This window comes from Heptranchias perlo, chromosome 14 (genome assembly GCF_035084215.1).
Source record: "Heptranchias perlo isolate sHepPer1 chromosome 14, sHepPer1.hap1, whole genome shotgun sequence".
In the NCBI taxonomy this organism is placed as follows: Eukaryota; Metazoa; Chordata; class Chondrichthyes; order Hexanchiformes; family Hexanchidae; genus Heptranchias; species Heptranchias perlo.
Window position 1 is genome coordinate 68,357,434 of NC_090338.1, and position 144,179 is coordinate 68,501,612.

The 144,179-nt window shown below is 43.7% G+C and overlaps 2 protein-coding genes across 8 annotated transcripts; one reads left to right on the plus strand and one right to left on the minus strand.

The window, feature by feature from the left end:
* The first annotated feature begins 11,005 nt into the window (after positions 1-11,005).
* On the plus strand, positions 11,006-103,962 carry LOC137332598 (transcription elongation regulator 1-like). Of its 7 annotated transcripts, none has more exons than XM_067996544.1 (22): positions 11,009-11,247; positions 22,653-22,881; positions 48,091-48,243; positions 54,325-54,565; positions 57,158-57,496; positions 67,116-67,145; positions 67,731-67,793; positions 70,464-70,661; positions 76,991-77,103; positions 78,550-78,638; positions 80,817-80,977; positions 81,645-81,711; positions 82,132-82,267; positions 87,285-87,374; positions 88,527-88,645; positions 91,276-91,426; positions 95,626-95,790; positions 97,560-97,742; positions 98,700-98,879; positions 100,326-100,409; positions 100,498-100,598; positions 103,293-103,962. In XM_067996544.1, the coding sequence occupies exons 1-22, from the start codon at positions 11,099-11,101 to the stop codon at positions 103,492-103,494; spliced, it is 3,243 nt and encodes a 1,080-aa protein (XP_067852645.1). In that variant the 5' UTR covers positions 11,009-11,098; the 3' UTR covers positions 103,495-103,962. The 7 variants fall into 7 exon arrangements, with proteins under 7 accessions (XP_067852652.1, XP_067852645.1, XP_067852647.1 ...); XM_067996546.1 differs by having other exon boundaries at positions 11,009-11,214; XM_067996550.1 differs by having other exon boundaries at positions 11,010-11,247; positions 57,269-57,496.
* Positions 103,963-107,149: 3,187 nt separating this feature from the next.
* On the minus strand, positions 107,150-108,415 carry gpr151 (G protein-coupled receptor 151). The gene has a single exon (XM_067995925.1). The coding sequence runs from the start codon at positions 108,413-108,415 to the stop codon at positions 107,150-107,152; it is 1,266 nt and encodes a 421-aa protein (XP_067852026.1).
* Positions 108,416-144,179: the final 35,764 nt, after the last annotated feature.

Sequence of the window (144,179 nt, forward strand, 5' to 3'; positions counted from 1 at the left end):
GGAGAGCATTGGAAAAATATACTTATTTTAAAGCTCACTGCAGTCAGTAGGTTTAAGAGCATATCACTCGTGTACAGGAACACCTGGATTTTAAAATTCTCATCCTTGTTTTCAAATCCCTCCTTGGCCTCGCCCCGTCCCTATCTCTGTAACCTCCTCCAGCCCTACAACCCTCCGAGATCTCTGCACTCCTCCAATTCTTGACTCTTGCGCATCCCCGATTTTAATTGCTCCACCATTAGCTGCCATGCCTTCAGCTGCCTTGGCCCTAAGCTCCAGAATTCCCCCGCTAAACCTTTCCATCTCTCCACCTCTCCTCCTTTAAGACCCTCCTTAAAACCTGCCTCTTTGTCTAAGCTTTTGGACACTTGCCCTAATATCTCCTCATGTGGTTCGGTGTCAAATTTTGTTTGATAATTGCTCCTGTGAAGCACCTTGGGACATTTTACTATGTTAAAGGCGCTATATAAATGCACGTTGTTGTTGTTGATATGAATCCAATGACTTGTCCACACAGCAAGAAAAAGCCTATCACTTGAATGACGATCCTTCTCTGTTCCCCAACCTCTGTCTCTCCCTCACACCCTTTTCGCTCTCTTTATTTTATTGATATTGCTATGGTCAGTGCTTTACTGATCTTTTCCTCTCTCGTCCCCAAGACCCAATGTGCTATCCCACATAAGAACATAAGAAATAGGAAGAGGAGTAGGCCATTCAGCCCCTTGAGCCTACTCGGCTATTCAATCAGATCATGGCTGATCTTCGACCTCAAATCCACTTTCCCACCCGATCCCCATATCCTTTGATTCCCCGAGAGTCCAGAAATCTATTTATCTCAGCCTTGAATATACTCAACAAATCAGCACCCTCAGCCCTCTGGGATAGGGAATTCCAAAGATTCACAACCATCTGTCTGAAGAAATTCCTCCTCGTCACAGTCTTGAATGGCCGACCCCTTATCCTGCGAGTATGCCCCCTAGTTCTCGACTCTCTAGCCAGGGGAAACAGTCTCTCAGCATCTACCCCGTCAAGACCCCTAATAATCTTATATGTTTCAATGAGATCACCTCTCATTCTTCTAAACTCCAGAGAGTATAGGCCCATTCTACTTAACCTCTCCTCATAGGATAGCCATCTCATCCCAGGAATTAATCTAGTGAACTTTCATTGTACCACCTCCAAGGCAAGTATATCCTTCCTTAGATAAGGAGACCAAAACTGGATGCACTACTCCAGGTAAGGTCTCACTAAAGCCCTGTACTACTGTAGTAAGACTTCCTTGCTCTTGTCCTCCAACCCCCTTGCAATAAAGGCCAACATGCCATTTGCCTTCCTAATTGCCTACGTACCATTCTTCCTTTTTGCATCCTCACTGCATTGATATTGAGACCCATTTCACCGTCTCCGAGGCGAACTTATTCTTTCCCAAGACTTTGAAACTGTGGAACTCCTTGCCTCCCTCAAATCCTCCCTCCCCCCAATCTCTTGGTTTTCAAAACCAAGCTTGGCATCACGTAAACACCAGTTCTTATTTACCTTGCCTTCTCTTCGACTTTCTTTAAACTTAGTGATGTTCCGCACTCTGAGCCTTCATCCTTTAGATGACGTTTGCAGGCCTGATGGAAAGGAGTCTGACACTTAAGTAATGTTACCATCTCCTGAGGGGCAGGATAAGGCGCCAGGGCGGATAAGGCAAGATTGCGCTGTCAATGGAGAGCCTCACCCGCAGCCCATGCATATTGGTAAATCGCGGGTGGGGTGCCCGTTATTTTCAGTCCATCAATCGGAATAGATGGAAAATTGAGGGCAGTTTTCCCAGTGCATGCGGCTGGTAGGTGGGGTTTCCCACCGCGAGCACAAATCGGAAGCTCGACCCTCCCTACTACCCTTGAAAAGCTTAAAAATGTTGGAACATCCACAGGGGAATCAGCAGAGGCCTCCGCAGTCATAGCCTGGAAATGAGAAAGATGCACTCAAGGATCGTCACCACGTTACTCTCAGAATTCCTGAGGTAGGGAATGCCCAGCTAACTTTGGGTATGGAAGTAGTATGATGCATGCAGAACATAGACATGGGTACGGGTATTGAAAAAACAGTTAGGGACAGCTAACCCACTGTTCAATCAGCTGACACAAGCCATCCCTTTCCATCCAACCTCCTCCATGTGGTTCGGCAATCACACCTGCAACAAGATGCCAGACAACTGGAATGCACTGCCTGAAATGGTGGTGGAAGCAGATTCAATAATAACTTTCAAAAGGGAATTGGTTATCGACTTAAAAACAAAAAATTTGCAGGGCTATCGGGAAAGAGCGGGGGAGTGAGACTAATTGGTAGCTCTTTCAGAGAGCCGGCACAGGCACAATGGGATGAATGGCCTCCTTCTGTGCTGTATTATTCTATGAACTTAGGAGCTGAGAATATTGGAAAGCCAAAATATTTTGTTTTCACAAGAATGTAAAGCAATTATGTTTTTTTACTCCAATCCCCAGTTGTATTTCCTTCATGCAACTTATGAATGTCAATATGCTTGTGTGGTGTCTCAATCAAGCCCCAGAGCATGGCATCATAGAGGATTTATGCCTGAAATCACTCATGTTGTTGAGACACTGTCTCAGCTGTGACACCCATGGGTAGGTGATAGGCAGAGGCCTTGGGCCATCCAATTCCCTATGGATGGTGCGTGTGATGGATGAGGACTACCTGACTTATCCCCAGGTTGTTCTCGTCCACCTCCTAGTGGCTGGCTCTTGATCAACATAAGGACAGGAGCAGGTCATTTACTCACCCCCTCGTCTGCAGTTACAATGTGGCCAGAGGAAACCAGGCATGCAGGATGGAGAGGAGGTGACTTGAAAATGGTTGCAAAAAAATAGATTTTTTTTTGTAATTGGTATAATCACCATACCGTACAAGAGAGTCAGTCTGTGAGGTGCTTTATGGCACCAAGCAACATAGTAACATTAATAGTGATGCAAACATACTTAATTTAGGATTTGTCTGTTGACTATGAAAAGCAGAGGCATTTCCTCAGTTACACAAGAGAAAATCCTTGGGGCCGAGAAAATTGCTTCACCTCCTCTGTGGAACGATTGGTGTATGGTTGGTTTCAAGGGGATATTCTTCTGGAAGAGTGCTTTCTATACGACATGGGTGCCTTTGCAAGCTTAAGCAATGCATGTAAGTGCCAAAGGGGGCACTTGAAACCATTCCAATTTGGAGCTTTGTCTGGGGGGCCCCCAACAGCAAAGTGCCAGTGAAGCAGCAATTGCATTGAGTGAGCCAGCTTGGCTCAGGTCCAACTGAGGTCTCGAACTGCCCATTTGTGATTCTGCTATTGCCAGCCTGTATGGACCTTCACCCCCTGCCATCCAGGGGCAAGACCACTCAGATTTGAAAAGTTGCAAGCGTGACTTTGTGCACCCTGCGCAAGCATTTGCCACTTTTGTATTGCCTTGTTGTTGCTGAATCCAATCCGCAATATCAATAGGGTCGATTTGGCAGCAAGGGAATCAACTCAATTACAAGCCACTTGCATTGGAAATGGTTTCATGGGTCCTGTAATATTAAAAGGCCACAATGGTACTCAGGCTAGTTGGACTAAATGCGACCAATCCTTTCTGATGACACTCATCATTAAGGATTGTAACTGTGAGATTTCTGAACCATTCCACACCTTAATCATATGATTAACCAGCATTTAGTAACTCTGACAGTCACCAGTACTCTGGTCATTAATTCCAAATGGAAACTGCGACGAGGCAACAATAACACCACTGGCACATTTATTGGCAGAATAAAGCTCTTATCAAAAATGTAACACCAATAGGAACTGGTAGGCCACACTATCCTACAGTTCAGTTACACTGCATCCTTTATGTAGACGCAAAGTGGTTTTGGCTTCAGCACAAAATATCTTATACAATTTGGGACTAATGTTGCTGGGATGGAATCCACCACCAATCACTTTTGCTTCGCGCCAGCTGCAATACAATGAGGGGGTGGGGGAGGTGGCGGTGATCTCCAGGGTCTTTCCGCATGAATGAACTAAGACGGGCAGAATACCCTTCCTCTGCATGTAATTGTCTTGTGAGAGTGAACAATAAGAAGTTCCCCGGCAGACTTGTTAAACTTTTGTTTTGATTCATTTTCTCCTCCACCTCCTCTCCTGAGGATTCCAGCTTATATTTTCCAATCGGGATAAGTTTGACTGGAAGTTGGATGGTCTGGGAAGAGCTGGTCTGATAACCCTGCTTGGAATTCCGGAGTCTGCCTCATTAGCATGATGGAGGTGAGATCCTGGTGTTGCAACTGCCTGTGATTAGGAGCTTGCCCGTTGCAATTCTGGTGGGAATTCTGGTGCTGCTGAAGAATTAGAAGGCGACCCTTGTAGTCTGTCAAGAAAGCAGGCTTCTTTGGCGGTTCACGATGTCTGGAAGGAGGCAAACAGCACAGGGAGCACCCTGTTTTTGAGGTGAGGTCATTGAAATTCCGCTGCAGAAAGTGAGGCACAGCAGTGGGGTTTCTGTTCGGGACAGACGGGGCACTCATGCGGGATGCATCACAAGAATAGCAGGAATGAGCTACCACCATAAACACCGTGAGCAACATTCTGCATAGTTGGATGACTGAAGAAATGTAATGACCTCACCAGGCCAGACAAGGTAGCTGAACCTACAGTTACCTTCCATTTGTTCAGCATATTAAACATCCATGGCATTTAGAATTATCACTCACCATACTGTCCTAAAGTATTTTCATTGCTGCCCACGCATGCCCATTATGCTGCAGCGATCACTTACCATCACCAGCCTTCCCAAGGAACTGTTCTTTCACTCAGATCCCCGCATGCATTCATGCAAAGTCAACTTCCTTGTTATGTAGCTGCATGACACTGGGACTTGCCATCTTGCGTACTGTGGGTTGTGTGTTGTCGCTGGGGTATCACTGTATATCATCATAATTGCTACCTCTTACCTCTACCCTGGTTGCAGGAAAAGAGAGCCTATTACAAAAGAGACAGAGAGTTCACACACAGGAGGAGAAAGCTCTAAAGATCATCCTTTAACCGAATGTAAAGCGGAAGCTTGGAAATCCTGGGGAGAGTGGCCATAGGACAAAGTGAATTGGAGGACTGGTCCAAGCTCAGGGTTTGTGGTAACCTTTACTTCTCTGTCTATTCCTTCATTCAACCACTGCAGACAAAACATACTGAAGCACTTTGCTCAGTCAAGTTTTCCACTGCAAGCTGTAGGTGAAAGCTGTTTATCAGAACACCATTAAAAACTCTGTTCGTCTTCTGTTTCTGTCGGTATTCCACTGGAGGTGGAGCCAGGGCTTAACATATCCAGACACACCTACCCTTCCGAGCACACACTGCCATTCACCTTAGCCTTCACAACCACCAGGTCAAATACGACCAACTTGAGAATGTAGATGCTAATCTGGAAGGGAGTACATTGGGTGAGGTACAGAGCGTAAGTGAGTGGGAACTGGTGGTGATGACAGGGGGACGAGGAGGAATCTGATGTCCAGATGACCAATTTGCGTCCCACCTTGGTTGATGAGCTCAGGATCTGAACCTCGTGAGACCTGCATTTAAAAGCTGAATGCTTTCTGAGCGTTGAGAGTTGATGTAGTCATTCAAGGACAGCACCAAGCAGCAAGCTGTAGACGGCAGCTTGGGTGGAGGAGTCCAGAGCCACATCTGCTGAGCATTGCATAATGGCCCTGCAGTCTGCCACAGAGTGTGTAACAACTCCAGAAGTTTCCCATACCAGAGGCCCCAAGAGCAGTTGGTGTTTCTATCACAGATGCTCATGGAGCTTGGAACTGCAGGATAGAAAGGGCCACTGCTTCCAGGCTTGATAGGCTTGGGGATTACCTAAAGGGAGCATGAGGCAGATCTTATTGCTGCCATTAGGTCCATGGCCATGCCAATCGATGGCCATGGTGAGGGACCGCCCAGCAGCAAGGCACGATAGTGCTGTCTCTCAGGATGACACCATATCAGCAACCCTCCCATCAGCCCCCTCCAATGTTTGCACACGAGTCAGAAAGTGTGTAGGGCCAGGCAGTCAATGCAGTTGCAGTCCATCTTACAGCAAGGGCCTCCCAAAGTCAAGCGGCTGTTGTGGTTACACAGCCACCTCAAGTGCTCCTGCTCCTAAGGAAGCACCTAGATCGGTCTAAGGGGACATGCAAATCACACACGGTCACCATGGGAAAGCATCAGAGAACAGTAGGCACTCACACACATCACATTTAGGGAGATAAAAATGGTGGTTGCACTACAGTTTGTCTGTTTGCAAAGAGTGTTCTTTGTAAGGTTTAGAACCATGTTTCAGTAGTTTACAGGAATGGTAGTTTGAGTGGGACAGTTGAGTCACAGTAAGTGACGGTAGATTAGGGCAGGGCTTGGAGAAGAAATAGGCAGGGCTGTTAATGCAGCGGGCAGCTTTTCTCACTGGGTGGTCTTGGGTATGAGATCTTGGGGAATGGCTCTCGCAGCCAGCAATGGATTTTCTTTTGCAGCCTCTTCAGCTCCCTTGCTAGTTCCTTTGCTCTGGCTGGGTTTCTTCCTCCTCTGCAGCCTCTTTGTGGGATAAAGTTGTGCCAAATACAGCAGATTTACTGTTATCCTTGACAGTCGATCCAGCTGTACCCCTCGCTCTTTCACATGTCTGTCGTAGAGCTCCATGGTTATTTTGCTGGGACCGTGCGCCTCATTATGCCTGTTTTCAGCTGGTGTCCTTAGATGTTGCAAAGATATCTGTAACTATGGCTGCAGAAGGTAGAGTTAATCGCCCAGGCACTATCCTGTCACTTGTCTTTGTGGATCAAATATTAATGGGACACTGGACTGCCTTCAAATTGAGACATTATGATAGTTACCCAGGAAGTGAGTATTGGCTTGCATAATCCTGCGATCACGGTTGCAAATGAGCTGAATATTCAGAGAGTTGAATCTTTTCCGATTTGTGTATGTAGTGGCAATGTGCAGTAGAGCACAAAGCAATATATAACCCCCCGGGCCTTCTGGAATCCTGTCACTCTTGTAAAATTGCGGAGCCTTTTCACACTGTTGGCTCTCCATGGGGAAGGAGATGAAATTGCTTGCTTGGGCAAACATTTATCTATGTCCTGCGGATTGACCTTGGAATGATCTGGAGGTATAGAAGTTAAGGGCTGTTGTGACCTTCACAGTCGCTGGCAGTGCCATGCCTATGGATGGGTTTGCCTGCAACATGTAGCACAACTTGGTCACAACCTCGTGTTGCCAACTCTGGTTGGATGTATTCCTGGAGGTTTCATCACATGACCTCCCATTTTTTTTTCAAAAAATATACTTTATTCATAAAATTTGCAGCAGTACATACAATACAGTTGTCATATCACTTTCCAAACGTACACAATACAGATTATACAATTTGCAGGTTACGTCAAGTACAGTTCAATGAACACATTGGACATAATCACATGACCTCCCATCTCCAACCCCCCCCCGCACCTCCCCCGCTCCCATGCTCCAGTCATTGTCACCCAAAACATCCATCCACACGGTGAAACACCTTTCTACGCCAATTGGAAAACAAACAGACTCTTAGTTAGCTGAGTGGATGATTCTTGACCGTCAAACAACCTTTCCCCACCCCCCCCCATTTCCAATATTTTTATAACCAATAAACAAAAGTGTTCAAAGAAAATGAAAAAAAAACTGCTCCAATGATTTTTCTCCTGGGTTGTTGGCAGCAGTGCCCAGGAGATTAATCTTTAATTCCTGGAGACTCCAGGACAATCCTGGAGATTTGCCAACTCTATCACAACCTCACTTGTGAATCACAGCCTGCAAAGAATGCTCCTCTGACACATCAAGGTATGTCCGCCTTGGTCTGTAAATGCCTCTACTTCTCCCATAAAAAAACACAAGTAATGGGGGAATTCAGTTTAAGAATAAAAAAAGCTGCACAGTTTGATACAACTGAGTGGCTTGCCATGCCACATAGGCAACTAATAAAAGAGTCACCCACATTAATGTGGGAGTAGATTTACATATAAGGTGAGGACTTCACCACCACTTTCCCAAGGGCAATTAGGGATGGGCAATAAATGCTGGCCTTGCCAGCGACGTCTACATCCCATGAATGAATTAAAAAAAGGACTGCAGGTTTTATTTCCCGAAAGGCCATTAGTGAACCAGTTCAGTCTTGATGATAATCTGACAGCTTCATGCTCATTTTTACTGATGCCAGTTTCTCTTATTCTTAAACTGAATTCAAATTCTCAAACTGCCATGGTGATATTTGAATTTACGTTTTACTGGATTATTCGTCCAGGCGTCTGGAAGCTAGTCCAGTAACATAACCACTGCATTACTGTACCCTACCTGCAATGCTTCGCTGTGCTTTGGATTTTTACCAACAATTTTATCAATTAAAAAATTTAGGTTGAGAATGTTTTTATCCCAGTTGTTTCACAGATATGATGGTGGTAGATTTTGTTAGCTTCTGCGGATTTACATTGGTCCTGCACATAACCAGTAGCCCCCTTCGAGAATATAACAAAATTAATCTCAAATTTGTCTGGTAGTTCATATCCCCAGTCAGAGAGTTCCAACTCCAAAGCCTAAAAGTCAACAGGGCATGCGAAACAAGAGTCTTCACCGTACAGGTTACAAGATCATTCTGGATGGGGAAGGCCAGTCAGCCCATTTTAATTCATCCATCCAGAGAAAACCTAATGCCCCCCCGCCTCCGCATTATAGCCTCCAATTGTTTCTTAAACTATTTCAAGGTTCTTTTGCCACACCATTGGCAGCCGTGCCTTCAGCTGTCGAGACCCTAAACTCTTGAATTCTCTCCCTAAAATTCTTCGTCTGTCTTTCCTCCTTTAATTCACGATTTAAAATCTATCTCTTTAACCAAACTTTTAGTCACCTGCCCTAATATCTCCTTCCTTAGCTCAATGTCAATTTTTGTCTAATTATGTTCCTGTGAAGTGCCTTGGGATGTTTGACTATGTTAAAGGTGCTATATAAATGTAAGTTCTTGTTGTTGTTGCGTGAAAGTTTCAGATACAGCAGTAGGGGTCACCAGGCGAGCTTAGCTGACTTTACAGATTTTTTTCCCTCCGGGTTGCTCGCAGCAGTGCCCTGGCAATCAATCCTCAATTCCAGGAGACTCCCAGACAATCAGGGATGGTTGGCAACCCTGGTTGTCCCAATACTGCTCATAATCAACTTCGGACATTTACACAGAATTACATAGAATGTACAGTACAGAAACAGGCCATTTGGCCCAACGGGTGTTTATGCTCCAGACGAGCCTCCTCCCACTCTTCTTCATCTAATCCCATCAACATATCCTTCTATTCCTTTCTCCCACAAGTGTCTATCTAGCTTCCCCTTAAATGCATCTATGCTGGTCATCTCAGCTACTCCTTGTGGTACAAAAACAGAAAATGCTGGAAATACTCAGCAAGTAAGGCATCATCTGTGGAGAAAGAAAAAGAGTTAATGTTTCAGGTCAACTTGATTGAGTTCTTTGATGAAGTAAAGGTGAGGGTTGATGAGGGTCGTGCAGTTGATGTTGTGTATATGGACTTTCAAAAGACATTCGATGAAGTACCACATAATAGACTTGTTAGCAAAATTAAAGCCCATGGGATTAAAGGGCAGTGGCAGGGTATAAAATTGGCTAAGGGACAGAAAGCAGAGAGTAGTGATGAACAGTTGTTCTTCAGACTGGAGAGAAGTATACAGCGGTGTTCCCCAGGAATCAATATTAGGACCGCTGCTCTTTTTGATATGTATCAATGACCTGGTCTTGAGTATAGAGGGTATAATTTCAAAGTTTGCAGATGACCCAAACAGTAGTAAACAATGTGGAGGATAGCAACAGACTTCAGAAGGACATAGACAACCTGGTGAAATGGGCAGACACATGGCAGATGAGATTTGATAGAGGTGTTCAAAATCATTAACGGTTTTGATAGAGTAAATAAGGAGAAAATGTTTCGAGTGGCAGAAGGGTCAGTAACTCGAGGACACAGATTTAAGGTAATCGGCAAAAGAGTCAGAGGCGACATGAGGAAACATTTTTTTTATGCAGAGAGTTGTTATGATCTGGAATGCACTGCCTGAAAGGGTGGTGGAAGCAGATTCAATGGTAACTTTCAAGAGGGAATTGGCCAAATACTCAAAGGGAAAAAAATTCACAGGGCTATGGGGAAAGAGCAGGAGAGTGGGACGAATCAGATAGCTCTTTCAAAGAGCTGGCATAGGCACGATGGACCAAATGGCCTCCTCCTGTGAGGTACCGACACCGATAGTACGTCAGGCGGGTAGAAGCAGCCTCCAAACATTGCACACTTCCACACACTCAATCCTGGCAGCAGTGCAAGTCCAGCTTGGGCGCGGTCTACGAGTAGGTCACTCTGGCTGTCTGCCTGCCTCTCCTCTTGTCCGCGCCCAGGTGGCCCTGGAGAAAGAACACACGGTGTCCGCTGGTCCCCTTGAGGCTTTCATATGATGGGCACCGACCGCATGGGACTGGAGTCCACGGTAGGCATGGGTAATATTATAATTTAATTTTACAGGTTTCCTTTATTTCATGGTTTAGTTCCTTATCAGTTGTGCCCCTCTTCAAAACAAAAAGGAAAGCTTTTTTTTTTCTCTTTGATGACACTGGCTCAATCCAGTGCCTCCTCATGGGTTTCATTCGAAAAGGAAACACTTGCAGCAGCACATGAGTGGGAGCATCCCAGCACCCTGGAAGCTGAACAGCGTCACTTCCTGTCTCGCACTGCAACCGAACGTGATAGTCAAACCGCTGTTCTGACGTCACTGGAGTGACAATCAATCAGGCCACTCGGCTGCGAGGATGAGATCCCGGCAGCCAACGAGACGGCGGCGAGGGGGCGGATCCCTCTCAAAACAGGTTAGGTTGCGTTTAGCGGGCGGTCGGCGGCGGCGGCGGCAGGTTTTTTTCTCTCTCTCTCTCTCTCTCATTTCCCCTCCCCCGCTCCTCCCCTCCCCCACCCGACTCCTCTCCTCCTCCTCCTCCTTCCTCCTTCCTCCTATTACCGACCATTGCTTTCCATGATGGCCGACGTGGGTTTGTTGATGCAGGATGGCCTATTGCACCCGAGCCAGGCGCAGTCAGACGGAGCCGGCGAGCAGCCCAAACCCAACAGCGACACCTCCAACCAGGCTCGGTACGTGGATATGAATAGGCTCGGGATCCCGAGGTATAAATAAACCCACCCCCACACCCCCTCCCCTCCCCTCCCCTCCCTCTCTCTCTCCCCGAACACCGAACTGCCCGGGCCCTGGGCTCTGGGCCCGTGGGCCGCCGCCGCCGGCAGAGGGAAACGCGCTGGGGGTGGGTTGGGTTGGGTTGGTTGGAGACGCGGCTCTCGCACACTTTGGGAGCAGGCGGCGGCCGCAACTTGTTACTGGGCCCAGCAGCCATTCTATTCCCTTTTCTAAAGGGAAATAACCCACTGGAAACTCTGCTAACTTTGCTTGGAGGGGATGACTAGTGACTTCACACAGGCAGTGTGTGTGTGTGTGTGTGTGTGTAGCCCGGGCTTTTCAACCTGGCATGGTGCAGCCATGTTTAATTATTATTAACATTTTGCTTTCCTTTACTAAAACTTTTTCTTAATTTTTTTTTTTACTTCTTAAAAAAAAAAATCTGCTTTGGGGCACTTCAAAGGGACCATTGGAGGGTTTCCATAACTTTTTTTTTTGTTTTTCTCTGCTGCCTTCAGATGCTTTCCTCACCATCTCTCCCGATGGCACTGATTCTGGGGTGTGGGTATCTTTCAGGAGCTCGCCCACATGCCAACGCTGTCTTATATATTTGACCATGGGGCGCATCGTAGCTGAGCCAGATCCTGGTGTCTGTCAATGGCCTTTTCAGTGCACTTCCAACAGTGCACTTAAAATAAAATTGCTGGACTATAACTTGGTGTTGTAAAATTGTTTACAATTGTCAACCCCAGTCCATCACCGGCATCTCCACATCACTTCCAACAAGAGTAGCCAGACTTTTTTTTTGTGTGGGCCAATAGACTGGCACTGGGCATGAGCCACTAAGAAATGGCCCTCTCGAGAAGGCAGTGTTAATACGAGTGGGTCAGTCAAACTAACATTGCATGCATAACTTTATAGATCTAGAAATGGTTTTCATTGATGATACAGAATAGTGTGATGTGGAGATGCTGGTGATGGACTGGGGTTGACAATTGTAAACAATTTTACAACACCAAGTTATAGTCCAGCAATTTTATTTTAAATTCACAAGCTTTCGGAGACTTCCTCCTTCCTCAAGGCAATCACTGTCTGAACACGGTGATTGCCTTGGCAACGGGCAGTTGCAGGGGCAGTCTGTAAACACCATGTATTGTTCTATATGTATAAATGCGTAGGCTTCAAGGAGCTCCTGAAACATTTACCTGAGGAAGGAGGAAGTCTCCGAAAGCTTGTGAATTTAAAATAAAATTGCTGGACTATAACTTGGTGTTGTAAAATTGTTTACAACAGAATAGTGTGGTGCCGATCGATTGTGCAAAGCTCAGCATTCACTGGATAAATGATAAGGAGTGGGAATCTTTGTTTTGTTTTTTTTTTCTTTTCTGCCTGGCGAGCTCAGTTGTACTGTGTTGGAGTCAATAGCAAAAATGTAAATTGTAAGTAAGATTATGCTTATCTTTTTTTCTTGAGAGATGTTGGCTGAAGTTAAATGTTTATATATGTAAGAGGATGTTGGCAAGAAGTTCTGCTAACAAAAATGTTCATTGTTGAGCTGTCTTGCAGGTATTCAATAACCTGATTTGTGGGAAAAGGTGTAAGATGAGTACTGTTGGAAATGGAGAGGGATTTTTAAAAAGTGGTGCTGTTTTATCTGGAGGTTGAGATGTCATCAGCTTCCCTATTCTTCATTTGCAAATATTGGTGAGGGGCCAAAGTGATCAGTGCAGTATCACCAAGGTTGAAAAGATGATGTAATTGAAAGAGCAATGAATTGTTGTCACTGGACTTAATTAGCATATTTGTGCCAGTGCACTGCAGGGAAATCTCACTTAAGGCAATATGCTTTCATAGAAAGAAAGAAGCTTGCAATTATATAGCATCTTTTATGTCTGCAGGTCATCCCAAAGTGCTTTACAGCCAATGAATTAGTGTGCAAGGTCCCAGAAACAGCTAGGAGGTGAATGACCAGATATTCTGTTTTAATGATGGTTAACGGATAAATATCAGACAGGACACCAGGTGAAATCCCCTGCTTTTCTTTGGCACAACTCTAAAAGGGGTACAGGAACAGAGAGATCTGAGGGTATACGTGCACAAATCGTTGAAAGTGGCAGGGCAGGTTGGGAAAGCGGTTAAAAAAGCATACGGGATCCAGGGCTTTTTTAATAGAGGCATAGAGTACAAAAGCAAGGAAGTCATGATTAACCTTTATAAGACACTGGTTTGACCACAACTGGAGTATTGTGTCCAGTTCTGGGCACCGCACTTTAGGAAAGATGTGAAAGCCTTAGAGAGGGTGCAGAAAAGATTTACTAGAATGATTCCAGGGATGAGGGACTTCAGTTACATGGAAAGATTGGAGAAGCTGGGTTTGTTCTCCTTGGAACAGAGAAGTTTGAGAGATTTGATAGAGGTATTTAAAATCATGAAGGGTCGAGACAGAATAGATAGAGAGAAACTTTCCATGGTGGAGGGGTGAAGAACCAGAGGACAGAGATTTAAGGTGATTGACAAAAGAAGCAAAGGTGGCATGAGGGCAATCTTTTTTACGCAGCAAGTGGTTAGGATCTGGAATGCACTGCCCGAGGGGGTGGTGGAGGCAGATTCAATCATGGCTTTCAAAAGGGAACTGGGTAAGTCCTTGAAAGGAAGAAATTTTCAGGGCAATGGGGATAGTGCGCGGGAGTGGGACTAGCTGGATTGCTCTTGCGTGGAACTGGCACGGACTCGATGGGCTGAATGTCCTTCTGTGTTATAACCTTTTTATGATTCTATGAGTGGTGCCATGTGATCTAATACATCCATCTGTGAGGGCAGACGAGACCTCAGTTTGATGTCGCAATCAAAGATGGCACATCTGACTACGCAGCACTCCCTCAGTACTGCGCTGAAGTGTCAAGCCTAAATTATGTGCTCAAATGGGGCTTGAACTCACAACTTTCTGACTTGGAGGCAAGGGTGCTGCTACTGGGCCAAGGCTGATACCTAATGTATATTTGAGGTTCTTGAAAGATTGAGTAGAATAGGAGACTGTCATGAGTCTTGATTTTGACACAGGGAAACAACAGAGAGGAGGAAATCAAAATCCTGGTTGAGAAAGTTGTGGGACAATTTGCAACTTTGCAACCGGGTGGGCAGGGGGTGGTGGCAAGAGAGGAAGGATCAGAGGAACACTTAGCATAGCAGTGTTAATAAAATGGAGGTGAAAAGGGTCGTGGTGGTGAGAGGGGTATCAGCTTTTTCTTGTATCCTGCCTAAGAATGAGACGGAGGTGTTAGCTTAATCAAATATTGGAGCAGTTTTCAAGTCTTGGTCTTTGTGAAGAATTAAGAAATGTTGAGGGGCAAAGAAGTGTTGTCCATTGAAGAGTACAGCAAGCTTGAGCAGTGCAGAAGATGTTGGTGTTCCATTTGAGATCAGAGGAAGTAGTGAAGCGAATAAAATAAGATACTCGATTCAGTGAGGATGTTTTTAAACTGTTTACAATTCACTATCTGCACTTAAAAATGTTAGTGATCTGAAACCTTTGTCCTTGACAATGCTTGTCGGGAGCCTGGAACCTGTTTGTACAAAGTAATGTTCCACAGGGAGTCTACTTTATGTTTTCAGTGCTAGAGTTAAGCTCTTGGTGTGAAGGTTTCAAATTTGTGTCTTCATCTTGGCCCTTCACTGAGGCAGAAAATAAAGAAAAACAGGAAAGTTGATGCTACCTCATCCTTCAGTCAAACAGGACTTCAAAAAAAAGGTCTCTTCCCCATTTACAGTAGGACTCATCTTGCGCCTTTACAAGCAGAGCATAGTCCCTTGCATCTCCAACTGCTTGAGATTCCTTGCATTGAGAGTGCACACTGCATGTGGTGAGAAGTTGGTACACAGGAGTTGTGTATTTTTCCACAAGGAGAAATGAGTCGTCAATACCATTTTCACTTATCCCCTAGCAGTAAATGGCTGGGGAACGTTCCCTTCCCAGATACTTGAGCAGATAATCAAGGCTGACACTTGAGTGCAGTACTGAGGAAGTGCTGCACCGTCGGCGGTGCTGCCTTTCGGATGGCATGTTGAACCGAGGCCCTGTCTACCCTCGGGTGCATGTAAAAGATCCCATGGCACTGTTCAAAGACGACCAGGGGAGTTCTCCTGGTGTACTGGCCTATATTTATCCCTCAACCAACAACTAAAACAGATTACCTTGTCGTTACCTCTTTGCTGTTTGGGGACTTTGCTGTGCGCAAGTTGGCTGCTTTCATTCCTACACGACAACAGTGACTACTTCAAAACGTACCGCAATGGCTGTGAAGCGCTTTGGGAAGTCCTGAGGTCGTGAAACGTGCAGTGGAAATGCAAGTCCTTTTCAAATTCCCAATTGTGGTGATGGGGGGAAAAACCTGAAGAGGAAAGTCAAGTGAAAGAGCTTTCAAATTTTTCGACTTCCCCCTCTCTTTCTCACCCCCTCCCCCCCCACCCACCCTGGCTCAAGAAAGAAACAAAATTAGCTGATGTGTGTACTTGAACAATATGGCAACTGCCAAGGTGAGAAGCAGAATTGTATGAGAGAAAACAATTTAATGGAGGCAGAGTATTCTAAGCAAAAATCAGAATTCAGGATTGTTGAAGTAACAGTAAAATTGAAGTCAATCATTAAAGGATTATTGACCTACAACATAATGCAATTACATATTCTTAAAATCACACTTGCATAGGAATGCAGTATTTAAAATTCACCCTTGAACAGAAGGAAGAAATGTTCTTTCTGTTGATTTTCCTTTTGTATCACATCTCCTTGTCCCTTCAGGGACAATGCTGGTTTGTTTCCTTTAGTACTTACTCACTCTGTGCAACTTTAGTACTGGTGCCAGTGTGGTGGGATTTGTTTATTGCCCCCCACCATTGTCCAAGTTCATGGGGTGGAGCGCTGTGTCCTGCTGGACTGGCTGGAAGTGAACGTTGGAGTGATTGCAAGTATGTGGTTTGGAAATTCCCAGTGAAAACACTGGTGACTGCATGGGTTCAAATCCTCATTTGCCATTGTGTGGGGGGAGGGGCGGTAGCGAGAAGATATTCTGCCCTGACCTGATGTCAGTGATTGGGTCGATTGACAGTTCCATGCGTGCTGATATTGCATGTACACTATTTTGTCCAACTGGTCATTCATGAGCCTTGATTGGTAGTGTCAATGTGCTATTTGCCCATGGGGAAGGGGGCATCACAGCATTAGATCCTGTCCAAAGATGCAAACTTGCAGCAGTGGTCACTGGATACAATAAGAACCCTGACTGATATCCCCCACCTCTCCAGCTAACTTGGCACAGATCATAGATTGAATCTCTGTGCTTGGATTTGAAGGTTGGCAATCTGCTACAGAGTAAATGTCACTGGGGCACTAAACTCCAGTCCCCAAAAATCCTCTGGATATTACGAGCAATGTCGCTGTTGACCCGCGGCTGAAGTGCATCTTATCTTTGTGATCTCACAAAATTGATGTCGTGTAATAAAGAGCTCTTGTTTCAGTCCATTGCTGTCTGGGTTATATGACGGCCAATGTGTTGATAAGCACAAATGCTGTGCCCATTGCAGATTTTCCATTCATTGAGTTCGCTGCCCAGTGTTTATTTGTACACAGTGATCGTTCGATTCTATTTCTGACCTTGAGTCACTCTGACGCGCCTTCCTCGCTGACACATCAGTTGAATCTCAGCAGGGGCAGCAACGTTGTTGGCCTCAGTGCGCTGAGTTGGGGAATCGGGCCTTTTTTCTTTTCCTGATTGCCATCCCGTGACATCTGCTGGAAGTGCACATTGTTTCAGGACAGGATCATGCTTGGTTATGTGCCAAGGCTCATATGCCAAGACTAACCACTTGGGTGAGGTTTCAGAGGGCTCCAGGCACCCCAGAACTGTCCAAGTCAGGAGAAAATGAGATCAGGTTAACAAAAGGAACATTCAAATGAAGTTAAAAGATCTTTCAAGCTTATTATTTCTAAATTTTGCTTCGATAAAATTATGTTCCACTCTGATTAAGAGAGTTTAATTAACTGAGGTCTTTCCCAAAAAAACCTCTTGGATTCGAAGGGTGAAACATTACTGGTGCAGTTGTGTCGCGTTTATGGTGCCGGACTCGCAAGCAGAGGTCATGATTTCAAATGGCGCGTTATGAAATTGAATTCAATGAATCTGGTCATTTGTGGGCTCGCACCAGAAAAATGACCCATGAAACTGCCAGATTGTCGTAAAAACCCAATAGATTCACTAATGTCCTTTAGGGAGGGAAAGTACCACCCATTACCTGGTCTGTCCTGCACACGACTGCTGTCTCAGACTACGTCGGAGACTCTCAACGCCCTTGGACTAAATGGGGATGGCTAATAAATGCAGCCGTCCCACCATTCACGACATTCTGAGAACAATAATAAAACAAAAAGGGAAAGATCAAGACTATCTTGATTAAACATAGAGCTCTGGAGATTAAGATAGATGATCCATGACCTGAACTTCGTCATTATTCCTTTTTTCTTTCCCCAGATACTTGTTTTAGGGTGCATTTAATTATTTCTTCCCTGCTGCTTACTTAACAGTAATTTATTGTATGTATGTTGGGGAGGTTTTTAAACTTTGTAGGAATTACATAGAATTGCATGGAATGTACAGCACAGAAACAGACCGTTCGGCCCAATAGATCCACGTCTGTGTTTATGCTCCACACGAGCCTCCTCCCTCCCTTCATCTAACCCTATCAGCGTATTTTTCTATTCCTTTCTCCCTCATGTGTTTATCTAGCTTCCCCTTAAATGCATCTATGCTCGTCGCCTCAACTACTCCTTGTGATAGCGAGTTCCACATTCTAACCACTCTGGGTAAAGAAGTTTCTCCTGAATTCCCTATTGGATTTATTAGTGACCGTCTTATATTTGTGGTCCCTCGTTCTCGTCTCCTCCGCAAGTGGAAACATCTTCTCCATGTCAACACTATCAAACCCTTCCATAATCTTAAAGACCTCTATCAGGTCACCCCTCAGTCTTCTCATTTCTAGAGTTAAGAGCCCCAGCCTGCTCAGTCTTTCCTGATAGGTATAGCCGCTCAGTTCTGGTATCATCCTACTAATTTTTTGCACCTTCTCCAGTGCCTCTGTATCCTTTTTATAATTGAAGACCAGAACTGTTCCTAGTGCTCTGTCTCTCTAACCAAGTTTGGATATAAATTTGACATAACTTCTCTGCTTTTCAATTCTACCCCTCTTGCAATGTACCCCAGTGCTTGGTTTGCTTTTTTTTAACGGGCTTACTAACCTCATCACTACTTTGTGATTTGTGTCTCTTCCCCCAGATCCCTCTGCTTCTCTACCCCATTTAGACTTATTATCAAAGCAGTTTATGGCCCTCTCAATCTTCCTACCAAAATGTAATACCTCCCACTTATCTATATTGAAATTCATTTGCCAATTACACACCCATTCTGTAAGTTTTCGTGTCTTCCTATATTTTGTCGTAGTCCTCCTCAGTATTAACTATACCCCCCAATTTGATGTCATCCACAAATTTTGACAACGGGCAGCAATCACCAGGCATTGTTCTGTGATTTTCAAATGCGAAGGATTCGAAAATGTCATTTCCATACCGTTCACCTGACGAAGGAGGAAGCCTCCGAAAGCTTGTGGAATTTAAAATAAATTTGTTGGACTCTAACTTGGTGTTGTAAAATTGTTTACAATTGTCAACCCCAGTCCATCACCAGCATCTCCACATCACAAATTTTGAAATTAGACTTCTGATTCCCGAGTCCAAATCGTTTGTGAATAGTGAACAACAGTGGTCCCAGCACCGATCCTTGTAGAACACCGCTTCCCACCTTTTGCCCGTCTGAGTAACTGCCTTTAACTCTTACTCTGTTTTCTGATTTGTAGCCAGCTTGCTATCCATTCTGCTACTTGTCCCTTGACTCCACATGTTCTGTCCTTCGTCATGAGTCTATTATGTGGTAACTTATCGAAGGCCTTTTGAAAACCAGATATATTACATTGACTGCATTACTCTTGTATATCCTTTCTGCTACTTCAAAGAATTCAATAAGGTTGGTCAAACATGACCTTCCCTTATGAAATCAATGATGATTCTTTATTATATTTTCATTTTCTTGATGTTTTCTATTAAATCTTTGAGTAAAGATTCTATTATCTTTCCTACCACCAACGTTAAGCTAATTAGTCTACAGTTGCTTGGACTGGTTCCAGCTCCCTGTTTAAATATAGGAATCACATCAGCTGTCCACCAGTCCTCAGGCACTATTCCCTTTTCGAATGAATATTTTTATTTGTGTACATATAAAATAGGAATGTTAAATGCTAGCTGAAATGCGATAGAAGTTTTTTTGAGACTTTTCTAATACCCTTGCAGTAATAATTTCTGCTATTATATTCAATACTTGCTGCTAAGCACAAGTTTCCAAACCCAGGAAAATAAACCACACTTGCAAAAGTTTGTTTTGTTGAAGAATTCAGTTTTCCACAGTGCTGTGCTACCTTTAGAATGTATCTGCACATGCAAGTATTGAGGCTGTTTGTGTGAATTTGTTCTAAAATTTAAGAGAAGCCCAGTGTTGCAGAAAATCATGACTTTCTTAAGTGAAACGAGTGTTTTGTGTGCAGGTTTTTTAAACTTGTGCGAGCAGAAAGTCAGACTGAGAAAAAAATTCAATATAAAGATATATCTGCTTGGTGGGGTGCTGAACCACACAGACCATGAAGGTGCCAGATTCGATTACCATTTACGTATACTTGGATGGGGTGGGGGGGACGAGCGCTATGGAAATCAGCCACAGTTCCTGTTTCTGATTACCGTTCACTGACCCCACTGGAAAAATGGAAATGGTGTGTGCCCAAAGAATTAATCCATACTATGATGCCTCCCCTGTAAAATATCTTGCCGATATTTAGTGGCGAAACTCGCTGATTAATTGGCTGGTACACCAGAGAGCTGTTGGTGCCCTTGGAAAATTCAGTATGTCAGCACATTGTGCTAAAATACAGAGAACTGATAGTCCTGTGAATATTATTTCTGAAACCACCATGTTATGTTTTATTGAGTGGGGAGGGGGCTCGCTGATGGTGGATGTCCTGTTATAACTTTCAATGACACGTTGCCATTTTGACTGCCATAAAACAAGTTATAAGATTTAGTTGAGTTTGAACCATGTTTGGGTTAGATCACCTCATACAGCGTGAGACAGGGAAGCTGTTGTTGTGCTTTGGGAGCCTTCCTTGCTTTAAGTTCTTTTGTTTCAGTTTATGTTCCCCTGTAAAATACAGTGACCTTCAGTCTGACACACAGTTTGAACAGACGTACTTGCAAGGGTGTGGGCCCTTAGGAGTGGTTGGCCGATGCCTCGATCCAGCAGCCTTCTGATGTAATTCTCCTTGAGCCATTTGGTGGAGTTTTCCATCAAAAAATATGCATGTAAACACTGCATGGCATGGTACTAAGGTGGGCAGACTAGAAGGTTCCAAGTTCAGTCCCCACTCTGTGCTGAGCTAGGTGATCTGAGCTTGGGCAACATTTGGGGCGTTGTAACTGTCTTCAGCCATCAGCATGATGGCACTTGCTGTCTTGGTTAACGTGATGAAATGGCACTTAGGGTGAGGTACAAGAGTGCTGCTACTTCCTGTGGAACTGTGCACCAGCAAGGAAGGGGGGAATGTGGAAGAAAAAAGCATTTAATCGGATGGAAACCTGGAAGGTCGTCAAGATTCCTTGCTTCTAGTTTTTACTAATTTAAAATACCAAAATTTTAAAACTCTTCCTCATCAGTCTTGACTTTTTTTTGTTATATCACCTCATACAGTGTGAGGCAGGGAAGCGCTGTTGTGCTTTGGGAGCCTTCCCTCCTTTTAGTTTTTACTTGGATATGCACTTGAAATGGCCGTAACCTACAGGGCTACAGACCAAGTGCTGGAAAGTGGGATTAAGCTGGATAGCTCTTTTTTGGCCGGCACGGACACAATAGGCCAAATGGCCTCCTTCTGTGCCGTAACTTTCTATGATTCTATCTGTTGTAATTTTCCAAAATCTTCTATCCCAAAATTTGGAGTTTGTTTCCACACCCTTCGTGTGGTTTGCAACATTATTATTGTTTGCTCTCTGCAATGAAAGAAAATAAAACTGGAAAATTGTTAAAAATCAGCAAAAATGAATTCCAAGAATTTATAATCTTTTGTTTGTATTGTTGAATTTTTTCTCCATAAGTTTCAAGTGGAAATCTGTGTGTTACCTTTTCCCTGATTTAAAAATAAGAAATTGAAAATTTCCTGGGGAATTGTAAGAAAAACTGAAAGCTCAGATCCCGAAGGAAACTGTAGTGAAGCTGAAACAGATGGATTAAACTGAGGAAGCTATTTCATCCTTGATCAGGACTTCTCTTTTATCCCCCAAACACCATTCACCCTTCTACCTTTTTTTTTGGGGTGGGGGAGTTATCTTTTGTCATCTCATCATTTGATCTGGTGCATACAATCTAGATAGTGATGCCTCTCTGTTATTCTGGGCTTGGATGGCAAAAACACCTTTTTGTTTTCCTTGGCCATGGATGATTTCGTCATCTGCGACTCGCGGGCACAGCTTGCCTAATGAGAGCAGATAGGTTACAGTGTCACTTGATGCTTTGATTTGAACTTGGTGAACCCTCTCGTTCGAGAGTTATATACTCCACTGATAAAGCTGTTGAGGTACCTTTTATAGATGTTGCGGTTACGTCCTTATCCTCCTTTATATGTATGTTGTCATATATTAATCAAATTGTGCTGTGTGCAAAGGGAAAATGCCTTTTTAGTGTAGTTTTCTTATGGTTTCGGACCCTGGTCATCCTCGTAGTCCATCCATAATATCTGTCAAGATCAAGAAACAGCAAACATTGTGTTAATGTGCACAGTAAGACTGCCTTAAAATTATAGCTAACATGTACATAGAAGGCTTTCCTCATTGCTTAGTGTGTAAATTCACTATTTGGTATGGTACTAAGCCACAGAGACCAGGGTCCCAGATTTGATTCCCAATTCCTTCTGAGTTAGCATTTGAGATTGTTGGCTTGGGAGTTTTTAAAAAAAAATCACTCAACGTTCCTACTTGTAATCATTATCCAGTGATCTCTACCAGATAACGTGTATGTGGATGTTGGCTGAGGAAAGGATCAGTTGATTGATGCTGATACTCAATGCTGGGACTTAGTGATGAATCACAGCCACTTGATGTCAAGGTATTGGAGGATGGCTAGCGCCCATGGAATCATACCCCAGCATGAGAAGTACAGGAAAAAAACTAATAAATTTGATACTATTAATAACTAAAAGTTGATTTATAGAGTGTATTACAGTGGTCATGTCATATCTTTTCACGTTTTATCTCCTTTAATAGGATGGCACATCAGCAAGCGCTACGATTTCGTGGTCCAGCTCCTCCAACAAATGCTATGCTGCGGGGACCACCACCTCTTCACGTGCGTCCACCGCCTCCTCCATTTGCAATGATGAGAGGACCTCCACCACGTCCTCCTTTTGGGCGACCGCCGTTTGATCCCAGTATGCCACCAATTCCGCCACCTCCAGGAGGAATGCCACCACCTTTGGCTCCACCACATTTACAGGTAGGAGGTACAGAGGATAGAAGTTAAACAACTGGATTTTTCTTTTCACAATAAGTCTTGTGGCTCAGTTGTCTTTTTGCTCGGTTGGTTGTATTTTACTTGTGTGTTCAATTTTTCAGATGATGCTGTCAGCCGTCATAGACCAGGTGTTTTTTTTCTCATTGTTGGTTAGAAATATTTGCAACGAGCTCTCCAAGTGAGTAAATGCCCAGTTAGATGTGCTACTAATCGCAGCCAGCTGGAATACCGCAGTTGGTTTTAGTGCCCCTGTTCAGATAGAGGTAATATCAGCTAAGGTTCCTTCTCCTGATTGCTATCCAGCGACTTCTGCTGCAAAGTGTGCTTGTTTGGAAGCAGGATGAGGACATGATCAGGTTGGACTGTGATACCCTCCATGAAATACAGCCCATCACCAATCATCCCCTGTTGGTTCATGCATGAAGAATGTCCACTTGGGCGAGGTACCAGAGGGTATGATAGTCTCTGTGGAAGCCATACCTCAGCTCGAGTTAATGCCTTCAAAAGAGATGAGAAAGTTGGAGACTTTGATTCAAGTAGTGAATCACTTGGAGAAAAAAGTAAATATGACGCAGAGTTCCAGCATAAGCAATGGTCTGCCTGAAAACCCAACTTGTATCCTGTTTCTCTGGTGGGCTTGATGGTCCGGATAGCCTTTTTCCATACTTTTCTGTGTGTTATACTGTCTTCTGAATGCCAGAACTGACTAGTAATTTGTGCCAGTTGCCTTTTTAAAAAAAAATTCCAAGTTTTATACTTCTCAATTAATTTAGTTTGAATCTTCCCTCAACCTCAGCACTAAGTTGCTTGACCAGTTTGGAGTTAGCTTGCTGTCAGTGGCCTGCTTGCCTCTGTTCGAATTCTCTTCTCCCTTCGCCCAAAAGCTACACGTACAATTAAAGGTAACTGCTCAGGTTTCACACTTTACAAAACCAGCAAGGAGACGACAAGTGATGGATTCTCTCTCCCCAGCTCACAAACCCATGAGACCTTAAATGTTAACAAGCAGCTCCCTGAATTCATCCTCAGAAAACATAATCTGATACTGCATTGGTTGTTGGTATTTCTTCATGATCTAATCATGTTGACATCCTGGCTTTGACTGAAATTTGACTCTCAGGTGGCGACACCATGCCCCTTACTGAAGCCTTCCCGCTTGCGCGTACTTTCAACCATTTGTCCCGCCCAAACTGCCACGGTGGTGGTGTGATCCTTATTAAAAAATCACACCCTGGTCTCTTCCCCCTCCTCTTCTGGTACTTTTCTCCTTCAAGCACCTCACCTTTTCCCACCCTCTCCTTTAAAATCATTGTTGTCTTCCACCTCCCCAGCAAAGTTTCTCACCAAGATATCCTCACCCTTCCCTCAGCCTCTAATTTTAATCTCTATCTCAACTCACCTTGTCATCTCTTCTCTGATTTCACTGCTCTGTTCATATTCACAGCCACCCTCCTTGACCGTCCCATCTCTTGTGACCCCTCTACTCCCATGGTCTCAATTATAGACAAGGTCATCTCCAACCACTTCCTTGTATCCCTTAGCACCCATATCCCCCTATCCCCTTACAACTCTACTTCCTTCTGTTTTCTTCCCTGGAAAAAAAAACTCCTCCAAATCACTTACAGCTGCACCTTATAAGTCCCAACTGCCTAGTCTTTGGCTCTCCATTCGCCACAATACTTGTGCAGCTGTCAATCTGCTCAACCACTCCTTTGTGTGCTCCTTTGATGCCCTCATACCCAACAAGATCTTTACTTTCCCATCCTGGTTATTCCCCCGGTACAACCCCATCTCCACTCCCTTAAGTCCAAGTGCCACAGACTTGACAGTATCTGGCGCGCAACTGCTTTCGCCATCCTTCATCAGATCTGGCTGGACCATATCAAGGGCTATCAGGCTTCACTCCTCTGCCCACTACTCCAGGATCATCCTGGAGCACAAGGATGATCCCTGGATTATCTTCTCCTGTCTTGACCCTGTTCCCACTAAACTGCTGACCACCCAACTTTCCTTCCTGGCCCCCATGCTAGATTGCATTGTTGCCCTCCCTTACAACCCTGCTGTCATCAGCCACCTCTTCAAAAACCTATTCCTGACTACTCTGAACTTGCAAACTGACACCCCCATTTCCAACCTCACTTTCTGCTCCGAAGTTCTTGAGCATATTGTTGGCTGCAGAATCCGTGCCCATCTTTCCTTCAAGTACATGTTTGAATCTCTCGAATCAGGTTTCAGTTCCTGCCACATTACTGAAATGGCCCTTATGGAAGTCATAAATGACACCCTTTGTGACGGTGACTGTGGTGTATTATCCCTCTTTGACCTTTCTGTCGCCTTTGACAAAATCGACCGCACCATCCTTCTCCAACACCTTTCCTCTGTTGCCCAGCTCAGTGAGTTGACCTTTGCCTGATTCTACTCAACTATCTAATCGTAAACAATTTTACAACACCAAGTTCTCGTCCAACAATTTTTATTTGAAATCTACAAGCTTTCGGAGGCTTCCTCCTTCGTCAGGTAAATGTTCAGGAGCTCCTCGAAGCCTACGCATTTATACATATAGAACAATACATGGTGTTTACAGACTGCCCCTGCAACTGCCCGTTGCCAAGGCAATCACCGTGTTCAGACAGAGAGGTGTCACCTACAGAACCCCCGAATACACATTCAACAAAAAAACAAACAGGAAAAAAAAGAGAGGCAGAAACATCCGGAAGGCAGAGAAAGCCAGCAAATGACACATTATATTAAAAACAGATAGCTTTTGTTCGCTGGTGGGGTAACGTGTAGCGTGACATGAACCCAAGATCCCGGTTGAGGCCGTCCTCATGGGTGCGGAACTTGGCTATCAATTTCTGCTCGACGATTTTGCGTTGTCGTGTGTCTCGAAGGCCGCCTTGGAGAACGCTTACCCGAAGATCGGTGACTGAATGTCCCTGACTGCTGAAGTGTTCCCCGACTGGGAGGGAACCCTCCTGTCTGGCGATTGTTGCGCGGTGTCCGTTCATCCGTTGTCGCAGCGTCTGCATGGTCTCGCCAATGTACCATGCTCCGGGGCATCCTTTCCTGCAACGTATGAGGTGGACAACGTTGGCCGAGTCACAGGAGTATGAACCATGCACCTGGTGGGTGGTGTCCTCTCGTGTGATGGTGGTATCTGTGTCGATGATCTGGCATGTCTTGCAGCGGTTACCGTGGCAGGGTTGTGTGGTGTCGTGGACGCTGTTCTCCTGAAAGCTGGGTAATTTGCTGCGAACGATAGTCTGTTTGACGTTGGGTGGCTCAGACGAGGAGCAACGGGATAGACACCGACAGACTCTGAAAGACGCCCTGGTAAGAACGGGATATGACGCTTGACTCATCGATCGACAGTTCCGACGGGCCACAACGAAAAATCGCATAGACCTCCTCAGAAGACTAACACGGGACGCAACCAACAGAGTACCCTTCGTCGTCCAGTACTTCCCCGGAGCGGAGAAACTACGCCATGTTCTCCGCAGCCTTCAACATGTCATCAATGACGACGAACACCTCGCTATGGCCTTCCCCACACCTCCACTACTCTCCTTCAAACAGCCACCCAACCTCAAACAGACTATCGTTCGCAGCAAATTACCCAGCTTTCAGGAGAACAGCGTCCACGACACCACACAACCCTGCCACAGTAACCGCTGCAAGACATGCCAGATCATCGACACAGATACCACCATCACACGAGAGGACACCACCCACCAGGTGCATGGTTCATACTCCTGTGACTCGGCCAACGTTGTCCACCTCATACGTTGCAGGAAAGGATGCCCCGGAGCATGGTACATTGGCGAGACCATGCAGACACTGCGACAACAGATGAACGGACACCGTGCAACAATTGCCAGACAGGAGGGTTCCCTCCCAGTCGGGGAACACTTCAGCAGTCAGGGACATTCAGTCACCGATCTTCGGGCAAGCGTTCTCCAAGGCGGCCTTCGAGACACACGACAAGGCAAAATCGTCGAGCAGAAATTGATAGCCAAGTTCCGCACCCATGAGGACGGCCTCAACCGGGATCTTGGGTTCATGTCACGCTACACGTTACCCCACCAGCGAACAAAAGCTATCTGTTTTTAATATAATGTGTCATTTGCTGGCTTTCTCTGCCTTCCGGATGTTTCTGCCTCTCTTTTTTTTCCTGTTTGTTTTTTTGTTGAATGTGTATTCGGGGGTTCTGTAGGTGACACCTCTCTGTCTGAACACGGTGATTGCCTTGGCAACGGGCAGTTGCAGGGGCAGTCTGTAAACACCATGTATTGTTCTATATGTATAAATGCGTAGGCTTCGAGGAGCTCCTGACCATTTACCTGACTAAGGAGGAAGCCTCCGAAAGCTTGTAGATTTCAAATAAAAATTGTTGGACTATAACTTGGTGTTGTAAAATTGTTTACAATTGTCAACCCCAGTCCATCACCAGCATCTCCACATCATATCTAATCGTAGGCAGAGTATCTCCAGCAATGGCATCTCTTTCCACCTCTGCACTTAGTTCCGGAATTTCCCAAGGATCCATCCTTGGCCCCCTCCTCTTCTTTATCTGCATGCGGCTCCTTGACGACATCACCCGTAGATATAGTGTCAGCTTCCACGTGCACAGTGACGACACCCAGCTCTATCTTTCCACTACCTCTTGATGCCTTCACCACCTCTGTGTTGTCAGACTGCGTGTCCACTATCCATTTGTGGATGAGCTGTAGTTTCCTTCAGTTAAACAATGATAAGAACAAAGCCATCATCTTTGGCCCCCACCATAAGTTTTGTATACTTTGCACTGATTCCATCCCTCTTCCCAGCCATTGTCTCAGGCTGAACCAGACTGTTAGCAATCTTAACATCCGATTCGACACTGAGACTTGCTTCCAACCCCACATCCTCTCTGCCTGCTTTCAACTCTGTAACACAGCCTGCCTCCGCCCCACCTCAGCTCACCTGGTGTTGAAGCCCTCATCCATGCATTTGTCGCCTCCAGACTCGACTTTTTTTCAATGCTCTCCTGGCTGGCCTCCCTCTGTAAACGTAAGCTCATTCAAAACTGCTGCTGCTATCCTATCCTGTACCAGTGCCCACTCGACCCATCAATCTTAGCCTTCATTGGCTTCCAGTCCCCCAATTTAAAATTCTTATACTCATGCTTAAATCCTTTCATGGCCTTGCTGCTCCCAACCTCTGTAATGTTGCCCCCCCACCACCCCGCCCCCTGCAGAAGCTCGCCATTTCCCAATCTCTAACCTTTTGCATATCTCCTCCACTCGCCCCACCGTTGGCGGCTGTGCCTTCAGCCATCTCAACCAAACACTCTGGAAACACTGCCTTAGCCCCTCCACCTCCCTCTCCTCCTTTAAGCTGCTCTTTAAAACCCACCTCTTTGACCAAGCTCTTGGTCGCCCCTTCTTTGCCATGGCATCCATTTTTGTCTAATTATGCCTCTGAAGTGCCTTGGGGCATTTGCCTATGTTGAAGGTACTGTACAAATGCAAGTCAGTCCTAGTGAAATAGTGCGTTAAAGAGAGACAAACAGAGTCACAAAGCACTTCATAACCAGTGGGTTACTTTTGAAGTGCAGTGACTGTTATTTCGGCAAATGTGCCAGCTAATTCAATGATGAATGAATGATCATATGATATGTTTTGGTTGTGGTCGGCTGGTCACCATAACTCCCTGCTCTTCAAATAGTGCCACAGGATCTTTTCTGTCCACCTGAGCAGGCAGACAAAGTCTGGGTCCAACATCCGACCTGAAAGATTTTCTCCAACAATGCAGCACTCCCTCAGTACTGCACTGAAAGTGACGGCCTAGATTATGGACTGAAATCTATGGTGGGGCTTAAACCTACAATCTTTTGACTTGGGAGTGAGAATGCTAACAACTGAGCTAAGATGACACTATTTGTTGTTCAAATAAGAAACTTAATTTGATCCATTTTTAGTTTCTGATATTTTGAAATCCCAGCTTTAGATTTATTAAATGACTTGAGTGAAGTTTCTGTTAATTGTAATGTAGAGTTTAAAAAATGATTTTTAGATTTTCAGTATGTAACACACAAGCCTAAAATTTTATGACAGGCATCATGTGAGCCAGTCTCCTTGTTTGGGCAACACGAACTCCCCAACCCCGTCTCCTCGTCACCCTTTTTTTGTCACTTAAGTTTGAATAGAGTATCGGGTACAGCTGGATGAAAAAAAATTGTCAGTGTTGCCACTTGACTTATTTGGAAAAATTGAACTTGGAGCCAGTATGCCACTCCAAATCATGACTCCACATCATGACTCCAAATCTTGCTCAGCACTGCCACCACAAGTGAGAGATCGATAAGTTCTTTGCCTTGGTGTCACTTAGCTCAAAGTTTTCTCTCCTAATTGAACCGACGACCGAGAATTGTGTTTCTGGATTCTATTTTTTGTGTTTCTGGATGTTTTCCACAGTATTAAAATTTCACATGCCTACCAAAATATATCACTGAAACCTTAATGACGACACTGAAGGTTATTGATCAGTCCAGCTGGCACACACGCAGAGCTGGAATTGAGCAATGCACAGAGTTTGTACGCACAAGCTTTGTTGCACACGCAGTTGAGCAACGCAATTTAAAATAAGTAGCAATTGTAATATAGAAGCCATGTAAAAACCTAGGATAAGAAGAAAAGGCTGCAAATGTCGGAAGCTAGAAATACAGAATAGGAAATGCAGATACTTCAGCACTTGAAAAGAGAAAAGACAAGTTACTATCTCGGGTCGAGAATTGAGAAGCAGGTTCTGTATCCGATACACAAACTTGCCTTTTGTCTTTTCAGAAGCTGATGCACCTGTTGTGTATTCCCAGTATTTTCTGTTTTTAGCCCAGTCATGCAGTTGCCTGTTTTTCCTCGCAGTTCGATTACTTGATATTCAACCACCTCGGTGTTTTGCTGAAAAACAATAGAGGGGGACACTGGGTGGCTGAGTGACATCCTGCTGAAGTGTTCATTTTGTGAGACTTATGAAAGCTTGCAAGCTTTATTTTACACACATTAAGGTCACAAATTAATTTGGGCTCTGCACATTACAGAAAGGTGTGACCCATTTTGATCGTGTGTTGCACATTGTCCCAGTAAGAAGTTGGGAGATATGCTGGGTGCCAAAATGTTCTATCACATTGCAAAAGGGCAGCTGAAATTGAGAAATTAGCAATTAAGTTTTAAATATCTTCACATACACATTTATTTTAAAAACACAAATATTCAAAGTAAAGGTCATGTGTGACCTTCACCTGGAGTGTTGAATACCAAAGTAGGGAATTTAAAATCTTCTGTCCAATTCAGTAGTTCATACTGTATGAGGCAGTATTTATGTTGTCATGAGACTTAATTAAAATATTGGTATCTGTGATGTCGGAAATATCATACTTTAGCCATAACACTTAAATATAGTGCTAACACACTTAGAATCAAAGAATGATGCAGCACAGAAGGAGGCCATTTGGCCCATTGTGCCCGTTGCTGCCTCTTGTTGGATCGCTCAATTTAATCCTTCAAATTGATCCCCTGGCAACTACCAGCATTGACACTCAGACACAGTTTTCGAAGGATAAAATCTAATTGCAGTGCTGCATGTTTTTCCCACTTCAGATGGTTATTGTACAAACATTTTGTGCACTCACACAACTGAGTCGAAACCCCAGTGACAAAACGATGCATGATGAACATTGATTAATGCAGCCTGGTCATGTTTAATATGTAAAGGATTGTCGATAGCTTTGTAATACACCTTTCAGAAAAATAAATGAATATTTGAAGTTCGATGTTACTTTCCACTGTCAAATTAAGACCTGCGAACCTTACCTTCATTATGGGAAAAGTTTGAGACTTTGAGGAATGGCTTTAGAGATTGTCTCTGGAAGTCGGAGATGATGAGAGAGCCAGTATAGGTTCAGATTGCCAGTATTTGCATTGTTCGCTTCTTTCGAAGGGGGCCGATAAGTTTGATCAATATACTGGATATCTGTTAAGGTTGCGGATCTTGTGTATCGCAGAATCGGTGGATGTTGTTTGCCTAGATTTCAGCAATGTGTTTGACACTGCCTATAACAGACTGATTCACAAGGTGCATGTCCAGGGAATAGATGCAAACTATTCGGCAGCTTTGTGGCAAGAGTGGGGCCATGTCAGTGGAAACTGGTTGCCCATAGAGTTCCACGGCAGTTGGTGTTGCAGCTGCTTTTTTTCATATATAATTTATATAAATGACTTGGAGGATGGAATATTGTCCAAGGTGTCTCAAGTTTGCAGATGGTGGTAAATTGAGTTTCATGGCCAGTGATGCTATCCAATGTGTGATAATCAAAGAGCTCTGGGCAGGCAGCAGCAGCAACAACAACAGGCAAAGAGATGACACTTGGAGCTCAACACAGATATAAAGCCGTGAAATTCGGTACAAGACTCCAGAATGTGGAGTGCACTTCAAATGGTAATGTGCTGGAGGTAAATGAGCAGGATAGAGACCCAGGGTTTTGGTGGATCAGTCATTAAAACCATGGTTCATTGTTTGCAGGTGGTGAAGAAAGTAAATAACATGTTGGGATATTTCGCTAAGGGCGTGACTTAAGTCAAGGGAGGCAATTTTGAAGCTGTTTCTGAACTTCGTGGAGACCATATCTATGTGGTTTTATTCTCCATAATTCAGGGCTGCGAGGCTCTTTCTTGAACTTAGAGAGCTGAGTTATGAGGAAAGATAATCTCTTTGGAGAAGCCGATCATGAAGGAGAGGGGACTTCAAAGAGGTTTTTAGAATTTTCAGAGTTATGGAGAAATTCGATCCAGGGAAATTGTTTCTATCAGGTACTGGATTTGAGGACGAGGAGAAACTGTTTAAAGTTAATGGTGTCAAAAGAAAACTGGAAATTTAAGCAACAATTTTTCAGTATGACGTTTATCGACGCGAGTGCAAAAGACAAGACGTTTGCAACCAGAAGTGCCGAGTGGATGATCCATCTCTGCTTCCTCCTGATATCCCCACCATCACAGAAGCCAGTCTTCAGCCAATTTGATTCACTCCACGTGATATCAAGAAACGGCTGAGTGCACTGGATACAGCAAAGGCTACGGGCCCCGACAACACCCCGGCTGTAGTGCTGAAGACATGTGCTCCAGAACTAGCCGCGCCTCTAGCCAAGCTGTTCCAGTACAGCTGCAACACTGGTAGCTACCCAACAACATGGAAAATTTGCCCAGGTATGTCCTGTCCACAAAAAGCAGGACAAATCCAATCACCGCCCCATCAGTCCACTCTCAACCATCAGCAAAGTGATGGAAGATGTCGTCGACAGTACTATCAAGCAGCACTTATTCACCAATAACCCGCTCACCGATGCTCAGTTTGGGTTCCATCAGGATCACTCGGCTTCTGACTTCGTTACAGCCTTGGTCCAAACGTGGACAAAAGAGCTGAATTCCAGAGGTGAGGTGAGAGTGAATGCCCTTGACATCAAGGCAGCATTTGACTGTGTGTGGCACCAAGGAACCCGAGTAAAATTGAAGTCAATGGGAATCAGGGAGAAAGCTCTCGAGTGGCTGGAGTCATACCTCGCACAAAGGAAGATGTAAGGAATCTTACAACACCAGGTTATCGTCCAACTGTTTTATTTGAAAATCACAAGCTTTCGGAGGCTTTCCCCTTCGTCAGGTGAAGTGTGGGATTCCATGGAAGGTTACCGCATTTATAGTCAGAGAACAATACCTGGTGATTACAGATAATCTTTCCAACTGCCCGTTGTCAAGGCAATCAAAGTGTTCAGACAGAGAGATGTTACCAACAGGACCACCGAATACACAAACGGCCAGAACAAAAGGCAGGCAGAGAGAGAGAGAGAGAGAGAGAGAGAGAGAGAGAGAAACATCCGAAAGGAAGAGAAAGACAGAGACTGACCCGTTGTATTAAAAACAGATAACCTTTTTTCGCTGGTGGGGTTACGTGTAGCGTGACATGAACCCAAGATCCCGGTTGAGGCCGTCCTCATGGGTGCGGAACTTGGCTATCAATTTCTGCTCGATGATTTTGCGTTGTTCGTCTCGAAGGCCGCCTTGGAGAACGCTTACCCGAAGATCGTTGGCTGAATGTCCTTGACTGCTGAAGTGTTCCCCGACTGGGAGGGAACCCTCTTGTCTGGCGATTGTTGCGCAGTGTCCGTTCATCCGTTGTCGCAGCGTCTGCATGGTCTCACCAATGGACCATGCTCCGGGGCATCCTTTCCTGCAACGTATGAGGTAGACAACGTTGGCCGCGTCACAGGAGTACGAACCATGTACCTGGTGGTTGGTGTCCTCTCGTGTGATGGTGGTATCTGTGTCGATGATCTGGCATGTCTTGCAGAGGTTGCCGGGGTAGGGTTGGGTGGTGTCGTGGACGCTGTTCTCCTGAAAGCTGGGTAATTTGCTGCGAACGATGGTCTGTTTGAGGTTGGGTGGCTGTTTGGAGGCGAGTAGTGGAGGTCTGGGGATGGCCTGAGCGAAGTGTTCGTCGTCATCGATGACATGTTGAAGGCTTTCTGCCCCACCACCAAAATGGACTCCATTGGTCTCGCGGCGGACACAGAGGAATTTATCAGGAGAATGAGGCTCCAGGAATTCTTCCACAAATCCCAAGATTTCAGCAGCGAACCCAATGAGACAATCAACGATCCGGAACAGCAGACAGAGGGATCCGCGGTACAGCAACAGAAGAAGAAAGAGTCAAACTGGACGACTCCGGAGGGTCGCTGCCCTAAGCTTGACATGTATGCTCAAGCTGTCAGGAAATGCGTCAATGCCAGATTCATCAGCCGCACACACAAGACAGTCCAGAATGTCACCCAAGCACAACGCAACGCCATCGACGCTCTCAAGACCAACTGCAACATCGTCATCAAACCAGCGGACAAAGGAGGAGCCATCATCATGCAGAACAGAACGGACTATTGCAAAGAAGCATACCGACAACTGGACAACCAGGAACACTACAGACGCTTACCCACAGATCCGACCAAAGAACACACCCACCTGCTCAACAAACTAATCAAGACCTTCGATCCAGACCTTCAAAGCATCCTACGCGCTCTCATCCCACGTTCTCCCCGCGTGGGAGACTTCTACTGCCTCCCAAAGATACACAAAGCCAACACACCCGGACATCCTATTGGACCAGTCAACGGAACCCTGTGTGAGAACCTCTCTGGATACGTCGAGGGCATCCTGAAACCCATCGTACAGGGAACCCCCAGCTTCTGTCGCGACACTACAGACTTCCTACAAAAACTCAGTACCCACGGACCAGTTGAACCAGGAACACTTCTCACCACGATGGACGTCTCGGCACTCGACACCAATATCCCCCACGATGACGGCATCGCTGCAACAGCCTCAGTACTCAACACCAACAACAGCCAATCCCCAGGTGCCATCCGACAACTGATCCGCTTCATCCTGGATCACAATGTCTTCACCTTCAATAACCAGTTCTTTACCCAAACACACGGAACAGCCATGGGGACCAAATTCGCACCCCAATACGCCAACATTTTCATGCACAAGTTCGAGCACGACTTCTTCACTGCACAGGACCTCCAACCAACGCTATATACCAGATACATCGACGCCATTTTCTTCCTATGGACCCACGGCGAAGAATCACTGAAGAGACTACACGATAACATCAACAAGTTCCATCCCACCATCAAGCTCACCATGGACTACTCCTCAGAATCGGTTTCTTTCTTGGACACACGAATCTCCATCAAAGACGGGCACCTCAGCACCTCACTCTACCGCAAGCCCACGGACAACCTCACGATGCTCCACTTTTCCAGCTTCCACCCTAACCACGTCAAAGAGGCCATCCCCTATGGACAGGCCCTGCAAATGCACAGGATCTGCTCAGACGAGGAGGAACGTGATGGACACCTACAGACGCTGAAAGACGCCCTGGTAAGAACGGGATATGACGCTCGACTCGTCGATCGACAGTTCCGACGGGCCACAGCGAAAAATCGCATAGACCTCCTCAGAAGACAAACACGGGACACAACCAACAGAGTACCCTTCGTCGTCCAGTACTTCCCCGGAGTGGAGAAACTACGCCATGTTCTCCGCAGCCTTCCACATGTCATCGATGACGACGAACACCTCGCTCAGGCCATCCCCACGCCTCCACTACTTGCCTTCAAACAACCACCCAACCTCAAACAGACCATCATTGGCAGCAAATTACCCAGCTTTCAGGAGAACCGCGTCCACGACACCACACAACCCTGCCACGGCAACCTCTGCAAGACATGCCAGATCATCGACACACATACCACCATCACACGAGAGGACACCACCCACCAGGTACATGGTTCATACTCCTGTGACTCGGCCAACGTTGTCTACCTCATACGTTGCAGGAAAGGATGCCCCGGAGCATGGTACACTGGCGAGACCATGCAGACACTGCGACAACGGATGAACGGACACCGCGCAACAATCGCCAGACAAGAGGGTTCCCTCCCAGTCGGGGAACACTTCAGCAGTCAAGGACATTCAGCCACCGACCTTCGGGTAAGCGTTCTCCAAGGCGGCCTTCGAGATGCACAACGACGCAAAATCGTCGAGCAGAAATTGATAGCCAAGTTCCACACCCATGAGGACGGCCTCAACCGGGATCTTGGGTTCATGTCACGCTCCACGTAACCCCACCAGCGAAAAAAGGTTATCTGTTTTTAATACAACGGGTCATTCTCTGTCTTTCTCTTCCTTTCGGATGTCTCTCTCTCTCTCTCTCTCTCTCTCTGCCTTTTGTTCTGGCCGTTTGTGTATTAGGTGGTCCTGTAGGTAACATCTCTCTGTCTGAACACTTTGATTGCCTTGACAACGGGCAGTTGGAAAGCTTATCTGTAATCACCAGGTATTGTTCTCTGACTATAAATGCGGTAACCATTCATTCACTCCCTTCACCACTGGCGCACAGTGGCTGCAGTGTGCACCATCCACAGGATGCACTGCAGCAACTCGCCAAGGCTTCTTCGACAGCACCTCCCAAACCAGCGACCTCTACCACCTAGAAGGACAAGGGCAGCAGGTGCATGGGAACAACACCACCTGCACGTTCCCCTCCAAGTCACACACCATCCCGACTTGGAAATATATCGCCGTTCCTTCATTGTCGCTGGGTCAAAATCCTGGAACTCCCTTCCGAACAGCACTGTGGGAGAACCGTCACCACACGGACTGCAGCGGTTCAAGAAGGCGGCTCACCACCACCTTCTCGAGGGCAATTCGGGATGGGCAATAAATGCTGGCCTCATCAGCGACGCCCACATCCCGTGAACGAATAAAAAAAAAAGCTTCCATGGAATCCCACACTTCACCTGACGAAGGGGAAAGCCTCCGAAAGCTTGTGATTTTCAAATAAAACAGTTGGACTATAACCTGGTGTTGTAAGATTCCTTACATTTGTCAACCCCAGTCCATCACCGGCATCTCCACATCACAAAGGAAGATGGTAGTGGTTGTTGAGGCCTATCATCTCAGCCCCAGGACACTGTGCAGGAGTTCCTCAGGGCAGTGTCCTTGGCCCAACCATCTTCAGCTGCTTCATCAATGACCGTCCCTCCATCATAAGGTCAGAAATGGGAATGTTCGCTGACGATTGCACAGTGTTCAGTTCCATTCACAACCCCTCAGATAATGAAGCAGTCCGAGCCTGCATGCAGCAAGACCTGGACAACATCCAGGCTTGGACTGATAAGTGGCAAGTAACATTCGCACCAGACAAGTGCCAGGCAATGACCATCTCCAACAAGAGAGAGTCTAACCACCTCCCCTTGACATTCAATGGCATTACCATCGCTGAATCCCCCATCAACATCCTGGGGGTCGCCATTGACCAGAAACTTAACTGGACCAGCCACATCAAATACTGTGGTGACAAGAGCAGGTCAGCGGCTGGGTATTCTGTGGCGAGTGACTCATCTGACTCCCCAAAGCCTTTCCACCATCTACAAGGCACAAGTCAGGAGTGTGATGGAATACTCTCCACTTGCCTGGATGAGCGCAGCTCCAACAACACTCAAGAAGCTCGACACCATCCAGGACAAAGCAGCCCGCTTGATTGGCACCCCATCCACCACCCTGAACACTCACTCCCTTCACCACCGACACACCGTGGCTGCAGTGTGTACCATCGACAGGTGCACTGCAGTAACGCGCCAAGGCTTCTTCGACAGCACCTCCCAAACCCGCGACCTCTACCGCCGAGAAGGACAAGAGCAGCAGGCACATGGGAACAACACCACCTGCACGTCCCCCTCCAAGTCACACATCATCCCGACTTGGAAATATATCACCGTTCCTTCATCGTCGCTGGGTCAAAATCCTGGAACTCCCTTCCCAACAGCACTGGGAGAACCTTCACCAACCACATGGACTGCAGCGGTTCAAGAAGGCGGCTCATTACCACAGTTTCAAGGGCAAATTGTGATGGACAATAAATGCTGGCCTCGCCAGCGATGCCGACATCCCATGAATGAATTAAAAAAAATAAGAATTGTCATATTGCTTTGGGGTGGTGGAACAGAAAACCATGGCCGGTTTTAAAAGCAGAACTGGGTGAATAAATAGTATTCCGGACTGTTGTTTGAAAATTCGATGGAATTAGTTCTTGTAATCCATTCCATACCGGAATTCTTTATAAATGGATAGCCTAGTTGTGCACTTAGAATCTCAAATCTGACAAAATTTTTCTTAGTAAATTTGTACCCTTCTCCCTTTTAATATTAGCTGTACCGTCGAATGGTACAGTTGATAACTTGGGTCCACTGGTTAATCAGGAAAATATCCAAGATTCAATTGGGCATCATTGTCGCAATCTGATGAGAGCAGGGTGCCATTGAGTTGGTACTAACGCTGAACCTGAGAAGGTGTGCTCAGGATTTTAAACAGCGAGCAGTAATCTCAAATGGGGATTGCTAACTGACCAGGACCATGATTTTTCCCTTCTCTGCAAAACATTTATTTTCCCCTCAGTAATTCTTAACTCTCAAGCACATGTGTGTTCAAGATTTGGACATTATTCCTACATATTGGAAGCTTGCCCTCCTTCATAGGACACAAGAGAAGAATTCATCACCAGATCAGCGATCCCTTTCTTGACTGTAGTTTCACACCTTTTTTGTTCGCTCACCATATTTCATTTCTGCTGTTCGTGCCCCTCTGACGTTTTCTCCCTTCCCCCTGCCGACATACTCTTCCTCCTTCCGACATCTTCACTGTTGAAATCAGGACTCATTGTGCCATTTCCTATTAATTTATTTTTGTCCCAGGACCTCAGCACTGTCGAACTCCTTGCCTCTGAGTTTTTCTTTCCTCCTACAATCCACAGGATTTTGAAGCCCAAGCTTCAAGTCATTTAATCACCGATACCTGATTTACCTTTTCTTTTCTGTTCTTTACAACCCTGGTTCCCCAGCTAAGCTTCATAATGGGAAAAGAAAAGTCCAAAGCGATGAATAGGCGAGACTTGAACAGAACGAGTATATAGCAGTTTGGATTATTTTCTTTCAATTTAGCTCGCAATTATAATTTAAAGATTTGAAAGTGGCCTCTCATCTCAACAGCTACTTAGTTCTGTTGCTGCCTACAAATGTTTAATTCAGTTTTTGGTTAGACACAGTACAGTAGATGCTGAAGCTCGTAATTCTGCAGCCAACAAGTTTACTGAATGTACGGAAATTCCGTATTGTACCTGTCAACTTTTTTCTAAAATTGTAAATGATGGGAATTTTACCCCCACATACGTAGCACGTTCTATTGTAATTCTGTCTGAGAGTTACACCTCTATTGTTCTGTCAGTAAAAATCTAGAGCTCAGCATGCCTATGATGGAACACTGAATGACTGGCTTTCAGTGTGAAATTGTCCACATTAGTCATGCAGAGCACTTATTGACAGTTGGGATCATTGTTTTTTCAGGTTTACAGCATTTAAAAGCTGCATCTGTTTTAATGTGACTCCATTAATATTGCAGTTGGCAGTAAGTGACACATGTGAAATAATTGTTATGTGAGCAGATGGCTTAAGACCCATGTTGGCTGCATGTCGTTTTTGCACCTCTATAATGCTTCAATTAACAAAAAAAGCCTAATTAATATGCCAATTTAGATTTTTTTTGTAAAATCTTAACATCTGTAGAAGTTGCGACAGAATGGCAATCCTTGGCATTGTCATCTTGCACTATGGATAGCACTCACTTTGTTTTTGCCTGTAGTGAACTATATTTGAGGGCGGTCACTTGTGGACTCATTTGCTCAAATAAAGTTTTCAGGCTCCTCCAAAGGGCCAACAGGTGAAGGTACTGCCAGTGTTGTACAAAGCCACAGGTTATTCTGGGCCTCTGCTGCGTCGGATAACCTCAGTCTGGTCTACAGTAGACCTCAGTGCCCCAGGTGGGAATCAACAAAGGTTTTCACTCCTGTTTTTCATTGTGATCCTCCCCTTGCACAAAACATGGTTGTTAGCTGAGAACAGGATCAAACCCAGCTGTGATGTCCACCACAATCAAACTGCCTGCTTCCAATGACTGTCTAGACTCAATGAAGAATAATTATTTGGGGAAGGTGCCAAGGGACAGCCCATATCTGTGGAACCATATCCCAGCATCAGTCGGTGCCTTCAGGGAAGAAGGAGAAAATTGAAAATAATTTTTTTTTAAAATCGAGGTACAGTGCTGATGTCAGCCCATGTGAGGGGGATACTTACACTATCACTTTTTAATTTGTACTGTAAAACTATAACAAAGATTTATTTCTCATGTTAGGTCTGATGCTTTATATTCGCTCTCATTCTTTCCAGTTTTAGTCATGCTTCTCTTTCTCCCACCCCTATATCTCTGCACTCATTTTTGTTCCATGTGGCTGAAAATATTCACACACTCAATGCTGTCAAGCCAGTAGGACATGTCAAAAACCTCGAAACTGCTTGATTCGAGGTGGTTACTACTTTGCTTTTTGTGAAGCTGCCATGTTACATCTGACAGTGTTTCACTGGTGTTGGGTTTCCTTTTTATTTGGCTGGAAGTAACAGGTAGCGGGTGGAAATAGTTACTGTTTTGATATTTAGCTAATCGGGTTGTGTGTTGCTACATCTTGAGATGCAAATGTTTGGGTAAGGAGGCTAGAATTTTGAAATAGGATGCGAGGAGCATCAGAACACCATGCCAGTGGACTGTGAATGAAACTTGAGCGGTATTGTCACTCAGCCTCTATAGTGTGTTGCTACCAATACGCCATAGCGAAGGTGTAGAAACTATGGCTCATTGGCCATACATGGCTCAGGAACCCAGGCCACTCCATTCTTTTTGTGCTGGTATTTCTTACTTTACTGGTTTGTCCAGTCAAAACCTGTGGGCCTCGAAGTTTGGAAAGGTCTCTTCAAGATGCTCTTGCCTCATTGGTGGATAAATCCTAAATCAGAACACCCAAATCTGTTCATTTAATGACAGTTTGAGATGTACGCAAATTAATGAGAACATAGATTGAAACTTCATAGTTGGCCCCTCAAAGCTCTATGATACACATCTAAACTTGTCACTTTAATTACATCATCGCAGTGTAATTATACTCTCCCCTGCCCCCTGTGAATATATATATAAAACTAATATACTTGTTCCTTGGTCATAAAGGAATCTGGTGCATTCACTCCTGTTGATGATTTTAACACCCTCCACTCAAAAATCTGGAGGTATAAATAAATGGGAATTGTGTTGTACCATGAATGTGTACCAAGCTCTGTGTATGGAAAGGTCCTTACAGTGAGGTTCAACTGCTGTAGTACAGAAATGGTGGTTCTTATCCAAATTTGATTCCAATACAATGATATGCCAGAGAGCGTTCTTTTTTTTTATTGAAGTCCGAAAGGTTTTTGTGAAATTTGATGGACACAAATCTTATAATGTGCTTCTTTCCTCTCGAAGATGCTGGGAAGGGTACAATTTCACTGGTATTGGCTACCCTCTGTAACCTCATCAGAGTTGCCATTCGTCATATGTGAGCTCGTGTTGTGTGTTGTCAAGTTATTTCACTGTGGACGCATCAGAATGAAATTCACTCTTGAAATCACCTGACATCCACACATGCATTCTATCTGGCACCTCACTGGATAAGGATCAGGAGTGGAAACTTGAGATTTTTATTTTTTCCCTGGCTTAAGGATACTGAGACCACTCTCGTCCCGGTTGAGATTAGTTAAATGAGCACAGACCAGGAATCAAATCGAGAACCTTTCGACCTGTATGGTGCAATATCTCACAGGGTGTTGGATTTCCCACTCGGGTGTGGGGGTGCTGATCTTTAGGTGGGCTTCATCTTTTGCTTTCCTTTCCTTATTTAGAAGAACTTCAAGTGCAGAGCAATGAAAGTGCTTCCTGAAATTGGATTTCCTTCCGTAGACAGAGAATTGAGTTGTGTTTGAAGGCCGCAATACAGGGGAGAAACAAGTAATTCCAACTCTCAATCATATATGCTCACACAAAATAATTATTTTGGAGCTTTCCCACTTGAAGTCCAACAGAACTAAACTTTTTGATTGGAACTATCCCTTCCTTCCAAAGCATCTTTTTTTAAAAAGAAACAGACTTTTGGTTCACCCCCACTTTTCACAATCCCTGCTGTCCCCTCCTCGTTGTCCCCTCACCCTGTTGCAAGAATGCTCTGCGATGCTGTGCGACATGAAGAGGGCTAGAAAATGCGCTGTTTTGGAGCATGGCAATCCGCATCTGTATTCTGGTAGAATGCTGATTGATTGCTTGCTCAATCTGATGAGAGCTGTCCGTTGATCAACCTGCTGCATGCAGGTTGGACAGTGCTCTCGCTAGAATTTCAGCAAAGCATAATCGGGGAGGTCACCTGGATTTCCGTGCAGTAGAATGGTGGTCTTGGCGCATCACTGCCCCATGTGGCATGTGAAATTCTGCAAGATAGAATGACACCTGTGCAATTGGTTTGTGGTGCTTTTAAATTGACCATTTCTGTTGGTGGGATTTTTAAAAACAAATGACCCTTTTGCCTATCAAACTACAAACACTTTTTCAAACAACACCAAAATGATATTAACCTGTCATTCATCTCACTGCTGTACATGGGACATTTCCAAGTGCTAAATGATTGTTGGGTTCACCCATATCATAACAGTGACTACACTTGAAAGTAATTCCGTTTGTGTCAAGTGTTATGTGACGTCCTGGGAGATGTGATATGGTGCTAAATAAATAAATTTTTGCAACATTTCAGTTTAGCCCCCCCACCCTTTGTGAGATGGTTTCTAGTGTATATCACCAGAACTTGATGGTGTATCTTTGTGATTAAAGTGGTTTTGGAGCACCTCTCAGGTATATATGCTAGAAGGAGCTGTATTGTTTTATTAGAAAAGATAAGGCAGTGAAAGTTAGCTGCTTCCAGTATTTTTAGGTTTTTACATATAAAAGCAATACTTCGAGAATTGTCAAATTTGTGGAACTTTTAGAATAAAGCAGATAAATCCTAGCATTCTCATGTCTTGGTCGCAAGTCAGCGCGGTAAGTCTGGTACTGCACACGAAAAGCACTTTGTGCAGTACAGCTTCTGAATTTTATAATCTTCTAGGATCGGATTTTCTAATGTTATCATCCCTATGCATGGGATACGAACATACGAACGAGGAGCAGGAGTAGGCCATTCGGCCCTTCGAGCTTGATCTGCCATTTGATAAGATCATGGCTGATCTGATTGTGACCCCAACCTTATTTTCCCGTAAATAGTTGAGGCCCCAGCATGGATCCCTGTGGCACCCCACTCGTTACATCTTGCCAACCTGAAAATGACCCATTTATGCCTACTCTCTGTTTCCTGCTAGCTAACCAATCCTTTATCCATGCTCATATGTTACCCCCTATACCATGAGCTCATATTTTGTGTTGTAGCCTTTGATGTGGCATCTTGTCAAAAGCCTTCTGGAAATCCAAGTATACCACGTCCACGGGATCCCCTTTATCCAGGTTGTTTGTTACTTCCTTAAAGAACTGTAATAAATTAGTCAAACATGATTTCCCTTTCATAAAGCCATGTTGACTGCCTGATTGCACTGAGATTTTCTAAGTGCCCTGCTATAACCACCTTAATAATAGATTCTAGCATTTTCCCTTTGACAGATGTTAAGCTAACTGGCCTGTAGTTTCCTGCTTTCTGTCTCCCTTCTTGAATAGAGGAGTTATATTTGCTATTTTCCCATCTGATGGGACCCTTCCAGAATCTAGGGAATTTTGGAAAATTAATACCGATGCACCTACGATCTCTGCAGCCACTTCTTTTAAGACCCTAGGGTGAAGTCGGCCAGGACCTGGGGACTTATCAGCTTTTAGTTTTAATAATTTTTTCAAAATCTTTTCCCTGGTGATTGTGAATGTTTTAAGTTCCTCCTTCCCTTTCACCTCTTGATTCACAGTTATTTCTGGCATGTTATTTGAAGTGAAGACGGACGCAAAATATCTGTTCATTTCATCTGCCATTTCCTTATTCTCCATAATTAATTCCCCAGGCTCGCACTCTGGAGGACCAACGCTTATTTACTCTTTTCCTTTTTAAATCTCCGTAGAAAGTCTTATGATCTGTTTTTATATTTCTAGCTAGCTTTCTCTCGTACTCTAATTTCTCCCTCATTATTCTTTGTCATTCTTTACTGTTTTATATATTCTGTCCAATCTTCTGACCTGCCACTAATCTTCGCGGAATTGTATGTTTTTTCTTTCAATTTGGTACTATCTTTAACTTCCTTAGTTCGCCACAGATGGTACGTCCTTCCCCTAGAGTCTTTCTTTCTCACTGGAATGTATCTTCATATCTCATTATATGTTTATTTATATCTCATTAAATGTCTGCCACTGCATCTCTACTGACATATCCCTTAACCAAAGTTCCCAGTTCACTTTAGCCAGCTCTGTCTTCATGCCCTCATAATTGCCCTTATTTAAGTTTAAAATACTAGTCTTAGACTTATTCAGTTTGAGGGAGAGAAGAATGAGAAATTCAGTCATATTGCGATCACTGCTACCTCGAGGCTCCTTTAAAACAAGGTCATAAATTAATCTTGTCTCATTGTACATTACCAGATCTCGAATGGCCTGCTTTCTGGTTGGCCCTAGAACGTGCTGCTCTGAGAAACTGTCCCGGAAGCACTCTATGAACTCATCTTCCAGGCTACCTTTGCCAGTCAGATTCTTCCAATCTTTTTGTATATTAAAATCACCCATGATTATTGCTGTTTCTTACTCATAAGCCCCCATTATTTCTTCATGTATACCCCGTCCTACAGTGTGGTCACTGTTAAGGGGCCAATGAAGTACTCCCACAAGTGACTTCTTGCCTTTACTATTTCTTATCTCTACCCAAACTGATTCTATATCTTGGTCTTTTAGAACTAAGGTCATTTCTCTCTATTATACTCATATCATCCTTAATTAAGAGCGACCCCTCCACCTTTTCCTAGCTTCCTGTCCTTCCGAAATGTCAAGTACCCTTGAATATTTTCTTCCAAAATTCTATGGACTCTGGAACAGTCCCAACAGATTGGAGGGTGGCAAATGTAACCCCACTATTTAAAAAAGGAGGGAGAGAAAAAACAAGCAATTACAGACCAGTTAGCCTAACATCAGTCGTGGGGAAAATGCTAGAGTCTATTTATTATAAAAGATGTGATAACAGAACACTTGGAGGGCATTAACGGGATTGGATGAAGTCAGCATGGGTTTATGAAAGGGAAATCATGCTAAACAAATCTACTGGAGTTTTTTGAGGATGTAACTTGTAGAATAGATAGGGGAGAACCAGTGGATGTGATGTATTTGGATTTTCAGAAGGCTTCTGATAAGGTCCCACACAAGAGGTTAGTGTGCAAGATTAAAGCACATGGGATTGGGGTAATATACTGGCATGGATTGAGAATTGGTTGACAGACAGGAAACACAGAGTAGGAATAAATGGGTCTTTTTCCAGGTGGCAAGCAGTAACTCGTGGGGTACCGTAGGGGGCTTGGGCCCTAGCTATTCACTATATATATCAATGATTTGGATGAGGGAACTAAATGTAACATTTCCAAGTTTGCAGACGACTCAAAGCTGGGGTGGAATGTGAGCTGTGAGAAGGATGCAAAGAGGCTCCAATGTGATATAGACAAGTTGGGTGAGTGGGCAAGAACGTGGCAGATGCAGTATAACGTGGATAAATGTGAGGTTATCCACTTTGGTTGTAAAAACAGAAAGGCAGATTATTATCTGAATGGTGATAGATTGGGAAAAGGGGAGGTGCCACGAGACCTGGGTGTCCTTGTACACGGTTTGCTGAAAGCGAGCATTCAGGTGCAGCAAGCAGTTAGGAAGGCGAATGGTATGTTGGCCTTCATTGCAAGGGGATTTAAGTACAGGAGCAGGGATGTCTTACTGCAGTTACACACGGCCTTGATGAGACCACATCTGGAGTATTGTGTGCAGTTTTGGTCTCCTTATCTGAGGAAGGATGTCCTTGCCATAGAAGGAGAGCAACGAAGGTTTACCAGACTGGGATGGCAGGACTGACTTATGAGGAGAGATTGGGTCGACGAGGCCTAGATTCTCGAGAGTTCAGAAGAATGAGAGGTGATTTCATCGAAACATATAAAATTCTAACAAGACGAGACAGACCAGATGCAGGGAGGATGTTCCTGATGGGTCCAGAACCAGGGATCACAGTTTCAGGATACAGGGTAGGCCATTTAGAACCGAGGTGAGGAGAAATTTCTTCTTTGAGGTTGGTGAACCTGTGGAATTCTCTACCACAGAAGACAGTGGAGGCCAAGTCATTCGATGTACTCAAGAAGGAGATAGATATATTTCTTAATGCTAAAGGGATCAATGGATATGGGGAAAAAGCAGGAACAGGGTGCTGAGTTTGACGATCAGCCATGATCATTTTGAATGGCGGAGCAGGCCCGAAGGGCCGAATGGTCTACTCTTGCTCCTATTTTCTATGTTTCTATATTCAGGTTCCAGCCTTTGTTATCTTGCAGCCGTATCTCGTACAGATCGTACATATTTATTTCTATTTGAGCTGTCAATTCATCCATTTTGTTATGAATGCTACACTCATTCAGATACAAAGCCTTTAATGCTGTCTTTTTACTATTTTTGCAACCTCTCGTCTTATCTGCTGGCGCACTCTTAAGTTTGCATGCTCTGTCCCTTCCTGCCTCTCTGATTATCATTTTCCTTATTGCTACTTTGCTCTCTTGCTTTGTCGTCTTTCTTCAATTTATCACATCATCCCTTACTTGATCCCCCACTCCCATTATTTAAAGCCTTCTCTACTGCCCCAGTTAGACAATTCGCCAGAACACTGGCCCCAGCATGGTTGAGATGAAGCCCATCACAACGGTACAGCTCCCACTTTTCCCCGTACTGGTGCCAGTGCCCCATGAATCGAAACCCATGGATGACCTGTTAAAAATATCACTCTTGTTGTGCTTCAAACAATGGTGGTTGCCTCCACACCTTCCGAACCAGATAATCATGGATCTTGGGTTATAGAAACAGAGCACCTCCAGGGTGAGTTCAAGACTCATCCCTGCTATCAACTTAGTTCCAGTTAGCCTGGTCTGGAGGAGGTTCCACCCACCCCCACCATCTTCCAAATTTTCTTCAAGTTTTCTCCCTCTGATGCCCTGCAAATATGGTTTTGCTGACATTGGTTGTACACTTTGGCCATGTGGCCATTATTCATATTTAACTAATTGACAGTGACTGCCAAAAGGCTATTTGATAACGAGGGGTGGGGTGGGGGGCGGCAGCAGGGGTTTGAGAACATCACAGTCTGGTTTGATCTTGTCCTCACCCCATGTCCAAACACATGCACTCCTTCAGGAGTGCTGGATAGTGATCAGGAATGGGATGTGTGCTGATTTATTTATTTTTCTCCTCCCTGTCCCTCCACTAAGTCCAGAGTTGACTTGGATATGTGGGGGGAAATGAAGTACTACCTGTGGTGTTATATATTTGCTTCATTCTTTGTTATAGTGCATAGGGGTTAAAATCAGGTTCAAGTAAAGAAATGGCGCAGTCTGGCAAAATCTCTGTTTGGTACCTGACAAAGTGTGCGTTGGTATAATTCAGGAAGGTCTGGATAAGCCAACGTATATTGCTATGATTCATCTTGGATGAAGGCATGTTTCGCAGTTCATTCGAAGTGTTTGAAAGTAGTTAATTTGTTCCTGGAAAAGAACCAAGCCATTCAATGCACATAAAAAGATCCATTGTGACTTTTTAAAGTATATTTTTGATTGGCAGCTCTGTGACTTTGAGATGCACATTTTTGATTTTCTTTGTTCCAGTCAAACTTCAAAGGATTTTGAAAATATATCTCAGTAAGTTCAAGGATAGTTTTATTAGTCTTTCTCCAAGGAGGGTTAGCAGTGAACTTGTGTTGTTAAGTTATGGGTGGGGGTTTTGTTTCAGGCCCAGTTACAAAGTTATAGTTTAGGAGGTGAGACTGATTCTTCCATATTCTGAGAAGGAATAGTTCAGTCTGCATATATTATTAATCTATTTGTCTTTGCTACTGTTTGCTTATGTATTTCGTACTGATATAAATCTCTCTGCTAGCTTGTAGCCTAAGCCTCGGCCTATTGGTGTTTGTTGTATCACTTGAGGGCACCTGACATATCCAGTTAGCCAAATACAGTAATTAAGGTTTCAGTTCAATCCCTGGGCTCTGTACGGTTACCTAGATATTGGGCAGATGAAGGCACACTCTCTGGTTCATAGGGAGCGAGGGCTTGCTCAGGGGGGATACTTTTAGACACTGAGTGCAATGCCTGAGGGATAGTCCAAAAACTTAACAGGATGTTTTATGCTTTTTGGTTAGATTTTGCATGAACATGGAATAAATGCTTGACACAAAGAGCCAACTATCAGAGGGCTGCTAGTTTTCACCTCAAGCTTTACTGAAATCTAAATTTAGATTTCACTGATAGATGTTGACCAGACAATAACGCAAAGATGCCTGTGCTGTATTTTCATTTAAAAAAAAAATTAGTCTTATGGTTTCGTGAAGTTAGCATTGTTCTGCTCAGAATTCGCTGGATAGTTTCCGCTTAATACTTTCCCATTTCTTTTCCAGAGACCACCTTTCATGCCCCCGCCTATGGCCAGTATGCCCCCACCACCGGGAATGATGTTTCCGCCAGGCATGCCCCCAGTTTCTGCTCCAGCAGCACCTGGGTTGCCAAACAATGAGGAGATTTGGGTGGAAAACAAAACCCCAGAGGGAAAGGTGAGTTCTGGGAGAATTTATGCTCTGTACATAGTAGGTAAAACAATCATTAACTTTTCCCTTTATAGAAGGAACATAAAATCAAGTTACTTTGGTGGTCTGTTCCCCAGAGATGGTAAACAGCTGAGGTTTCATTGCTGACACCTGAATCCCTGACTGCATTCTCTGTTGGGACAGTTGGTATGTGAGACGGTAATTATACGATTTACCTGCTAATTTTGCTGAACAGAAAGCTCGTCAAAAGTTAATGGTTAGATTGCAGAATGCTTCCATATTCAGAAATTGCCTTGCAAAGACTCAAGTTCTGATCCAACAGAATCAGCTTAGTGAAATGAGTTCTCGGACATTTCTGCTTACGCATTTAATGACTTGGGTCAGGGTTTACAAACTGCAGCCATGGAGTCCTGGCAACCTTAGCCTTGAAGGCCAGGCAACCTGGTTCTGTTTCCAATTGTATTTCATATTTGCTGTTTGGTATGTTTGAATTTTGTGGGCCTGGAGATTTGAAAAGGGCTGTTCTTAATGTTGTTGCCTCTTTGATGAATAAACCTTAAATCAGAGCACCAAATCAGTTTGTTTTGGAAACTTGAGGTATATGCAAATTAACAGGAACATGGGTTTAAATTTTATATATGGCCCTCCAGGCTCAATGGCATGCTTCTCTATGGTCCACAAAGACAAAAAGCTTTGAGTCCTCTCCCTTAGGTTCTCATCGTTCAGGAAGGAACCTCACTGGCCAGAGATGGGATTGTAGGACTTCCTCCTAATGGGAAGCGGCTTCACAAATAACCCCCTTTCCCCCCCGGTTCTCTAATGAGAACTTAACTTTTCATTGCTCGCTGCTCAGCATGATCATCTCAGTAACGATTATGGTCTGTGGTACATTCTTGTTTTAATACAATAAGTAACATGGGGTAAGCCATGGAGGTTTTCAAAATGGCAAATTAAATCAAAGCGGCTATTCAGTATATTAATAGTTTGATAGCTGACATTGTAATAATATGCTGTTCCTCAGAAATATTAATGTTAGAGGTTTGTCGTATACTTTTTAGACATCATTCTGTGCAGCGTTACAGATCATTGAAAATGACAGCCTCAGAAAGTGACATTTTCCTAAAATGTTCAAGGTCCAAAACTCCCTTATGATGGACACAGTAAATCATTCCCGGAAATTTGTTACACACAAGCTTTGTTAACCTGATGGTAGAGAAATTGCTATCCAGATAATTTACGTAATTTACATACGAACATCCGAATTAAGAGCAGGAGTCGGCCATTTGGCCCCTCGAGCCTGCTTTGCCATTTGAGAAGATCATGGCTGATCTGATTGTGACCTCAACCCTACTTTCCTGCCTACTGACTGTAACCTTTGACTCCCTTGTTAATCAGGAATCTATCTAACTCAGCCTTAAAAATATTCAATGACCCTGCCTCCACCGCTCTCTGGGGAAGGGAGTTCCACAGACTCACGATCCTCTGAGAGAAAAAATTTCTCCTCTTCTCCGTCTTAAATGGGAGAACCCTTATTTTTAAACTGTGTCCCCGAGTTCTAGTCTCCCACAAGGAGAAACATCCTCTCAGCATCTACCCCTTCAAGTCCCCTCAGGATCTTATATGTTTCAATAAGATCACCTCTCATTTTTCTAAACTCCTTTGTATACAGACCCAACTTGTCCAACCTTTCCTCATAAGATAACCTCCTCATCCCAGGAATCAGTCGCGTGAACCTTTTCTGAACTGCCTCCAAAGCAATTATGTCTTTTCTTAAATGAGGAGACCAAAACTGCACACAGTTTAATAGATGTGGTCTCACCAATGTCCTGTACAACTGTGGCAAAACATCTTATATTCCATTCCCCTTACAATAAATGACAAAATTCCATTTGCCTTCCTAATCACTTGCTGTACCTGCATCCTAACTTTTTGTGATTCATGTACTCGGACACGCAGATCCCTCTGTACCTCAGTGTTCTGCAATTTCTCTCCATTTAAATAATATACTGCTTTTCTATTCCTCCTGCCAAAGTGGACAAGTTCACATTTTCCCACATTATACTCCATCTGCCAAATTTTTGCCCACTCACTTAACCTATCTATACCCCTTTGCAGACTCCTTATGTCCTCTTCACAACTTAATTTCCTACCTACCTTTGTGTCATCAGCAAATTTAGCAACCATACATTCGGTCCCTTCATCCAAGTCATTGATGTAGATTGTAAATAGTTGAGGCCCAAGTGCTGATCCCTGTGGCACTTCACTCGTTACATCTCGCCAACCTGAAAATGACCCAATTATGCCTACTCTCTGTTTCCTCTTAGCTAACCAATCCTTTATCCATGCTAATATGTTATCCCCTACACCATGAGCTCTTATTTTGTGTAGTAGCCTTTGATGTGGCATGTTGTCAAAAACCTTCTGGAAATCCAAGTACACCACATCCATAGGATCCCTTTGTCCACATTGCTTGTTAGTTCCTCAAATAACTAATAAATTAGTCAATCACGATTTCCTTTTCACAAAGCCATGTTGACTCTGTCTGATTGCATTGAGATTTTCTAAGTGCCCTGCTATAACTTCCTTAATAATAGATTCGAGCATTTTCCCTTTGACAGATGTTAAGCTAACTGGCATGTAGTCTCCTGCTTTCTGTCTCCCTCCTTTCTTGAATAGAGGAGTTACATTTGCTATTTTCCAATCAAATGGGACCCTTCCAGAACCTAGGGAATTTTGGAAAATTAATACCAATGCATCTACTATCTCTTTTGAAGGAGGAATGGGAATGTACCTTTTCTAATTTTTGATTACTGTAATGCTGCTGACAAAGCTTGACGGGGATAAGTGCTGCAGGGCACTTGCAAGAAGTCTGTGCTACGCAAAAGTTTGTGAGGAAAACTAAACTGGGATGACGTGGGAGAGTCCAGTCATATTTTTTGAGTTTTCTGGTCAAGGAAGTCTAAGTTCACAGATAACTTGAGAGTCCCTGACTGCTTGAATAATTATGTTCTGAGCTTATTCTGTTCTGCTCGATTTTTTTTTTTTGCTCTTTTGATCTCATCCATTGCAGGTTTTAGTTAGCAGCTAGTGCTTATGGGTTCCCTTCTGCTTCCTGCACTTGAATGTTGATACATAATTTATACATATATGGAAATTGTTCGGAAAAGGAAATGCATTGGTTAGGAAAACTGTAAATCCTGTATTGAAATATGTTTTCGATGGCTTTCAATATTCCAAGGGCAACTTTTGATGAAATTATAAGATTGTTTGCGAATTGGTGACGTGCAGTCACAAAACTGCAGAGAGAGAGAAAAACTCAATTTCCAGGTCTATGAGGGTTATAATTCTTTAGCTGCAGAGACTGAAACAACTTTTGCAAGTCCTCACTCTATGCGGTTACTACAGACCTAATAGTTTTACTGGTCAGTGAGACAAACTTTACACTCATGTACCTTGGAACCACCTCAACCCCAAAGGCAACCTGCTTCGACGTTCCCCATCCCCCCTTTCTCTGGAATAGGATAGTCACCAGCTGGTCAGACCATATCGGGAGGAGAGAAAAGTTGTCAGGAAGAGGGGGGAAAGAAGAGATGAGAGGATGGAGGCCCAGTTCCTGAAGACACATTTGCTGATAGAAAATTGAACCAGTCAAATCTCTGTGGCGGACTCAGGCAATCCGTACCCGAGGCAGCCTGTTTCACAATACTCCACGGCATCGACTTGACTTCTTTTTTGCTGTATTTATTTGATTAGGGTACACAATACCAACATTTTATTTATATCTGATCCCAGATGTGGGTGACACGAGTCAAGCCAGATTTATTGCCCATTTCCTACTTGACCTGAGAAGTGCCTATTCTTACTTGCTGTGAGAAAGAGGTGGCGGGTCTACTCGTTAAACTGCTGCAGTCCTTGTGCTTCCATGATGATGTTCGATAGTGAATTTCAGGATTTTGACCCAGTGACTATGAAGAAATGGCATCCAACAGATGGAGTGCAACTGCTCTCGCCCTTCTCAGTGATAGAGATCACAGGGCTGGGATGTGCTGTTAAGGTCAGCTTGGTGAGTTGCTACAGTGCATCTTGTAGATAGTATTACATTGCAACCACAGTGAGGGATTGGATTTTGAGTCTAGTGGCAGAGGCACAGATCAGTCCGAGTACTCTGGCCTGGATGGTGTCAAATTTCTTGAGTGCTGTCGTGGCTTCACCCATCCAGACCAATGGTAAGTTGTCCATTGCACTCCTGACTTGCGCCTCGTTGATGCTGAGAGCCTTTGTGGGGTCAGGAAGTGAGCTTGATGCAGCATACCCAGTCTCTGCCCTGCTCCTGGAGCCATGCTGCTGATATGGCTAGGCCAGTCAAGTTTCTGGTCTGGTTTTTAATATAGGAGGTTTCTGCAGAGGTGGTGCTGTTCAATATTAAGGAAAGGTGGTTTGGGCTTTTTCTTTTTGGAGATGGTCAATGCTTGGCACTCATGGCACGAATGTTACCTGCCACTTGCCAGCCCAAGCCTGGATGTTAGCCAAGTTCTACTGTCGGCTGGCATGGGCTGCTTTATTGTCTGAGGAGTTGTGAATGAGCTGAATGCTGGAATTGTCAAAAATAGGCCCACTACTGACCTTATGATATAAGATAAGAACGTAATAAATAGGAGTCGGCCATACGGCCCCTCGAGCCTCCTCCACCATTCAATAAGATCATGGCTGATCTTCGACCTCAACTCCAGTTTCCCGCCCGATTCCCGTATCCCTTGGTTTCCACAGAGTCCAAAAATCTATCCATCACAGCCTTGAATATACTCAACGACTGAGTATCCGGAGCCCTCTGGGGTAGAGAATTCCAAAGATTCACAACCCTGAGTGAAGAAATTCTTCCTCATCTCAGTCCTTAATGGCTCACCCCTTATCCTGAGACTATGACCCCTAGTTTTAGGCTGTCCAGCCAGGGGAAACAGCCAATCCGCATCTACTCTCTCACGCCATAGAGTTATATAGCACGGAGAGAGGCCCTTCGGCCCATCGTGTCCGCGCCGGCCATCAAGCCCTGTCCACTCTAATCCCATATTCCAGCATTTGGTCTGTAGCCTTGTATGCTGTGGCATTTCAAGTGCTCATCCAAATGCTTCTTGAATGTTGTGAGGGTTCCTGCCTCCACAACCCTTTCAGGCAGTGAGTTCCAGACTCCAACCACCCTCTGGGTGAAAAAGTTCTTTCTCAAATCCCCTCTAAACCTCCCGCCTTTTACCTTGAATCTATGTCCCCTTGTTATAGAACCCTCAACGAAGGGAAAAAGCTCCTTAGTATCCATCCTATCTGTGCCCCTCATAATTTTGTACACCTCAATCATGTCCCCCCTCAGCCTCCTCTGCTCCAAGGAAAACAAACCCAATCTTCCCAGTCTCTCTTGCTGGAGAATTTTGTACGTTTCAGTGAAATCACTTCTCATTCTTCTAAACTCCAGAGAGTATAGGTCCATCCTACTCAATCTCTCTTTATAGGACAACCCTTTCATCCCAGGAATCAATCCAGTGAACCTCGGGTCAGAAGGCAGGTCATTGATGCAGCACTGAAAATGATTGGACAGAGGGCACTCCCCTGAGGATCTCCAAAATTGAGGTCCTGGGATTAGATGACAACCATGGTTATTATCTTCCTGTGTGTCAGGTATGACTCCAGCCACTGGAAGGTTTACCTTTGAATCCTATTGATATGAGTTTTGCTTGGGCATGCTAATCACTAAAAGCAGCTTGCTGTAAACAAAGCTAAGTGGTCCCACAACCGATGGCCAGAGCAAAACTCTAGCCCGACCACATCTAGTTAACAGTGGTGGTTAGCAATCAGGCAACTAATGGGAAGAGTTCCATGAAAATCTTCATCCACAACTAAATCCACATTAACCGCAAGCACTTGTTTTACTGATTAGAATTCTGAAGCAGTCAAAACTATATACGCCCATACTGTGGATTAATCCTCAAGTGTTCATGTGGGAGAAATACTCTCTAAATTCTTTTTTTTTGTATATTTATTGTGCTGTACTGTTTTTGTCTCACATTTTGTATTGAAGAGCTCTTCTGTCTTGCACAGGTATACTATTACAATGCTAGGACACGAGAGTCTGCTTGGTCAAAGCCAGAGGGCGTAAAGATCATACAACAATCAGAATTGACACCAGTGATGGCCTCACAAGTGACCACTACGACGTCTACACCCATAGGTAGCACGACGGCCCCTCCAGTCTCAACGCCAGCTCCATCTGCTCAGTCCACAGCACCAGCCTCTTCCAATACACCTGCATCAGTTATAACGGTCTCAGCAGCAGGTCCAGGTGAGTAATCCAGCAGCGCACAGAAATTACGAATGCTTGTTTCAGATCAGAAGTAGGAGTCCAGATGTTAAATTTATCAGTGCTTTAGACTGTTCATTGCGCAAATGTTTCCTCCAGTAAGTGCATCTGTTCGATGCACTGTCTACATTTGGGATCGAATTGGTGCATTTACTGGAGGAAATGTTCACTTGATGAAAATTATGAAGCGCTGATGAATTTTTCTTGGGTAAATGTGAATGTTTGGCCGAGAAGATCCATCTTGAATATAAATGAGAAAAAAAACTATCTTGGATTAGGTTATGAGAGAGATTCTTGCATGGTTAGTCATCACATGATTAAATTAGAAGAGCTGGGGAGTTCTCCTGGTATCCTGGCCAATGTTTATCCCCCAACCAACATCAATAAAAAAGATTATCTGGTCATTGTCATTTGTGGGACCTAACTGTGCTCAAATTGGCTGCCGCATTTCCAACATTACAACAGTGATTACACTTCAGAAGTACTTAATTGGTTGTAAAGTTCTTCAGGATGTCCTGAGGTCGTGAAAGGTGCTATATAAATGCAAGTTTTTAAAAAAGTTATATTTATTCACCTTTATGCCAGTTCAATACTTCATATCCATGGAACTTCCATTGTTGACAGTATTAATCCTTCCAAACACAATATGTGCATGTGTGGAAAACTACCAGTTGATCTGCTGTGGCACTGCATATGGAGAGTCCAAGACCAAGTGCAGTCTTCAGGCGAAGAGGGTTCAGAGGGCGGGGGACAATTCGACCATGGTGTGTAGTGCAGTTCAGTCCCCATTTTGAAGTCCTGTATTCTGTCCATCATTTTATACTTCCATTTTAAAATCCTTTGTCCATATCAATAATGGAAATTGCCTATGTAAACGTGTCATGCTGTACTCACACCCTCTCACCAGTGGTGACATTGCAGCATCTGTACTGAGGACAGCATGACAACTTCACGTAGGCAGTTTCCATCATAAATGTGGACATAGGAATTTATAATGGAAAAAGTTTACATTGCACGCAGACATAAGATTTTTAATAGATCGCAAGTTGATGTAGGCATAACCCGTATTAAATGAGGAAAAAGGAAAGTATGGAAAAAAAAGTTGAGTCTCCAACAGAAATGTGCTAGCAGGAAGTCTAGTGGTACAGAGAGGAAGTATGTGTGCATGCAAGATTTTTGTTTGAGGAATGAAGTAGACCAGGTTGTGTTTTAACAAGACTTTCCAGATATACTGTAGCGTTTGACAATTGGATGAAACATTATTTGCACCACCAAAAGTTCTTGGTGAAATTTCACAATTTTGGATTTATTTTATATTATAGTTGTATAAATAACATTCTGATTATATGTATCTTTATTAATGCAATCTGGGTTAATATATGGGATAGTGGGGTTCTGCTCTCGTCTTTTGCCATTCTCCCCCCCCCCCCCCCCCCGGCTCCCCCACCTTCCAAACTGTGGAACAATTTCATGGGTGTCAAATGGCGTCATCCTCTGGTATTTCATCCAAGTAGCTGTTCTTCACATTTAAGCCCAGAAAATGAGCATTAGCAGGCCATTTGGCCATGAAGGCATCATGCCTGAGCCTCATCCCTTTCCCACTGGCTATCCATACATGCACTTTTTCACAGGTGTGTTTGGGTAAAGATCAGGAATGGGAGCTGTGGCTGATTTTTGTCTGACTCCCTTCTGCAGCCTCGTGGCATTAAGGCCAATTATAGCAACTCATCCACGACCTTGCCAGAGATGAGCTCACTCAGCTGTTATGAGATCAAGCCGAAATCCTTCCTGATCTTCATAACTTGAAGCTACTCACTCAGTCATAAGGAGAACTTTGTTGTTTAAACTCCTAAATACTTGAATTTAGAAAATTTCAAAACTTTTGTGCTCCACCCCCAGTGATTTTCCTGGTGTATAAAACTGTACAATGTGTTCCTGAAAGTGTGTGAAGTTTAAATAATGTGGTCTCTGTCGTTTTTTTAGGCTTTTAGTTTTCAAGATGTTTTTGCTTCATTGCTGATTACCTGTTAATTATTGATCAGTCCTAAAACTGTGGGTTTTGAATTATGAAGTGGGCAATTCTTTGCATTGAAGTAATTAATAACCAATGGTCAGATGGGTTGAATGGCTTCATACTCTTCAATTACTTTTTATGTTAATAGTCCTGCAATTTCAGAAACATGCACTAGCATTGAGATTTTAGTTTTAAGTGCATGACCAAGTGACAGTGACTCACGAGAGGGAGGAGAGGCACATCCTCACTGAAGCCTGTTTTAACTTTTATATTAAAAAAAAATCCAGTAAGCGTTCCCCAAGGTTTGGTGTAATATTACAATACATTCAAAAGCAGCTAGTGTACCAGTGATTGGATAACTTCAATAGAATTTTAGTTTTTCTAAACAAAACTTGAAAGCCATGCCTGCTGAACGAGTTTGCCCATAGCTGCTTGCCATTTTTAGTTAAAAAAATATTGTACTAAGTATATCTGTATAAGAGAAAGTGAAGGCTTTCATAGTCTGTTTAGTGTGATATATTTTTCCAACAGCTGCTTTTGTTTCATTTGAAATGGTACAGATCATATGCGTTTAAACACACCAACTTACTCAGCATTAAAAGGGTTTGGAAAAAGTATGAGGAGTGTGTCAAGTGAGGGTGCCAGCTTTACTTTTCCACTGGTATCTGCAGCTCCCGATCAGCCTCCACCCGCTGCCTCCGTGGCTACCCCAACGCCCGTCTCTGTAGCCGTGACTACCAGCACGACACAGCAGCAGGTACCACAGCCTATGCAACAGGCCATGCCCCCGCCTGTACCGCAGCCCGTGCCGCAGCCAACTGCAGCAATTCCAGCCTTTCCACCCGTGATGGTGCCACCATTCCGTGTGCCATTGCCCGGCATGCCAATTCCACTGCCAGGTAAGATTCTACTTCTCCAACCGTAATGTTTTTCATGTCCATTTGTTCATTTCCTTTTGTAGCCACCTATGCTTTGTTTTATATCTGCTCCCTGAAACTTGGATTGTGTGTGCTCCTTTTGGGTTTGTAATTGCTGTGTATGTTCTGGCATTCCACAGTAACAGTTCAAAAAAGCTTTCCCTTTTGCATTTAAAAATGTTTCAGATCTAGGAGTCATGTATATTTAAATGCATACACATATATGAATAATGTCAACATTGATGCCTTTCCTGAGTCAAGTCAATGATTCTGGGTTGTAGAACTAATCAAGGCACTTTACACTGATACAAAGTAGGAGAGCTCCATCCCTCCAGTGCCAGAAATCCAAAGTTTCCTGGATCCCGAGAAAAGAGGTCAGGGGCATTGAAAACGAACACATCTTCTGATTTTCTGACCAATGGAGAACGAAAACATAATGTGCTAAAAAGGGGAGAGTGGTGCTTGGTTGCCAAGGCTGCTGTCCAACATAAACTTAAAAAATGCCGTTGCATTGAGATGAGCCAATACCTTCTCACGTTGGTACTAATTGATTGCGAATTGTGGCAACATTGTGGCTGGAATTCTTTCTTTTTCCCCCCCCCCCTCTTACTTTTGTTTTAAGGCCCTATAGTGGTAATACTACCATTGCTACGGTGGGCACTTCTTTCCACGTAGTGGCTGACAGCAAATTTGACAACACATGGTAACCTTTCCTTTAAATGTTCGCACTCAATTATATGACTCTCTCATGGAAGAAGCAGTGAGTGAGCCCAAAGCAAATCCAGTGTGTTTAGTTTATTTCCCAGAGGAACATTTTCAAAATGACCCATTGATTCCGGGCAGAGAGACTCGAGGCAGTTTGCACATCATGGCCAGTGTTTAAAAGTGTCCTCAGAGCTTACAGTAATCCCTAGTAAAAAAAATTTTTAAAGCTTATAGGAAGGAAAATCTTCTGTTTAAAACACTTTCGCATTTCATAAGGAAAAGTAACAATTACCATTATTTTATTTGAATTTTGTGTCGAAAATGATAGCGCAGACATGCTTGAGTCAGGCTTCCTTTGCTGCTAGGTCACTACTGTTGCATTTCTTACAGAGCCACTTATTGCTAACTATGAGAGGCTCTCTAAGAAAGAGGAGAGCCCATGAATTCAGACTGACCTAAGGCCACTCTGGTAAAATGGGACCCTGGAAACCATGCTGGGGTTATCCCAGTTGGTAATGTGATTTCCCTAAATTCTGCGACTTGGAGCAGCTCGCAGTCGACTCTAAAGTTGAAGCTCCTCCAGGATTGATGGAAATTCTCTGTTAGTGAAATCACCGAAGTGACCCAGTGGTTATGGAGACCAGACTCCAGAATCTCCATGTGAGCAGTTTCTGAAATGGTCAAATTAAATGGTGGTGAGCCTATTATTTTTCTACATAGATTGGGCAAGAACCTTGAACAAAAAGTACCCGCCAGACTTTCCTTTCCCTATGAGCAATCATCGAAACACTTGTACAAGTGGAGTGCAGAATGGTGAACAGTGCAACACCCAGTTCATTGATCTCACCATCCTAATTCATTTGGATATTATTGGAACATTCTTCGGATATGAAGTAGACAGATTCTCTGTTGTGTATTCTCTCTCTTGTTTTTTAGCCTCCTGCTTATGCCTGTTACCTTGGGAATCGTGAGTAATAAATGCCCAGTGTTAAAATCATTCATCTGGCAGTAGTTGGTCCCGAGAATAGAGTTATAAAACTGGGCTCTGAGAAAATGGTGGGTTTCGTTTCAGTGGTGTCAGGGGGAAGCTGTTCACCATCTTGAGTGTTGCCTTCTTTGGTTTCGCAGCAGGAAATTATATTAGTTTCAGTGGCGCATTGATTTTATCAACTGAGTTTTCGTCCCTTGGTTAATGCATTTCTAAAGCTGCATTAATTTTACCTGTGGTCTCATCCAGTTAAAAGTAATAGAATTACTAACTCATTTGTGAGGCTCGATGAGTGAGAATTAAATGTTTGACACCACTTGAATGTTTGAGGTTTAGTGCAGACTTGTGGATGAAGGGGCATGTGATGTAGATTGTGACAAGGGGTAGGAGTTGCATATAAACCGGTAGAATGGAATGCCTGATCAATCTAAAGGCTGGCTGTATTCAAACATAACATAAACATGGGATAAATCAGGGACTGATCATGTAACATTCAAAGGCTGCAGTTAGGTTGGCTGTGAGAATGGTTTATTTTCCGTAAAACACGAATTTCTGTACCGTGATACAACTGTACCTCATTTCAAAAATTGAGGTAACCTGCCTTATTTTTGGTTGATGTTGGGTATCTGTAGTGGTGTGGAGGAAGTAAAAGGTTGCAGATTGGCACACTGTGCTGATGGGACCAAATTATTTCCTTTGTTGTAAAAATGTCTTTGATATCCCCTTCAGTTTCCTTTTTCTGGTCAGCAATGTTCATGCCGTGAATCTTAAGAGGCTTGGCTAGAAGAAGTGGAGATGGAATAAAATTTAATTTTGGCAAATGTCAAGTATTATATCAAGTGAAAATATTGCAACCCAAGTATAAAATGATTGGAATAGGCTCAGCACAGGGAAAACTTAGAAAGGGAACTGGAAATAATACACTTGTCGATTCCAGTGTGTAGATGATATGACGAAGCAATCATACACCTTATAGAATGTTAAGATTGAAAGCCAGAATAGTGAGTCTAGAAAAATTATTCTAAAGTTTCATAATGCAACTTTCAGACAAGGCTTGGAGTATGGTTCACAGTTCCCTTTGTCATACTATAAAATCGAATGTATATGCATTAGGAAGGATACAGAGAACAGCAACAAAAATGATCCCAAGTGAGCTGCAAGGAAAGATTAGAGAAACTCAAGCTCTGCAGTTAGAAAAAAGATGGTTACGGCATTGAGTGGGGGCTGAAAACATGCTTTGTGTAAAGTCCACATCTGGAGAGAATTTCAATAAAACATTCCTTCCCCCTCCAGCTACTTCTCCTCCCACTCTTTCGTGACTGACGATTTTTTTATGTCTTACCCCCCTCTCCAGTGGTTCTCAATTTTCCTGGATTCTTTTCCATCCTGACTGTTTCTCTCCCTTGCCCTCCCCAACTCATGGCTGTTTATCTTCCCTGACAGCTCCACACTCTTCCTCTTTGCTCCCTCCCCCAGAGGTGTTCTTTTTTATTCTCCATTGGCTGTATTTTTTTTCCTTCCCGTTTGTAGCCAGCTGTTGTACTCAGATGGCTACCGCAGTTAACCCAGCATAGCCCTGGAATCAAGTGGTGTATTTACCCCACTTAAGGCAGCAGGGTAAGCTGTTTGAGGGAAAACTCTTCACCTCAACTCTGTTGTATTGAAATTCTCTCCAGATGTGGACTTTACACAAAGCATGTCTTCAGCTTCTGCGCAGTACGTATAAAGGTCCTGTGTGACATTAGATTCCACCTCCCTTTGATTTGTCTCACTTGTCTATCGACAAAAGTGAACTTGTGTGGTTACTGGGCTGTGACGTTCTTTCAGTAAACTGACAACATGGAATTCGAAAAGGTTTGAGGCTTCTGAATTATACCTGGAGAGCATTGTACCAGAGAGGCTCCACATATGTGTGCAAAAGGGGCTCTTGAGGCACTTAAAAACTGCTACTGTGGCAGTAGTGACAATAGTTTGCTATTTCTGCCTGAGTATAAACGAGGCAAATTTGTACGTTTCCAGTGCCTGGAATCTGTTTTTCTTTGGATCCCGCGAAAGCAATTCAGAGGCACAGAAAATGAGTGCCTCCATTTATTGGCCCTACAGTGTAGACCAGCGGCACACGGGTACCGTAAAAACAAGGAGAGTGGAGCTTAAAGGTTGCTTGGCTTGGTTTGAGCACTGCTCGCCCAGAGCCAGAGCATCACTGCAAAATTGCCTTCATTGTGACAATAGCAAAATGAAACACTTGCTTACGTGGCTCATTCAGCAATGCTTTTGTTCAAGGCACAGTGTTCCTGTCCTGGCCAACATCAAAAACAGATTAACTGGTTATCTCATCACTGTTCGTGGGATCTTGCAGTTTGCCCATATAACAGCAAGTTTGCCCACATAACAGCAACTGCACAATTTAATTCATTGTGCAGACCTTTGGAACATTTCTTATTGATGCAAAAACCTATTGTATAAATGAGGCTTGTATTTTCTTTCTTTTTCTGCCTTTTCTTTTTTCCCTCCGTGCGCATGCTTGTGTAGCTGTTCATTGCAAGAACAATAGATTTTTGAGTGGGTAGTGTTGGGCACGGTTCGATTTGTCAGTTAGTGGGTTGATGATGATGAGGGCTGTGGAAATTTTTAAAATCAAAAATGTAATTTTTGTTGTCCATGTTTTTGTCTTGAGGAATTTTTCCACAAAGTTCATGATTTCAAAAAATGTCGTCGACATTCCCCTTTTCACACGACACACCAGACCATAAGGAGTGAGAAATAATTAACTGGAGCTTGAATGACAACTGAGACTTTATCCATATATTTAAATTCCCTATATTTGTTCCAAAAGTTGGGGATTCCTCAGCAAGGTGGTTTGTCGCAAAAATCATTTAAATTTTAGCCTCATCACTTCATCTCAAGTTAGCATCTGGTTTTTAGTCCTCATTAGAAACTTCCAATTTTAATTTATTGATTAAAAACTTTATAGCTATAAAATGATATGGTCCTTATCAGGGCACGTTTACAGCCATTCTTCTGTACAAACTCCACTCAATAACATCACTTCTTGCTGACCTTGCCCTGCCCATTACATCATCCAATACTTCAATGCTCACAGCACACAGCAGAGTTTTCCAGCAGTTCATGAAACAAACAGTAAGTGATGGGGAACTTCACTTTTGCAATATTGCATCTTATAACAGCAATTCAAAACTGAATAAATTGGAATGTTCTTTGCACAGTGCTTGAGAAGTCTTCACATTAAGTATAAAATATTCCTTCCTCCGATGGTTGTCATCTATAATCATCATAGTCTTATGCACAGGACCTCGCTTTTCCATAGGGAGCAAAACAAAACCACATATCCAAGTTTGCTGATGACCCAAAGATATGATGTGGAGATGCCGGTGATGGACTGGGGTTGACAATTGTAAACAATTTTACAACACCAAGTTATAGTCCAGCAATTTTATTTTAAATTCACAAGCTTTCGGAGATTTTCTCCTTCCTCAGGTAAATGTTTCAAGACTTGAAACATTTACCTGAGGAAGGAGAAAATCTCCGAAAGCTTGTGAATTTAAAATAAAATTGCTGGACTATAACTTGGTGTTGTAAAATTGTTTACAAGACCCAAAGATAGGCAGCATTGTAAGCAGTGTAGATGGAAGCATAAAATTAGAGAGCGATATTAATAGATTAAGTGAATGGGAATAACTGGCAAACGGATTTCAATGTAGGCAAGTGTGAGGTCATCCACTTGGGACCTAAAAAGGATAGATCAGTGTACTTTCTAAATGGTGAAAAGCTCGAAACAGTGGAGGCCCAAAGAGACTTCGGGGTCCATGTACATAGATCATTAAAATGTCATGGACAGGTACAGAATATAATCAAAAAGGCTAATGGAATACTGGCCTTGATATCTAGAGGACTAGAATACAAGGGGGTAGAAGTTTTGCTACAGCTATACAAAGCCCCGGTTAGACCACACCTGGAGTACTGTGTTCAGTTCTGAGCACCACATCTTAGGAAGGTCATATTGGCATTGGAGGGAGTGCAGCGTAGATTTACTTGAATGCTACCTGGACTCCAAGGATTAAATTATGAGGAGAGATTACACAAACTAGGGTTGTATTCTTTGGAATTTCGAAGATTAAGGGGTGATTTGATCCAAGGTTTCAAGATGTTAAGGGGAACTGATAGGGTCGAGAGAGAGAAACTATTTCCGCTGATTGGGGATTTTTGGACTAGGGGACATAGCCGAAGAATGAGAGTCAGGAGTGAAGTTGGCAACACTTCTACACACAAAGGCCAGTAGAAGTTTGGAACTCTCTTCCACAAACGGCAGTTGATGCTAGCTGAATTATTAATTTTAAATCGGAGATTGATAGATTTTTGTTAACCAAAGGGATATGGGGCTCAGGCAGGTATAGGGAGTTAGGTCACAGATCAGCCATGATCTCATTGAATAACAGAACAGGCTCGAGGGGCTAAATGGCCTCCTCGTGTTCCTATATTGTATTTCTGCAGAGTGGTTAACACTAGCAGGCGTTCCTACCAGCCAGTCCCCATATGCTGTCCCCAGTAACAGGCTGCCAGGGTCTCATTGGTTAAAAATCAATTTTTGTGGTTTCAATCGCTGTGCGATTTCGATATTTCTTGTACATGGTTCTCATCATTTCGCATTTACCTTTACAGTCATGATACTGAAATCGGTTTTATTCGTATTTTAAAAGCGGAGTGTGATCATTCTGGGAATTTGTTTAGCAAGGAAGAGTAAAGCAACTTTGTGATATGAGTTTTGAAAATGCTTTTAAAGCTGCTGGCTGAGTAACGCCAGCAGGGCACCCACTGCCTAATCAGAGAATCATAGAAATTTATGGCACAGAAGGAGGCCATTCGGCCCATGTCTGTACCAGCCGAAAAGTTATCCAGCCTAATGCCACTTTCCAGCTCTTGGCCCCATCGCCTTGTGGGTTACAGCACTTCAAGCGCACGTCAAGGTACTTGCTCCCCTCCAATTCTTCTGCCAATTGCTTTAAATCTGTGCCTCCTGATGGGGAGGGGAGCAAATGTGGTGTGGGGGAGGGGTGGTGTTCAAGATTACACTGAGTATTTGGATGGAGAGCATTTTTATATCTTTACCTGGCCTGCTTTTCATCTGTTAGCAGAATGGGAATTATTCAGAGGTGGAGTGGTTAAACAACAAGCAAATTTAACAAATAATGCACTGATACACCTCTAACAGGCCTCAGTCCTTACACTCATGTTTGCATATAATCGCAATCATATACTTGCGCGCGCGCGCACGCACACACACACACACACACACACACACACACACACACATCACTCCACTGCCAGATCACCAGCACCATTATTAAGTCTCAAGTGGAAGTGGCGTGAAAACTGATTTAAATGCATAAAAAGCAGGAGTCGCCATTGATTTTCATGGGGTGGGGGTTATGAAAATTAGCTTCTCTGTTTTCGGTGAGGCTAATGGCGGAGTGGTGCAAAAGTCCCTGGAAAATATGTAATGGCGTTCGTCACATACTCCATAATCTACCCTCTCATTTGCCCCATTAATGGGTCCCTATGCCATAGATGTGTCATTATAACGGTCAAGTCCCCAGGAAAATCTGGGGCAATGCATTCCAAAAGACTAGTTTTGAAATGCGGTCACTGCAATAGTAAATTTCGAACAATTTAGGTTTTTAAAAAAAAAGTGCCGATTTTGGAGATCAGCAGTATTTCATTTGGCCTCGAAACTTTTGGGATAGGGAGAATGAACATCAACTGGGAATTTAATCCTGATTAGCATAGAGACTGCTACAGGAATGCACAGGTGTGTGATGCCTGGTGAGGAGACGATCAGGCTCCACTATAATGCCATCCGTGGTCAGATGGTTTGCCAACGCCCTCTGCCCAGACACATGCATGCAGAACGGCTACTTGAGTGAGATACCAGAGGGCTGCAGCATATGAGAATGTATTCGTTTCTCCCATTCAGGAGAATTTGGGTGACATTCAATTATTGGCTATTTTGGAAAATGCTTTAACCAGAAGAACTGAAAACAAATAGCAACATCAAAAAAAATTCTTAACTGCTGCTCTCTGATAAAGTGCTCACCTACTTCAGTTTTTTGACCGTGTTAAAATGACAACTGAGCAGAAAGCAAAACCTGTTTCAGCTGGGTGTTTTGTCACTAACAAACCAGCAGATGGCGATTACGAGTAATATATCTGCCCGATGTATGTACCTTCCCGTTGCTGCTTTTGTGAAAGACTCCACTGCCTGCTTTCACCCCCACCTTCACCTCCCAAAGATGCTCAGCGTTGCTTCTAACTTGGGGGGGGGGGGCGGGATTAGTACAGCTGCAGGGGCCACCAGCAATTCTTCTGGAGGAAGGTTTTAACATCTGCATTTTAGTTGAAAGCCAAAGCAGTTAAATGATCAAATTAAAAAAACAAGGATGTTAAAACTGTTGTAAACTGTGAATTCTTGAGTGCTGATTGGGGGGGCCTAGTTAAGAGTTATTAAACTCCATAATTTGACACAGCTGAATTAACATCCACTTAAAATGAAAGGGTTGCTGAAGAATCTGGGCGATTGGTCCTTACTATTGATGTGCAGCTCCTTCACATTGAGGTGTGTACAGACCAGAGAGAGCATTGGAAGACAAAGGGCAACTAGGAGAGCAACAATGGTATTGTAAAATTGTATTTTAGGAGTTAATATAGCTGTAATTATTATTGGCAATGTTTGAGTAATTTTATTAGTGGTAGTGTTATTTTCTGCATTACAATGCATGAGCTAAAAACTAGCAAAAAAATACAACGGTCAGCCCAGAGAGGTAAGAATTGCCCTTGAACTCTTGTCAATCTCGGGGTTACGGTAAATTATCCCGCAGCATTCCATGGGGCCTATTCTAAATTACGTGGAGAATAAATACGATTGAAATTGAAGTTAATTCAGATTTGTATTTCCTGCAACCTCATCCCAATGAGCAAAAATCCACTCCCCCCAGCTATTTAAAGAAAAATTGAACTGAACACTTCCATAAGACGTGGAGAATGTTGAGCATTTCTCCGAAGTTGTCTCAGTTGTACTAATCTACCTTGAAACTTTTGTAGTGGACTCCCCAATGGCTTGGCAAGTTAAGACATTGATAGTTCAAAGCCACATGTGCGATGTGCTGAGCTAGCTGATGCCATCAGCTGCGGCGATGGTAGGGTGCTGCAATTGGCCTCCCCTCCTGGAGTAAAGGAAGGGGAAAATCAGCCGCTCTTCCCTTCCCGATTGTTACCGTCGCTGGAAATTGGATATCGTAGCTGTCAGATGAGATTGCGCAAAGCTTCAACTCTGTCCTCGATTGAATGGCGTGACAACACTCGCTGTCCAAGCCACTTGGGCGAGGCACTCAAATACCTAGCACCCATAGAACTCTAGCCCAGCACAAGCCAGTGACTTCAGCGGAAAAAGGCAAAGAGAAAATGACTCGGGTACTGTACACAATTCGCAAAGACAGTCATTGTCAGCATCTGGCAAAAGCACTGATTTTAAATAGACAAACTTCCCCAACTATTCGAGAAGAAAATTAAATTTTGCATTTAAATAAGCATTTATTTAGTGAGAACGATTTCCTGGTCAGTGAATATATTTGGCAAGATTTCAATCTGTCTCCTGCTGAGTTGAATTGGCATCGGTGGGTGATAAATTGATTCTGGCTTAGTTTAAAGCTGCATTATACTTTGATGTTTTTATTAAAAAAAAGATTGGTTTTGCTTTTGAACACGTAATATATTCTGACAAAATTGGGTTTAGGCGTGTGCACCTATTCATGTTCAATAATGCATACTTTCTGTAGATTATCTGAAAGATTCAGTTATTAATTCCTGAGGATGTACCTATGTCAATTCTTGCAGGTTTACAAGTACAGTCTACTCCACTTACCTGTAAGTGCATACCTCAGTTAAGTGTCTTTTTTTTTGTTCCATTTTTTTAACAAGCCAAAATTTCCCCTTATTTCATAGGAAGCCTGTGGTGTTAATGTTTGTAATATTCACAGCAATTTTTACTTAAGTGTGTGCCCCCTACAGATGCATAAGATGTAGATAAATGGCCCCAATTTTCACTGCTCTGTTACTCTGTTCAATATAGTTCAGGCGATGCAAATGTCTTGATGCGTTCCTAAATTGTTACTGTATGACATGCTATTCTTTTTTTTAAAAAAAGCCATGATGTACACAAGTTTATGTGTTCCTTTTTAAATGTATACTCAGGATAAGTGTGTATAAATCATGGGAATGCACAGTATTACTAAAGCCCCTCGTGTGACACTTCACATTTACATTTCAGACCATGAAAGAATAAGTTAATGTGGACACATTTTTTTCCCTCTTCAATGTTGTACTGTATTTTCCCAACTAATGATCTAAGTGAGGAATTGGAACATGTTTTTACTATAATGCAGCTTTAAAATGATAACAGCAGCTGACGCCTATCTTTTCTCCAACACGCTTGCTTATCCATTCTTACAGGTGTAGCAATGATGCAAATAGTCAGCTGCCCGTATGTAAAGACAGTCACTACCGCCAAGAACGGTAATATTTTATCTTGGTCCTTTCTGTCTTATTAGTGGCATGATATTTGAATGTTATGACTTGATTTTAGCTGTCCAACTAAATACGCATCCCAAACCTCTGGCTTCATTTTAAGATAGATAGCATTATACAAATGTTCCATCAAAAAAAAAATCACTTTATTAGCAGCAGCTTGGGTAATGCCGTGCTCTGCAAGTACCCAGTATTGCTGAGGGTGGGGGGGGGGGGAAATTAACTTGTAGATTACCAAGTGGTTCTTGCTTGCATTGTATTTGTGTTCATTGTTACTGCTTGTGCAAAGCCTCCCTTCATCCACTTAGTTGAACCATCTGTGTTGACCAGTGCTTGTGAGTACAAAACCCATTTCCTTGTGTGTAGTAACTAGTTTGCGTGCATGCCTTTGTGTTATCCCATAACCTGACTCAGTAACTTTGTTCTGCAATTTCTTATAAATGTGCTTTTTTTTGCTCTGGTATTTTTGTTAATATAGCTTAAACAGCACAATATAATTCCAATTTGAAAGAAAGGACATCTCTGCCATTATTATAATTGTGGTTACGTGGGATGAGGGAATCTTACCAGCTTTTTTGTGCCGAACTGAGAAAAAGCTATTGGTGTCAGAAATTAGAGGTATCTCACCTGAGCTTCTCGATAGCAGAGTGCTGTTCTGCCACCTTCATGCCCAGCCCGTTAGATCTCTGGTGAGCAAGAACTCTGTTGCACCCATCTCTCTGGTTTGTATAATCCTACATAGTGAACAAAACACTCCTGTCAAATTATTCCAGAATTCTCAACCCTCTCCTGTCTTTGTGGCCCATCTATTTAGATGGCTTCCAAGCATGTTACGGAACAATAGGTTGCTGAAATGCACAAGGGTTTTCTTAGCACAGCACTGAAGAATAGCAAAACTGCGTCACGTGTCCCCAAACCTGCCAGCATTTTGTTGGGCATTTTAGTACTTGCTGGCTTCAAAAATCCATCAAAGCAGCCATTCTTGTTCTTTGAGTATCCATAATGTGTAATGATTTGTAATGCTGTTCGTAAGCATGAAAGACTAGTGTAACTGAAGTATTATAAGTGTGAGTAATGGATGGTGTGCAGGAACACTGTCACTGAGATGAGGGAAGATTCGGTTTATCTTCTGAGCACAGGGCCTGGTGGAACCTTGGGAAGAAACCTTTATGGTCATTTGTGTTCAATGTTGCATGCAGGGAGAAAAAAGTCCAAGTGGCAGCAGCTTTAACACTTCAGTAATGATCTACATAATGCCTTTAGTTTAATTGCAGAAAGCTTGGGGTTCATCAGAAAAATGAAACAGAAAGTGAGAACTCATTATCTTTCAGCAGGAATGAGAATTGACCTTTGGTTTCCCCAACGAGATGTAGCAGAATTTATTTGAAAGATAATGTCCGATCTAGCTTTCCAATTATTCCGTAATAATGGTTACCTATTGAGTGTGTAATGTTCAGTTATCTTTTGTGGTGTATTCGGGGACCGAGTGTGCTGCTGACTGTGCAGTGTTATTTCATTTTGAAAATCCACATGTACAAAATGATAATCTGGAGGGAAGTGAAAATTACAAATGACACACAATAAAATACAATTAACTTTTGTCCTTTGAACGGCAAACTAAATGCTATGAATGAAACACCTGGTGCCATTGCAACTTAAAGCATCATGCAGTACCTTCAAATTCTGGTACACCATCTGCTTTTCTCTGTTAATGAATGAAAAAAAAACTTAACACAAATCGCAAAGTAAAATGAAGGCAGAGGTCTCATTTTAATAAATGGAAGTCTCCGTACATGTCATGCTTAAACCACATTCACTCAGTATCTCCTTTTAGAGATTAAATTACGTTCTTGGTCTGATAATTATAGGGGTTTTGTTTTTGTGGGGAGCGGTGGGGTTCATTTAAAACTTTATGGCAGCTCCTTTTTTTAAGCTGTGCAGTTTTGACTTTTTAAAATAACTGTTGTCGGACAGACCCAAGTTGGCTTTGAGCTCACGGGAACAAGCTGGTTTCAAATTGTTCGCACTTGAATAGTATTCAACTGCTTACTTCCAAACTATGTACAGAGATTCTCATCTGTCATTTCACTCCACATGTTTCATCTTGCCAGCTGCGGAATGAATCTAAAAGCAGTTGTTAGCACTTATGCATATTTGTGCAGCGTTGAATGGAAAATGTGATTGGAAAGGGTACCTGAAACAACATCATTTCCATCTGCAAGAAATTTCACCACAATTTTCTTTTCCCAAAAGAGATTTTATTTGGAATTAAATGATTTTACAGCAGTAATGTTAATAGGAATAACTTCTTAGTAATGACTGAATCCATCAAAACCAGCAAAGATAATTATCCTGACAGCATGCACTAGTCAAAAATGAGAGTGATTTTAACCCACTTTTACTTAAGAATGTTAGTGAGAAAAGATAAAGCTGTGGGGAGCAGGGAAGATTTTTTTTTGAAAGTTTAGCATTGTAGGGTCTCTGGCGAAGTAGATTTTTTTTCGGGTGGGGGAGTCAAACAATAGGCTCTAATGTAACTGAATTTTCAGTCATAAACTGTTACTACCAGTCACTTTGATTTCTTTCCTTTTGTTTTTGTTCTGAATAGAAATGTAGCCATTGTGGTGTAATGTGAACATGCTGTGCTCTCCTTTTCAGGTATGTTACCAGGAATGGCCCCACCTATGGTGCCGATGTTGCCTCCACAGGTCACAATTGCTTCTTCGGCCACCCTTCCCGGAGGTATCCCGGGCTCTGAATGGACAGAATATAAAACTGGTGATGGAAAAACCTATTATTATAACAACAGGACTTTGGAATCTACATGGGAGAAACCACAAGAGCTCAAAGAAAAAGGTAACTGGTCACAAATTGCGAAAAATAGACTTTTTATCCGTGGTTTCTCCCCCTTGTCTTCCAATGTCCACTCCTCCCCTCTTTGGAAGTTGTTGAGTTCCTTCTGAAGTACGGTTCTGTGGTTGCTGGGTTCCCACTGGCATCTGTGTCAGGTGGTCATTATTTGTGAAAGAGGCTTGACAACGAGAGTTAGCAGGCTTTTCGACCACTGGGAGCATCATGACTGTGCCCGACCCTCACCCAACGTCCGTGCGTATCCAGCAAGGTTCACTGGATAGCAGTGATGATCAGGAACACTGGATGGTTTTCTCCTCCCTACCCAGGGGCACTGAGGCCAATTATTACACCGGCTGCTGCCTGTGAGATCAGACCAAGAATAGAACCGATCACCTTCTGGTCTATATGCCTTAATGGTATTCTGTGCAGTGCATTTATTTACTGGGTCATTGATGATGGGTGGGGGGAGGTTTTGGGCTCGAGGGAAAAAGATAATTAAGTCATCAAGTAAATTCAGGGAAATAAAACTTTTCATCCCAAAGTTAATTCAGCTAAGTTAGACTCCTCATTCATGTTTAGAACGGGCACAAAAATTTACAAACGCATTTTGATTTTTTTTCTGGTACTGGGCAATATAGCTTTCCAGGTAAGTGAAAGGATAGATTGAATCGTTGTCATTCATACAATGTTTATAGCGCAGAATCACTAATCGTAGAAACAGTTCCACAATATCACATGGCTATCTGCGTTCCAAATCTACCTGAACTTGAGGTTGATTCGAAATTCGCCCTGTTCATATTGTGGGTGGAATTGAAGACTGACAGCAGCGTCGGCAACAATCGTGCGCGTACGTTTGCTCATGAGGAAGATTCACCGCTTCATGCTCTGGTTGTGGACGTTCCCCAACATCCGGGGCAGGTCTCTATGGGCCAGCGATGCAAAGAAACAGATTTGTTGGCCTCTGCGGACTTGCCCAGAGGTCAGCCTGCCCACCGGCGGAACAAACTGGCAGCGTCAATGGCAGATTGTGGCAGTGTCTGTTTTTGGTTGCTGCCAGTGTGGTTTTTGCACCTCTGTTCAGTGAGAACCCCACTGGTTTATATCACAGGTAATGTTATAATGTAACCGTCGTTTAAGATGCAGTCTCCATCAAGTAAGTTTAGATTCAGTTTCAGTACCATTTTAAGATGATGTGGAATAATTAGTTAGCTGTTGCAAATTTGTCTTTAAATACTCAACACTGCAGCTTTTACAACCCACCCACCCAATACAAAATGTTAGATTGGATCGAGGCGGGGAGAAGAAATTCTGGTTGCTGATCCCTGGGTGGTTTTAGTGCTCATCAAGGTGAGGGATGTTGGTGCTGGGGAATGGAGTCCTTTCCATTTCAGGCACCCAGTATCTGCTTCAAGCACTTCCAGGTCAGGGGTCACAAAGCTGGAAGCAGAGTGAAGCTCCCTCTGCTGCAACAATATGCCTCAACCCTAACCTCCAGAAGAACACGCTCTACTGCACCAATGCAGGTGCCAATGTGACCGCCCAACGAGAGAAGGCTTTCATTTCATCAGTCAAAGCTGGATTTGAACTCTGTCCCCTGAGGCGAAAGGCCAGTGTCAGACCCACTGTCCCTCCTAATGCACTTGTGACAATCTTGCGTTACTCTGCCTTTCCAATTTTCTCCTCCTCCCCCAGAGGCTGTGATTTGTGATATGGTAAAGTACCATGGGCGTCGTTGCCTTCTAATACCTCATCCAAATGGCTGTTCTTGCAACCTTGAGGAATCTCCCATTGACATTATGCTTCAAAACAGTGTCTGTCTAAATTCCAGTTCTTCAGAGGAAAGGTCCGGAACAATCATGCGCATACAGTTGCTCGTAAGGATCAACCCCGTACAGTGATCTCTCCCTCATCAATACTTCAGAAATCTGTCCCACATAGTCCTAGGCAGTGATATGCATGTGATTGGCATCCAAGTGAGAGAAGGTTAGCTGAGGCAGAAGTACATACAGGAAATTCATCAAATCATATAATACAGAAGGAAATCATTCATTTTATTGTGCTTGTGCTGGTTCTTTGAAAGAGCCACCCAATTAGTTCAACTCCCCTGCTCCTTCCCCATGTCCCTGCAAATTTTTCTTTAAGTATATATTTAAGTTAGAAACATAGAAAATAGGAGCAGGAGTAGGCCATTCAGCCCTTCGAGCCTGCTCCACCATTCAATATGATCATGGCTGATCCTCTATCTCAATACCATATTCCCACTCTCTCCCCATACCCCTTGATGCCTTTTGTGTCTAGAAATCTATCTAGCTCCTTCTTAAATATATTCAGTGACTTGGCCTCCACAGCCTTCTGTGGTAGAGAATTCCACAGGTTCACCACCCTCTGAGTGAAGAAATTTCTCCTCATCTCAGTCCTAAATGTCCTACCCCGTACCCTGAGACTGTGACCCCTCGTTTTGGACCCCCCCAGCCAGGGGAAACATCCTCCCTGCATCCAGTCTGTCTAGCCCTGTCAGAATTTTATATGCTTCAATGAGAACCGCTCTCATTCTTCTAAACTTGAGTGAATACAGGCCGAGTCGACCCAATCTCTCCTCATACAACAGTCCTGCCATCCCAGGAATCAGTCTGGTGAACCTTCACTGCACTCCCTCTATGGCAAGTATATCCTTTCTTGGGTAAGGAGACCAAAACTGCATATAAAACTCCAGGTGTGGTTTCACCAAGGCCCTGTATAACTGCAGTAAGACATCCTTGCTCCTGTACTCAAATTCTCTTGCTATGAAGGCAAACATACCATTTGCCTTCCTAACTGCTTGCTGCACCTGCATGTTTGCTTTCAGTGACTCGTGCACAAGGGCACCCAGGTCCCCTTTTACATCAACATTTCCCGATCTATCACCATTTAAATAATACTGTCTTTCTGTTTTTCCTTCCGAAGTGGATATCTTCACATTTATCGACATTATACTGCATCTGCCATGTATTTGCCCACTCACTCAACTTGTCTAAATCGCCTTGAAGCCTCCTTGCATCCTCCTCACAACTCACAATCCCACCTCGTTTTGTGTCGTCAGCAAACTTGGAAATATTACATTTGGTTCCCTCATCCAAATCATTGATATATATTGTGAATAGCTGGGACCCAAGCACCGATCCCTGCGGTACCGCACTAGTCACCGCCTCCCACCCCAAAAAAGACCTATTTATTTCTACTCTCTGTTTCCTGTCTGTTAACCAATTTTCAATCCATGCCAGTATATTATCCCCAATGCCATGTGCTTTAATTTTGCACACTAACCTCTTGTGTGGGACTTTATCAAAGGCCTTCTGAAAATCTAAATAAACCACATCCACTGGTTCTCCCTTATCTATTCTACCAGTTACATCCTCAAAAAAAACTCCAGTAGGTTTACCTTTCATAAATCCATGTTGACTTTGTCTAATCCCACTGATGTTTCCTAAGTGTCCTGTTATCATATCCTTCATAATGGACTCTAGCATTTTCCATACTACTGATGTTAGGCTAACCGGCCTGTAGTTCCCTGTTTTCTCTCCCTCCTTTTTTAAATAGTGGGGTTACATTTGCCACCCTCCAATCTGCAGGAACTGTTCCATAATCTATAGAATTTTGGAAGATGACAATTAATGCATCCACTATTTCCATGGCTACCTCTTTTAGTACTCTGGGATGCAGATTATCAGGTCCTGGGGATTTATCGGCTTTCAATCCCATTAATTTCTCCAGCACTTTTTTACTCATACTAATTTCTTTTAATTCCTCCTTCTCACTCGTCCCTGGGTTCCCTAGCATTTCAGGGAAGTTATTTGTGTCCTCTTCTGTGAAGACAGAACCAAAGTATTTGTTTAATTGCTCTGCCATTTCCCTGTTCATTATAAATTCTCCCGTTTCTGACTATAAGGGGACCTACATTTGTCTTCACTAATCTTTTTCTTTTTACATACTTGTAGAAGCTTTTACAGTTCACTTTTATGTTCCCTGCAAGTTTACTCTCATACTCTATTTTTCTCCTCTTAATCAATCTCTTGGTCCTTTTTGGCTGAATTCTAAACTGCTCCCAATCCTCAGGCTTGCTCCTTTATCTGGCAACTTTATATGACTTCTCTTTGGATCTAATACTATCCTTAATTTCTTTTGTTCGCCATGGTTGGGCCGCATTTCCTTTTGTGTTTTTGCACCAGAAAGGAATGTATAATTGTTGCAATTCATGCATTCGTTCCTTAAATGTTAGCCATTGCCTATCCACCGTCATGCCTTTTAATGAAGCTTCCCAATCTATCATAGCCAACTCACTCCTCATCCCTTCGTAGTTTCCTTTGTTTAGATTTAGGGTCCTAGTTTTGGATTGGACTACTTCACTTTCCATCTTCATGAAGCATTCTATCATGTTTTGGACACTCTTCCTTAAAGAACCCCGCACAACAAGATTATTAATTAACCCCTTCTTATTGCACAATACCCAGTCTAGGATAGCCTGTTCCCTGGTTGGCTCCTCAACGTACTGGTCTAAAAAACCATCTTGTGCACATTCCAGGAATTCATCCTCCACAGTATTATTGCTAATTTGGTTTGGCCAGTCTATATGCAGATTAAAGTCATCCATGATTACTGTTACTAATTAAGTTATGAATGAATCTGTTTCCACCACCCTTTCAGGCAGTGCATTCCAGATCATACCGTGCTACGTGAAAAGAATTCTCTTCATCTCACCTGGTTCTTTTGCCAATAATCTTAAATATGTGTCCTCTGGTTACAGTTTCTCATTATTTGCCCTGTCAAAATTCTTCATAAATTATTATATGTCCCGTAACCAAGTCGCAATGGCGAAATCGAGAATTAAATGCAGGGTGACTTTCTGGACCACTTGCTGTTACTCGTTATGTTCAATCTAACAAGATTTAAAAGAGCACCTCTGCTTGTTATTGGAATGGCTTAAGTAGCAGTAATGCATCTTTGTATGTTTGAAGGAAGTACCTCAGAATTCCTCTGTCAATTTCCAATGCTGAATGCCTTTTCTCAATTAAAGGTGTTATCGGGCAAGCTAACCTGTATATGGAGACTGTGCAAAAACATAGCTTATACCTGTAGGGATCAGCCTTTGATGGGTATGTAGAAACGAGTATCAGTTTTTGTCATAATCTGCAATGCTGCTTTCCTTCCTTCCTTCACTTTATTTCTTTCATTCTACAGTAAACATGGCTGGATCTACTAATCTCTTAATAAAATGTTGGCTATAAGTTATTTGCTGTACTCAAATTTACAATAACCAAATGCCAGGGTCTGGGATCTATCTGCATTAGGATTTGGCCACTGCTGTTTGGATGGCTCCTGTTTCTTTCCCAGTATTATTGTGGAACTTGAAATGCCAGCACAAATGATCCAAATGTATTCTCTGAGTTGGTAATGCATTTAAGTTTTTGCCTGTTGGTTGTCTAGTTTCTTTTTAAATTGGGGGAAAAGTTGTGCTAAATTACATCAGACTCCTTCCAAAGGTGCTGCACTCTTCTTTAAAGAAGATTTGCTGAGTTCTTAATTGCTTTCATCAAAGAGATTGATGTCAGCTTTGATGCTTGTCAGTTGGAGCAAACCTTTTAACTGGGAGTTGATAATTAACTCCATAATTCTTAATGATCGCATAACTTCTCTTAAAAAGAGATGGATGTACTTTTTCATTTTTTGAATGGGAGTCAGGAGAACTTTTCTCTGTTCCTCCCCTCCTGAAGTTCCATGGGCTCTTATCATCCAATTTCACGTGTGAGCCTGTATCGTGAGAATCTGCGGCCTATTCAAACAAGGGAACATCACAGCCAAGCCTGGTTCTGTTTATACCTGGTGCTCACATGCAAACTTTCCAGTAAGGATAACCGTAAGGAGTGGGAACTCATGCTGATTTCCTCTCCCGAGCCCAGGGACACCGAGGACCACTCCAGTGGCTCTACTGCAAGACTGAGATCGGGTGGTTCAGCATGAACTGTGGATTGAAACTATGACCTTTTGGCCTGTGTGGTATCGGTGCTAAACTGGGTGGTGACATTAATCATGAGGTCATTGGGGCTGTTATTGGAGAACACTGAGAATTAGTAGCTTGGTCTACAAATGACCCCTACTATAGCAGGCATCAGGAAACCAAGTTTAGTTTTCAGTTTTTGAACTGGGAACATTAGGTCTTAGCTTTAATTTTGTTCTTCACTTTAACCATGAAACAAATACATTTAAAGTCAATGCCAAAGCATACTGAATTTCTAGTAGAATTGCATGGTCCAGGAACATCTACAAAACACTCAATGCTTATATTTTTTTCTGTACAGTAGAGAAAGAAATGGAGAAACCAAAGGAGCCGAGCAAAGAGCCAGCAGAACCTGAGCCAATGGAAATGGAAGAGGAAGAGCCAAAAGAAGAGCCTCCAAAGGAGAAGAAAGAGGTCTGTGGGAATGCTGTGTCAACAGCTACTTCGCTCCCTTCAAGGGACATTAGGGCACTTTGAGCTATTAGGAGCAGGAACCTTTCTCCTATTTTTTTTTCTTCTTTCTATCCCCCTCCCTCCCTAACCTGGGCGCAGCCCCCCCTACTTCAGCCCTGGCTGAGACCAGCTCACTCAGAACAGACCAGAATTCAACCGTGGGTCTGCTCTGGTCTATGTTGCTTCGCTACTAACTGGATAACATCGTGCAGCCATTGGGTTCCATAGTCAACTCCCGTTTTTAATATAACATTGGAATGAAAAGCGGGTACGGTAGTGGAGTGGTTATGGACTAATAATCCAGAGAATGAGATTTCAAATCCCACCATGGTAGTTTGAGAATTTGAGTTCAGTTTTTAAAATAAAATTTAAATCTGGAAATTAGAAGTTGGTATTGGTGAAAGTGACCACAAAGCTGTCGGATTGTCTTAAAAACCCAACTGGTTCACTAATGTCCTTTAGGGTAAGATACCTGCCGTTCTTACCTCACCTGGCCTCTGCGTGACTTCAGTGTGGTCTGCCCTCTGAAGTGGCCGAGCAAGCCCACTGCCGCCACCACCTCGGGGCAACTAAGGATGGGCAGTCAGTGCCCACTTGCCAGCGACGCCCGCATTCCGTAAATGAACTTTTTAAAAAAACTCCCAGATATGTGTTTGTAGTAGGCATCCTACTTAATATTTTTGTCACAGTATGATTTGCTGATAAGTTGTCAACAGGCATGTTCAGTGTATTGGCACCAATATGCTATGGGGAAAAATTGTATTTAAGTCAACACGCTTCAATTAAATGTGGTATTCTTAGGGCAAACCATTCAAGCTGATGAACTATCAGTAAAGTGCAAAAATTCCATCCACCCATCATTATACTTCATTGACTCGTTGAAATTATATTGACAATTCTGTATGATTTAAGCTGCTTTTCACACTGCTGAGGATAATGTTAGGTCAAATTCTGTATTGTAGCAGTGTGGCTTTCTCTAAGTCATTTCAGCATGTGTCTCCAACCTACCACCAATTGCATACAAGTGGCCCATGAGCCCTGGTAATGTGGCCAGTAAGCCTTAATGGGCCATGGTACCCAGATAACTCCTACTTGTCTGACATTTCTAACTCGCTGGCTTGTCCTTTTTGAATTTTGTGGGTCTGGAGATTTGCACAGGGTTGCTTTTCGGGCCATTGCCTCATTGGAGAAATTCTGAATCAGAACACCAAGGTCTGGTGATATCTCCAGCTTGCGAGAGATGCAAATTAATGAGTATATTGATTTCAACTTTACACCTGACCGACAAGGCTCCATGATATGCACTTACGCTGCTCACAAAGATTTAAAAGCTTGGACATTCCAGTCCTACAGCATTAATTAATAACTGTCTGTAACTCAGCCGTCTGTTGCTTGCCCGTTTTTAAGGAGCCAAAGGAGGAGGTGTTGACTGAGGAAGAGAAGGCTGCACAAAAAGCTAAACCTGTAGCTACCACCCCTGTCCCCGGTACACCATGGTATGTATGCAGATGTGTTTGGTGAGTTGGCATTTGATCACTGACTTACTTATTTATGTTCCTGTGTATGTATGGAATTTTAAAACTATCTGCAATAATAAATGAACTTCGAGATTGATCAAGTTGCAACATCAGCATTCTACTTGTGTTTACTGTATGTTAATTTTTTGGTCATGTCACACACAACCCTTACAGGCAGCACACAGGAGACTTTCACCCTATCAATCTAGAATTGCATAGAAAGAGGCCAAATCGGCCCAACTGGTCTGTGCTAGTATTTATGCTCTCCATGAGCCTCCTCCCTCCCTACTTCATCCAACCCTATCCACCTATCCTTCATGTCCTTTCCCCCCTCATGTACTTATCTAGCTTCTCTTTAAAGGCAAATGCTGTTCACTTCAACTACTCCTTGTGGTAGTGAGTTCCACATTCTAACCACTCTCTGGTTGAAGAAATTTCTCCTGAATTCTTTACTGGAGTTATTAGTGACCATCTGGGCTGGATTTGCAACCAGGTCCTTGAAGTCGAAGGACCTTGTTTAATCTGCTTTGCTACCTAGTTCCCCTTCAAACATCCATTGAATTGTTAGTTCTCAATTTGTACATGAAAGAAACAGTCAGTGCAAGTCACCTGTACATCATTTCATCTGGAAAAAAATATAGTGTACAATATTGCTGATCTCCATTTGGAAATACATAATTTATGTTTTGAATTTTCCTTCAACTAATGTTTGAAAATCAATCTTTTCTCATTCTGGAATATATAAATTTCAGTTCCCCTCTGCCGTTTCTGAATTGAGTGGATGGACAGGCAGGCTTACTTAAGTTAAGGCAATGTTTTATTTTGAATTAGACTGATGAGGTGCATTTCGGAGTTGCACCTAGACTGGATTCTGCTCTTCCCTTGCTAGCATCGTTGAGATTGAGGACTTGCTTTGGGGAGAGTCCTAAGCTCCATGGCACAGTAACAGGAGCACAGCCAACGTACAGATCTGCCTGCCCTGCTTTATTTTGGTTTGGAAAAAGCCAATCTGGCTGGAGGTAACGTAAAGGAAAACAACTGTTTTGGGAACTCAAACTTGCACGTAGACGTCTATTCACTGGGGCCTTTATTTTTACGTTTTTTTCATTAGGATTCGGCCCCTGGATGATGCCATTTAATTTATGATGTGTTATATGGGGAAACGAGCATGAAACTTTCTCAGTGCACTTAAACCACGCTCAAAATCAGCTCTCAAAGCACTGAAGAAAAGCAGCAGGGAGCACTGCATCATTGTGTTGTAAGAAAGCCTGACATTTGCTTTTCTGCAGTAAATGTCATCAATATGCTGGCACTAAATTAAATGGCACTATCGAGGTGCCTTGTCCTGATGAAAATAATTGTAAAGAAATATTGATAACTTTTACTCCTCTTTAAGTTTGGGGAGGGGGAGGGGTGGCAGGAGGGAAGAGTAGCCATGTAGCAGCCGGTAAGAGATGCAGCAGCAAAACACTACCAAATCCCTGCCCACTGAGCAAGTCAACACTAGGAAAGAGTGAAAAAACATGGTTGTGTTGCCAGTAGATGGTGCTAGGGCTCTTCATTTACAGTATTTGACAGACTATTGGCTTAAAAAGTATTGCATTCCTAATGTGGGTTGCACCATCAGGAATCCTCACCCATCTTCCACAGTGATTCTGTCTCATTAATATGATATCCTTCTCTCACCTCCAGCTTTCAACCTCTCCCTGCCACAGCTGTCTCTAGTTTATTGATATCACATCCTAAACTGCAAACTCACTATTCTACTCGAGACTTTCTCTTTCCTGCTTCCTCACTGTGTTGAAATAAAGAGTCTTTGCCATGTCTTCCACTCCCAACTTGTTCTTTCCAAGGACTTCAAAACTTTGGAACTTCTTAATTCCCTCAGTCTTTCCTCCTCCTTACAATTGTCACGCTTTCAAAACCCAAACTTGGCATCACCTGCTCAATGTTTCCTGATTTACCTCATTGTCTTTTCTACACTTTTTCAACTTTGATATCTTGCGCTATGAGCCTTGGCTCTTCATCCAGGTTTGTCAGTTTAAAAATATCTGACTGATGCTGGGCAAACTTGTGGCAGAGATGGGCCAGAGTGATGATTGGTATTGATTAAGCTGCTTATTTTGTGGGTCACCAAATTTTTCATTGCCTTTTCAGGTGCGTTGTATGGACTGGTGATGAGCGGGTGTTTTACTATAACCCGACAACCCGTCTGTCAATGTGGGATCGGCCAGATGAGCTGGTTGGAAGAGCTGATGTCGACAAAATTATCCAGGAACCTCCTCACAAAAAGTCTTCTGAGAATGAGAAGAAACCTGGTGAGAGATCCTAATTGGTGTATCGACTATTACTGCAGCGTTAACTCTCCCATAACACAAGTCTTCACTGTGCTCTGTTGCTTGGACTGGCAATTTGAATGATTCCCCAAGTTACAGCGTGCTTAAAGGCATGACTGCAAGAGTTTGGATAACTTGTATGGGATTTTTAATTAAATATCAAATATTTCAAAATGGGGAGACCTGGCGGAGAGAGTGCTGTCTGAAGAACTTGGTCACTGCTTTTTGTGGTTCTGGTTAACCAGTGTTTTTAATTGGTCACTACTTACCCTTCTGGAGAGTGGACTCAGGTTTTTATTTAAATTGATTTGTGAACTTCAAATACTTAAAGAAAACAGTGTTTTTATAACAAATTAATAAGTTGAACTTTTTCTGACTCTCCTGTTGGCGATTTCTTTCCTTTTGTTAACACGTAGACTCATGTAAAGGTACAAATTCACATCAATTTAAATTAACACGCCAGCTTCTCTAAGCAGCACTTGTTAAAGGTGTGACTTTACTTCAAGTTTAACGTGAATTGCTTTACTTAAGGGCATGGTAGTTTAACTGAAATTAAGCTATTGATTTAATTTTGAAGAAATCTAACTTGTGTAAATGAGACAGACAAGTTGTCTTTTTTTCAATTTAAAGCATTTCCATTTTTATTTAGTGAAAGAGGAGACTGAGCCTCTGGAAGATGAATATGATGATGAACCAATTAAAGCAAAGAAGAGAAAGTGAGTAGCGTAAAGGCTGAAAAATCAGCTACCTTCCCCGTGTAGGAAGTTTTCAAAGATTTGACTGCTGTTCCTCATTTTATTCATGTAGTTAGGATACAGTGTGTTTAAAGCAATTTATTAGAAATTACATGCAGATATATTCAAATGGTCCTTCATAATATAACTTCGGTCTTCTCCCTTCCTGAAAGCACTAATTCAGGCTGGAGCTTAACTCCACAAGTGCCAGCTACCCTGCAGTATCTCACCCATGTGGCCATTCTTCATGTGAGAGTGCTGGGATTGCAGTAGCCTTTTCCGCTCCCATTCATTCCCATGTTTTAGAACCATAGAACTGCCTTAAATAGCAACAGGAAAAATTGTCCTGTCCTGTCGGGTTTTGAAGTTTTTCTTTTTTTTTGATATTTAAAACTATTGCAGGAAGGATGATCCTAAAGATCCAGAGTCCGAGAAGGAGGCAGCTATGGAAGCCGAGATCAAAGCAGCCCGGGAGAGGGCCATAGTTCCACTGGAGTCTCGCGTGAAACAGTTCCGAGATATGCTGCTCGAGAGAGGGGTAAGGACTTGGAAATTTAAGATTTATAGTGACAAGGTGCTCTTTGTATTGCTGTGGTCGCTGATTAGATTCTTGTCCCTGGGTGAATTGATGAGCCATTTTGGTTAGGTTAGCAGTGAAATCTGATCTGTTCTTGTTGCTTTGGTACGTTTTGAATTGAGTACTGATCAGGACTTTCCATGAAATCTGTGCTCCTTGTTGCACAAACCTAGTTTCCTATTGTAAGAACATCCTGAAAGTTCAGATTATTTCAAGTCAATTTCGAGATAATTTCAGAGTTGATGATTATATTTGTTGCTGTCTCTGCCTCCTGCTTTTCATTTGTGGGGGAAATAATGTTTGCGCTGATCCTACTGAGGGATGTTAGTGTGGCAGAATGGAGCACCATCCCATTTCAGACACGTGTCAGCATTAATTGCATTCATGTCGGTTGCTGTTCGGTTGAGTAAGGCGCTCTCTACTGTCTCCCAACAATGCCCATTAGCCAAGCCGCAGAGAACCCACTCACTAGATTTTTTTTGCCACTTCTCCCACCAACCATACTTTGCAGTATCTGAGTGAGATTGCTGGTTATGGTCATTGTGGGTTCTGGCCTACCAGGAATTGGGCAGAGACTGGGAAAACTTACTTGGCTTAAAATCCTCACCGCACCAAGTAGAGGAGACTTTCTTCTCATTGTCGTTTTCTGCCTGATGTGATAACCCACATATTCTGAACTATCTCCTGCATCTAATTGAACCTTGGTTTGAACCTGATTCGATTCAGGTTCATATTGTGGCTGTTTGAATCGTTAATACCCCGTTTGTGTTGGATTGTTAGGAATGACTCAGTATCCCATTTTATGCAAACTATTTGTAAATTATGCCTATTTGGGCCTTCACCCTAATTTATGTCTTCACAAGTTAAGTACTGTTTAAGCCTTTGTTCCTTCTGCAAAAAATTGCAATCCTTTCACCTCAGAGTTAATGAGCTGTCAGCCGCGATTGTAGATTAACCATATTTGATTTGGTTTTTCTACAAGGTATACCTTAGGAATCGCCCAGAATTTTTACCCAAGTTGCTTTCCAGTTCTGTTCGGATCAGGAAATTATCCTAGTTTTATGCACTGGCATGCAAATCGGAACTAGAATGTTGTTTTCACCATGTAAATGCTTGCAGAGTCCTCAGGTATTGCGTGGTTCACAGAGCAATTCTGACAGTCATTCAGTTCCTGTTGTGGAAGGCAGATGGGTGACACACCAAATTGGTGATAGCCAAATGGGTGGCTAGATGTGACCTATATCCTGCAAGCAAGGTGATGGACTGCGTAAGGGTCATTCTAACCGTTCCATAGCTGCTGCTTGTGCATCTTAATCCGATCCAATATGGTAGCACATGCAAGGTGCCACATGGAGCAGTCCTCCCACATTTGCTTAACATCACCATGTATATTTCATGGTGATGTTTGGCAGATTGGTCCTGACAGCTGATGATGTGAGTCATTCATGGGTGCCCCATCCCACATTTGTATTAACTTGTTAGTTTTCCTAACTCCCCCACAAAGGCTCTTGAGTCCATAACTTTCTTCCTCTGTGAAGCTCCTTGGGATTTTTTTTTAATGTTTAAAGGCATTATATAAATTCAAGTTGTTCTTGTTGTTATGCTCCCTTGATGTGTGGAGGACGTGGAATGAGGAAGTGATTGCTTTGCTGACAGTCGCCTTCAAACGTTACGTGCCCACCACACACCACAATCCCACCCATCCATTCCCACAGGTCCTGCAGGGTTTATAGCTTTGAGGGAGTTAGTGTTAGGTGATTAACTTCAGCTTAGTTTCAAGTTAAAACGCACTGGTAAAGTGATGCAGATCTTGGAACTTATACAAGTGAAAGTAGAAGACTATATGTTGCACCATATATCTGCAATGCCGTGATGACAATTTCATGGCCATACTAAGCATGTGATTTCCCTAATCAGATAAGCTACTGTACTACACTGTGGAGGGTGTATGTCATTTGAAGAAAGATGATCCTACCAGGTAGGTAACTTATATTTTTCCACCAAAATTCAAACAGGACAATCCAGAAAATAAGAGAAAAGCATAATTGGAACTCAGTTGCCTGGGCTTCAATGGCTGTCTTACCAGGATTCAGGGGCCATGCTTGGCTCTCTCTCCTCCCCTCCTTTCTTCTTCCCCCAACCCCATAAGGTTGGAGTATGGTCCCAGGCCAAGCGGCAGCCTTCCAGTAACTCACCCAGGATATTAGCACGTGAGCCTACACAGTGAGTCTCAACAAGCTATTTGACTGTTCATGACATCACAGCTGATCCTAATCCTGCTCTCACCCAGCACCAGTATTTGACTGCGGGAAGCAGTGGGGAGCAGGGCCCCTGGCAGATATTTTTTCACTCCCTATTCTTGGGGTGCTGAAGCCATTTTTTTGCACTCCAACTGTTGCTCCTCATCTGAGATCGGCACACAGCGTGGGACTGAACCTGGAATTAGCGCAAAGGTGTTCAAGTGCGGCCCCTGAACCCTGGCAAGACAGCCTTTGAAGCCCAGGCAATTGAGTCCTAATTATGCTTGTTTCTTCTTTTCTGGTTTGTCCTGTTTGAATTTTGTGCTCCTGGAGGTTTGGCAAGGGCTTTTTTTTAATGCTGTTGCCTCCTTGTGCTTAACTCTTAAATCTGAACACCAAGATCTGTTGGTATCAGCAACTTGAGATACAATAAACATTGCATATGGCCCGTGAGGCATCATGATGCATAACTGAGGCTCACAGTGATAAAGTTTGGATTCCCCTATCTTAGTGCGACATCGCGGCAGTGCCTTTAACACTGGGTTATCGGGGGAGCTAACGTTTTGTAGAGAGTTGAGTACAATGTATTCATCTAAAAATAATAATGAACTACTTGTAAAAATGAGTAATATAAAAGTGTTCATGTTTTTTATGAATGATAGTACCCTAGTGTAAGACAAAAGTTTATTTTACCCCTGTTTCCTGGGTTCCATGCCTAAAGGCATATTTCTCTTTTTTTCACCCAGTGTCTTTCATTATTTTCCCAACATCATGCACTTACTGGGTTTCATAGTATGACTTGAACTTCAGGCACTTCCTTGTCCGAAGGATTTCTCCTAAGTTATGCACAGTGACATAAAAAAAGCTAACAGAACTTGCAATCAAAAGATTATCTTTAAGGCTTTGCCTCCATGGGAGCTCCCACTGGGGTCATTTTAAATGTCACCCGGTGGTAGATGTTTTAATGAGCAACTAGTTGACTGATATCTTAATTGTTCAGTGGAATTCAAGGCCAATTAGTGGGAAAATTGTCAGCATCCCACTGTTGCTTGTCGTTTCTAATAGAGATGGGAGCTGCAGTTATTTACGGTGAAATTGTGAAGATGATTGGATTGATCTTGGGATGCATTTTGCTTGGTTTGATCATTGAAGGGAAAAAAAAATCTATCCAACCTCCACTCTCTTTCCTTCTCTCCTGAAAGCATTAACTAGCCGTGGTACAGTCCCACAGGCACTGGCGACCGCCTGGTACGTCATCCGCATGAGCCTTAATGGTCAGCGTGACAGACTATTTAACCATAAAGGGCATCACTGGCACTCCGATCCTGTTCTCAGCTAACTTCCACTTGTATCTACTTTTCAGCAGGAGTCATTGGATGATGGGCAGGAGCCGTCGTTGATTTTTCCTTCCCCCCCCCCCACTCCCATTTCACCCCAGGGGCTGCCATGGGTAATGGAATCATAGAATCATAGAAATTTACGGCAGGGGAGGAGGCCATTTGGCCCATCGTATGTGCACCGGCCAAAAAAGAGCTATCCAGTCTAATCTCACTTTCCGGCACTTGGTCCATAGCCTTGTAAGTTACAGCATTTCAAGTGCACATCCAAGCACCTTTTAAATGCGATGAGGGTTTCTGCCTCTACCACCCTTTCAGGCAGTGCGTTCCAAACACCCATCACCGTCTGGGTGAAAAAATTTCTCCTCAACTCCCCTCTAATCCTTTTATCATTACTTTAAATCTACGCCCCCTGGTTATTGACCTCTGTTAAGGGAACTAGGTCCTTCCTGTCCACTCTATCTAGGCCCCTCATAATTTTATACACCTCAATTAAATCTACCCTCAGCCTCCTCTGTTCCAAAGAAAAGCCTATCCAGAAAAGCCTAACCTGCCCAGCCTATCCAGTCTTTCCTCATAGCTAAATTCTCCAGTCCTCATAAATCTGCTCTGTACCCTTTCTAGTACAATCACATCTTTCCTGTAATGTGACCAGAACTGTGCACAGTACTCAAGCTGTGACCTAACCAGTGTTTCATACAGTTCTAGCATAACCTCCCTGCTCTTATATTCAATGCCTCAGCTAATAAACCACCTTATCTATGTGTCCTGCTACCTTCAGGGATCTGTGGACATGCACTCCAGATCCCTCTGCACCTCTTAGTATCCTCCCATTTATTTTATATTCCCTTGCCTTGTTTGCCCTCCCCAAAAGCATTACCTCACACTTCTCCAAATTGAATTCCATTTACCACTTTTTTGCCCACTTGACCAGTCCATTGATATCTTCCTGCAGTCTACAGCTTTCCTCCTCATTTTCAACCACACGGCCAATTTTTGTATCATCTGCAAACTTCTTCATCATGCCCCCTACATTTAAGTCTAAATCATTAACATATATATCACAAAAAGCAAGGGACCTCGTACTGGGGAAGCCCTTCAGTTGCCATTCTCACTAAAGTCAACTAACTCAGACCAGAAATTAAACCTGGAGCATTGTGGTTGGTGCTTCACCTGTTGGCTCCTTCACTTTATAAACTTAGGCCATCAGAGGGCCTTGGTTTTGTCCATTTTCTTTTAGCCATGGATTTTGTACGGCAGTAGAAATGTAGAGGGGCTATCGATTTGTGATAGTATTTTGGTCCCGGTTACAAGTGACTTCCTCTCTGCTGATCTCCAGCGGGTAACAGTTTTGGATGAATTCAGCTCAGTTGCTTTTTTTTTCTCTCTCCTCCCTTTTAGGTCTCAGCATTCTCTACATGGGAGAAGGAACTCCACAAGATTGTTTTTGATCCCAGATACCTCCTCCTGAATCCAAAGGAAAGAAAACAGGTAACAACAGGACAACAGGTTGCACTGTTGGAAGAGGGGAATTATCTGTACACAAACAGCCATTAATTAAAATGCTGTGATAGAAACATATCCAACGACATGTTGGCAATTTTTGTAAGCATATACTTTATTGTTTTGCTGAATTTCTCTACAAATTCCTTAAAAGGCTAAGTCTTACTCAGTTCCTCAAGTACTGGCAAAGCTTTAACACCTCGACTAGAGGCCAACTATAAACGACAAGGTGTTAGCCTGTTCAACTCGCACGGTCACATTTGGCAGATATTACTGGATAACTATAAGGAGTGGATTTCCCCCCCCCCCCCCACTCCCTAGCCATGGGCACTGAGTCCAATTCTAGCAAAATAGTGCACTCAAGTTTTCATTATTTTGACCATATTAAATGTTCAAAGTGTAGGCTGCACAGTTGCAGATGTTCAGGGTGCCTGAAACCTTGCTCAATAGTGGCAAGCAGAGACCAAACTCATTTCAGATCCTGGCTTCGGTTGCCCCTCTCGATTATCCAAATCACAAGTTCAGCATTCAAGCCAGATCCAGCTCCAGTAAAACTTGTGCAGGTATAAAGAGATTTATCGACAGTAGACTTAGAAATTAAGTCCGTCCTGTCCAATTGTTCCTCGTCGCATGCCATTTCTCCTTCCTATCTTAACCAAGTTCTCGATGCCACTCAGTGGCTGGAATGAAAGAGAGTCTGTGTCCATGGATTAACAGCTTAGCTCGGAAATAATACAGTGGAAATATTCGCTAATGTAATCCAATCACGCAGATTCTGTTGCTGATTCCAGATTGCAGCACAAATGAGGCACATGAGCGAGTTTTGGAATTCCCGTGTAACGTGCGCAGTTGTTTTTTTACTGTGCTTTTGTAAATATACTTAAAACCTGCTTACTATTGGCGTACAAGTTTGATTTCTTCTGAAGGTACCGAGTTCCCAATCTCAGCGATATCAACAGGAAGAGGAAGGAAGAGCCTATTCCAGTGTTGCGTTAGTTCTTATAGCCAGGTTAGAGCAGAATTGGCAGAGGAGTAGGTACTAGGTTGGTGCATCACCAGGGGGGAGAATAAACTTTGTTCTTGTCTTACATTTTCTTCATTTGCATTTTTTAAAATTTGCATGGAATTGTGACCTAACAGGTTTTTGACCAGTATGTGAAAACTAGAGCTGAAGAAGAGCGAAAAGAGAAGAAAAACAAGCTGCAGCAATCGAAGGAGGACTTCAAAAAATTACTTGAGGATGCAAAATTAACCCCCAGGTGAGGGATACTGAATTCTGTTTCAGGGCATATTCTTAGCGAAGTCCCAGTGCCTCATTGCCTTCTTTAAAGTGACATGCTTGTGTTGTAACATAAAATCAGTTTTCAGAGGTGCATTATTAGGTTACCCTGATGGAACTCTAGGGACTCTGGAAAACATGGCCATTGTGAAAATTTAGAGTTTACTTCTTAAGTACTGCTATATCGTGTCTTTTTTCTGGGAGGTTTTCGCCATACATAACTGAGCTGCTTTTCCGAACCTACTTACTGCCATTGCTTTGAACCAAACTTTTATCACCATTCTGAACTAAGTTGGCACCTCTAACTCATGTTCACAGAATTCGATTAACGGCTTTCCTTCATCAGGATGGACTCTCTGTGTGTTGCTCAAATAATGGTTGAATTTTGTGCCTGCTGCAGACCTGCCATTTCACATCCTTCTCTCCAAAGCAGGTTCGGTGACATCAGTGATGGGGAGGGGCCTCACCTGCGTGCTGAAATGATTTGGTTCATGTTAATTTGGAGTAGCATGGGAGCTGACCAGTGGATGCACATTCTCCAGGCTGGATGTTGCTGAATACTCACTGGGCAGAGAACTTTCAATGGTCAGGTGGCTCTGCAGCAGCTCCCATACACATACAAAGTTCTGCCTGCTATTGAAATTAATTGGTTTCCTTGAAATGCAGACAGCTCGTCTGTCACTGATACCAGCAGAGCAGCTCTGGAGGGAAGGAGCCACAAAATGGAATGGTCGCCATCAGACAAGGAATTGGGCATTTTCTATGAAAGGAAAACTTGCATTTACATAGCGCCTTTCACAACTTCAGGATGTCCCAAAGCACTTTAAAGCCAATGAAGCACTTTTGAAGTGTAGTCACTGTTATAACGTAGGAAACGAGGAAGCCAATTTGCACAAACAGCAATGAGATAAATGACCAAATCATCTGTTTATTTTTAGTGATGTTGGTTGAGGGATAAATATTGGCCATGACACCGGGGAAAACTCCCCTGCTTTTCGAATAGTGCTTTTTATGTCCACCTGAGAGGGCAGACAGGGACTCTGTTTAACATCTCATACGAAAGACGGCGTCTCCGACAGTGCCACCACTTCTTCAGTACCGCACCAGAGTGTCGGCCTAGATTTTGTGCTCAAGTGTCTGAAGTGGGACTTGAAACCACAACCGGAGGCAAGAGTGCCACCACGAAGCCACTGCTGACATACAATATAATATCTTCATACTATTTTTTTACAGATAGATAGAAGAGTACTTTGAACAGAAAGTACTTGCCCTAAGCCTTCCTTTCCCCTTTACCTTCTAAACTTACACCCAGGTGTTCAGCGGTAGCGTAAAATGCACTGTCAGAAATGACACATGTTTGTATTAGTGGAATCGAGCCCTTAGTTTATAAGTACTCTGGCATTCTGTTCTGTCCCATAACCTTTTGAAAGGTAACCACACTTCCCTGGAGAATATCTTGAGCTTCCTTCTCATTGCAGGAACGTGTTGTGAAATTAAACAAGTGTTTTGAATTATAATAGCCCTTGGTAAATAACCTTTTCATCGACTAAAATGGGACATAATTAGAATTTGAGATTAAGTTGGATGAAACTTTATTCAGAATGGATTGATGCCTCTAAAAGGATTAGCATAATATCATCTCGTGAATTGCTGTCACATAGACTTCACACAATTTAAGTGTGAGGTTAATAGACGTGGGTTGGAGAATTGGGGCTAACGTTTAAAGAACTAGTGTGGCCCTCTGGCTGCCTAATGGGACGTGGCCCGCACAGGCGCTGAGCCCTGTCGACCAGAAGATCCCAGGTTCTATCTCCAATTTACCCTGAGTTAAGCGATCTCACCCAAGGCAGTATTTGTGATGCGGCAATTGGCCTCAGCACCCTGGGACAAGGAGGGGGAAAATCGGCCAGGCTTCATGGTCCTGATCGTTCCTCAGTTAGCTCCGCTGCACAGTTGCTTTGTATGGATGGAATGCAAGTCCACAATAAGTGAGCGTCGTTGTTCCATGGTCGACGCTCGCTGTCTCAGCTTACAAGCCAAGGATAGCAACGTGGGCAAGATCCTCAAGTGCAGCTGGCACCTGTGAAGCAGTATCCCAACAAGGAGTACCTTTTAGAGGAGCAGATCAGTACTAAAAAAACCTATAAGGAATGTGTAGCCGTTGAAAAGGGTTTTTAAAAAATTGCAAAGTGTAAACTGGAGGATATTGTGCCAGCATGGAACATGGAATAGCTTTATTGTGGAGCAAGGGAACATCATCTTTGAATTTTGAGTTAAGCTGGTTGAAAGAGAATTTGGAAAAACCCTCACTCGAAAGAGTCGTGAGAACACACAGTCCCAGATGGTCGTAGATGCAAATTCAATTGAGATGTTTAGAAGGGAAATAAATACTTACTTGGGAAGTAAGAGCATTAAGGGATGTGGAGCAAAAGCAGTGAGTAGTTAAGATGAAGCTGCCATGGCTAACAAAGTGACAGATCAAGTTCGATCAGCTAAATTCCCTGCTCTGGTTCATATATTCGTAAATTCCCTGCTCTTTTATTACAAAATAGCCACTCTAAGTACTCATAGTTTCTGAATCCTAAATACTTTGCAAATTTTGATTTCTAGATCCACGTTCAGTGACTTTGCTGCCAAATTTGGCAAAGACTCCAGATTCAAAGCTATTGAAAAGATGAAGGATCGGGAAGGCATGTTTATCGAGTTTATTACTAGCGTGAGGAAGCGAGAGAAAGAAGACTCGAAGAGTCGGACAGAGAAGGTAAGGTGGTTTTAGTTCCAGTGGAGTGAGTGGTGGGTGTGCGAATGTCAGGGACGCCAGACTCTCCCAGCAGAAACCATGCTAACCTAAATCTATCATTTTAATGAGTTTATATATTTCAGAGTGTGCTTTTATCTTTGGGTTTCCTGGCAGCAGTTTTATCTTTTGAACAAAAAAATCTAATGTGTAAATCAGCGCATATCAAAAATAAAGGTCGCCTTTAAAAAATTAATGAGTTTTGAATGTCGTGCGGCCGTGGTGTCAAGTGCCCTGGGGGAATGTGGTTTCCACTGGGAAGCAGCTTGGCAGGGAGGTGGCATCAATAACATTACCATAGCAACGCATTGCAGCCTTCCCAGAAGTCCCTGTGTGCTGTGCGAATGAGATTCTTTCAGCCTCTGAAGCCTAATCATTTATGACATTTGCAAACAAGGGAATGTTAAATAACTGCTATTCATGTAAATTTTGTCCATAAATTATATAAAGAACTTACAAATGAACGTTAACATTTTTTATATTTTTTTTTAGAAGTCTTGACTGAAGCTGCTTATAATGATTATGCTTTTCAGAGGGTAATATGTTAAATAGTTTTGAAAATCGTAAAATATTACTGCCTAATTTAAATTTGAAGACTGCAATTATACAGTAAAGATTTTTCTACATGTAAATGTTTTTATTTGAAAATTGCATGTTTATTTTTAAAATGTTTTTAAAAAAAAATTGTAACTTGTTGATCTTTTGCATTTTGATGTTTTCTAAAGCCCTTTTGTAACCATTTTATGTATTCTGTTTCATAACAAGAGAATAGTCTTTACAGTTTTGTGCTGTGCGGCCTATCAATCAGTTCAGTCTGACAGCTGTCAATCACTGACAAGCAAAGTATTATGGGAATCCCTAGTGAGGAAAGAATTGGTGTTTCTCTGTGTGGTGACTTTAGCCTCCCGCAGCTCTGGTACTTTACATTTTTTTAGTTCTTTTCCTTGTGAAGTGAGAGTTGTGCCCAGAAATGTGTTAAGACAAAACAGTCAAAAAAAAAAGTACATCTGGATAGAGCCAGATCATGTACAACCTTTACTTTTTGTTCTATTGCTAACTCTTGTAAAGTAAAGGTATTTTAACTGATGTTTTTATTTGTAAGTAGTCTCGTTACAGTTTAGCAAGTTACAATATGTAATAGTATTGAAGCATGTTGTGAAGCTTTCTCAGTCTTGTCTGTGCCTTTGAACATTTCAATAAAGTCGGTGCTTGTTTCTTGGATTACTAAAAAAAAGGCTTCATTTAGTTTACATGGTGCTTCTCTCACCCCCCACCCCCGCAACCTTCTGAATTTGCATTGAAGTTAGATACATGACATTAACTATCATTTAATTTAAATTAGAATTGGATCAATTACTTTGCAGTGATTGTAACTTCAAACCAGTAGCATGAAGTAACTGCTTGTGTGGAGGATAAATACCAACACAGGTTGGACCAAAGGGCCTGTTGCCATGTTGTAATTTCAATGCAGCTCTTTGTAATTCTCTATAATACGCAGTGAGCCTCCAAATTAAAGATGCCAAAACAAACCCCTGCGATAGGTTAGCAGGTAAATGCACTGTCTGGTGTGTTACTGAGCCGTGCCTGTGCTGAGTTACATGATCTCAGCCAGGTCAGCTGCTGGGAGCTCCCTTAATGCTCAAACACCTATCATGTGTACTAAAAGTATGGTACTGTGGCCAGCTCTGCCCCTGAAGAGCTGCCAAATTGTAGCTGATGGGTAAAGCAATGTCATTTGTAGCTCCCTCGGTGGCTTAGTTGGGATCAGGCATTGTGTAACTTAGCTTCAGAAACCAAGAAGTCCCTGGTCTGTGCTGAGTTTGCTAATGTTGGACAGTAGTCATGCTACAATGTGCCTCAGTGCCCTGGGTTGGATAGAGGGTGGAGAGGTGTGGCGATCAGTCACGATTGCTATCCAGCATTCCCTGCTAGAAGTGTGGACATTGTCGGGTCAGGCTCGGCTATAATGTTACTTTGCGGTCAAATAGCCTGCAACATGGACTGTTTAAGCTCACCCACAAAGAACGGCCACTTGGATCAGGTGCCTGTTGCCCATGGGGCCATAGCCCAAAAATGGTCAGCATCTACAGGAGTGGAGGAGAGCAAATTAGGTTGGGGGTGGAGGGAAAACTTGAAGTATAGAATAAAAGTGATGTCGCACTCCTGGTCTCACCAGGGCTGAAAGGAACGTGGCAATGCATTCCCTTCCATCTGCTGATTTCTCAGGTACTGTTTAGTACAGGGTGGTGGGCGCACCCTTTTCCAACATGTTTAAGCATAGGAATTGTATCAGAGATTTTAATAACTAGTTAAAGCCTAGTGCTCCTTTTAACTTGAGATAAATGTCGTTCCTGAAATTAATTTGCCCAGGATCTGATGGGTGGAAGTGCACAACATCAGACGGCCCAGAGTTTGGCTCTAAATTGCCAGCCTTGTTAAGAGGCACCTTGCTGGGATTCAGTTGACTGCATATAGTGAGTACCTGACCTTGGGATTGCTGGGTGTTGAACAATGTCCCATCCCTTCGCTTTGAGGATAAAGTTCACTGAGGAAGCAACATTATGCAAGTTTGCATTGGGCAGTGTAACACCAACTGAGCTTGCCTGTTGTGTATTCTTTCTATTCCTATTCAATTTTCAGACCATTATTTCTAATGTATATGGCACCTTTTTTTCTAAAGTGAGGTTTTGCCACAACTGTAAAACTTAGCACAAATCCCACCACTTTTCCATACTATCAGTAAGATCCAAAAGAATGCAGCAAGTGTTGAGGCCTAGTTCTGTTCCACTCGCACCTTACTGTGAAGCCTTTGTTTAGTTCTTTTTGGAATAAGCTTGTGAATGAAGACGTCCATTTGGTAAAATATGTTACAATTCTTTCGCAACAAGTTGTTCACATTCAACGGGGGGGAAAAGTGATTCGGTTGATAATTTAACCATACAGACTTAGCAAGCTTCACACATCCGTATACTGATTATACGCTTAATTTAAACTACTGATAAGTAATTACCTTAGCTGGTAGTTTTATATAACCCCCAACCATATAGACTGCATTAAAGTTGGTGTGTGACAATTTAATCTTACATTCAAAATTCCATTACTTTGAAATTAGCTGCAATGTTCATAGTATTTAAAGCACAGATTGGTTTTAAATGTTCACTTTTCATATTAGTTGTAGATTTATATAAAATACCTGTTCAGATATGTTTCTTTTTATTTAGTTATGAATTTCAGCCATATTGTACACAAAATTGTTATCTTGGTATCTAACTTAAACTTTAAAATGATCCTTAAATTATATTGCTCTGGCCCATTTTTTATGGAAGTGGATTGTCTGAAGGTGGGATCCAATAAGAAAACTTGTTTTGGTCCAAGTACAGAAATGAATATTTAATGTGTAATTGGTTAAACCTAGTTAATTTGAAATTGGTTTAGAAGGCTTTACTTAAGGGACAAGCATCTGCCTCTCAAATGGGATGGTCACTCGTTTGAAACCCATGACTGCCTGACATTCCAGTCCACCTCATGCTGTCCTAGAGTGAGCTGTCGGTCCTTGGCTGCCAGCTGAAGCACCCCCATCTTGAGCTGAGGAGCAATCAGCCTAGCTTCACTGCACTGCAGACAGCAACTCTGGATCCCAGAGCAGCATTGACTGGCATTGTGAAATAGCCCATTGCCCAAACTGAAGGAGGCTGCATGTGGTGTCATTGGCTGCAGTAACGGGTTGAGGTAGATCAAGAAATTAAGGTATCCAAGATGTCAAAAAAAAAATTGTATAAATGTATGCATTAGCATTAACAAAAAATCCACTAACTTTTTTTTAAAAAGGCTAATTTTGTCTAGCTGAGACTGCTAATTTCCTGTTAATTTGATTCAGCTTGTAGTTTTATCAAATCCCAACACCCACTCCCCAAAAAAACACAGGATCTACTGTTCTAGGTGTAGTTCTATAAAGTATATTTTAGTATTCATGCCACAAAGCATATTTTGTTAGAGAAGTTATAATTTGAGTGTGGAGGGAGTATTCACTTTCCTTCAGTGTGAGGTAAGTGAGTAATGCAGTGGTGACTAAAATTTCACAATCGCAAAGCTGCTTCCTGACTTGGATTTACTCTTCATTTCTCCCCTCATCCACTCTATATCCTCTACTCAATACTGAGCAGATAAAAGGCAACTTCTTCGACATGCTGTCTGAGCACCACCTGGACAGTCAGTTACGCTGGAGCAAAGTGAAGGAGAAATTTGAGAGTGACTCGCGCTACAAAGCTGTGGATAGCTCTGGGCTAAGGGAGGATTTCTTTAAGCAGTACATGGAGAAACTAGCCAAGGTATGGAGTTGTGTATTGAAAAGTGTACAAACATAGCTCCTCCAATGACTGTGGGTAAATGCCAGGTGTGGTACTGAGCTATACAGACCAGGACTGTTCCAGGTTCAGAACCTGGTCTGGGCCGTATCAGCTGCTATTTGCTTCTGCTCCCATGGGCTAAAGCAGCCAGGTTTCCTGCTCCTGATCGCTATCCAGTGATCCCTGGTATAAAGTGCAGGTGTAGCGTATTGGACAGGATTGGGCTTACAGTAGCCTCCATGGTCGAAAGCCTCCAACAGTCATAGATGTGAAGAATGATCACTTGGGTGAGGCACTGGAGGACAACAGATGCCTTTGGAACTGTGAGCCACTGAAGATCGACTGTCTCCAGAAGGGGAGAAAGGGATAAAATTGTTTTTTTTAAAAGGCGTGTAAGCATAGTCAGTTTCAATTTTATTATTGCATTTGTTCTTTGGTTACATTACATTTATAGCATACAATGCCGGTGGTTAAACTTTATTGGATGGTTCATGATTCGCTGGGTTTTGGATGAGTTGACAGAGCTTTAGGAGTTACCTGAGTGCCAAGGACGAAGGGTATTCCAATAACAGGTTGGAGTGCTTGCAGCAGGTGTTCCTATATGAGAAACTGCTAATAGCTGCTTATTCCAGATCTGTGTGACATAAGCAGCAGCTTCACAGCATGCTTCAGACTTTCACATCCTGTACCTGTCAAAACCAGCAGGGAGGGTAAGAAAATGGGGCAGAGGAGAGGAGCAAATATGCTCATGCATTTCATTTCTCTTTTGACTATCTAAAACACTTGAAAACCTTTTTGTAGTCTTACGGTGGTTTCTTAAGTTTTAATCTCTGAAGTGACATGATCATCACCATAGGTAAGGTAGTGTAGTGGTTATGCTACTGGACTAACAATCCAGAGAAGGTGAGTTCAAATACCACCATAGCAATTTGAGAATTTGAATTCATTTTTTAAATTCTGGAAATAAACTAGTACTAGTAAAAGTGACTCTAAAGCTGTATGGTTGTCATAGAAACCCAACTGGTTCATTGTCCTTACCCGGTCCGGCCTCTGTGTAAACCAGTCCCACAACTACGTAGTTGACTCCTAACTGCCCTCCGAAGTGGCCTGGCAAGCCACTCGGTTGTATCAGTTCAAGAAGAAAACCCTCCACCTCAGGGCAACTGGGGGTGGGCATTAAATTTTGGCCTTGCCTGTGACACCCTCATCTTTTTTTAAAAAAAAAACACGACTTGCTCAAGCAGAATTTCTGTAAAGCATAATGGTTTGTGTGTGAGATTTTCATGTCATGTCCCCATTACCTGTATGTCCAGCAGTACAATGACACAATTTGTCTTTCTAAATGTTAGCTGTGTTTAAAGAGAGCCTATGGTGGAGGCAGTTAACAGACCTGTCACTACTGGTGATGGTAGGAGCCATTTGCAGAAATAAGTTAAGAATATCACTCAGGCAGGGTATTGTATGGTATTAAAGCACACTTGCTTCAATGTGAATTTTCCTGTGGCTTCTTGATACCATTGAGGTATTAGCCTAGTTGACAGCATTGTCTTACTGTACCGATTTCCACCCCCCCCCCCCCCCCACCCAAGCCTGGATGTGCCCTTCACAGTGGGTCTTGGCCTTTCATTGAGGTTTCTTAATTTTTAAAAAATGAGCACTATAGTACATTTGTAGGAACGTTTCTTGTATAAAATGAGACTATTTGTTTAAAGTCACTGTGTAACCCCACCATCTTTTCTCCACCTTGGCAGCACATAGACTCCGATAAGGAAAAGGAGCTGGAGCGCCAGGCACGAATAGAAGCAAGTTTACGAGAGCGGGAGAGAGAGGTTCAGAAAGCTCGTTCAGAACAGACCAAGGAAATCGATAGGGAACGTGAACAGCACAAGCGAGAGGAAGCCATCCAGAATTTCAAAGCCCTCTTGTCTGATATGGTAATAAGCCCACTCTGTGTCTAAAATTAAATGTGCTCAGAAGCCAATGTACAAGCCTGGCTGTGCTCATTTACATATCTGATGAAATGTGCATTTGACTCATTATAAAAATAGTTCTAAACAATAATGTAATTTCCTGCCTGCTTATTGTTACTTGGGGTGGGTTTATTTTTAGTATTTCCCTTGGCAGCTGAATTTCTGTGAATTTTTTTATCACACTTATTCGTTACTGGTACAGGTGCTGACGTTAGATGTCAATGTGGAGGCTTAGATTTCCATAAGAGTTAAAGGTCTGCAGCTAAAACTTAATTCATTCATCATGCTGTGTTGAGGCTTTTATTGTTTTGAATTTTATTTATTTCCTATCACAGCAGCTTAAATCTGGTTAGTTTTAATTTGCTTTTTGAAGTTTTCATTTTTGGAATGATTGACAAAGTGTGTAATCTCGAAGGCATTAAATGGTACCAAAACTGAACTAAATAAAGCTATGTCTAAGTATTTTTGGGGCCTGACAAAACATCATTTTGGCCAACATATTTATCCCCTTTTCACAGATGAATCCCATGTATCAACCATCTCGGCCTGTCCCTTAATCCCATCTCTCCAGAGACTCAACTAATTCCCCCATGAACCCATTTATACTGTCTGCTTCAGTTATTCTCCCTGGTAATTTATTCCATAACTCCATTGCCCTTTGGGCTAAAAAGTTCAGCTTTGCTTCCCTTACTGCTAAATTTCTAATCTTTCACCAGTGTCCTCTTCACCACAGTGAGCGCTTTTCCTCAATCAGCTTTGTCATTCCCTTCATAAATTTCAAAGAGGTCACCTCAAAGTGTCCTTTTGTTATGCCTTAAGTTGTATTTCTTTTTTTTAAAAAAAAAGCTTGACATTTGCCACATAGCACTCTTTCTACTTTTTCACAAAAAAGTGTCTGTTCATGCTTCTCGTGTTCTGCAGGTCCGTTCTTCCGATGTCACATGGTCGGATACCAGGAGGACCCTTCGCAAAGACCACCGCTGGGAGTCTGCATCGTTACTGGAACGAGAAGAGAAGGAAAAATTATTCAGTGAGCACATAGAGGCACTTACAAAGAAGAAGAGGGAGCATTTTAGGCAGCTTCTGGATGAGACCTCAGCGGTGAGCATGACTAGCTTATAGTTATTTATTAATCTTCATGTATCTTGGTGTCTTTCCTCAGTAATGTGAAACATGTCCAAAGGTTGCAGTGGAAATGTCTATGGAGAATTCGTTCTTCATGGGGAAACGATAGGGATGGGACATATTTGCATAGATTTATGTGCTTTCTGCACTAAAGAACTAGTTTTTAAAAGAAAGGTTGCTCCTCTTTATCAAGAAATCTGAGCGTATTTTACACACTGAATTACTTTCGAATTGCAGTGACTGTTGTCATGTAGGCAGATGTTAAGCATCTCTAAAGTAGTTGTCGGGCACTTTCACATATGTAAGGAGTTAAATCAGAAGATGAGGATGATAGGCTGATATGGGGGGAGGAAGAGAGTAGATTTTGTACAAAGTAAGCTTCCTTCCCCCCATCTGTGTGTCACCTTAAACAAATCACAGTTTATTTTACCTACAGTGAGTACAGTATTTTCATAGAATGGTAGAATTTTACAGCACAGAATGAAGTCATTCGGCCCATTGGACCCGTGCTGGCTCTCTGAAAGAGGAATCCACTTCGTCGTATTTACCCTGCCCCTTCAGGAATCTTTAGTGCCCCCGCAGCAGCTCTGGAGACATGGGTACCAGAAATTTTCTGCTTGCCTCCAGGGGAAGCCCTATTATTTTGGCAGTTTTGGGACCAACCAGGAGTCACTTGACTTCAGCGACATCACTGCTTCTAACTATGATGGTAGAATTTGTCCTGGTGTGGCCACTTCCAGCCAGCCCCTCCAGGCCGGTCCAAAGAGCTGCCTCCCAATAAAATCGGTGGAGAAAGTGCAGGGCAGACACAGGCTGATCATAAACCTGCATCACAGATACATAGCATTTTAACCCTACAGTGGGAGAGGGAAAATCAGAGTATGAATTGCCTTGGATTGTTCAGGTACCTTCCGGTAACTTGGCTGCAAAGTATCTGTGGCAGAGGCCTGGGAATATGCTACCTGTTTGCACAGAATGGCATTGCAGTAGAGAAAGAGGGGAGAAATAACAATAAAATGGGGCAACAATATATTAAAAATGAAAACACAATCTGTTTTGGTTAAATGCACATTTATGATGAATAAGAAGGTAGCATTTATTTAGCATATGTTCCTGGCTCTGAGACATGGGACTTAATTTGTATGGCAGCAGTTTGATTGCATTTCCAAGTGCAGTGTGATGCACTACCAATAAGTTTCCTAAAACTAAAAATAAAATACTGCAGATGCTGGAAATCTGAAATAAAAACTGAAAATGCTCGGCTCATTCAGCGGGTCAGGCAGCATTCTACAAGGTCGGGTTAACATTTCAGGTCGGTGACCTTTCTGATGACTCTTAACTTCCTCTTTCCACAGCTGACCTGCTGAGTGCTTCCAATAAGTTCCCTGTTTGTTAGTAACACTTGATCTTTTTGCTACATAGATTACTCTCACCTCCACATGGAAGGAAGTGAAAAAGGTCATCAAAGAGGACCCTCGCTGCATCAAGTTCTCCTCCAGTGATAGGGTAATGGTCATGTCTGCTAAACATGCAAACTATTTAAACCTTTCATCCAAATGCAGCTCTGTACTTACTTACTTGTGCTCTCTTTAAGAAAAAGCAGAGGGAGTTTGAAGAATACATTCGAGATAAATACATCACAGCCAAAGCAGACTTTAGGACACTGTTGAAAGAGACCAAATTTATTACTTACAGGTGAGTAACACCGGCTGCCACTCAGGATGACATGATCTGCCATATTCAGTATTTGTACTAATGACTTCCATTGCCAGTAAAATCTGGTGTACCTTTTTAGGATGTCCCATATTTTTGCCTATTGTTTAAAAGGTGACTTTTAAGTGCTGTAGCTTGTTGGGCAGAAAGCTGCAATTTCTGTCAATCAATCTAATTCATTAGTTTTGTCTGTGTTGTTTTGGGGCCAGTGTTTGAAGTTGTGTCTCCCACTTTTTGATGCACTCGCTACCAAATCATTCCCGTCCAATCTTGTCACTTAAATCAGCTGAGTATTCGGGGTACTTGTTCAATTTGCTCAAGGGTGGACGTTTTCATTTTACACTGTTTATTGGCACAGGTGCACAAATCTAAGAGAAGTAAAGTGCATGTAAGTATAGCTAAATGAAGAGGCTAAAATACTTCTTTGAAGCATGTAGTTGCATCAGTTGGATAACATCAACATTTTGTGATGCCTGTATAGTGGATTGGTAAACGGTCACAGAAGTGTAAATTTTTGTGCCGAATCTTGTGAATGAAAGAATGTCAGTAGCAACTATTTTATAGAAAGAGCCCTTCAAGCGGGAGGAAAGTCTAAGAGCAAGTACTATTGGTTCTCCCTGTCTTCAAGTGGGTTCCGGACTTCAGCCTGGCCTGTGATTTGATCCAGAGCTAGCTAACCTCAGGAAAATCTGCTGCCTGGTTAGTTAAGGTGCTTTACAACAACAAGAAGTTGCATTTGTATAGCGCCGAAAATGTAGGAAAACGTCCCAAAACGCTTCACGGGAGCGTAATCAGACAAAGCTTGACACCGAGCCAAGAAGGAAATATTAGGACAGCTGACCAAAAGCGTGGTCAGAGGTAGGATTTAAGGAGGGGAGAAAGGGGTTTCGGGAGGGAATTCCAGAGCTTCGGGCTCGTAAGCTGAAGGCATGGTCACCAATGGTGAGGCAGTGGAAATTAGGGTTGTGTAAGAAGTTAAGAGTTGGAGGAACGCAGAGTTCGTGGAGCGTTGTAGGGGCTGGAGGAGTTTCTAGAGATGGGGAGAGGTGAGGCCATGGAGGGATTTAAACACGAGTATGAGGAATTGTAAATTCAAGGTGTTGGACAAGAAGCCAGTGTAGATCAGCAAGCACAGAGGTGATGGGAGAACGGGACTTGGTGCAGGTTAGGATTCAGGCAGCAGAGTTTTGAATGACCTCAAGTTTATGGAGGGTGAAAGATGGGAGGCTGGCCAGGAGAGCATTGGAATACTCATGTCTGGAGGTAACAAAAGCATGGATGAGGGTTACAGCAGCAGATGGGCTGAGGCGGTGGTGGGGGGGGGGGTGGTGGAGACGTGCGACGTCATGCAGGTGGTCTTTGTGATGGAGAGGATATGGGGTCGAAAGCTCAACTCTGTCAAATAGGACGCCGAGGTTGCGAACAGTCCGGTTCAGCTGAGATAGTGGTCAGTGACTGAGATGGAATTGGTGGCGAAGGAACAGAGTTTGTGGCGGGGGTCTAAGACAATGGCTTTGGTCTTCCCAGTGTTTAATTGGAGCAGTTTGCGGCATTTCCAAGACTGGATGTCAGACAAGTAAGCTGACAACATGGGCAGCGGAGGGGTCGAGAAAGGTGACGGGGTAGAGCTGGTTGTCGCAGCGTACATCTGAAGCCTGATGTCATGTCTTCGGATGATGTGCCTGAAAGGGCAGCATGTAGTTGAGAAATGGGAGGGGGCTAAGGATAGATCCTTGGAGGTAGGAAGAGAAGCCACTGTCAGAGATTCTCTGGCTACAACTGGATAGGTAAGAGTGGAAGCAGGCGAGGAGAGATGTTTGGAGGAGGATGGTGCAGTCAACCATGACAAAGGCTGCAGACAGGTCGAGAAGGATGATGAGAGATAGTGCACCCATGGTCACAGATGCGGAGGATGTCATTTGTGACTTTGGTAAGGGCCGTTTCACTGCTGTGACAGGGGCAGAAACCTGATTGGTGAGGTTCAAACCTGGAGTTGTAGGAAAGATGGGCATGGATTTGGGAGGCGACAGCACGTTCAAGGACTTTGGGGAGGAAAGGGAAATTGGAGATGGGGCGGTAGTTTGCAAGGACTTGGGATAAAGGGTGAGTTATTTTGAGGAGGGAGTTGAGGGAGGGGAGGGGAACCTGAGGAGAGGAAACTGTTTAAAAGTAGTACTTGCATTTATATCGTGTCTTTCATGACCTCAGGATGTCCCAAAGCACTTTACAGGACAGGAAAAACAGATGCCGGGCCAGAAGGGAATGGAAAACTGGTCTGTTTCGGGGGGGGGGGGGTGGGGTTTCAAAGAGACTTTTTAAAGCAAAGGAGAAGTTGGCAAGATGGAGGTGATTTAACGAAGGTGTTCCAGAGGGTCAAAAAAAAGTGGCTCCAACAATAGCTGCTAATGAGGGAGCAGTAACAGAGGAGCAGAGAGACAAATAGCTGGAGGAGATCTTGGAGGTAAGGTGAAAATATCCACAGCGCAGCTTGTTAATTTTATTGTGCCAATTTAGGAATATCCACTGTTGTCTGTTGTTTTCTGAGGGAGTGGGAGTGTGAAAATGTAGAACAGTTTGTGAAGAAAAACAGGTTGCTTTTGCTGAATAGATTTCTGAAGAGCTTGCATTATCTGCCATAAACCAAAATTTGTGGGGGTGGGGTATTGTTTTCCCCAGGTCAAAAAAATTACTGCACGAGTCAGATCAGCATCTGAAAGACATCGAAAGGATCCTTCAGAACGACAAACGGTACTTGGTCTTGGAGTGCGTGCCGGAGGAGAGACGCAAGCTCATCATGGCCTACATTGATGACCTAGATCGGCGAGGGCCCCCCCCACCACCCACTGCATCAGAGCCAACCAGACGTTCTGCCAAGTAACACCAAAAAAAGTTCTCCTGAGCATGAGCAGGCTGCCCATCAACTGAGACTTGTGCATGAGCCATCTGCCAGACTTATCAACGTGTGTGCAGTATTAATGTGTCTGCTTTGTCCAGTTTTGTATATAGTATGGACACATTTGTACCAGCCTGTCATCATGTTGAAGTGGAAGCTTTGACTCATCATTCAGTTGTGTAAAATTTTAAAAAAAGTACAGCTGATGTAGTACATGTAGCATGGTCATTAGTCCAACCAAATGGCTGTGCGACAGCAACTCTGTAAAAACTAGCATTTAGTTACAGTAATTTTCCAAGTCGGTCACTGATCTGAAAAGGGGTTTTGTTTGTAACATTTAAGCTTTTACTTGTGTTTAAATGTAAGTTTCCAAAGTGACTTTATTAACTAAGGTGTTGGAAATGTTGCCTAGTTGAAATGTTTACTGCAATAAACCATCTTTTTTTTCTAAAATTTTTGGAATGCATTTTTCTTTGTGCAGATTTAAATTGTTTGAAGCAAAAAAAAAATGCAGGGATTGAGAATCATAAATTACAAAAATAAGTGATCTCCTTTCCAATTAATTAGGAAAGTGCCTTCGATTTATCATTTGCCAGCAATGTGCTTGTATGCCTCTATCTCCAGAGCCCAGAAAGCACATGTTTTAGGGGACACTCATTCCACAACTTGTTCAAATGATTGAGAGGCTCCAGACTCAACCTAGTGACTGAAGTATTGACTGTTGGCTCAAATACCCATTTGGCATCATGACCGACAGTTGCAACAACTGCAGCCTTGAGGTCCCAGGTGTGTCTGTGTAACCAAAATTGGAACAACTTTGGAAGAAGTCTAGGATTAAACTTTTTTTGCCCTGAAACACCCAACAACTACTTGTATTTATATAGCACCTTTAAAGTAGTAAAACGTCCCAAGGTGCTTCACAGGAACGATTATCAAACAAAATTTGATACCGAACCACATAGAGATATTAGGACAGGCGACCAAAAGCTTGGTCGAAGAGGTAGATTTTAAGGAGCATCTTAAAGGCGAGGAGAGAGGCGGAGAGGTTTAGAGAAGGAATTCCAGAGCTAAGGGCCTCAGCAGCTGAGGGCACGGCTGCCAATGGTGGAGTGATTAAAATCGGGGATGCACAAGACCTCAGGATAAATCCTTCAATAACACATCACACATTAGCCATCTCAATAGCTACTGTGTTTAGGGTAGGAACTGGAAAAGGGTTGCTGGATTATAGGAGAGTCAGAAGCTTGGTCATGTACAAGCTGCTTCGCTTGGCCCCCATGAAGTGAATTGATCCCACAATTGCCCATGATTTGCTTCTATGCCTGACAAGTCGTCTTCTGAGCTGGAGTTTTGTATATTTTTATTTGGTTGGACTGAAAGAAGGTTCATCCAGCGAAAACGTCTTTTAAGAGATTATTTCCAGCACCTTACACACTCGAGAATCACTTTCAACAGTTGAAGACGACTTCATGCTGTTCAAAATGTCCCGTAATGGGAACAAAGTAGATACTCGATGTCCAGCTATTTGTTGGTTGGATGCAGTTCACAACAGGGCATATAAAACTTTAAGCCTAGTTTGGCCATTGACCAAAATCACGAAAGCAAAAAGGAATGTTCTATAATGGAGGAAAATTGGTGCCAAACTTACTTCCAGAGGGCAAAATGCTATGACTGGGAGTTACAGATCCATATTGTGTCTACAACTGATTCTGAAGGTGAAAATGAAACATCTCCACTTTACCAGCATTATATGGTTTATTACATGATTATAATGCTACTGTTTAATACAAAATGGCAGTGTCATCTGACCTTAATCAACATCAGGGGAGATCTCCACGAGTGACAACGTAGTCAGCCATTGTATATGGTTTTCACTATACACACATGCTCCTGCATAATAGCTGCACAGAAATAATTAGTCAGAAATTGTGTACACTTTAAGATCGTGATTACTGGTTAAACTTCTGAGAATTGTTCTACGAAATTAATCGCCAAGAGAAGGCTTCTTCCGACCCTTCATTCCCAAATGCTTTCTGTACCGACCTATGGGCCCCTAATCGGATTTACTCTCTGGAACTAGACTGAAGTGCAGCTTCATTGAGCACTTCGATATTGCAAAACAATGCCATTAAAATTATACTGTGCTACAAACTCCGTTAAAGGTTAAAACTTATTGGAGTAGAAGTCGTTCGCAAAATACCCTTACCTTAGTTCCACCACCTGTTTAAAAATTACTGGCTTATTTTATGTGAAACATTCCAAAGGTACCGACAAGGAAAGTCCTAGCTCAAGGTCCTCGCGTTGTATTCCAATTGAGGTTCAATGTAATGGTTTAAAATATAAGTCTTTTAAGGTCGAGTCTCTACGTTGGGGGAATATTATTGCCTGAATGGATTATCAAACACAATTCTGCGTCTGTATATAATTAGACCGTTGCACAATTGCGTATAGGCGTGTTCGTTTTCTGTCTGAACGCCAAAAAGTTCTGGTTTTCAAGGAGGCAATATTTTCGTACACAAATACTGTGTGAATCTATTTATTGTGTGCCCGAATATCAACAAGTAATGTTTGTTAACACTTCATTACCATAAACATACACAGAGGCAAAACAGTTACACTTAAACAACGCACGCGTCATATTCAGCAACATTTAAGTTTCAACAAACCATCACCTATTATATATTTTATAACCCATATGAAAAATGTTTTTTTGTACAAACAAGAAACGGAACTCAGTTACACGTTGTCACTGGCGTTACTTCCTTTACCGAACAGATTATCTTCGTTGCACAACATCCATTCAGATGACCACATTTCAAGGGGCAGTTCAATGGTTAAGAAATTCCAGCCACTGACTAAAATATATACTGACTTTATATTCACGTCGGAGAGGTTTGAGAGAAAAAAGACGGATTTCTAAAAAAAAATACACAGAGAAGTAGTTCACTGATGCTCGTGAGTACCACGGTCACCACATTAACCTTTACTTGGTGTTGCCAAATACTTAGTCTTCTTTACATTTACTACAGAAAGACATTTAACAGTAACATGCGTGATCTTGCGTACGATTTCTTGATTAAATGCTGCTTATTTCACACTGAAAGCGACGAAATACAATTTAGGGCAGCCAATGAGAAGACCACGAGATGATCCAATTGAAGATTCAGTTGGTGAAATATTTACAGTGAAAATATGCACTTTATGGCAAACACAATACAAACACTCACAATCAATTTGATGGGTGTAAAACAGAGCCCGTGCTTAATTCTTTAACGTTCCCGATATTCTCATCCCATCTATGTGTTTCACTTAGAGACATTTTAAAAAATATTATAATTTTCGTACACATTACAACCGCCTACCAAACGGGAACAGTGCCGTTCCAGCAGAGTTTTTGCACGATTAAGAACTAAACAGTCAAATAGATTCACAAATCACAGCAGCAATCCTGGAAAACTTGACTTGCCAAACCCAAGTCTGACCAACTAATTTCAAATTTAACCTCCCATCTCACCTGCAAAGAGGATATTTGCTTCCTGGTAAATTCGGTCTGGTTTTAATTTTTGGTTCCCCCGTTCTCCCCCCTCCTCCACCCCAACTGTTACTGACCATCTTCCTGGTTCACATCTTTCTACCCGGTCTAGGGGCACGGTGAAGCCTCTAAATCACTTTGATGTTCCCAGGGTATGGGGTCTTCTTCTGTAGAGGCGGGGGCGCTCTGTCTATCGTGCCAGAACTGCTCCATGTCGGACAGGACGATATTGGCGGTTTTATTCGACGGGCTCTCTGCTTTTTCCTGAGCGGGATCCTTGTCCGGGACCTGGACAGACTTCTCCTGAGACTGGACGGGGTTTGCTGAGACACTGTCAGTGCTGGTCTGCTGGGGCTGCGCGGCTTGAAGATCTGGGGGGGAGGCTCGAGGCGTCCCGGAGATCAGCCTTTTCCAAAGCCCCACGAAGCCTTCTTTGAACTCTTCAGACATGGCCACGAAGATGAGAGGGTGGGCCGAAGAAATGCAGAACACCAGCACCTGAGACAGCAGAACGATAGATGGAGGTGGCGAGGGCTCGCCCTTCTCGACGTGTCTAGTCCACAGCCAGACGACCCACTCGGGAACGCACATGGTGGCGAAAGTCAGACTGACACTGAAAAGCATTACGGTCAGCCGCCTACCTCTGATCTGATTCCGTAAGTTCTGGGTCTTGCTCCCCCGCCGTTTGCACCTCCTGAAAGCCTTCCAGTGATAAATGAAGGTGAAAATCATAGGAAGACAGTAAACCAAGGCAGGGTACAACTTTGCAAAAACTGCCATGAAATTGGATGCATGTTTTGGGGTGTCAAAAATGCACATCACCTGGTCCGCCTCATAGCTGGTGGTTGCAAAAAGCCAGTGAGGCAGAGGCAGAATGAAAGCCAGTGTCCATATGGAGACGATAAGAGCCGCGATTCTCTGATGTTTGATTTGGACTTGTTTGGACGGATGTGTCACGTACATGAAGCAGGCTTTGGCCAGCACGGCGATGGTGAAGCTTTTTGCGGCCAAGCAGCTTTGGAGAAACCAGTCTGCCGTTTTGCAAATGAACCAGCCGAGGGTCCAGGATGGCCTGGAATAAGCGACAACCCTGAACGGGACGCAGAAGAGCATGATCAGGAGGTCAGCCACGCTCATGTTGAGTATCAACGAATTTATCATGGAAGTTCTGCCTTTTCTTGCATTATTGATCAAAACGGCGATCACCAGGGAATTCCCTGCAAAACCGACCAAACAGATGACTCCTAAAGTCACCGGGATCACAATCCTCAGCTCTTTGGAGTCGATATTTTGGTACCCTCCAGCCAAATGGAAGACTTCATTGGTGCCATTGAGGGCGCTGAACTGATTCACCTGAAGTGGAAGTTTCTCCATTGAGATTATACCCGCAAACGCGATCTGCTCCTGATGCGAACGACTTCTCTCCGGAGTTTATCAGTCTCGCCGTGTGAAAACAGATCTCGACTACCCAGGCTGGATAATGGCTCTATAATCGGAACCAGTTGAAGATTGGCAGCGACCAGTTTCGGCACCTTGGACAGCGCCAATTTGCAAGTCTAATAAATACGCTGCAGCCTCAGGGGGCCAATTAAAACGTATTTAAAGACCTACCTACTTCATAAATCATGCATTTTTTTTTCAGATTAGGGCATTTAAAAAAAAATCCTCTTTCAACATTAAATTTAATCAAAAAGTCTATGCAACATTATAATTTAATATTGCGTTTGACTTATATTCGCCCTGCCAGTCGCGGTCACCAGCTCATTTTCCTTCTGATCGGGATGCATTCCAATTTGATTAAATCACCCCCGATGTTAAATAACCGTCTTCGGTCTCCACAGTTTGTTAGAAGTGTATTACATTATTGTTGAAAGGCGGTCTTCCATGTATCGGAGTTGTCTTACTGTTATTGGCAAATCCCAAGTTTTAAATAAAGTTAATGATTCTGGTTTCTATAGATGTCAGGTGCAGGTGTGTGTTATAATTACAGAATTTAAATGAAGTGTTACTTTAGACAATATAAGTACAACATGTAGTATATTAACACACCCAATCAAAAGCAAAATACTACTGATGCTGGGAATCTGAAATAAAAGAGAACAGAAAATGCTGGAAATACTCAGCAAGTCAGGCAGCATCTGTGGAGAAAGAGTTGGTCAGAACTGACCAAAGGTCATTGACCTGAAACTTCGAGTCTTTCTTTCTTCACAAATGAAGATGTATTTCCAGCATTTTCTTTTTGTATATTAACACACCAATCTTTTTCCACAACAACTTGCATTTATGTAGCGTCATTAACAGTAAAACATCCCAAGGCACTTCACAGGAGCGATTATCAAACATTTGACAATGAGCCACATACAAAGATTTTAGGGCAGGTGACCAAAAGCTTGGTCAAAGAGGTTTCAAGGAACATCTTAAATGAGAGAGAGGTGGAGAGGCAGAGAGGTTTAGGGAGGGAATTCCAGAGCTTAGGGCCTAGGCAGCTGAAGGCACGGCCGCCAATGGTAGGGCGAAGAAAGTGGGGGGATGCACAAGAGGCCAGAATTGGAGGAGTGCAGAAGTCTGGGTGGGTTGTAGGAGGTTACAGAAGTCGGGAAGTGGTGGGGCCAAGGAGGGATTTGTAAACAAGGATAAAAGCTTTAAAATCGTGAAGTTCCTGGACCGGGAGCCAATCTAGGTCAGCATGCACAAGGGTAATGGGTGAACAGGACTTGGTGCGAGTTAGGATATGGGCAGCAGAGTTTTGGATGAGCTCAAGTTTACGGGCAGGCGCAAGGTGGGAGGCCAGTCAGGAGAGCTTTAGAATAGTCGAGTCTAGAGGTAACAAAGGCATTTTCAGTAAAAGGGTAAGTATAATTTATTTAGACGATAAAGTACCACACAATGGACTTGTTGGCAAAATTAAAGCCCATGCAATTAATGGGACAGTGGCAGCGTGGATTCAAAATTGGCTAAGGGACAGAAAGCAGAGAGTAGTGGTGAACAGTTGTTTTTCAGATTGGAGGAAAGTATACAGTGGTGTTCCCCAGGGGTCAGTATTAGGACCACTGCTCTTTTTGATATGTGTTAATGACCTGGACTTGGGTATAGAGGGTATAATTTCAAAGTTGGCAGATGACACAAAATTTGAGAATGTAGTGAACAATGTGGAGGATAGTAACAGACTTCAGGAGGACAAAGACTGGTGAAATGCGCAGACACATGGTGATGAAATTTAACGCAGAGAAGCGTGAAGTGATAAATTTTGGTAGGAAGAATGAGGAAAGGCAATATAAACTATATGGTACAATTTTAAAGGAGGTGCAGGAACAGAGACACCTGGGGGTGCACATACACAAATCTTTGAAGGTAGCAGGACAAGTTGAGAAGGCTGTGTAGTCAATTTTGACTTCCTATTCAATGTTCAAGACTGACACCATAATGGTTAATATCTATCTGACTTTATTTAGCACAAGTAAGAATAAATACCTTACAGTATTTAAGCAGTAGTTTACAAAGCACAATTGAGAATTATACTACCCCGTTGTCCTTTGGGTAGAGGCCGCGACTCTGTTCCACATTCCCTCTTGCACGTATTCTCGTTTACCTGCTAGGTTCCTTCTTTTCTGTCCTATTCAACAAGCATGAGTTTTGGGCTCTTCTTTATAGTAGAAATGATGCCTGATGATTGGCAGGCATTAACCCATTCAGGTTACTTTACCTTACCTCTTAATTGCTTGGTGGGCAATGGGGGCCTGCCAATAGTGGGCCCTGGGCTGGTGATTTTCACGTACCCAAGGGCTACCTCCTTCTAAGTTGGAGACCTTTAACCTCTTTGTTCAACCTTGTTACAGACCCTACAGTTGATAAATCATTCTGTGGGGTCCGAAAGTGACAAGACATATCTAGTTTCAGCATTCCAGGGTGTCTGAAGCAGTGGTGGGGGGGGCGGGGTACCCATATGTTCTTCCCTTAGTTTGTAACAACAAGATTCTAATGGCTTTTATTACCTGCAGCTGCAGTAAGTTAATTTATTAGCAGTCTACATTATAGTACAGTCCCTTCAATTAAGGCTTTAACTAATTAATCCTTTTTTAACCTAGTTCCCCTAAATATCTTTTAAAACCTAAAATCTATATTTCTTTACAGTTTTTGAAAAAGGATATGGGATCCTGGGCTTTATTAATAGAGGCATAGAGTACAAAAGCAAGGAAGTTATGCTAAACCTTTAGAAAACACTGGTTAGGCCTCAGCTGGAGTATTGTGTTCAATTCTGGGCACCAGACTTCAGGAAGAATGTCAAGGCCTTAGAGAGGATGCAGCAGAGATTTACTAGAATGGTGCCAGGGATGAGGAACTTCAGTTATGTGGAGATATTGGAGAAGCTGGGTTTGTTCTCCTTAGAACAGAGAAGGTTAAGAGGAGATTTGATAGTTGTGTTCAAGATCACGAACGGTTTTAATAGAGTAAATAAGGAGAAACTGTTTCCAGCCGCAGAAGGGTCGGTAACCAGCGGACACAGATTTAAGGTGATCGACAAAAGAGCCAGAGGCGACATGAGGAAACATTTTTTTAACGCAGCGAGTTGTAATGATCTGGAATGCACTGCCCGAAAGGGCGGTGGAAGCAGATTCCAGATCCCATTCAAAAGAGAATTGGATAAATACTTGAAGGGAAAAAATTTACAGGGGAAAGAGCAGGGTAATGGGACTAAATGGATAGCTCTTCCAAAGAGCGGCACAGGCATGATGGGCCGAATGGCCTCCTTTGGTGCTGTACCTACTATGATACTGTGATATTTCCAAATCCCTCTTCACATTATCCCAGCATAAGTTCCTAGCACTATCATGAAAGGGAGAACTAGTTTGTTTTGCAAGCTGCAAAGGAAGCATATGACATTGAAAAAAAACCGATACTAATAACACAGAGTAATCAAATGATGCTCTGCAGTGTAAGGTTTGTTTCTTTCATTTAATAAATCCATGGCTGTTATGATGAGTTTAGTGCTGTGGTCATGAAAGATTGGTACAAATGTGAGATCATTGAAGAATCTATTCTCAAGTGTCTCGACCATTAGAAAGCATGTGTACGATAAAATACTTTGTTGTTGTTAAGCCCCTGTAGTCTGTGGGGCTGCATGTAATTACTCATAAATTAAGTGTTTGAAAGTGTGTGCGTGAACCCAGGAAGTTCAATTAAAACCAATCTTTTCAATCAGCGGTCTGATTTCGGCCAATATTTGATGCAATTATACTAACTGGGAGCAAGGCAGCCTCTTATTTATATATATTATTTATTTATTTAAAGATAGATATATATATTAAAAACTTGGCCTTGCACGATTTCTGTAACATTTTAATCATCATTTCAAATAGTACACTTAAGGGACATTACAGGAAGCGGTCAGATCCTAACCCTCACCCTAATGTCCTATTAATACAGTGTAAATTTAGGAGAAGCAGGCCGATTCCTCATTCCCGCTAAGATTAGAAGTTACCCATCAACTCATAGAATACAGAATCAGCTGAGAATAGGACACATACAAATACGAATTCCAGATCACAGTACTATGTTTAGAAAACAAAAAAAAATGCTCTGTCTTTTCCAAATGACACTCTCCAAAGGCTATAAAACATCTCCCCTTGAATTTACTTCAGAAACTGGCACAGGACACTTCCATTGATCCAGGCCATTGTCAAGAGCCACAGCCCAACTACAATACCCTTTTGAACAGATACAGATGGGCTGCCTCTAAATTACAATAATTGATTCAAACAGACATTAAACACTGCACTCTCTGCAGCAGACTTGTCCAACGTGTGCAACTACCTATCTTCCTCCCAACCAGGCGAAGACACTGTTTTTCTGGATGGGGTTGAGTTCTTTCCAACAATTGGATTAATTACAAGAATAGATACTCCATCTAGATGCTTTGTTTGAGAATTGTTCAATTTTAAAAGAGACGGTCGAAGTAGTATTGCAAGGGGGTTGGACTTCAAGAGTAAGTAGGTCTTGCAGCAATTATATAGGGCTCCAGTGAGACCACACCTGGAGCATTGTATACAGTTTTGGTCTCCTTACCTAAGGAAGGATATACTTGCCTTAGAGGGGGTGCAACAAAGGTTCGCTAGATTGATTCCTGGGATGAGAGGGTTGTCCTGTGAGGAGAGAATAAGTAGAATGGGCCTATATTCTCTGGAGTTCAGAAGAATGAGAGGTGATCTCATTGAAACATAGAAAATTCCTAGAGGGCTTGACAGGGTAGATGCTGAGAGGTAGGACCGTTTGTAATCAGGGACTTAAGCATTCTCAATAGATTTGGTTGCATTTTCAGCATTTTTCCCACTTCCTTGATGCTGGTATTATTTAGTTGGCTACTATAGTTGACTATAGCAGAATCCCACTTGCACAATTCATTTTATAAATAAAACCTTGTGCTTATTAATGTACAGGCAACCAGTCCCAAGGAACATACAGCTATCTGGACCTAGTTAAGTGGAGTGTGCTCCTATGGGTTAACTGAACTTCTATAGATGTAGATTTCCCAGTAGTTGGTTCGGAGACTCAAAACATGGCAATGAGTTTCTGTTTGTCTGTCTGTCTGTCTGTGTTAGGTACCTGGCTGACCAAAACAAAACCATTCTTGGATTTGGTATAGTACAGGTCAGATGTAGAGTTAACACTTCATTTACTCTGACCCCCAACAGGGACAGTTTTCAGAGATGTTAGTACTACTGCTAATTAACAGTGGTCCAAATGTCACACAGTCACTTCTGACCTGTTTAATACCACTGCAAGTACATATGGCCCTTTAACTAAAAGTACTTATTAAGCTAGTGATTAAGTAGTGGATCTCATTATACTCTTTTTTAAAAATCTTTTATAACATGAATGTTAGGTTGCAATTGAAATATTGTGTCTGGTTTTGGGTGCTTTATTTTAGGAAGGATGCCAAAGCCATGGAAAGGGTGTGGAAGAAGTTCACTAAGATTATAACAAGGATAAGAGGTTTTAGTTATGAGGAGAGACGAGAGAAATTGGAGCTCAAAAAAAAGTTCCCAATTCCAAAAATATTCATGAGAAAATGTTTCGACTGATAAGTGAAGAGACCTGCCACGTGACTGTTAATCCCTTCGGTGCTGTTGAGACCTAATTTTACCTGGGCCACTGATGATATCCTGAGGACTTTTTCCACTTAATGTAGCAAGTAAAAAACTATTGCAGGAACTTGGCCTCTATTGCATCCCATTCTAATCAAGTCAATGTCCGAAACTCAATATTCATTGGCTGAAAAGAATCAGGATTTCAGCCAATGAACACGTACACTTTTGAAGCTTTATAATGGCTAAATATGAACTTTCAAATATCTTAAAATACTTTCTCACACTGCTGTGTGGGGAGCCAGAGTGTCTGAGCATGGAGGAGTTGATTTAGCCAATAGAGGCCCTTAAAGGAGAAGGCTCACTGATCAGTGCTTTCGGTAGAGGAGAGTGAACTTTTGTGAAAAATGCCATGAATTGTACTACAGGAACTTTAAAGCTACAGATAAATGTGATTTGTTGTCTGGACTAACCATACAAATAACTCATCAATAATATTAACTGGCTCAAAGCACTGCATAAATCTGCCTCCTATAGTAGTGAAAGCGATATGGGGGAATGTTGGTAAGAACTAATAATTGAAAATAAACTCCTTATAAACTTTATGTTTGTTGGACTAGAGCATACAGATAAGGAAAGTCCCAGGTCACAATCTCCAGCCTGTGCTGAGATATTTGATCTCTGTGGAATTGGTATAATTGGATTCAGTGTCTCTGGGTTAGGAAAGAGAATAATCTCATGATCCTGGTAATCATCCAGTGGTTCATGCTGGAAAATGCATGTTTCTGGACATTGGGTCAGGACAGGAGCATGCTCAGCTGTTATGCTCTGACATATGCTGACCCTACCTAGGCTCGAGGTGTGAAGACTGGTCACTTAGGAACATAGGAACATCGGAACAGGAGTAGTCCATTCAGCCCCTCATGCCTGCTCCGCCATTTGATAAGATCATGGCTGATCTGTGATCTAACTCCATATACCCACCTTTGGCCCATATCCCTTAATACCTTTGGTTGCCAAAAAGCTATCTATCTCACATTTAAATTTAGCAATTGAGCTAGTATCAATTGCCGTTTGCGGAAGAGAGTTCCAAACTTCTACAACCCTTTGTGTGTAGAAATGTTTTCTAATCTCGCTCCTGAAAGGTCTGGCTCTAATTTTTAGACTGTGCCCCCGACTCCTAGAATCCCCAACCAACAGAAATAGTTTCTCTCTATCCACCCTATCTGTTCCCCTTAATATCTTATAAACTTCGATCAGATCACCCCTTAACCTTCGAAACTCTAGAGAATACAACCCCAATTTGTGTAATCTCTCCTCGTAACTTTACCCTTGAAGTCTGGGCAACATTCTAGTAAACCTACGCTGCACTCCCTCCAAGGCCAATATGTCCTTCCGAAGGTGCGGTGCCTAGAACTGCTCACAGTACTCCAGGTGCGGTCTAACCAGGGTTTTGTATAGCTGCAGCATAACTTCTGCCCCCTTGTACTCTAGTCCTCTAGATATAAAGGCCAACATTCCATTTGCCTTATTGATTATTTTCTGCACCTGTTCATGACACTTCAATGATCTATGTACCTGTAACCCTAAGTCCCTTTGGACATCCACTGTTTTTAACTTTTTACCATTTAGAAAGTAACCTGTTCTATCCTTTTTTGATCCAAAGTGGATGACCTCATATTTGTCTACATTGAATTACATTTGCCACAGTTTTGCCCATTCACCTAATCTATCAATATCGCTTTGTAATTTTACGTTTTCATCTACACTGCTTACAATGCCACCAATCTTTGTGTCATGGGCAAACTTAGATATGAGACTTTCTATGCCTTCATCTAAGTCGTTAATAAATATTGTGAATAATTGAGGCCCCAAGACAGATCCCTGCGGGACTCCAATGTAAGTACCTACCCATTATCCCCACTCTCTGTCGCCTTTCGCTCAGCCAATTTCCTAACCAAGTGCGTACTTTTCCCTCGATTCCATGGGCTTCTATCTTAGCTGACAGTCGCTTATGTGAGATCATATCAAATGTCTTCTGGAAGTCCATATAAATAACATCCATTGACATTCCCCTGTCCACTACTTTAGTCACCTCTTCAAAAAATTCAATCAGGTTTGTCAGGCACGACCTACCTTTCACAAATCCATGCTGGCTCTCTCTGATTAACTGAAAATTATCCTTAATTATAGACTCCAGCATTTTCCCCACAACAGATGTTAGGCTAACTGATCTATAATTCCCTGGTTTCCCTCTCTCTCCTTTCTTAAAAAGCGGAGTGACGTGCAATTTTCCAATCTAGAGGGACAGTTCCTGAATCTGGAGAACTTTGAAAGATTATAGTTAGGGCATCCGCAATGTGCTCACCTACTTCCTTTAAAACCCTGGGATGGAAACCATCTGGTCCTGGGGATTTGTCACTCTTTAGTGCTATTATTTTCTTCATTACTGTTGCTTTACTTATGTTAATTTTATCGAGTCCCTGTCCCCGATTCAATATTAGTTTTCTTGGGATTTCCGGCATGCTATCCTCTTTTTCGACTGTAAATACTGAAGCAAATTAATTGTTCAACATGTCCGCCATTTCCCCATTGTCAATGACAATATCCCCACTTTTTGTTTTTAAGGGGCCAACACTGCTCCTGACCACCCTCTTTTTCCTAATATAACTATAAAAGTTCTTTGTATTGGTTTTGATATCCCTTGCAAGTTTCTTTTCATACTCTCTTTTTGTAGCTCTTACTATCTATTTTGTGACCCTTTGTTGATCTTTGTATCTTTCCCATTCGCCAGGATCTGTGCCATTTTTTGCCTTTTTATATGCCCTTTCCTTATGTCTTATACTGTCCCTTACCTCTAGTTGTCCATGGCTGTTTTTTTTGGCAAGTAGAGTTCTTGCCCCTCAGTGGTATAAACCGATTCTGTATCACGTCAAATGTTTCTTTAAACATTTCCCACTGATCATCAGTCGTTTTACCCATTAACAGATTTGCCCAGTTTACCGTGGACAGTCTCTGTCTCATCCCATTGAAGTCTAGAATCTTAGCAGCTGATTCACTTTTTTCCCTTTCAAACACTACCTTGAACTCGATCATGTTATGATCGCTATTAGATAGATGTTCACGCACAGTTAAGCGGTTAACAAAATCTGGTTCATTACTCATTACTAAATCTAGTATGGCTTGCCCCCTTGTTGCCTCTAAGACATACTGCTGTAGAAAACTATCCCGGACACACTCAAGAAATTCACTACCTCTCTGACAGTTGCTAGTCTGCTTTTCCCAATCTATGTGAAGGTTAAAGTCCCCCATTAAGACCACTATGCCTTTCTTACATGCTTGTCTAATCTCTGCATTTATACAATCTAGCACTTCAGAGCTGCTGCCAGGGGTCCTATACACAACTCCCACTATAGTCTTAGATCCTTTTCTATTTCTCAATTCAACCCATAAGGTCTCTGTTGGCTGCTTGCCTCTCGTTATATCCTGCTTTATCATTGAATTAATTTAATCTCTAATCATTAAGGCTACTTCTCCCCCTCTTCCATTTTCCCTATCTCTCCCGTAGACCTTATAACCCGGTATATTTAGTTCCCAATCCTTTGGTGAGGTACCTTCAGGAAAGGACTTGTGCCGGGGTTTTGCCTCCATTGGTGTGAGAGCTCTTGGGTACCAAGTGAGTATTCTTCATTTGTGAGTCCAGCCTGTGGTTGTCACATGGCCATAGAGGGCTGAAGATATTCCTGTATTTACCTAACATCTGGACATGCATTTTCAGCAGGGGTTAATGGTGCCTAAACAGTGAGTGACTACATGGGATGGATGGGGGTAGGAGGAAATCACAGCTGGGCCTGAGTCTAGGACTGCAATCAGGAGCAGGAACCCTAACCATTTTTTTGTCAATCTTGTTTTCTTTTGCTCCTTTCTAGCTTGGGAGTCTTGGATTCCGACTGTCCTGATGGTTAACACTATACATAGTGATGTCAGCATTCGACGGAGACTCCATATTGGCTGTGTGATGATTTTTGATATGGATTAAAAAAGTAAAGTAAATACAATCACTTTAACAATAGTACAGAGGAATAAGCAAAACGGTATTACCCACTCCTCTGGGTAGAGACAGAACCCCTGCCTCTTCCTGGTGTTCTTCCTCCAATTCTCTAAACTGAGTTCTATCTTTCTCCCAGTTTACATTCTGTCTCCCTTCCTGCCGTGTTGCTCGATCACCCTGTGGTCCCGGTTCAGCAACTCCATTCTCACGTCTTTCTTGTATTGTTCACTTTACTTTGCATGCGAACCCACTTAATTAATATGCAAACTCACCTTTGGATTGTGTAAAGATCATAATCTCACCCACCTGCCCTTACTTCCCTTGATCAATAGCTCTCATGCTGTGATCAAATGGCCAAGAGACCAAACAGTGTGATCAAATGGTCCTCTTATCAATATATCACCCAATATGATCGAACCGGTTTCAGTTTATTGTTGCATCACCCGAAACTCACTCCAACATCAGTATCACCCAAAACTTATTCTAGCTTAATGTTGTATCACATGAAATTTATTAACCCTATGTTTGCTCCAAGCTGCTTTCTAATATGTAGTTCTACCATCTACCCTGCTTCCTTACAATTGTAATAGTTCTGAATTGTATGTAAAGGAGAAGGAACCAAACAACCAGCCTGGTGAGCTGCTCTGAAGAATTGTCGTCTACTCAGAGCTGGTAAATAAGGTTCCTTGACGCCCAGCCTAAATCCAAATTCTTACGAAGAATTTCTCGGATGATTTGAGGAGGGGGAGAATGAGGCGTTCCTTGTCCATAGATTGATTACTTTAGCCTTAAGCCGGATTTTAAAAGACTGACCAAATTAAAAAGTAGTTTCTGTAACTAAGGACTTGATTTTATCCCCAATGACAGGCTATGAATGGGTGGAGACATAAAATGGTAATTATCCAAGTGTGGGACCTCAGCTGCTGGGAGTGCATATCGGAATTCTGATGAGTGTTGTGCATGGTTTTCAGACCGTTTTAAATAATTCAGGAAATTGTGGGCAGGGCATTGGGATTTCTGATTATGTCCTTTCTGTGACCTATGCTCCTTGCCAGGAGCACAAAATTGGAAAAATGATTCCTACTATATTTTGTTCTGTAAGTTAAACCTTCCTGTTGTTGAGGTTGAACTCCTGTCAAGAACTTGGACAGAGACTTAGAAAGGGAGCTGTAAACAACTTGCCACTTCCAATGTCTAGACAATGTGACAAAGTGACTTTAGAACAGCTAATAAAATCCTAGGATATGTAGCTAAGAACAGAAGTAATGCCAAAGCTTTGCAATGCATTTAACTGTGTCCGGTTTTAGCCACTGCATCATTTTAAAAAAATGTACAGAAAAGAGCCAACACGATTGTCCAATATAATGGAAATGAGTTCTGAGGAAAACCTAGAGAAGTTTAAGCTTTCCAGTTTAGCAAGAGGGAAGTTAAGAGAGATCTCCTTCAAGTATATAAAATATTAATGCTATAGATGAGATGAATCCCAGTTATAATTTCAAAAGAATGCAAGAACATAAGAGCAATGGACGTAAATGGAAATGATCAAAAAGTACATCTAGAGCATAAAGTGTTTTATTAAAAGAAATGCTTGGAATAATCTACCAGGCAAGATAATTGAGGCAAAAGCTTTGGGGCTATTCAGAATGCAATGCAATGGTGGGCGAAGGATGGGCTTTAATAGGCTGAATGGCCTCGGTCTTTACTTTTCATACCAAAGCAAAATCTAACCGCCTGCGATTGTATTTTGGATGCAGTATGACAACTCGTTTGGTAACTCTTGTTTTTGCTCTGGGGGAGGTCTGTCGTTGCTGCCTGTCGTTCCTAGAATTGGATGTATTGATGTGGATGTTTTAAACTGTTGCGTATTAATGGTTTAATTATAAGGATTTCCTGTGCCTTGATTTGAACCTTATATGAAATGCCTGGTTTTACCCTGTAAGATTTGTCGTGTTTACTGATGAAATGGTTCAGAATTAACTTTTCATTAGAGCGGTACAAGCTTTTATCATTAATGACAAAATGTTGCCACAAGATGGTGCAATAAATCACCTTCACATTCACAAAAGGATAGTTCTCTGCAGAGCTCAGTAAACCACGTGTTGTAAAGAAACACAACATATACCGGGCACCTTGACCAAATTATACACCCTTAGAAACCTTTAATAAAAGGCCAGTTCAATAAATCTTAGGAGGTGTCCCTGAGAATTCAAGAAAAGGAAAGGCCCTTCCTGATATTCAAAATAAGAGTGAGGCGTGAGGGGGGCGGAGTGTGCGGGGGGAACGTTGGGTGGTGGTGCGGGCTGAGGGGGGTGGGTGTGATTGGAAGAAGCTTTAGTATTTTCCAGGATACTATCAGTGTTCACCTAAAGAACGCAGAGCCCACAAGGAATGGTCAGCATTGATTTAAAACAGCAACTCCTGCTCCACATACCTGCTGGAACTTTCTGAGCGGTTAACTAAAACACTCACAAAGGTAAAATTGACTTGGATAAAATTGATTTGGATTTTAAGAATGCAATTTCTTAGAGGGCCAGTTATGAGACTGACAAAGAAATATATATTCCAGATCCAATTGATATGGAATTTACAAAATTTATCTCTCTACCTCTAACACTCCGTCTAATGAGCACATCGCTAAAGCCTGAGGATTGGGAGCAGTTTAGAATTCAGCACAAAAGGACCAAGAGATTGATTGAGGGGAAAAATAGAGTATGAGAGTAAACTTGCAAGGAACATAAAAGTGGACTGTAAAAGTTTCTACAAGTATGTAAAAAGGAAAAGATTAGTGAAGACAAATGTAGGTCCCTTATAGTCGGAAACGGGAGAATTTATAATGGGAAACAAGGAAATGGCAGAGCAATTAAACAAATACTTTGGTTCTGTCTTCACGGAGGAGGACACAAATAACTTCCCAGAAATGCAAGGGAACCAAGGGACTAGTGAGAAGGAGGAATTAAAGGAAATTAGTATTAGTAAAAAAATAGTAGAATCATAGAATAGAATCATAGAAGTTTACAACATGGAAACAGGCCCTTCGGCCCAACATGTCCATGTCGCCCAGTTTATACCACTAAGCTAGTCCCAGTTGCCTGCACTTGGCCCATATCCCTCTATACCCATCTTACCCATGTAACTGTCCAAATGCTTTTTAAAAGACAAAATTGTACCCGCCTCTACTACTGCCTCTGGCAGCTCGTTCCAGACACACACCACCCTTTGAGTGAAAAAATTGCTCCTCTGGACCCTTTTGTATCTCTCCCCTCTCACCTTAAATCTATGCCCCCTCGTTATAGACTCCCCTACCTTTGGGAAAAGATTTTGACTATCGACCTTATCTATGCCCCTCATTATTTTATAGACTTCTATAAGATCACCCCTAAACCTCCTACTCTCCAGGGAAAAAAGTCTCAGTCTATCCAACCTCTCCCTGTAAGTCAAACCATCAAGTCCCGGTAGCATCCTAGTAAATCTTTTCTGCACTCTTTCTAGTTTAATAATATCCTTTCTATAATAGGGTGACCAGAACTGTACACAGTATTCCAAGTGTGGCCTAACTAATGTCTTGTACAACTTCAACAAGACATCCCAACTCCTGTATTCAATGTTCTGACCAATGAAACCAAGCATGCTGAATGCCTTCTTCACCACCCTATCCACCTGTGACTCCACTTTCAAGGAGCTATGAACCTGTACTCCTAGATCTCTTTGTTCTATAACTCTCCCCAACGCCCTACCATTAACGGAGTAGGTCCTGGCCCGATTTGATCTACCAAAATGCATCACCTCACATTTATCTAAATTAAACTCCATCTGCCATTCATCGGCCCACTGGCCCAATTTATCAAGATCCCGTTGCAATCCTAGATAACCTTCTTCACTGTCCACAATGCCACCAATCTTGGTGTCATCTGCAAACTTACTAACCATGCCTCCTAAATTCTCATCCAAATCATTAATATAAATAACAAATAACAGCGGACCCAGCACCAATCCCTGAGGCACACCGCTGGTCACAGGCCTCCAGTTTGAAAAACAACCCTCTACAACCACCCTCTGTCTTCTGCCGTCAAGCCAATTTTGTATCCAATTGGCTACCTCACCTTGGATCCTGTGAGATCTAACCTTATGTAACAACCTACCATGCGGTACCTTGTCAAAGGCTTTGCTAAAGTCCATGTAGACCACGTCTACTGCACAGCCCTCATCTATCTTCTTGGTTACCCCTTCAAAAAACTCAATCAAATTCGTGAGACATGATTTTCCTCTCACAAAACCATGCTGACTGTTCCTAATCAGTCCCTGCCTCTCCAAATGCCTGTAGATCCTGTCTCTCAGAATACCCTCTAACAACTTACCCACTACAGATGTCAGGCTCACCGGTCTGTAGTTCCCAGGCTTTTCCCTGCCACCCTTCTTAAACAAAGGCACAACATTTGCTACCCTCCAATCTTCAGGCACCTCACCTGTAGCCGTCGATGATTCAAATATCTCTGCTAGGGGACCCGCAATTTCCTCCCTAACCTCCCATAACGTCCTGGGATACATTTCATCAGGTCCTGGAGATTTATCTACCTTGATGCGCGTTAAGACTTCCAGCACCTCCCTCTCTGTAATATGTACACTCCTCAAGACATCACTATTTATTTCCCCAAGTTCCCTAACATCCATGCCTTTCTCAACCGTAAATACCGATGTGAAATATTCATTTAGGATCTCACCCATCTCTTGTGGTTCCGCACATAGATGACCTTGTTGATCCTTAAGAGGCCCTACTCTCTCCCTAGTTACTCTTTTGCCCTTTATGTATTTGTAGAAGCTCTTTGGATTCACCTTTGCCTTATCTGCCAAAGCAATCTCATGTCCCCTTTTTGCCCTCCTGATTTCTCTCTTAACTCTACTCCGGCAATCACTATACTCTTCAAGGGATCCACTTGATCCCAGCTGCCTATGCATGTCATATGCCTCCTTCTTCTTTCTGACTAGGGCCTCAATCTCCCGAGTCATCCAAGGTTCCCTACTTCTACCAGCCTTGCCCTTCACTTTATAAGGAATATGCTTACCCTGAACCCTGGTTAACACAATTTTGAAAGCCTCCCACTTACCAGATGTCCCTTTGCCTGCCAACAGACTCTCCCAATCAACTTCTGAAAGTTCCTGTCTAATACCATCAAAATTGGCCTTTCCCCAATTTAGAATTTTAACTTTTGGGCCAGATCTATCATTCTCCATAGCTATCTTAAAACTAATGGAATTATGATCACTGGTCCCAAAGTGATCCCTCACTAACACTTCTGTCACCTGCCCTTCCTTATTTCCCAAGAGGAGGTCAAGTTTTGCCCCCTCTCTAGTCGGGCCATCCACATACTGAATGAGAAATTCCTCCTGAATACACTCAACAAATTTCTCTCCATCCATAATGCTATGGCTGTCCCAGTCAATGTTGGGAAAGTTAAAGTCCCCTACTATTACCACCCTATTTTTCTTGCAGCTGTCTGTAATCTCCTTACATATTTGCTCCTCAATTTCCCGTTGACTATTTGGGGGTCTGTAGTACAATCCTATCAAAGTGATCTCTCCCTTCTTATTTTTCAGTTCTACCCATATAGACTCCGTGGGCGAACCCTCGGATATATCCTCTCTCACTACTGCCGTGATGTTCTCCCTAATCAAGAACGCAACTCCCCCTCCTCTCTTACCTCCTGCTCTATCTTTCCTATAGCATCTGTACCCTGGAACATTGAGCTGCCAGTCCTGCCCCTCCCTTAGCCATGTTTCAGTAATAGCTATAACATCCCAGTCCCATGTACCCATCCATGCCCTGAGTTCATCTACCTTGCCCATCAGACTTCTTGCATTGAAATAAATGCAGTTTAATCTAGACTTCCCTTGGTTTTTGCCCTGCTTTCTCAGACCATCTGTCCGGTCATGTTTTGTACACTCTCCCTTACTGCCTTTTGTTTCTGTCACCACTTTACTTCCCACTGACTTCCTGCATCGGTTCCCATCTCCCTGCCACTTTAGTTTAAACCCTCCCCAACAGCACTAGCAAACACTCCCCCTAGGACATTGGTTCCAGTCCTGCCCAGATGCAGACCGTCCAATTTGTACTGGTCCTACCTCCCCCAGAACCAGTTCCAATGTCCCAGGAATTTGAATCCCTCCCTCTTGCACCATCTCTCAAGCCACGTATTCATCCTAGCTATCCTGTCATTCCTACTCTGACTAGCCCGTGGCACTGGTAGCAATCCTGAGATTACTACCTTTGAGGTCCTACTTTTTAGTTTAACTCCTAACTCCCTAAATTCAGCTTGTAGGACCTCATCCTGTTTTTTACCTATATCGTTGGTACCTATATGCACCACGACAACTGGCTGTTCACCCTCCCCCTCCAGAATGTCCTGCAGCCGCTCCAAGACATCCCTGACCCTTGCACCAGGGAGGCAACATACCATCCTGGAGTCTCGGTTGCGTCCGCAGAAACACCTGTCTATTCCCCTTACAATCGAGTCCCCTATCACTATAGCTCTGCCACTCTTTTTCCTGCCCTCCTGTGCAGCAGAGCCAGCCACGGTGGAGGAATTAATCGGACTGAAAGCCAATAAATCCCCAGGGCCCGATAATCTGCAACCCAGAGTATTAAAAGAGGTAGCCATGGAAATAGTGGATGCATTAGTTGTCATCTTCCAAAATTCTATAGATTATGGAACAGTTCCTACAGATTGGAGGGTGGCAAATGTAACCCCACTATTTAAAAAAGGAGGGAGAGAGAAAATAGGGAACTACAGACCAGTTAGCCTAACACCAGTAGTAGGGAAAATGCTAGATTCTATTATAAAGGATGTGATAACAGGACACTTAGAAAATATCAATGGGATTAGACAAAGTCAACATGGATTTATGAAAGGGAAATCATGTTTGACAAACCTACTGGAGCTTTTTGAGGACGTAACTGGTAGAATAGATAAGGGAGAACCAGTGAATGTGATGTATTTGGATTTTCAGAATGCCTTTGATAAAGTCCCACATAAGAGGTTAATGTGCAAAATTAAAGCAAATGGCATTGGGGGTAATATACTGACACAGATTGAAAATTGGTTAACAGACAGGAAACAGAGAGTAGGAATAAATGGGTCTTTTTCGGGGTGGCAGGCGGTGACTAGTGGGGTACCGCAGGGATCAGTGCTTGGGCTGCAGCTATTCACAATATATATCAATGATTTGAATGAGGGAACCAAATGTAATATTTCCAAGTTTGCTGATGACACAAAACTAGGTGGGATTGTGAGTTGTGAGGAGGATGCAAGGAGGCTTCAAGGCGATTTAAACAAGTTGAGTGAGTGGGCATATACATGGCTGATGCAGTATAATGTAGATAAATGTGAAGTTATCCACTTCGGAAGGAAAAACAGAAAGACAGAGTATTATTTAAATGGTGATAGATTGGGAAATGTTGATATACAAAAGGACCTGGGTGTCCTTGTACACGAGTCACTGAAAGCAAACATGCAGGTGCAGCAAGCAGTTCGGAAGGCAAATGGTATTTTGGCCTTCATTGCAAGAGGATTTGAGTACAGGAACAAGGATGTCTTACTACAGTTATACAGGGCCTTGGTGAAACCACACCTGGAGTATTGTGTGCAGTTTTGGTCTCCTTACCTAAGAAAGGACATACTTGCTATAGAGGGAGTGCAGTGAAGGTTTACCAGACTGATTCCTGGGATGGCAGGACTTTCATATGAGGAGAGATTGGGTTGACTCGGTCTGTATTCACTCGAGTTTAGAAGAATGAGAGGGTATCTCATTGAAACATATAGAATTCTGACAGGGCTAGACAGACTGGATGCAGGGAGGACGTTCCCCCTGGCTGGGGGGTCCAGAATGAGGGGTCACAGTCTCAGGATACAGGGTGGGACATTTAGGGCTGAGATGAGGAGAAATTTCTTCACTCAGAGGGTGGTGAACCTGTGGAATTCTCTGCCACAGAAGGCAGTGGAGGTCAAGCTACTGAATATATTTAAGAAGGAGCTAGATAGATTTCTAGACACAAAAGGCATCAAGGGGTCTGGGAAGAGAGCGGGAATATGGTATTGAGTTAGGGGATCAGCCATGTTCATATTGAATGGTGGAGCAGGCTCGAAGGGCCGATTGGCCTACTCTTGCTCCTATTTTCTATGTTTCTATGTTTCTTTGGTTCCCTCTTGCTATGAATCTGTCTTTTACACTAATATTGGGGTTTTTAAGATATTTCTGTCCTCCTTTTTCAGTTACAATTGCATTGCTTTTTGCTACATTTTCTCCCTTTCTCTCATACCAGTGTGTTACTATCCCACATCCCATAAACTTCCAATTTTGGTTCATTTCTCATTTCTGCTTCTCACTTAATTCTTTCTAGGATACTTCCCACAAAATATACTCTTGCAAAGTTTAGTATGTGCATTCTTTTGGCCGCAGACCCACAGTATTAACTGTAACCATATAAATACTGTGGCTACAACAGCAGGTCAGAGGCTGGGTATTCTGCAGTGGGTGATTCACCTCCTGACTCCACAAAGCCTTTCCACCATCTACAAGGCACAAGTCAGGAGTGTGATGGAATACTCTCCACTTGCCTGGATGAGTGCAGCACCAACAACACTCAAGACACCATCCAGGACAAAGCAGCCCGCTTGATTGGCACCCCATCCACCACCTTAAACACTCACTCCCTCCACCACCGGTGCACCGTGGCTGCAGTGTGTACCATCCACAGGATGCACTGCAGCAACTCACCAAGGCTTCTTCGGCAGCACCTCCCAAACCCGCGACCTCTACCACCTAGAAGGACAAGAGCAGCAGGCGCATGGGAACAACACCACCTGCACGTTCCCCTCCAAGTCACACACCATCCCGACTTGGAAATATATCGCCGTTCCTTCATCGTCGCTGGGTCAAAATCCTGGAACTCCCTTCCTAACAGCACTGTGGGAGAAGCTTCACCACACGGTCTGCAGCGGTTCAAGAAGGCGGCTCACCACCACCTTCTCAAGGGCAATTAGGGATGGGCAATAAATGCTGGCCTTGCCAGCGACGCGCACATCCCATGAACAAATAAAGAAAAACTAACAGGGTCCTTACAACCAAAATGTTCACCCATGCCCATTAATCAATTCTGGTTACTGCAAACAACTGATTCTAATATCCTTATCCCTGTGCAATCACTTGCATTGTGACCTGCCCTTTCAGTTGTCCCTGCTCTGTCCATTTTATACGTGGGACTTTGAAACATCTCATGATTATCCTATTCAGCTTCCCTGCGCCCTCTCTTCCTTGCCCATTAGGCTTTGCTGGTGGTTGATGGCAGTTGTCCATTATTACATTGTTGCCCTTATTAACACTAATTTCTACTCGTTCTGCTCCCTCTATCTCACTTCTGTTATGTTCACCATTTCAGTAATTAATTGGCAGCCCTTTCCAATAATGCCACTCATCTAGTTTGCTTATTAAGTCCACATTTGTAAAATACTCTGTTATCTCCAGCTGGGGCCCTTTTTTCAGCTTGCAGCCATTCCAGTGATGTTGATATTTTCGCTAGTTGGGTACACCTTTGACTCCAACTGTTTATAGGAATTTCGCCTCACCCTCTCATCAGTGTCTGCTTGGTCCAGTGGGCAGCACTCTCGCCTCCGAGTCAGAAGGTTGTGGGCCCAAATCCCACTCCAGAACTTGAGCACACGATCTAGGCCAATACTTCACTGCAGTACTGAGGGAGCGCAGTACTGGCAGAGATTGGGTGAGGCATTAAATCCAGACTCTGTCTATCTGTTCTGGGGGTTGTTGAAGATCCAATGACTCAACTCAAAGAAGAGCACTATATTCTCCTGGGGCCTTGGCCATCAGTCTTCCCTTAATCAATGCCACCAAACAATGATCATTCATCTCACTGCTGCTTCATAGAATCGTAGAAAGATTAACAGCACGGAAGGAGGCCATTCGGCCCATCGAGTCCGCGTCGGCTTTATGCAAGAGCAATCCAGCTAGTCCCACTCCCCCGCCGTAGCCCTGCAAATTTTTTCCTTTCAAGTACTCATCCAGTTCTCTTTTGAAGGCCATGATTGAATCTGCCTCCACCACCCCCTCGGGCAGTGCATTCCAGATCAAAACCACTTGCTGTGTAAAAGAGTTTTTCCTCATGTCACCTTTGGTTCTTTTGCCAATCACCTTAAATCTATGTCCTCTGGTTCTTGACCCCTCCGCCAATGGGAACAGTTTCTCTCTATGTACTCTGTCTAGACCCTTCATGATTTTGAATACCTCTATCAAATCCCTTCTCAATCGTCTCTGTTCCAAGGAGAACAACTCCAGCTTCTCCAGTCTATCCACATATCTAAGGTCCCTCATCCCTGGAATCATTCTAGTAAATCTCTTCTGCACCCTCTCTAAAGTCTTCACATCTTTCCTAAAGTGCGGTGTCCAGAACGGGACATATTACTCCAGATGTGGCCGAACCAGTGTTTCATAAAGGTTCATCATGACTTCCATGCTTTTGTACTCCATGCCTCTATTTATAAAGCCCAGAATCCCGTATGGTTTTTTTTAACCGCTTTCTCAACCTGCCCTGCCACCTTCAACGATTTGTGCACATAAAACCCCCAGATCTGTATGTTCCTGTACCCGTTTTTTAGAGTTGTGCCCTTTAGTTTATATTGCCTCTCCTCGTTCTTCCTGCCGAAATGTATTACTTCACATTTTTCTGCGTTAAATTTCATCTGCCACGCGTCCGGCCACCAGCCTGTCTCCATCCTCTTGAAGTCTATCATTCTCCTCCTCACTCTTTGCTACCCTTCCAAATTTTGTGTCATTTGCAAATTTTGAAATTGTGCCCTGTACACCCAAGTCCAAGTCATCAATACATATCAAGAAAAGCAGTGGTCCCAGCACTGACCCCTGGGGAACACCACTGCACACCTCCTTCCAGTCCGAAAAACCAGTGTTCACCACTGCTCTCTGTTTCCTGTCCCTTAGTCAATTCTGTATCCATGTTGCTACTGCCCCTTTTATTCCATGTGCCGCAATCTTGATGATAAGCCTACCGTGCGGCACTTTATCAAATGCCTTTTGAAAGTCCATATACACCACATCAACTGCATTGCCCTCATCTACCCTCTCTGTTACCTCATCAAAAAACTCTATCAGGTTAGTTAAGCACGATTTGCCTTTAACAAAGCCGTGCTAAATCAATCCACACTCGTCCAAGTGACTGTTAATCCTGTCCCAGATTGTCGTTTCTAAAAGTTTCCCCACTACTGATATTAAGCTGACTGGCCTATAGTTGCTGGGTTTATCCTTACACCCTTTTTTGAACAAGGGTGTAACATTTGCAATTCTCCAGTCCTCTGGCACCACTCCCGTATCTACGGATGTTTGGAAGATTATGGCCAGGATCCGCAATTTCCACCCTTATTTCCCTCAGCAACCTAGGATGCATCCCATCTGGACCGGGTGACTTATCTACTTTAAGTACAGCTAGTCTTTCTAGTACCTCTTCTTTATCAATTTTTAGCCCATCCAGTATCTCAACTATATCTTCCTTTACTGAGACTCTGGCAGCATCTTCTTCCTTGGTAAAGACAGATGCAAAGCATTCATTTAGTACCTCTGCCATTCCCTCTGCCTCCATGAGTAGATCTCCTTTATGGTCCCTAATCGGCCCCACCCCTCCTCTTACTGCCTGTTTACTGTTTACATGCCTGTAGAAGACTTTTGGATTCCCTTTTATGTTGGCCGCCAGTCTATTCTCATACTCTCTCTTACCCCTCTTATTTCCTTTTTCACTTCCCCTCTGAACTTTTTATATTCTGCCTGGTTCTCACTTGTGTTATCAACGAAACATCTGTCATTCACCCTTTTTTTTCATTTAATCTTACTCCCTGTCTCTTTTGTCATCCAGGGAGCTCTGCTTTAGTTGCCCTACCTTTCTGCCTCATGGGAATGTGCCTAGACTGTACCTGAACCATCTCCTCTTTAAAAGCCACCCACTGTTCAATTACAGTTTTGCCTGCCAATCTTTGATTCCAATTTATCTGGGCCAGATCTGTTCTCGTCCCATTGAAAATGTCCCTCCTCCAATTGAGTATTTTTACTTTAGAGTGGTCCGTATTCTTTTCCATAGCTATTCTAAACCTTATGATACTATGATCGCTGCTCCCTAAATGCTCCCCCACTGACACTTGCTCCACTTGGCCCACCTCATTCCCTCGAACCAAGTCCAGCAATACCTCCTTCCTCATTGGGCCAGAAACGTATTGGTTAAGAAAGTTATCCTGAACACATTTCAAAAATTCCCCCCCTCTGTGCCCCTTATATTATTATTATTATCCCAGTCTATATTAGGATAGTTGAAGTCCCCCGTTATCACTACTCGATAGCTTTTGCACCTCTCTAATTTCCCTGAAAATTTGCTCCTCTATATCCTTCCCACTAAATGGTGGCCTATAGAATACACCCAGTAGTGTAATGGCATCTCTTATTTCTTAACTCTAACCAAATCGATTCTGTCCTTGACCCCTCCAGGACATCCTCTCTCTCCAGCACTGCAATATTCTCCTTAATCAATACTGCCACCCATCCCTCCTTTCTTTCCTTCCCTATCTTTCCTGAACACCTTGTATCCGGGAATATTTAGTACCCAATCCTGCCTTTTTTGAGCCTGGTCTCTGTTATCGCCATGACATCATATTCCCATGTGGCTATTTGCTCCTGCAGCTCACCAACCTTGTTTACCACACTTCGTGCGTTTACACACATGCACTGTAAACCAGTCTTAGACTTTCTTGTACTCTCTCTTAGTCTGATCCCACCTAATACTGTACTATTTCTTGATCTAGTGCTATCTTTCTCCCCTGGTCCTTTGTGCCCCTTGTTTTTCTCCTTTCCATTGCTATATCCTGGTGCCCATCCCCCTGCCAAATCAGTTTAACCCCCTCTCCTCCACAGCACTAGTGAACCTCCCCGCGAGGACATTGGTCCCAGCTCCGTTGAGGTGCAACCTGTCCGACCTGTAAAGGTCCCATCTACCCCAGAACCAGTCCCAATGCCCCAGGAATCTAAAGCCCTCCCTCCTGCATCATGTCTCCAGCCACGCATTCATCTGCTCTATCCTCCTATTTCTATAGGTGCTAGTGCGTGGCACCGGGAGTAATCCGGAGATTACTACCTTCGAGATCCTGCTCCTTAATCTTTTACCTAACTCCTTAAAATCTACTTGCAGGACCTCGTCCCTCTTTCTACCTATGTCGTTGGTACCGATACGGACCACGACCTCTGGCTGTTCACTCTCCCCCCACTCCCATCCCCCCAAGAATGTTCTGCAGCCACTCAGTGACATCCTTGACCCTGGCACCAGGAAGGCAACATACCATCCTGGAATCGCATCTGCGGCTGCAGAAACGTCTGTCTGCTCCCCTAACTATAGAATCCCCTATCACTATTGCTCTCCTGACCTTTCTCTTCCCCCACCCCGTACAGCTGAGCCACCCATGGTGCTGTGGACTTGGCTCTGGCTGCACGTCCCAGAGTTTGTGGGATCTTGCTTTGTGCAAAATGGCTGCTGCATTTACTCACCATAATAGTAACTGCACAGTGTAGTTCAGAGTATGTGAAGTGCTTTGGGACATTTGTGAGAGATCAGGTGTGATGCAAATGAAAGATTTCATCTTCCATCATATTTATTTTTCTTTCTTTACCCTGAACCTTATTTAATCTTGCCTCTTGGTTATCTGTTTACCAAAGTATCAGCTCTCTGCTGATCTAATTAGGTGAATCCCAGATGCTGTGTGTTTTTAAAAAATTGAATTTGCTAGTGTTGACTTACAGATGCATATTTGTGGAAGGCACTGTGTACATTTTTATTGCACCTTGCTTGCAAGGGGAATACATTGACACCTTGGGGATGTTCAGTGGCGGCTCTCAGCAATTTAGTCCTCAATATCCAGCGCACTTGGTCCTATTTAGACTTTATATTTCTTGTCTGCCTATTTGTCCTGTTTGAATTTCCTGGCCTTGGAGGTTTGGAAATATCGGGGGTAAAATTCGATAACCCCAGAATCGGGAGCACAAGCAGAGGGCCCGGAATGGGGCGTGGCCAGCACTAGTTAAAAGGCAGCCTGCATCTCTTAAAGGGGAGGTGCACAGTCAACGAGAGCGGTGCAGGATGGCAGGCAGGATTGTTGGACCAGCAAGACGCGTGCCCCAAGGTTCTCGGATGAGGCACTGGAGGCCCTGGTGGAGGGAGTGGACGAAAAGAGGGCCATCCTGTACCCGCAGGGTGGCAGGAGACCCTCCAGACGCCAGTGAAGGGAAGTGGCCCAGGAGGTGAATACTCGGAGCATTGCACCACGGATGTGGGTGTAGTGCCGAAAAAAGTTCAATGATTTGACACGAGTGGTCAAGGTGAGAGAATGCAAGTGTCAAGTGACACGTCCAACCAACTGCACCACTGCTCCACGCACGACACCCCCCCATCACCCACCCACCAACAAACGCTGCCCATCCGTACATAATGCTACACTTCGCATGCTGCATCTCACCCTCACATAGTACCATACTTGCAGTCCACACAGCCACCACTCACAGGTCACACACACTAGCAGCTATTCGACCACGACAGGCAGATCACCCAGACACCTTGCAGGACACTCACTGACACACTTCCCTCTGACTTGCAGGAGAGACCTGAGGGTGAACAGGGATGTTTACACGTCCTCACCCCGCTGGAGGAGACAGTGTTGCGGATCATTGGATGTGCCGTTACTGCGGACATAGCCACCAGCAGCGCTGGAGGTCCCGAGGAAGGGGTCTCTGCAAACCTAATCCTCCTTCTCATTTCCCACATCTCCCTCATCCCACAATCTTTTCCGACTCACATGATACAGATGGTGTCAGCACACACGTCTTACTTGCCCCTCAACTGTTCCACAACTCAACCTATTTCCCTTTGCCATTGCAGATACCCAAGAACTGGAGCCGGCACCGTCCGAGAAGGAGGAGGAGGATGAGACTGATACTGAAGCCACACCGTCACTCGATCTGACACTCGCATCTACCAGCTCAGAGACTGACACTGCGTGTCCTTTAGAGTCTAGGTCAGAGGAGGGATCTGCACGTGGTGAGACACCGGGCACAAGTGCGCAGGAGCCGGGACGGGGGGAACGGATACCACAGGTGCCAGCTCTCTGGAGGGTGAGGTCGCACAATGGTTCTGCTGCCGAGGGGCCAGATGATGACTTTGATGGGCCAGGCTTCTGAAGACGGCTGATGGGTGTACACAGCCAAATGCTTGGTGCACTGGAAAACCAGAGAGCCTGCACAAAATGACAAGGGGCATGAAGGAGTCCACCTTGAACTTGGCACAGGGCTTTGCGCAGAGCTTGGAGCCCATCTTTACCCACATGGCACAGGCGGTCACCTCAATCAGCACACCTGTAGAACCCACCATGATGCAGCGTCTGATGGTCGATGTCGCGGTTTCCATTGCAGCACAAACCGATGTCATCAAAGGTCTGCAAGCTTCAGTTGAAGCTCAGACTGCTGCAATGGAAGCTCAGACTGCTGCTATCGTGGCTCTAGGGACCACTGTGGAACGGGGCTTCCAGGGCATCACAGCACTCCAGCAATCCGTTCTCCAGCTGATCACCAGGAGTGCGAGTGGCAGTGGCTCCATGGCAGTCGGACCTGCTGCCAGATGAAAGCATTCCTGCTCCCACCCCGGCCACTCCACCAGTTCCCTTGCCAGCCAGGCCAGACTGCTGCAGCCCAGTCTGAGATGGTGCCGTCTGATGCCGGGCCCTACCGGCTCAGAGCTGCTCGAGGTCGTCCTCCAAGGCCATCTGCACGCTCCTCCACTGAAGGTCAGCAGCCTCCCATCACCCATACTCCAGCCATTGGGGATGCACCTCGTAGGAGCACTGGGAAAGGTAAAGGCACACGAACAACAGGCACTAAGGGAATGCATAATCTCATTTTGTTTGCATCATTTCATGTGGTAATTTATAAATGTGAGTTTGAATTTGCGTTTGGTGGTGGTTTTTTTTTTTCTGCGATGAGCTGAGGGAGGAAGCAACGTGTAATCACAAGGAGGGCGATTTGATGGGAGTGTAGGACTGTTGGTGACTTGGGAGATGTCGTTCACCTCATTGATACCACTCACGGATCAGGTGAGCACGCAGAGCCCTGGCAGACAGCGCCAGTGTTCCTTGTTGCCCCCTTGCGTCTTCCTCCGTCTCCTCCCCTTCCTCCTCATCCTCCTCCTCCTCCTCGTCCTCTGGCTCAGGGTCTTGCCGGATGATCGTTGGCAAGGGCTGTCCCCTCATAATGGTGAGATTGTGCAGTATGCAGCAATGACGAATCTTGACAAGCGCCCAGCTGAGTACGGCAGGGCTCCACCAGAATGGTCTGGGCAGCGGAAGCGTTGCTTTAGGACGCCTATGGTGTGCTCAATGACATGGCTCTTGCTGTAGGCCCGCTCTGCACATCTGCATGCATTCCTGAGCGGAGTCATGAGCCACCTCATGAGGGGATAGCCCTCGTCACCCGGTAGCCGAGCCGGTTCAAAGATAGTTGGCACATTGGACTGCTGCATAATGAAGGCGTTGCGACTGGTCCGAGGGTAACGGGCATTGACCTCCGTGATGTGATGCCCGTGGTCGCACACCAGCTGCTCGTTCAGGGAGTGGAGCCCCCTTTCGGTTCATGAAGGTGGCCGAGTAGACATGTGGAGCACGCAAGGCAATATGCGTGATGTCAATGGCACCCTGCACCATGGGGAAGCCTGCAATGTGAGCAGACCCTTGTGCTCACTTGTTCTGCTTCTCTCTATCAAGAGGGAATGTGATGAACCTGTTGCGTATCTCGTATAGAGCCTCCATGACCTCCCTTATACAGCAGTGCACTGCAAACTGTGAGATGTTGCACAGATCGCCAGCAGAGACCTGAAAGGATCCAGAGCCATTGAAATGCAGCACCACGGTTACCTTCACAGCCACTGGCAATGCTGGCCTTGCCCTGCTCTGAGGCTGCAGCAGGTGACAGATCTCCCTCACGACCTCTTTGGTGAACCTCAGCCATCGGATGCACTGACCCTCGCTCATCTGGAGGTAAAAGTAGTGTTCTCTGAAGGCCCTCGTGGGATGATTGATGATGATTCCTCGTCCTCCTCCTCCTCCTCCTCCATGGCCGCCTCTTCCTCGTCCTCCGTGGCCGTCTCCTCCATGGCCTCCTCATCCTCCGTGGCCTCCTCATCCTCCGTGGCCTCCTCCGTGGCCTCCGTGGCCTCCTCCTCCTCCTCCGTGGCCTCCTCCTCCTCCTACTCCGTGGCCTCCTCCTCCTCCTCCTCCACCATGGCCTCCTCCTCCTCCTCCTCCGTGGCCTCCTCCTCCTCCTCCATGGCCTCCTCCTCCGTGGCCTCCTCCTCCTCCTCCTCCTCCACCGTGGCCTCCTCCTCCTCCTCCTCCGTGGCCTCCTCCTCCTCCTCCATGGCCTCCTCCTCCGTGGCCTCCTCCTCCTCCTCCTCCTCCACCATGGCCTCCTCCTCCTCCTCCTCCGTGGCCTCCTCCTCCTCCTCCGTGGCGTCCTCCTCCTCCTCCTCCTCCTCCTCCTCCGTGGCCTCCTCCTCCTCCTCCGTGGCCTCCTCCTCCTCCGTGGCCTCCTCCTCCTCCTCCGTGGCCTCCTCCTCCTCCTCCGTGGTTCCTCCTCCTCCTCCTCTGTGGCCTCCTCCTCCTCCTCCTCCGTGGCCTCCTCCTCCTCCTCTGTGGCCACCTCCTCCTCCTCCTCCTCCTCCTCCTCCTCCTTGGCCTCTCTGCGTGTGCCCAGTCGTGTTATATGCCCAGCGTGACCCCTGGTTGCCAGAAATCTTGTTCAAACACTGTTGTAAATTTCACCAACCGTAAGGCAGTACCTGCCAAACTACTCTCAAATATACGATAGCAACTCTCTGTAAGTATAGGAATCTTCCACAAACACTTCCTATTCCACCAGCAGCCAGAAGCAATAATCCCCAGCAACTAACCTGCAACACCTGCATAATCCCTTTGAATAGCACTAGTTGGGCGGTGGGGGGGGTCCTCCAGGCACTCTAAGACATGCTCAGTTGTTCGTGGTTAAGACAATGCATTGAGTCGAGCATTGAGCGCCAAAATGGTGTCTAGCGCTTTAAATCAGTGTTGCACATTGATCTAACACATACTCTCCCTACATTACATGCTGCCGGCGTTCATGATCTGCACGAAACCCTTTACCAAGATGGCGTCCGGCGCGCGTAACGCCAGAAGTGCGCTCGCGCATTCCGGAGGCCATTTTGGAACTTCGAGAGGCCACGTAGCATTGAGGCAACTGGCGCTACACGGCCCAATTTCTAGCCCATCTCCTTTTAGCACGGCTGTGTGATTGGGGGATAAATTCTAAATCAGTACACCATCTTAAATCAGCACGCCTAGATGTCTTGCTATTAGCAAACTGAGATATATATAATTTAATGGGGACAAGGATTTAAACTTTATGTGTGGCCCATGAGCCTCCATGGAACACATGTGTGAAGATTATAAGCATGGACACTACAGCCTTGGGTTTCCCAGCATGGCCCGTGACTGTGTTGGGAACAATGTAGATTTAAGGACTGACTGATTTCATTTGGTCTCGGTGGGGTTCAGGAGAGCTGGGTGAGCTGGGTGGGAAAATGAGGGTTAGGGTCTCTGTTCACCTCAGAGGGAATGACTATTGACTAACTGTTGAACCTTCAGGTACTCGTCCTGGTCTTTCATCCCCGATTCTAAACCTGCCACAGTCTCCTCTAAACTATTCCACATCCTTCCAGTTATGGAACCAGAAATGGACCATTTGGCCCATCAAGTCAGTGCCAGTGTTTTTGTCCACATGAACCGTCTGATCTCCTCCCACTGCCCCACTTTTTCAAACAACTATCTAACTCCTTTCAACAACAGTTTGTACCAGAGAACTCCACGTTCTAACCACCTTATGTGCAAAGAAATTCCCTCTAACCTTCCCTTTGATTACCGTGGCGATTTTATCTTGAATTTGTGTCCTCTCATCACACTAACTCTTCTCCCACTACTGCTTGGCATCAGTCAAATGGCTTGGGGCACTCTACTACGTTAAAGGTGCTACATAAATGCATGTTGTTATCGTAGCCTTGGCTAACTGACCTCCACAGGCAAATCCCACCCTCCCCTAACTCAACAGCACAGCAACCATCGTGTCCTGTGGATTATTGGATCACCAGCACCCTCTGGTACGATATTCAATTGGCCGTGCTTTGCTTGAGCCTAAACGATGAATGTCAACAGATTAGTTGCTGTGGAAGGCATCTGAGCTGAGCCCCATCCTGACATCCACAAACAACATCAGGAATCATCGGACAGCAATCGGGAATGGGAACCATGTTTATTTTTTTTCTCTCTCTCATCCCTAGGTCCGGATTGCTAAGGCCAATTGCAACGCATCTATTTAAAGAAGTAAAGGAGCAGGGCCCTTTATTTAGCGTGTGTAACGGGCTGCAAAACCGTCTCATTATAACGGATTGCTTTACGTTACAAATATATTATTGTCACCAAGGCATGATTGTCTCAAAACAAAACTTCTACGTGACTTTTCTGGTTCATCATCCTTCCAGCAATAAGCTATTGCTTCTTTCAGAACACAGTACGTGTCACACACTGAGCTCTGGGACCCGGCCTTCTGGAGCAAGCTCCTTTAAAAGGAGCAGGTAGGTTTTTAATGTGTTTTTTGTTCCATGCATTGTTCCGTGACCTTCCCTCCATCTTAAGGTCAGAAATGGGGATGTTCGCTGATGATTGCAGAGTGTTTAGTTCCATTCGCAACCCCTCAGATAATGAAGCAGTCCGTGCCCGCATGTAGCAAGACCTGGACAACATCCAGGCTTGGGCTGATAAGTGGCAAGTAACATTCGCACCAGACAAGTGCCAGGCAATGACCATCTCCAACAAGAGAGAGTCTGACCACCTCCCCTTGACATTCAACGGCATTACCATCGCCGAATCCCCCACCATCAACATCCTGGGGGTCACCATTGACCAGAAACTTAACTGGACCAGCCACATAAGTACTGTGGCTACAAGAGCAGGTCAGAGGCTGGGTGTTCTGTGGTGAGTGACTCACCTCTTGACTCCCCAAAGCCTTTCCACCATCTACAAGGCACAAGTCAGGAGTGTGATGGAATACTCTCCACTTGCCTGGATGAGTACAGCTCCAACAACACTCAAGAAGCTCGACACCATCCAGGACAAAGCAGCCCACTTGATTGGCACCCCATCCACCACCCTAAACATTCACTCCCTTCACCACCGGCGCACTGTGGCTGCAGTGTGCACCATCCACAGGATGCACTGCAGCAACTCACCAAGGCTTCTTTGACAGCACCTCCCAAACCAGCGACCTCTACCACCGAGAAGGACAAGAGCAGCAGGCACATGGGAACAACACCACCTGCACGGTCCCCTCCAAATCTCACACCATCCCAACTTGGAAATATATCGCCGTTCCTTCATCGTCGCTGGGTCAAAATCCTGGAACTCCCTACCTAACAGCACTGTGGGAGAACCTTCACCACACGGACTGCAGCGGTTCAAGAAGGCGGCTCACCACCACCTTCTCAAGGGCAATTAGGGATTGGCAATAAATGCTGGCCTTGCCAGCGATGCCCACATCCCATGAACGAATAAAAAAATTGATTAGTTTTGTTGCGTGGTCCTCCACCTTTTTTTTAGATAGGATTTTTCATTCCATTAGTTTGCTTCATTATTCTTGGTTGTTGCTGTTTCTGGCATTGTACCATCCTTTGGGAGAAATGAACATAGGGCATAATTGAGCTGATGAGGAGTTAGTGAGAGACCAACAAACACCTCAGGTGGTTTGGCTGGGCCTGTGTTTAGAGACTCCTCCACACAGAAGGAGGCTATTTGACCCATTATGCCTCTGCTGGCTCTTTGAAAGAGCTATCCAATTAGTCCTACTCACCTGCTCTTTCCCCATAGCCCTAAAAATGTTTCCTTTTTAAGTATATATCCCATTCCCTTTTGAAAGTTATTATTGAATCTGCTTCCACTGCCTTTTGAGGCAGTGCATTCCAGATCGTAACAACTCGCCGTGCATAAAATTTCTCCTCATCTCCCCTCTGGATGCTTTGCCAATTATCTTAAATCTGTGCCCTCTGGATACTGACCCTCCTGCCACTGGAAACAGTTCCTCCTCAAAAGCCTTCATAACCCGTCTTAATTTTGAACACATATTAAATCTCCCCTTAACCTTCTCTGCTCTGAGGGGAACAATCCCAACTTCTCCAGTCTCTCCACATAACTGAAGTCGCTCATCCCTGGTACCATTCTGGTAAATCTCTTCTACACCTGGATGTGTCAGAGGAGACCTATCTTCACTGTCTCCGGTTTATGAAACAGGCCTCCGCAGAGATGTGCCATTTGCAACGCAACGACATCTGGCATCTGGATCAGGGTTGTCTCTTCCCAAAGAAGAGAAAGTTACCAGAGCATGGGGCTTTCATGCTATTGGATTCTTCCAACCCACTCCAGGAGATTTTTGCCACATCAGGCAGTCTGCAGTGCAGACCTGTACTAAGCAAGTGAGAACTGCTTTGTTTGGAAGGGGCAACACAATCATCACTCCTCGTGGGGACGGGAGGCATCTTCTGGACAGGGTTGAGTGCTTCCGCCAATGACCGGGTACTCACTTGAGCATGACATAATGCACACGGTAACCCATGTGGGCGTCAGAGATCTTCATATCAACCCTGTGGCATTCATGAACAGGGTTTGCACTCAAATGTCCAGCTGGTATCTAACCCCAGAACCATCTTCATGCATGTCTGTAACCATTATCAAGGAGGCAACCCAACACGTTCACTCTCGATGACATCTCTCCAGGTAGCTGGTACCTGTGCTTCTAGTGGAGGCTGAATTTCAGCCTCCAATAGGTCCACCCTCCTTTGGTGCACCTCTTGTGGCAGGACCTCCAACCTTTTGATGGTGACATTAGCAGCGTTACCTGCGTGTCCCTGCTATGTCATTCTGAGCAACAAGTTCACTTTTCTGCCTCCGTGATCCTCTTTTATAGTGAGCTGCCGCTCGTTAAGAACGGCGCTGCGGTGCCAGATTTTGCGCTCCCCAGGAAAGTCTGCTCCCTAGTTCTAGACTCTCCAGCCAGGGGAAACAGCCTCTCAGCATCTACCCTGTCTAGCCCTCTCAGAATCTTATATGTTTCAATGAGATCACCTCTCATTCTTCTAAACTCCAGAGAATATAGGCCCATTCTACTCAATCTCTCCTCATAGGACAACCCTCTCATCCCAGGAATCAATCTAGTGAACCTTCATTGCACCGCCTCTAAGGCAAATATATCCTTCCTTAGATAAGGAGACCAAAACTTTACACAGTACTCCAGATGAGGTCTCACCAAAGCCCTGTACAATTGTAATAAGACTTCCTTACTATTGTACTCCAACCCCCTTGCAATAAAGGCCTTCATGCCATTTGCCTTCCTAATTGCTTGCTGAACCTGCATGCTAGCTTTTTGTGTTTCGTGTACAAGGACACCCAAATCCCTTTAAACACCAACATTTAATAGTTTCTCACCATTTAAAATATATTCTGTTTTTCTATTCTTCCTACCAAAGTGAATAACCTCACATTTCCCCACATTATACTCCATCTGCCACCCTCTTGTCCACTCATTTAACCTGTCTATATCCCTTTGCAGACTCTTTGTGTCCTCCTCATAGCTTACTTTCCCACCTAGCTTTGTATCGTCAGTAAACTTGGATACATTACACTCGGTCCCTTCATCTAAGTCATTAATATAGATTTTTTAAATAGCTGAAGCCCAAGCCCTGATCCTTGCAGCACCCCACTAGTTACAGCCTGCCAATCTGAAAATGACCCGTTTATTCCTACTCTCTGTTTTCTGTCCATTAACCAATCCTCTATCCATGATAATATATTACCCCCAACCCCTTGAGCCCTTATCTTGTGGCCTTTTGTTACCTTTCGTGTGGCACCTAATTGAATGCCTTTTGAAAATCCAAATATTCTTCAGCCATTGGTTCCCCTTTACCTATCCTGCTAGTTACATCCTCAAAAAACTTTAATTGATTTGTCAAACATGATTTCCCTTTTGTAAAGCCATGTTGACTCTGCCTAATCATATTATGATTTTCTAAGTGCCCTGTTACCACTTCCTTAATAATGAATTCCAGCATTTTCCCAACGACTGATGTCAAGCTAACTGGTGTGTAGTTCCCTGTTTTCTCTCTCCCTCCTTTCTTGAATAGCGGTGTTACATTTGCTACCTTCCAATCCACTGGAACCATTCTAGAATCTAGGGAATTAGCCACCTCTTTTAGAACCCTAGGATGTAGGCCATCAGGTCCAGGGGATTTGTCGGCTTTTAGTCCCATTAATTTCTCCAGTACTTTTTCCTTACGAGTATTAATTACTTTATGTTCCTCACTCTCATTAGACCCTTGGTTCCCCATTATTTTTGGTATGTTTTTTGTGTCTTCTACTGTGAAGACAGATACAAAATATTTGTTTAATGTCGCTGCCATTTCCTTATTCCTCATTATAATTTCTTCTGTCTCAACCTCCAAGGGACCCACGTTTATTTTCGCGACTCTCTTCCTTTTTATATACTTGTAAAAGCTCTTTCAATCTGTTTTTATATTTCTTGCTAGTTTACTTTCATTTTCTATTTTCTCCCTCTTTATCAATTTTTTGGTCATCCTTTGCTGGTTTCTAAAACTTTCCCAATCCTCAGGTTTACTATTCTTCTTGGCAACATTATAAGCCTCCTCTTTTAATCTAATGCTATTCTTAACTTCTTTAATTAGCCACGGAAGGATCACTTTTCCCGTGGAGTTTTTATTTCTCAATGGAATGTATATTGGTTGAGAATTATGAAATATTTCTTCAAATGTTTGCCATTGCTTATCAACCGTCATACCTTTTAATCCAATTTCCCAATCTGCCTTAGCCAACTCATCCCTCACATACCTATGTAATTGGCTTTATTTAAGTTTAAGACTCTAGTTTTGGACTTAAGTACGTCACTCTCGAAATCAATGAGAAATTCTATCATATTATGATCACTCTTCCCCAGAGGTTCCCTTACTGTAAGATTACTAATTAATCTCATTAGTCTCTGCCAACTCCCACATGCTGCAGTTATGACACACCACCTGTTCTGCCATCCCCATCTAACCTTGTTTTATATATTTAATTGGTTAAGGTTTTTATTCACTCAATATTTTAAGTTATATTAACTAATTAGTTAATCTAGTCTGAGTTATTAATTTAATTAAGTAATAGTTATAGTTTCCCAGCTCTTAGTTTAAACCACTCCTTAGCAAAAAGAGCAAAAGAACGATAATACTCACCAACCAATCACCGACCTGCTGTCCTATGATGTCACTCCTTGAATTTATTTTGCTCTCTCTCTCTCTTTCTGCTCCTTTTATCCCCGTTGCTCTCGGTCGCTGGTCCCACTCTCACTGTGCTCTCTCTCTCTCTCTCTGCTCCTTTTATCCCCGTCGCTCTCAGTCTCTGGTCCCACTCTCACTGTGCTCTCTCTCTCTCTCTGCTCCTTTTATCCCCGTTGCTCTCGGTCGCTGGTCCTACTCTCACTGTGCTCTCTCTCTCTCTCTCTCTGCTCCTTTTATCCCCGTTGCTCTCGGTCGCTGGTCCCACTCTCACTGTGCTCTCTCTCTCTCTCTCTGCTCCTTTTATCCCCGTTGCTCTCGGTCGCTGGTCCCACTCTCCCTGTGCTCTCTCTCTCTCTCTGCTCCTTTTATCCCCGTTGCTCTCGGTCGCTGGTCCCACTCTCCCTGTGCTCTCTCTCTCTCTCTGCTCCTTTTATCCCCGTTGCTCTCGGTCGCTGGTCCCACTCTCACTGTGCTCTCTCTCTCTCTCTCTGCTCCTTTTATCCCCGTCGCTCTCAGTCTCTGGTCCCACTCTCACTGTGCTCTCTCTCTCTCTCTGCTCCTTTTATCCCCGTTGCTCTCGGTCGCTGGTCCCACTCTCACTGTGCTCTCTCTCTCTCTCTCTGCTCCTTTTATCCCCGTTGCTCTCGGTCGCTGGTCCCACTCTCACTGTGCTCTCTCTCTCTCTCTCTGCTCCCTTTATCCCTGTCGCTCTCGGTCGCTGGTCCCACTCTCACTGTGCTCTCTCTCTCTCTCTCTCTGCTCCTTTTATCCCCGTCGCTCTCAGTCTCTGGTCCCACTCTCACTGTGCTCTCTCTCTCTCTCTGCTCCTTTTATCCCCGTTGCTCTCGGTCGCTGGTCCCACTCTCACTGTGCTCTCTCTCTCTCTCTCTCTGCTCCTTTTATCCCCGTTGCTCTCGGTCGCTGGTCCCACTCTCCCTGTGCTCTCTCTCTCTCTCTCTTTCTCTGCTCCTTTTATCCCCGTTGCTCTCGGTCGCTGGTCCCACTCTCACTGTGCTCTCTCTCTCTCTCTCTGCTCCTTTTATCCCCGTTGCTCTCAGTCTCTGGTCCCACTCTCACTGTGCTCTCTCTCTCTCTGCTCCTTTTATCCCCGTCGCTCTCAGTCTCTGGTCCCACTCTCACTGTGCTCTCTCTCTCTCTCTGCTCCTTTTATCCCCGTTGCTCTCGGTCGCTGGTCCCACTCTCACTGTGCTCTCTCTCTCTCTCTGCTCCTTTTATCCCCGTTGCTCTCGGTCGCTGGTCCCACTCTCACTGTGCTCTCTCTCTCTCTCTCTGCTCCCTTTATCCCTGTCGCTCTCGGTCGCTGGTCCCACTCTCACTGTGCTCTCTCTCTCTCTCTCTGCTCCTTTTATCCCCGTTGCTCTCGGTCGCTGGTCCCACTCTCCCTGTGCTCTCTCTCTCTCTCTTTCTCTGGTCCTTTTATCCCCGTTGCTCTCGGTCGCTGGTCCCACTCTCCCTGTGCTCTCTCTCTCTCTCTCTTTCTCTGCTCCT

What these genes read in the sequence shown, in the direction of transcription:
- LOC137332598 (XM_067996544.1), top strand. Translation starts at nt 11,099, where the DNA reads ATGATGGCCGACGTGGGTTTGTTGATGCAGGATGGCCTATTGCACCCG. An exon ending in ACAGTCTACTCCACTTACCT is followed by an intron (nt 67,146 to 67,730) that starts GTAAGTGCATAC and finishes CCATTCTTACAG; the next exon opens with GTGTAGCAATGATGCAAATA. An exon ending in AAGCCCTCTTGTCTGATATG is followed by an intron (nt 97,743 to 98,699) that starts GTAATAAGCCCA and finishes CGTGTTCTGCAG; the next exon opens with GTCCGTTCTTCCGATGTCAC.
- gpr151 (XM_067995925.1), bottom strand. Translation starts at nt 108,415, where the DNA reads ATGGAGAAACTTCCACTTCAGGTGAATCAGTTCAGCGCCCTCAATGGC.